Source organism: Arachis ipaensis, chromosome B5 (assembly GCF_059453495.1).
Source record: "Arachis ipaensis isolate K30076 ecotype BB chromosome B5, ASM5945349v1, whole genome shotgun sequence".
Classification (NCBI taxonomy): Eukaryota; Viridiplantae; Streptophyta; class Magnoliopsida; order Fabales; family Fabaceae; genus Arachis; species Arachis ipaensis.
The window spans coordinates 155,076,632-155,220,810 of NC_142440.1; the positions used below are offsets into that span (position 1 = coordinate 155,076,632).

Consider the following 144,179-nt stretch of genomic DNA (forward strand, 5'->3'; position numbering starts at 1 on the left):
AATTTATTTGATATAGATAAAAGACAACTATTTAGAACAAATTATTCTCTTTAAATAAATTATATATAACTAATACTTAAAATTTAGAATAATTTATTCATATCTAACTCAAACCCTAAAATTTAAAAATTATACACTAAAATTTACATAATTTATAATTTAATAGAACAAAATATATATGATATATAAAAAATCAATGATCAAAATTTATATTTTTTAGCAAAAAATAAACCAACATCAAATTATATTTAATATTCCAAAACAAAAAATAAGCCCACTAAATTAAAATTCAAGAGTTTAAAATAGCATATGTTACGAACTCACATGGTTCAGCCCGATTACTCGGCCGGTCGGGAACACCACCTCCGATCCGAGCCCGAACCATCATGATAGGATAACCCGACGGGTCGGTCTCCCGCGCCCGACCCGAAGTACGCGCAACTTGCCACTACGCGGCTCAAGTCACCACGCCCTGCAAACCGGTCGGGTCGGCATCCTCGGGACAGCACCCGAAACCCCGACCCGAAGTCCGGAACGACCTGTTCTTCCCATATGGACTAGGACAGCTCACGGAAGCTTCTTGGCCAATGGAGTAGGTCATTTATGGGCCCGCCCAAGTACAGTATATAAAAGGAGAGGTCAGCTATCCTCCCAAGATACGTAACATCTTACCTATTTTGGCTATCACCTCGTACGGACACTGACTTGATCGTCGGAGTGTCCTTGCAGGTGGCCGCCCCCTCTCGTCATACCTCCTCCGGCATCCCCAGCTCACGTTTTGCATCTCTGCATCAACTCCGAGTGAACCCAGGGTCTCGCCCATTCACCCGCTGACCATCACCCGATCCGCTGAGAACCCAGGATTTCCAAGCAACGAACATTGGTGTCATCAAAATTATGATGCTATCACTATTATTTATCCAATCAATCAACTATAAAATATAAATAGTTTTTATTTTTTAAAATCTTAGAAGATATAAATGCAATGACCTTTTGAGTTATATGGCTAAGATTTAAAGATGATTTTTTAAATACATATTAATTGGTAAAATTTTATATTCTTATGAATTATTTTTATAAATTAAAAAAATAAAATTACTAATATCTATCAGAATAATTATACCTCTCTATCAACATAGATTTAATAAATATATAAAAATTTGTATTTTAAAATTTAAAATTTAAAATTTAAAATTAATTTTATTTTAATTTTTTTAAATATTTAAATAAAATATAATTTTAACAAAAGGCTTCTACAATTACAGAAAATATATATTATTTGATCTTGGTGTATAAATTTTATAAGAGATGAGAAACAAAAAAAAATAATCTTGATTTATATAATTTAATACTTTGAGTACTGTATTTTTTTATTTGTAATTTGGTCTCACTTTTAATAATAAATACAAATAAAAAATTTATTACATGCATATTTATATTTTTTAAATTATACTGTGAAATGATAAATTAAATTTTTTTTATTTATGATATTATTTAAATAGTATATACCATTAATTATTTGTTTTGTAATTATTTTTTTAGATAAATATTAGTTTTACTATTTGTTTTCATACTCAACGTAAACCGCTGCTACCTCCAGCGGTTTACGCACGTGTCCCAATACACATAAATCGCTATTGCCAGTAGCGGTTTATGGCCAAACATCAACAAACAGAAACCGCGACAGCCTCTATCGATTTCTGTGTTTTTCCATTCACATGTAATCCGCTACTCGCTATAGCGGATTATGTGTTTCGATAAACCGCTACTGGCAGTAGCGATTTCTATAAATATATGAAACAATGTATTTGCGTCTATATTTTTGAAACAATGCAATTGCGTAAATTTGAGGGGCAAACAATTTATTTATGTAAATTACCCCTACTCTTATGATTCTTTGGATTTTATAATATAAATGAAAATAAAGAGTAAAGTATCATTTTTGTCCCCAATGTTTGGGGTAAGTCCCAAAGTTGTCCCTAACATTTCAAAATTGACTCAATGTTGTCCTACTGTTAGGGATCCGTTAATAGAATTGACGGCAGGACAAATTGAGACGATTTTGAAACGTTATGGACTTAAATAGAACGAAAATATTGGGGACAAAAATGATACATAGAAATAAATTTTAATTTTTTCCTTCAATAATATCAATTTTTTACTATACATAGTATTCAATTATTTTTTAATCCCATCTAAGTAAATTACACTTAATCATATTACTTTCATTTTAAATAAATTAATTTTTTTATAATTTTACTCTTAAAGATTTTTAGTTATCATGAAATGTTTGTAGAATGACTAGTATATAAACTTGTAGAAAAAAAAATAATATATATACAATAAAATATAAATTATACCTTTTGTCTCTAATGTATCAAAATTCTTTAAAATTATAAAAAAATAAATTTATTTAAATTGAAAGTAATGTGATTAAGTGTAATTTATTTAGATATAATTAAAAAATAATTGAATACTATGTACAGTAAAAAATTAATATTAGAAAAGATAAAATTAAATTAAAATTTATTTTTATATATCGTTTTTGTCCCTAACGTTTTCGTCCTATTTAAGTCCCAAACGTTTCAAAATCGTCTCAATTTTGTCCCGCCGTCAATTCTGTTAATGGATTCCTAACAGCAGGACAACATTGAGTCAATTTTAAAACGTTAGGGACTTAAATAGGACGATTAAAACGTTGGGGACAATTTTAGGACTTACCTGAAACGTTAGGGACAAAAACGATACTTTACTCGAAAATAAAAGAAAGCTTGTGAAAATTATGAAAAAGTGAAAGAGTTGAAAGCAATTGAAAGAAAGAGAGAGCAGAGATTAATTTCTGAGATGAGTAATATTGATCTAAAATTGTTGCAGAGCGATCCTTTGTTTACACTAAAGGTTCTATATTTATAGTGATAGCATGCCCTATGTAACTTTAATAGTGTCTATATTCTCTACACCGCCCCCCTCAAACTAAGGGTGGGATTTGGTTGCACCCTTAGTTTGTCCATGAACACAGTAAATGAGGGAGCTGATAATGGTTTCGTCAAAATATCAACGACTTGAGCATGAGACGGTATGTGAACAATGTTTAGCAATCCTCTTTGAACATGATCATGAATGAAATGGAGATCAACCTCGAAGTGCTTGCTTCTGCTATGCATAACTGAGTTTGCAACAAGAAGAACAACACCTAAATTGTCACAAAACAAAGTGGGAGCAACGGGAGAAGAAACACGAATTTCTCGTAGAAGCTTTTGAATCCAAACTAACTCAGTTGCTGTGTCTGCCAAGCAACGGTACTCTGCCTCAGTAGATGAACGACTTACAGCTTTTTGCTTTCGGCTGCTCCAAAAGATTGGATTGCACCCAAGGTAAATACAGTAGCCACTTATTGAACATCGATCATCAAGGTCTGTGGCCCACTTGGCATCTGAAAAGGCAAGAAGACGAAGATCAGAGGATTTAGAAAATTGAATACCATAATTAATCTTACCTGAGAGATAACGCAAAATGCGTTTGACTGCCTTCCAATGATGAATCATGGGTGAATGCATGAATTGGCTAACTTTGTTGACTGAATATGCAATTTCAGGATGAGTGAGAGTTGCATATTGAAGGCCTCCTACTATTGATCGATAGAGACTAGGATCATCAAAGGAATTTGAACCCTGCAGTATTAGTTTTTCAGAAGAAAGCATAGGTGTGGGCATTGAATGTGACTTATCCATAGATGCCTTTTTAAGAAGATCACAAATATAGGTAGTTTGTGAGATATGTAAGTCTCTTAAAGGCAAAAAATTAAATTGCATGCCTAAAAAATAATGCAGTGTCCCTAAGTCCTTTAAAGAGAATATTTGATTCAATTGAGAGATAATAGACTCTATTTCAGATTTATCATTACCTGTGATGACTATGTCATCAACATAAGTAAGAAGAAAAAGAGTAGAAGAAGTTGTAAAATGAACAAATAAGGAAGGATCGGATGAAGTATTTCGAAAACCAAACATGGATAGAGTACTGCACAGTTTAGAAAACCAGGCCCTGGGAGCCTGCTTGAGACCATAAATGGCCTTATCAAGTTTACATACTAAGTCAGAATCAGAATTGAAGAGGCCAGGAGGTGGTGCCATGTACACATTCTCAGTTAGATCTCCATTGAGAAATGCGTTGTTAAAATCAAATTGCCTAAGAGACCAACCTTTAGATAAAGCCAAAGATAAAATGACTCTAATCGTTGTTGGCCTAATGACCGGGCTAAAGATTTGAGAATAATCGATGCCCTCAATTTGATGGCATCCTTTGGCCACAAGGCGAGCCTTATATTTTTTAATAGAGTTATCAGGTCCACGCTTAATGGCAAACACCCATTTAGACCCAATAATGGTGGAATTGGGTGGTGGGTGGACTAAATGCCAAGTTTTGTTTTTCATGAGAGCAATATATTCCTCTTTCATAGCTTGAAGCCAATGAGAGGAGTGCATAGCTTGAGAAACTGTCCTGGGAATATTATTAACCAAGTCAAGATGATTAGAATGTGCAATAAGAGCCTTAGGCTTAGAGATACCAGACTTGGAACGAGTTACCATAGCATGAGTATTGTGAGAAGATGAAGATTCTATGATAGGTAACCTTGGAGGCTCAATTTCAAAACCAGAAATTGATACTGGTGCAGAATCTGTAGTAACTGTTTCAGAAGGTGATTGATTAATAGTTGATGAAGCATTGTTAGTTAAAGGAGGGGAATTTGTATTAGAGTTAGGAAGTAGAGTTGAAGTAGGTGGAGCTGAACTTTGGGTACAAGATAACTGCGATGTAGGAGAATTTGAAACAGGAATCTGAGGTAACATCTCATGCTCATAAAAAGAGATTAGCGATGAATTAGAGATAACATTCTTATGAAAAAATGAAGGAAAAGGAAAAATATTTTCATCAAAAATAACATTACGTGCAATAACAACTGTACCATCTTGTTTTAAACATTTAAACCCTTTTGAGAAAGGAGCATAACCAAGAAAAATGTGTTGTTCAGACCTATAGTCTAATTTATGTTTATTAAAGGGTCTTAAGTTTGGATAACAAGCACACCCAAAAACCTTTAAAATAGAATAATCAGGGGGCTTGAAATGAAGAACCCCAAAGGGTAATTTCATATTAAGTATCCTAGTGGGCAATCGATTGATAAGAAAAGTAGCAGTCAAGAAGGCATCCTCCCAATATTCCATTGACAAATGTGCAGCAACAAGAAGCGTAAGTCCCATTTCACAAATATGTCTATGCTTCCTCTCTACAACACCTTGTTGTTGGTGAGTATGAGGGCATGACAATCTATGAATGATGCCATTGATATTGAGAAAGGTTTTGAATTCATTTGATAAGAATTCTTTAGCATTATCCGTTTGAATAGATTTAAGAATTTGACCTATCTGAGTTTCCATCATGGATTTGTATTGTTGTAAGATGGTAAACAATTGAGACTTGGTAGTTAATAAGTAAATACATGTGTATCTAGTAAAGACATCTACAATACTCAAGTAATAACGAAAACCAGAACGAGATATAGAAGGAGCAGGGCCCCAAACATCCAAGAAAACCAATTGTAAGGGTGCAGTATAAGTGGTTTCAGAATAGGAAAAAGATAAAGTATGCATTTTCCCTTTACAACATGCTTCACAAACAAAAGATGCTGAATCAACTGTATTAGAAAATAGAAGATTACACTTTTTAAGAACAGATTCAACAATCATTGGAGATAGATGGCCTAGGCGTTTATGCCACAACTCCAAATTTGTCCTACAAGTGGCTAAAAAAGTATGAAAGTTTGAATTATCATAACATGGTTTTGGAATACAAAATTGATCATACACATATAGCCCATGTTTAAGTTGTCCCTGAAGGAGCACTTACTTGGTATCCTGTGATTTAACCACACAATGAAATGGATGAAATTCAAAGAAGACATTATTGTCCAGACAGAATCTTGAAACACTAATTATAAGTTTTTAGCTATTTGAGGAATATGCAAAAGATTCTTTAAAATGAAAACATGATTGTTGGATGAATTCTGAATATATGAATAACCAGATTTAGAGATAGGCAAACCTGAACCATTGGCTATGTATAATTGATCGAGTCCTGTGTAATCTGAGGGTGAAATCAAACCGGATGCGTCATTAATGAGGTGGTGAGAGGCACCAGAATCAGGATACCAGGACATATCTGAATTTTGAGAAGAAGATGCAAGAAATGATTGTGGCTGATGAAATGAAGCTAGTGGAGGAGGTGGTTGATTGATTGATGGGGAGGAGTTTGACGAATTTGTAGTAGAAACTCCCTGGAAATTATGATCAAATCGAAAGAAGCATTGAAGGGCGGTGTGTCCAATTCTACTACAAACCTGACAAATCTGCCTATTATTGAGTTGCCAAGAGCTTCTGCCTCCACGAGAGAATCTGCCACCTCTAGCACTCCTTCTACCTCCATAGGGACGATTAGAGTTTCTTGGATTTGAAAAATTTGTTTGAGCAAGATTTGCTTGAACCATTGTTAAAGAATTCTGTTTGAATTTTTCAATGGTGTCTTCATGAGATACGAGGAGATTTGCAACCTCTCCCAAGCTAAACAATTCAGGTTTAGTTTGGATGAGGCTGATGCAGCTAGAAAACTCTTCTGGCAAGCCTTTACAAATAGTCTCAATGTAATCTTCATGGCTAAGCTGAAAACCAATTGCTATTAACGAGTCTGCAATTTTCTTAATTTTTGACAAATACTCAGATATAGTAAGGTTCTTTTTCTTAGTGATCTTCAATTGATTCTTCAATTGCTTGATCTTTGTTTTAGTTGATTCTGCAGAATAGTCTTGAAGTTTCTGCCAAATCTCCAATGCTGATTTACAATGAACAATTCGATTCTTGAAGGAAGAATCGACAGATGCTAAGAACCAAGAACACAGATTATAGTCTTGTTGCATCCATTCTGAATATATTGAAGAAATCTTGCCAGCAGTCGTTGTTTCTTCAGATTCAAATTTAGCAGGCACCTTCCCTTCAATTATGTGATCTTCCAGATTCTGTCCTTTGATTGTGAAGAGTGCTTGTTGCTGCCATGTAACAAAATTTGTTTCTTCAAGCTAAGCTTATCCAAGATAGGAGCAAGAAAATTTTTTTTATTTGCTGAATTTATAGGTAAAGCCATGGATTAAACCAATGCTCTGGATACCATGTGAAAATTATGAAAAAGTGAAAGAGTTGAAAGCAATTGAAAGAAAGAGAAAGTAGAGATTAATTTCTGAGATGAGTAATATTGATCTAAAATTGTTGCAAAGCGATCCTTTGTTTACACTAAAGGTTCTATATTTATAGTGATAGCATGCCCTATGTAACTTCACTAGTGTCTATATTCTCTACAAAGCTATAAAAAAAAGTGTTAAAGGATTTTAATAAATATAAAAGATATTAGAATATAAATAAATATTTTTTAATATAGAATACTTTAAAATAAAAGTGCAATATTTTATTTTTTAAAAAATAAATATAAAATATATAAATACATAAAAATATAAATATTTTTTATTCATGAAGACTAATTATTATGTTGTAAATTTTATAATGGTAAAAATTCATATTAAAATGTTATTTTTAATTACAATATATTAAATATAAAATAATTAAATTTTATTTTACATTTGACAAACACAATTCTGAATATTGAATAGTAAATAAATTTGGGTAATGTATGCTCATAAATTATATTACGGTAGTTAGCTATTTAATTTAATTCATATATCATCAATTTAATCAGTTATACATATGACAAAAAGTTATATTATGCAATATATTTATTTATTATGAATTTCTTTTCATGCTCGTATAAAGCACAGATCCATACACTAATATTTAAAAAAATATGGTTTCTAACCATTTAAAACGTAATTTATTTTTTATAATATGTTAATTTTTAATTAGTTAATTTTTTTATTTAATCGCTAACTGCACTATTAATTTGGATTTTTTAAATTTAACAAAAGTTAATATTTAGGATCACTTTGTAATTAAGTTATTCTTTAAACGTATGCCCTTATTGTATAATTAAGTTTATTTTTTAAAACTTCTTCACCTCTCCTTTTTTTTTTTTTCCATCTCTTGTTCCTCTACTTTTTATATCTTTAAAAGTTCCTCTACTTTTTATATCTTTAAAAATTAGATAATGATATATCTAATTACGTAAGGTTTCTACATTTAATTTTTTTTAATTATTTTATTGTTAAACGATTGTTAAGGTTACAAGTATGAAGAGTATAAAAAATTAGTCCCGCCTCGAATAGTAAAGAGTATATAAAATAAAATACCTGTTAATTTGATGTTTTAAAATTTTGAGTTAGGTGTACCATTTTTTCATTTTGATTCAATACTAAATAAAGCAAATTTGAGCTGATTTTTTATTATTTTCTTAACATTACTGTCTTTTCGAATCATATCATTTTGATTCAACCTCCAAAATTCTTTTTTATTTTATTTGCCAAACAACGCAGTACAAATAATGATAAATTAAGATCTCTTTTAAGTCAACGTTGCACAAATAATAATAAATTGAAATCTCTTTTAAGATTCATTTACTTTACTAATTTGTACGGGCAAAATATTAATGACAAGTAGTTATTTTTAGCTTTGATTTTTTATTATCTCCCTAATATTATTGTTTTTTAAATCATATCATTTTAATTTAACCTCAAAAATTCTTTTTGTATTTTATTTGCCCAATAATGTAGCATAAATAATGATAAATTGATATCTCTTTTAAGATTCATTTACTTTACTATTTTATACATACAAAACATTAATGACAAGTAGTTTTTTCAACTTAGGTTTTTTATTTTTTTTACACTAGTAGAATTTAATATTATTTAGGAATAAACTAAGCATAATGAGTAATAATTATACATTTATATGTTTGTAATTGCAAATGCAATTCAAGTACTCACATTTAGATCGACTTTTTTTTTTAATTCTATTTAGGTTTGTGATATATATTTTCAATCAATCAATTTGATTGGTTTGATATTTAATCCTATATATTGGAGATCTTAATTAAGAGAGAAACAAATAGAGCGACAAAAATGTAATACCATTGAAATTTTTCTAAACTTGAATGTTGAAATCCAATTTATTTTTTTTATTACATTTTGCGAGGCACACCACAAGCGTAAGACTCTATCCTCTATTGTTCCATCTTCATCTCCAATGCAAATGGCAACCCATAGCAATCAGATTCCTAAGGATCTTGTATGGGAAATTCTAGCAAAATTATCTGTTAAATCTTTGAAGCGATTTAGTTGTGTGCATAAGTCTTGGCTAAATTTACTTGAGAATTCTGATTTCAAGAGCATATACTATGAGAATTTAAAATCTAAAACTGCTTATTCCTCGTCTCTCCTTCTATGGAGATATTTTCATGACGAAAGAAGTGATCCACACATCTATGAAATTGAAGTGCATTTGCTTTCTGGAGAAAGGTATGAAAACATGGTTACGTTAGTTTTGCCAAGTCTGTTTGAAGAAATTGGTTTTGATAGAATTATAGACTGTGTTAATGGTATCATATGTCACTATAAAGAAGCTGGTCTTAATGTAAAAATAGGACTTTGGAATCCTAAAACCGACGAGCATAAAATTATTCCTCCAAGTATTATTACTAATGATCCCGACTTTGATGCACAGGTAGAAATTCATGGATTTGGTTATGATAATGTAAATGATGACTATAAAGTGATTCAACATATATGTTATTATCATAATGAATTTTACCAATATGAGCCTGCTCTAGCAAATTGGCAAATTTATAGTCTAAAAAGTAATTGTTGGAAGAAACTTAATCTTGAAATGACTGAAAAAGGAGGTTTTGGTGAAGGTTATGTAACGTACTTAAATGGAGTATGCCACTGGCGGGGTGGAGATAAGAATGGAAAAGAGGTACTTGTGTCATTTAATCTCAGCACTGAAACGTTTCAAACCACATTGATTGGTTGGCAACAAAGTGATGATATTGATTGCCTTACCAGAACTTTGGTAGTGCTCAACGACTCTGTTGCTCTGATCTCCTCTTTTGATGAGAATAGTCATATTGAAATATCCATTTTAGGTGAAGTTGGTGTAAAAGAATCTTGGGTGAAGCTTTTCACAATTGGACCCTTTCCATATATTTGGCATCCAATGATAATGGGCAACAAATGTGATATAATATTTTTTATGGGAAATGAAAACCATGAATTGGCTTCCTTTGATGTTATTAGTGGCAAAATAATTCACAATATTAGTATTAAAATAGATCGATTTGGTACATGGATTTATAAGAAAAACCTCCTCTCTTTCACTACAGGAATTAATTAATTTGTAAATATACAAATTCATATGTTATTCTTATATGTTATAATAATACAAATATATTAATAAGCATTTTTTAGGTTTGCTTGGATGAACTTTTAAGAAAAATTTTTTTCGAATTATTTTTTTAAAGATTTTTAGAAAAATAAAAATAATTTTATATTTGGATATCTAATAAAAAAATCTTTTTATTTATCAATTATGTTTAAATACAATAAAATAAAAATATTTTTTTATTTATTTATTATGTAAAAATTAAAAAAAAATTATTAAAAAATATCTTTTTATTAAAATTTAACGGGCCTAAACAAACACTTTCGTTGTGCATGTACATGTAATATTTTATTCAAATTAAAGGTTCACTATTTGCTATTATTAATATATATTTATTTTTTTAGAATCAATAATTGATTCCTATTTTTCACACTAAGATAATAATAATAACTGGATACAAGCAAATATCACAAGAGTATTTTAATAGAATATTTTTTTGCATAAAGTAGTACCCTGTTTGTTTTTTATTAGGACATGCGATATATCTGACTCTATTAATATTGAGACACAAGTGAACCTCAAATAATAATACATCACTCTAAAGTTTTATACACACAAGTTAGAACTCAACCTGACCAATTTTAGTCTTTATTGTATTGATATTGCTAACATGATTATAAGTTGTAGTTGTATCAGGACCTAATTCAGCATTTTTGAATACGTTCCAGATATCCAATTTATTTTTAAGAACAATGACCAATCTAAAATATTGAAATTGATTAAACTTAGCAAGCTACAAGTTTTATATTTGTTTCATTCATCTTCCCAAAATTGCCTATTGCGTGTTTTGTTATTTAGATTTGGCTAATCAATCATAAATTGAGGTTCCAAATTTGTTATTTATGAGAATAAACTACAAAAAGTAATTAATAATTAATTTATTAAATAATAAGATAAATAAAAACGGATAAAATCTAATTAATTAGCTTACTGGCTTTGCTCGAAATTTATTGTTTGTTGGAGAATAATTTAGTGACCAAAGATAAGACGCATTTGTGAGACACAAATTGTGTATTGTGAAATTCCACTTTGAAGATTGTGTTGTCAGTTTTTTAGATACAAGATTGATAAGCAGAAAAGATGTTAACCATTGTTAGATCAATTTAAAGAAAAGGCTTAATTATAATGTGCATAAAAGAAAATAAAAACAACTATGATCTTTGGAATATGGTTCCATCAATAGTAAAGATATTTTTTCTGTTTAATTTTATTCTTTTTTATTATAATATATAGTTCTTATATTCTCTTAAAATTATTATTCACTTCTGTTTCATTGTTGCTAATGTACTTATTGATTTTTTTTATCAAATATGAAATGAAATTTTGATTTTCTTATGCATGTGAAACTAAATAGCGAAAAAAAAATCCAATTTGAAAGAAAGATAATAAATGATGAAGAAGTTGTGATATTTTAAACAAAATGTTTGATAATTAAAAAAATTAGATAAAAATAGTCATAATTTATTTTGTTTAATATTTATTAATTAGTGTGATAATTAATAAATATTGAAAATTCTGACTATTTTTTTTATTCTAATATTACCGTATTTTAAAAAACAAAAGAGAATTACAATGCTTTAAGAATGAAATAAGTGATATTGTCAAATTGTATAAAATAATCTTTTATGTAAAACAGTATAGATTCTAAATAAAAAATTGAACAAAATTAACTTTAACATATGTTATGTTTAATATATTAATAAATTAATTAATTATGTTTTGTTGTAAAATATAACACTAAAAATTATAAACTTCCAATAATTAGTAACTAATTAATTAATAAATTAATTATTATTTAAAAAAATTAAAAAGTTAATTTTATAATTTAAAAAAAATAAAATAATCGTTTCAAATATTAAATATATTAATAGCTCATATATTTAGTCTAATAAATAAATATATGTGATCTAATATATATATATATAACTTTAATAATTATATTTTTAATAATATTTTATTAATAAAATCAATCCTTATAACTCCAGAAAGGTTCCACGGTTCACCTTGTATAATAGCCACCTATATAGTGTTTATGAATGTCGAATAAAAAAAATGGGGCGTCGCCAAGCGGTAAGGTATTGGATTTTGATATTACGAATAATTTCGACAACTTCGGGAGAAAGACACATTATTTTATTCGTACAAAAGTGAAAAAAGACCGACGCTTGCTTTTATATATATATATATACACTCACTAAGTAGAGTAGAAAGAAAATAAAGAAAGAGAGACCGTGGGAGAAAGAGAGAGAAATGTAAAAATTTCTGAGCTTTCGACTTTGATTTTTTGAAAAAGCTCTAATTTTTTGAGATTTATAACTTCAATAAAAAATTTAATTTAATAAAAATATTCGTATTTTTTTCTATATGTCAGCATTATTTTTGTCTGGTAAAAATTGATGATGGTGTAGTCCTTTTTCTTCTTAAGTTCGGCCAAATGAAATTTTAGGATATATAGACGATTTCTGACATTTTCTTCTTTAATAGCTTGGTCGAAAAACTTTTCCGGAGTTTCTATTGTTATGATTTCTTTGCGGAGGTAGGGTTTAGTAATTTTATAATAATTAAATGTAAATTTGATAAGTGAATGTTAGTTTGATTGATTATTGTTTGAGTTTGAATAAGTTTATGTTGAATTATTGTTGTTGTTTGTGATTTATTGATTTGGTTATAAAGAACAGCTCAATCTGTAGTTATTTTAATGGTTTTGGGACTGTTATGGTATAGTATTTTGAGAAAATTGATGAGATTGGTGGTTGAAAGATTAAACTAAAAACCTGAAAACTCGATAACCGAAAAATTTGAGAACAGATTAAAGCATAAGTAATATTTTGAAAGAAAAAAGTTAAGAGTTTTGGTTTTGGTATAAAAGAAAGATTAGTAATTACAATTTATTTTTGAAGGGTAATATTGTATTTGTATATAAAAATTGAGGTATAATTTATAATTGTATAAATTTTGAGGTATTTTGGGTAATAAATAAAGTATAGAGATAAAATGGACATTTTATAAAAACACAGAGTTATTTTTATAAATATGAAAATAAGTGAGAATCAAATATTGAAGTTAAAAATAGAATAATAAAAAGATCATAATTTAGAAAGTAATTGCTAAAAGTTTAAAATAAGATTTTATAAACTAAATTTTAAAAGAAGATTATAAATATTATTTTAAATATATTTTTAAAATTATTTATTTATATTAAAATAAATTATTATTATTATTTACATTTTAATATTTTAAAATAGTCAATTATGTTTCATATTTTAAAAAATAAGACTCTTAGTGTTAGAAAATAATAAATTATATCACAAGAATCAATTTTGGATATCTGAAGTATTAATGAAAACAAATCGGATAATGAAACTCATGAATCATGATTCGAGATTCTACCAATAACGACTTCTTTACTGAAACCTTAAACATATACACTTCCATGATTTCACACACAAGTGGCCATGGGAACACCTTCACTCACCCTTTGCTCCTAAAGGCCTGTGCCAACCTTGGTTCCATTAGTCAATATTCATGGGACTATTATTCATGGCCATATTCTGAGACTTGGCTTCCAAGATGACTTAGTTATTGAACAGCTAGCTAGCACCTGCTTTTATTTAATTTGTTTGTTGTAATTGTAACTTAAAAATCTTTATATTATTTTTAGCTTTCTTCTTTTTTTTTTTTTTTGTATGTGCTATTTTTAGAAATAAAAGTATAATAAGGGTATCCCTTATTTTTCAGTAAAAATTTTAGATGAGTGCTTAGCTTGTTATTACATGTTCAAGAAGGAATTTAATGCTAATTTCTTTTATTTTAGATTTTAATTCGAACATATAATTTTATATAAAAGATGTTTTTAAAATAAGCTCAACTAACTCTATATGCATTAAATATGCTACTCTTATGATTCATTGGATTTCATAATATAAATGAAAATAAAAAAGAAGCTATAAAAGAAGAATGTTGAGGAATTTTAATAAATATAGAAAATATTAAAATATAAATAAATATTTTTTAATATAGAACACTTTAAAATAAAAAATGCAACACTTTATTTTTTTAAACTAAATATAAAACATATAAATACATAAAAATATAAATCTTTTTAATTCATTAAGACTAATTATTATGTTGTAAATTTTATTATAATAAAAATTCATATTAATATGTTATTTTTAATTACAATATATTAAATATAAAATAATTAAATATTATTTTAAATTACTTGACAAATACAATTCTAAATATTGAATAGTAAAAAAATTTGGGTAATGCATGCTCATAAATTATATTATGGTAGTTAACTATTTAATTTTATTCATATATCATCAATTTAATTAGTTATATATGACAAAAAGTTATACTATAAAATATATTTATGTATTATGAATTTCTTTTCATGCTCGTATAACACACAGATCTATACACTAGTATTTAAAAAAAAAAGAGATAATTTCTAATCAATTAATACGTAATTTATCTTCTATGACATATCAATTTTTTTATTTAGCCACTAATTAACTATACTATTAATTTGAATTTTTTAAATTTAACCAAAATTAATATTTAGGATCACTTAAGTTATTCTTTAAATGTATGTCCTTATTGTATAATTAAGTTTATTCTTTAAAAATTTTTCTTCGCCTCTTTTTTTTTTTTCAAAGTTAGGAATGAGATTCGAATAACCCAAGATTTTTAAATGAGAAAGAAAGACTATACCGTTAAAATTATAGTTCAAATAGCATAGTCTTCTCTTTTCTTCACTTTCCTTGTCTGTCCACTTTCAACATCTTTGATTCAATATTTCTCTGCATCTTTAAAAATTGGATAATGATATATCTTTCAACATCTAATTTTTTTAATTATTTTATCATTAAATTATTGTTAGGGTTGCAAGTGTGAGAAGTATAAGGAATTAGTCCTACATAAAAAAAAAATATGAATAAGTGAAGAGTATATAAGATGAGAGACATATTAACTTGAAGCTTAAAGTTTTGAGTTGGCTATGACATTTTCTCATCTTGTATTTGTTAGTGTTGCAAGTGTGAGGAGTGTTGAAGTTAGTCCCACATCAAAGAAAGCATGGAAGAGTGAGGAGTTTATAAGATGAGAGACCCATTAACTTGACACCTTAAGGTTTTGAGTTGGATGTGGTGTCTTCTCATTTTATGTTCTCTCACTTGATTCCTCCCCGAATTCTCCCCGGTTGTCGAGAGCTCCCCACGGTGGCCCCAACAAGTGGTATCAGAGCCGATGGTTTAATCGGTCTGGTTTAAGGAGTATTCAAGGTGAAGCATCGAAAGTCTTCCCGGCAAAGGTGGTCCGGGCGGCGTGTCCCGCGGTGTTTTGCGGCGGTGTGATGGACGAATACTCGTGGTGGTGGAGGAGCTAGAAAGAGGGGGAGTTGGTACTTGATGTGGAGGCTCACACTTGAGGGGGAGATTGTTAGTGTTGCAAGTGTGAGTATTCAAGGTGAAGCATCGAAAGTCTTCCCGGCAAAGGTGGTCCGGGCGGCGTGTCCCGCGGTGTTTTGCGGCGGTGTGATGGACGAATACTCGTGGTGGTGGAGGAGCTAGAAAGAGGGGGAGTTGGTACTTGATGTGGAGGCTCACACTTGAGGGGGAGATTGTTAGTGTTGCAAGTGTGAGGAGTGTTGAAGTTAGTCCCACATCAAAGAAAGCATGGAAGAGTGAGGAGTTTATAAGATGAGAGATCCATTAACTTGACACCTTAAGGTTTTGAGTTGGATGTGGTGTCTTCTCATTTTATGTTCTCTCTCACTTGATTCCTCCCCGAATTCTCCCCGATTGTCGAGAGCTCCCCACGGTGGCCCCAACAATATTCTCTCGTTTTGATTCCTCTCTGAAATCTTCTGATAGTAGAGCAAAATGATAAATATTTACTTTTATATTTTTTTATTATTTAAAATTGTAAAACTATTAATGAATGTTAAATAAAACAAGTTTAAACTGATTTTTTATGATCTTTCTAACATTACTATTTTTTCGAATCATATCATTTTGAGTTAACCTCCAAAATTCTTTTTCATTTTAGTTGCCAAACAACGTAGCACAAATAATGATAAATTGAGATCTCTTTTAAGATTTATTTACTTTACTATTTTGTACAGGAAAAATATTAATGATATGAAATTATTTTTAGGTCTAATTTTTTATTATCTTCTTAATATTACTATTTTTCGAATTAGATCATTTTGATTTAACCTCCAAAATTCTTTTTTATTTTATTTGCCCAACAACATAGCACAAATAACAATAACTTTAGATCTATTTTAAAATTCATTTACTTTTCTATTTTGTACAAAAAAATATTAATGACAAGTAATTATTTTTAACTTAGGTTGTTTATTTTTTTTAAACTAGTAGAATATAGTATTATTTAAGAATAAACTAAGTTTAATGAGTAATAATTATACATTTATGTTTGTAATTGCAAATGCAATTCAAGTGTTCACAATTTAGATCGGCTTTCCTTTTATTCTATTTAGGTTTGTGATATATATATTCCCAATCAATCAATTTGATTGGTTTGATGTTTAGTGCTATATATTGAAGATCTTGATTAGGAAAGAAACAAATAGAGCCACAAATATGTAATACCATTAAAATTTTTCTAAACTTGTATGTTGGAATCTAATTTATTTTTTATTACATCTTACGAGGCACACTACAAACATAAAATTCTATCCTCTATTGTTCTATCTTCATCTTCAGCGGAAATAGCAACCCATAGCGATTATATTCCTAAGGATGTTGTATTGGAAATTCTAGCAAAATTACCTGTTAAGTCTTTGAAGCGATTTAATTGCGTGCATAAGTCTTGGCTAAATTTATTTGAGAATTCTAATTTTAAGAGCATGTACTACGAGAATTTAAAATCTACAACTACTCACTCATCGTCTCTCCTTCTATGGAGATATTTTTATGACGAAAGAAGTGATGGAGACGTCTATGAAAATGATGTGCATTTGCTTTTTGGAGAAAGGTACGAAAACATAGTTACGTTAGTTTTGCCAAGTCTATTGGAAGAAAATGGTTTTTATAGAGTTTTAGACTGTGTTAATGGTATCATATGTCATTATGAAGAAGATGGTCTTGATGTAAAAATAGGACTTTGGAACCCCAAAACCGACCAGCATAAAATTATTCTTCCGGGTATTACTGATGATGAGCCCGGCTTTGATCGGCGAGTAAGTATTCATGGATTTGGTTATGATAATGTGAATGATGATTATAAAGTGATTCAATGTGTATATTATGTTCATGGTCAAACTTTTGTAGAAGAGCCTGTTCTAATAATTTGGCAAATTTATAGTCTAAAAAGTAATTGTTGGAAGAAACTTGATCTTGAAATGACTAAGAAGGAACATATATATAATGCTTCTGTAGCGTACTTGAATGGAGTATGTCACTGGTGGGGTAGAGAGCATGCCACTAATGGACTCGAAGAAGAACAAGTACTTGTGTCATTTAATCTTAGCACTGAAACGTTTCAAACCACATCAATTGTTTGGCTGCAAAAAAATGATGATAGACCTATCAGAAGTTCGGTAGTGCTCAACAAATCTGTTACTCTGATTTCCTCTTTTGCTAAGAATAATTGCATTGAAATATCTATTTTGGGTGAAATTGGTGTGAAAGAATCTTGGGTGAAACTTTTCACACTTGAACCCTTTTCATCAGAATTTAGTCCAATGAGAATGGGCCACAAATGTGATCTAATATTTATCGAAAACCACAACAGTGAATTGGCTTCCTTTGATGTTATTACGCGCAAAGTAATTCACAATATTAATATCAAAACAAGCATGTTTGGTACATGGATTTATAAAAAAAGTCTCTTTTCTTTCATCAAAGAAATTAATTAATTAGTAAATATACAAATTTAAATGTAAGATGTATTTAAATGGGGTATAGAAAGAGTATGTAAACTTTTTAAGATGAAAGTTAATTTTAATATTCATGTTGATAGTTGAAATTGATTTGATAAGTCAATTTGTATTACATTCCAACATTTTGTGAAGGATTACCATTTGTTCATAACATGTAGCGGAAGAAAAAAAAGTAATCCTAAAGATCTATTTTTGTACTTAAATTTTATTCCAATAATGTAATATATGTATAGATCAGATCTAAATACCTGGGTACGCTAGTAAAAATCTTTTTCTCCTTCGATGGTACAAAGGCGCTATGCGTATTCACACCGAGACCAACATTTGCTGTCAACTCCTTGACCAATGGACATCTGATCTAAAATTAAGAAACCTCATGCAACTCTTTGCACACTATAAAATTCTTCTCCAAGAATTAGGCTCACATACATTTATGTGTGTAGAGGTAAAGGAATAAAACTCTTATTATTCTCGTCTGTTTCTCATGTTTTCCTCTACTCTTGGCATACATATATATAGTATGAGATTTGTTTCTGATTTTAAATTTGAATCTCAATTCAAATTTAAATCATATCTTGAAATTCCAAATTTGAATCCTTTAAATTTATGAATTATATCATAACTCAATTTGAAAACAGAATCAGTTAGGATCTTGTCCAAATTTAGAAATAAAATAACTAATTATTCTCAAATCTCATTTAATATTCTCAATTATCATACTATTATTATATTCTTGGTGCTAGCAAAGAATATAATAATATTCCATTTGAATTAATATAATTATTTATTTGATCAAATCAAATTAATAATTAAATAATTCTACAGCAAAGATTAAAACACTCGTTAGTGTGTGACCCCGTAGGTTTAATACTAAGCGGGTAGTAAATTAGTTATACTAAATTTACTAATCAATGTTGGCGTCTAGCAACACTCCTCAACGACTCGATAGTTTGAAGTAATATATTTTTACTAAGAACCTTAGAAGAACAAAGTATAATTCCTTACATCTTTCCAGCTCTTGGTTAACCTTTAGAGTATGGTTTAATTGTCAAACTCTAACTTGTTACCATTATTATAATGAAATGTGAATCACTTAAAAACTCATTTCTTCATTCATTCAATCCCCTTAGCCAAGGTTTTATTCATCTCAGTCATTATAATCATAGAGCTCAAACTCTTTACCGAGAGTTGACGGATTCCTTATTGACTAATCATTAATTCTACAAGTATTTAAATCATACCCAATATCCATTCAACTAGCACCCTAGGGTATTAGGTGTCCGGAATCAAAGTATAATAAATACATTGTTAATTACTAAGACAGTCGCAGGTCAAAGGAAACTCTATTACTATGTTCATCTTGAGAATATCCTATTGACAAATATGCGGTAATTATAACCATTAGGAATTCTTAGAGTGAGTCAGTTCAGTGGTCATATCTCTATATGCACCATCTATATATATAATTTAATAAATGAGATCTATTAATCTTCATCCAATGAAGACCATTATATATATATTGATCTTTTCGGATTATTAATGTCCTTTTTAATAATCTTATGGCCAAGAAAAATTTAGATTAAATTATAAAAGATTTATCTCTCAATATTATGATCACTATCACAATAATAAATTTCTAAATTTAATCAAGGACGTTATTATATTAACATTTTAACATTTTAGTATAATAACAATAACAAATTATTTGATACATAATTGATTGAATTGTGGTCATACTTCTTATTCCCAACATTTTAAAATGGTCAATTATGTTTCATATTTTAAAAAATATGACTCTTGGTGTTAGAAAATAATAAATTTTGGATATCCGAAAGTTTAATGAAAACAAATGGGATAATTGTCCATTATTCAAAGGGCAATGCGTTCTGCATCACTTAGCAGCTTCAAAAAGCCCCTTTACCTATGGAACTTGATGATTCGAGATTCTACCAATAACGGCTTCTATATTGAAACCTTAAACATATACACTTCAATGGTTTCACACACTGGTGGGCATGGGAACACCTTCACTTACCCTTTGCTCCTAAAGGCCTGTGCCAACCTGGGTTCCATGATTCATGGGACTATGATTCATGGCCATATTCTGAGACTTGGCTTCCAAGATGACTTATTTGTTCAAACTGCACTTGTTGGCATGTATGCTAAGTGCACTTATGTTGAGTGTGCACGCCACGTGTTTGATGGAATGGCGCACAGAAGCGTCGTGTCCTGGAACTCCATGATTTCGGCTTATTCTCGTGGGTTTTTAATGGATGCGGCATTCAGCCTCTTGAAAGATATGTGGGTTCTTGGCTTTGAGCCAAGTTCGCCCACATTTGTTTCAATTTTGTCAGGTTGTTCGGATTCAGATTCAGATTCCTTTAGCTTTTGGTGGCAAGGGATGTCGATACATTGTTGCTTGATCAAACTTGGACTTGTGTATTCTCAAGTTACTTTGGCCAATGCGTTAATGGGAATGTATGTTCACTTTAGCCAAATGGAGGAAGCGAGGAAGGTTTTTGATTTGATGGATGAAAAATCAATAATTTCTTGGACAACTATTATGGGAGGTTATGTGAAAGTTGGCCATGTTGCGGAAGCATATAATTTATTCAATCAAATGCAGCATCAAAGTACTGGCATAGATTTTATTGTATTTCTAGTTCTTATATCTGGTTGTATACAAGTAGGAGATCTCTTATTAGCTTCATCAGTTCAAGCTTTTGTACTTAAATGTGGATGCGATAAAGAGGAGTCCATTGAAAATTTGCTAATAACTATGTATGCAAAATGCAGTGACCTTGCATCTGCTAGAAGGATATTTGATTTGATTATCAAAAAGAGTATTTTCTCATGGACATCAATGATTGCAGGATATGCCCATTCGGATCACCCATTGGAGGCATTGCATTTGTTTAGAAGGCTTGTACGGACAGATTTTAGACCAGATGGACCAACGGTTGCTACTGTTATATCAGCTTGTGCTGATATAGGATCAATTAGCATAGCACAAGAGATGGAAGATTATATTTCTCTAAATGGATTGGAATTCGATCTACAAGTCCAAACATCTCTCATACACTTGTACTCCAAGTGTGGAAGCATCAAGAAAGCCCAAGAAGTATTTAAAAAAGTGGCAGATAAAGATTTAACTGTTTGGTCTTCCATGATAAATAGCTATGCTATTCATGGGATGGGGAAAGAAGCGATTGACCTATTTCGCAAAATGACAACTACAGAAGGGATAATTCCAGATGCTATTGTTTACACCAGTGTTTTGCTGGCTTGTAGCCATGCAGGGTTAGTAGAAGATGGATTGAAGTACTTCATAAGTATGCAAAAAGATTTTGGAATAACTCCTAAGATAGAACATTGCACTTGCTTGGTAGATCTTCTTGGTCGAGTTGGCCGGCTTGACTTAGCATTAGATACGATTCAGGGGATGCCCTTGGAAGCACAAGTGCAAGCTTGGGCTCCCTTGCTCAGTGCTTGTAGGATCCATGGTAATGTTGAGCTTGGGGAGATTGCTGCTGTCAAGTTACTAGAGCTTAGTCCTGGAAGCTCTGGAAATTATGTATTGATGGCTAATTTGTACACCTCATTCGGCAAGTGGAAGGAGGCGCATGCAATGAGAAAATTGATAGATGGTAAAGGACTGGTTAAAGAATGTGGGTGGAGCCAGGTTGAGATCGGTGGTAGATTTCATACATTTGCAGCAGGAAATCAGTCACGTGTTCAGTTGGCCAATATCTATAAGATGCTAGAAGATCTAAATTTTACTCTTCAAGAAGGTAGCTATGCAGGACAAGCTGTAACAATGAATAATGACCCTTAAAAAAGAACCACCTTTGAAGACATGAGGCTATACAACAAAAACTTTTGCTTCTGGTCATGTCAATTTGTAATCTTGCATTTACAAGATTATGCCAATTTCAAGTGATTCTTACCCTACTACAGGATTTGTCTCTGTCTCTTAGAACAGATGTTATTTCATTTTCTCCAAATGAAGAGACCAAGGAAGCATTGAAAATAGTACGAGACTTCACCATCAATAATAATGATGCTTCAGTGTTCTTGGATGCTCAACATTGCTGCATCATGAAAACCAGCTTAGATTATCTCTCCAGTTTGTCTGCTAATGATGGTTTATCAGGAGCAATGAGAGCATTGATATCTGAAACTTCAATTGTGTTTTGCACATTGTAGTAGTAGGCTAGTAGCTACATTGAAGCAAATATGAAAGTTGAGTCCACTGCTTCAGAACTGTCGAGAGCTGATAACTTAAAATCTGATCTTGAAAATAACAAGAGTCAGTTCAGTGATATGGTGGCGTCAGAAAAAGAGCTGCGGCAAAAGTTGGCATGTTTGGAGGAAATGAAAGAGGACCTTGAAAAACAAATCAGAACTATTAATGCTGACATCATGGCTTCTCGAAAAGAACAGAACACGACTCAAATGAGAAAGAGAGATGTCTATGTGGAAGGAAAGGCACTCAAAGCTCGAATGGACATGGCGAAGGAGAAAGTACCACATTTGCAACATGAGCATGACTTGGCAAAGGAAAACCAGGAAAAGATCAAAGCTGAATGGTCAGAGTTCGGAGAAAAATTTAAAAAGATTGTTGTAAAGTCAGCTGTACAAGATTACCAAGATTGTTGTAAAGTCAGCTGTACAACAAGTGCATGACAAAAATTTTAATTTCTATTAAGTCCACTATATCATATGTTTTCCTTTCAGATAGTGTTAAGCCTGTAGGATAATAATTTCACAATCCTTGCTGACTGCTGCATGAATCACAGATTGTTGTCTTCTTTTGGATACTATCTAAATCGGTGCATTGAATCTCAGAGAAATTAAGGACATTCTGCTATAGATAACAATGTAATTACCATATAGAGGTTGCTCTTCACATAAAATAATGGAAGTTTTGTTGTTTTATTGATTGAAATCGATCATTATTTAATTTGTTATATGTAGTAGGAAAATAATGTCGAGTTAATAGTAAGAAATCATCATTCTCATCATTGTAAAATCTTATAAAACAGCTGCACTAACTGCACTGCACCTCTGCTGCATTGACTTACAATTGTCAACCAACTCAACACCCTGTTTAACCAACTTGCCAACAGTAGAAACTGCCATTAGTGCAAAATCTTAGTATTGTCTGTAGGGCTGACTTGTTTATTAAGCTTAGCAAGATGGAAGATTTTATTTGTGTGACAAACCCTATATAGGAAAACTCATTACATTAATGCATGGAAAGATAAGCACTTATAGGAGCAAAGAGAAAATGTAAGCAAACAAAACAAAACTGAATAGAAACTCACCCTTCAAATGAGAGGGTATATGAATCTGTATATCATTTCTCTGTAATCTCTATAGCATGTCTGTGTCATATAATTTGTTAATCAACAATTAAATGAATCTTCTATCTATGTTACCCTGTGGATTTGTAACTCCATGGTATGCATTAACAGTAATTTCTGTCACTTAGTAAGGTATACATCTAGTTAAATTAGATCTTCTAAGAACCTATAAGATGTACAATTCATCAATCAAAAGATTCTTTTAAGAATGGTTGCTAATATCTGACATGATGAACAAATCAGCAACAGAAATCAGAGTCTGATCTCTACTTCTGTTCTCATTTTCTCATGGTCCTCTCATCTTTTCAACAAAGTGACGCCTCTTTTCTTCCAACTTCTCACTCATCCTCTTTCGCAAATCAAACATCTTTTCCCTCTTCCCGATTTTCTTCTGTTCAGATGGACTAACTTGTTTATCTATAAGCAGAGAATAGAGTGTTTGTGGTTGGTAGACAGTAATATCTTCCGTCTTCTCTTCACGTGTTTCATCTCTATTCTCATTCTGTGTGGACGATGCTGGAAGTTCTTTCAAATCCTCAGTTTCTTGCATTATGTAAGTCTCTAGAAAAGGTGTTGACAGTTGGTCAAAACTTTGGCTGCTCTTTAATACTATTGGACTAGAGGAAGATGATGCTCGTCCGAAAGAAAACGATTTCCTAACTGGTTCTACTATAGACTTGGCCCCATGTTGGTTTTGGGGTGTTAGCCCCGAACCATCAACCGACATCCTTGCGCTAGTTTTATCATTTGAAACGGACGTATCGTGTCCACATTCTTGTTTAACCCACATGTATGGAGCAACAGTCCGAGGAATCCAATTCTCCTTTTCAGCCAGCATCCATGAAATGCTTATGCACTCAGAGTTTGGGAGCACTAAAGTTTCTCGAAATGCTGCCTGTAGAGATACTATAATCTTTTCAGAAAGACATGCAAAGTTGAAGGCTTGTCGGACGATACGAGTTACAACATAGAGAAGAAGGAACATACACCCTCTAAGCAAACTTTAAAAGAGAAAGAAACATAAATATATCTAAAGCATGTAAATTCTAAAAACAGCAGCAGGTTAAACATTGATCTTTAACCAAAATTCATTCATAACTTAACCAAAGGGAAATGGGTTATCGTACCTTAAGTCGATTGACCAGGAACAGGGCGATGCGTGCATTAGTTATTTTGTGATCTCCAACACATGATTCCAGGTTGAAGTCTATATCAGGCATAAATGTGAAACCATACCACAAATTATCAGAAGGAGGGGGCTTTAGTTGTAAACGCATTGTCCCTTTGAGGGATACTATCCTTATTGCCAAAGTGAGAGGAACCTTTAGATAAGAGATAACCCGTTACTTCGACCATAACAAAGCTATAGCTGTTTATAACTACAATAATGATTCCATGTGTCAACATGTGCATCTATCAACATGAAAATGCTCAAAGACAAGATTTGTAGTGACATAACTTTAAGTATCTTATTATATGTCAAAAAAAATCCATATAGAGGTAACCAAAATATGGACATGTTAGAATATAATAGAATTAAAGATAATTTACACAGTCAGTCATACTAGTTGTTTTTCTCTGCTGTTCATTGTTCTTATAAAGATCTCCTACCCTCATGTACCTATGTATTCTTCCATGTTTTTTCATGTTGAATAAACAGAATCTTTGGGGGGGAGGGAGAGGTGTAAGTATGGAATAATAGACACTACCTGTGAAACATGCTTGGCAAGAGAATTTAACATAGATTTCCATTTTGATCCGTAAAATGAGGAAGATGTAGTCCTAGAAACTTTAGACACATCTGCATAGGACAAATTGACATCTTTTAACTTTAATGCTTTCCACAACACACTGTCTAGAAATGAGACTCCCCGTACCATCCCACCACAAATAATTTGGTATTTTGTTATTCATAGGAGAAAAACAGGATAAGAAAAACCTGATAAGCTATCCTCAGGGGAAACAAGAAAAGAAGAAAAGATAATTTGGTTTGGCTTTAATAACATTATGGTCTTCATTTAACACTTTGATTTTTTTTGGGGGGGGGGGGGGGGGGGGAATAGTTCAGTACAAATTTGACAAATCACCACATGAAGAAAATGCAAACTAAGTATTTGATTTAACGGTATTTATGTGCTTACCAGTGTTCCCATTGACATCTACTTTTGGCTCTTGTGAATCATTCACTCCATCTCCAAGATTCAACTGATTGCTGAGATCTTCAAGAAGATCTGACGGGGCAGCTCCAGCATTGCTTGAGCATTCCGTCCCCTTGTCGTTCTGTAGTTCACCAACTTCAAGCCTTGTTTCAATCTCTACTACTGCACCTCCAGAATATTCAATGTCTGCCTCAAAGGTGCATACATCATTCATTTCCATAGGAAGAACCCTCATTGCAACGATGTAGGGTGGAGTAGTCCCCATATTGATGTCTGTACAGATAACTTCACCGAAATAAGTAGGTGTTCTCACATTGGCCAATGCCCTCTGTCAAAAAACAGAAAGGACCAACATTTATCTTATAGAAACCACAATCAAGTGAAGGTTTCAGTGAGGATTTCTCTTTAAAAATAAAATAAAACACCAATGTTTATCTCATGACAACCGCGCAAAGGAATGAAGCCGGTTGTAAAAGGAATGCGGCAGGCTAGCAGGGAAATCTTTAAAAAACAATGTCCCTTTGCATTCAACAAAATAAGCTAACATTTTCAACTTAATGAACAATTGTAGGTGAAGTGCTAAAACCAATTATTAGCCAAGATAATTTCCACCTCCCAAAGCAAAACTACTTAATCATACTCAAAATTGAAGGCAAGCACATCAAGATGGGAAACTAAACCTGCATCCTTTCTTGAATTGTCTTCTTCACTTGTGAATTTCCCTTCGCGTCAAAAAAGAGTCTAGCAATCAACAAGTTCCAGCATAATGTACCATCATCAGTACCATACTTCTCATCAGCATCAGAGTCAGATCTGATATTTATATTACTTTGGCTTCTTGAACGACACATGCTTGAACTAAATGAAGGAGCTTTTTCTGAAATGCAACTTTTCAGATCACTTGGAGTTGAAGAACCTTTCATATACTCAGTGGCCAATATTGCATCCTGACAAGCCCGGAGCTTGTCAAGGCTCTTTCTTTCTTCACGGGATGTCCAAGCCGATTTACTATCCAAACCAACTCGAGGAGGTTTTTTAGTAATTCTTCTCAAAAATTGACGAACTCTTGAGGAAGATCCATCAGGCTTACTGGACTTTTCTAAGGCATCAAAACTTGATCCTGCTGATGGTCTCATGATAAAAGGATGATATTCAATATTTAGTGATGCTATATAACGATGAAACTCTTCGTACAACTGACTAGACCACTTAAGTTTTTCACTCTGGTCGCATGAAGCCATACGGAGGGCCTTACACCATGCTTCTTTTTCCCATGACGTCTCAAGATATATGTAAAGCAATTTGCTTCCATGGTATACCACAGATTTGTTGTTTTCAACTTTTATCGGGTATCTTTTTGCCCTGCAAAATCCAACATAAAAAAATGACCTTGAAGCGCCTTATTTTCTAAGTAAATAAGCAAGAGTACACAACAAAGTGTTTCTTTCCAAGCAGCAACAACTTTTTCTTGTTTTTCTCATTAAGATGTATGTGAGATGTAAAGGAAGTGAGATATCCCCATTTGAACTCAAAGTAAGGAAAACTCATAGTAAACCCATTTTCAACTTTGTTTTTCTTTCAATGTGAATTATATGTTCAATCAAAATTATATGCATTTTCACATGCACTGATTTAAAAGGAATAAGAGAATGTATGCTGGTTTTCTGCAGAGGAATACAGCTCACTAAATCAGATTCTAATGAATGTTGTAATATAAATCATTGGCCTAATACTCTATATCAAGCTAGCTCACTAAGCTCTCACATTGTAACATATCCACAAACAAAAGAAAACGATATTGAAATAATGATCTCATCATAATGTTGTTCGGAGATTGGAATGGAAACTATACCCCACGCAATCACGAAAGTGACTTCCTGCATCACATTACCATTTTTTAGAAGGAAGGCTGGATGATGATACAGCCTCAATAACACATCCCTTCAACCAAATGGCTGTCTCCGAACCATCATGCTCTGTGAGAATAAGTGATTCACCCTTGATCTTCCCATGCTTCTTAACAGGGCTAACCTCCAGTACCTCCCTTTTCCTTTTATGATCTTTAGCTGACTTTTCCAGCCAGATCTTTGATACCTTGTATTGTTCTAGAACCCAAATCACACCCTGAAGAAAGAAAACGCCAATGAATTGAAATAATAAAAGTAATTGGTGCTCTAAATGTGCATCGGATATCAAATTGATATTTTTTACATTAATTTAGTCTTTCAAGGGTATCAAATAACTATCATCATGATAACCAAAATCTCCCTCGTCATTTTAAGAACCAACTTGAGGTCTAAATAATGTTCATACCGGAAATAGTAACTACCTTAACTTGAGTGATTACTTGAAGCAATACTAAAATACTAAAGTTACTTAAAAGCTACATAGGTACACAATTCGTTTTAACATTCAATTCTGTACCTTTTTTTATGATTAGATTACAAGTATTCCTTTAGAAAGAATTCTATAGCAGCAAGTGGTGCGCAAATAAATGAGAGAACACAAGCTAGCTACGACATGAATCACAATGTAAATAACAATAGAATAAAAAAATAATAACAATAACAATAAAAAGAGGAATTGTGGAAGCATGAAGCTTACCTCTTTTTCGAACGTAGAGTCAGGTGATTGATTAGGATCATTTTGTGAACTAGTGTCCAATGAGATGGGTGCTGAGATTTTGTCTTTGTCCTTCATGATCCTGCGTTGCAGCCGTTCAATGATCCACAAGATTCCCAAAGCTTCGGCAACCACAACAGTCACCACCCCAACAAAAAAACCGAGGAAGAGAATGAAGATAAAAACCAAAAACATTTTCTTTTTCTTCTTTCAACACCCCAATTGATGGAAAAACAATAAGGACAATTTAAAAAAATGGAATATGAGAGAATGAGAGGAATGAGGTGGAAAGGAAGAGGAACCACAGATGAGGAAATTGAGAACGACCCAGATGAGAGATGAAGTTAAAAATCGAATCTTTATTTTACATTTGTTCTGAAGAATCGGATGCTAAAATTAAAAGCTGCATTTTCTCTCTTTTTTGTTGTTCCTTCTGGATTGTTTGATTCATCATTCTTTATTCATTGTTTGACCGTTGAAGTGCTCGTTAACTTGATGATGAAATGAAATGGAAGGAGGCATTTGGGGTGGGATCAATTCTTAAATGGGAATGGAATTTGAAAGAAAAGATACAACCTTGATGACGTTATTATTATGAAAATGAAGTGTGTATGTGTGTGTCTGCATTGCATGGATGAATTGGAAGGGCAACCTAATTACAATTAACAAAGATTTGGTTAATGATTAGTAATTAATTAATTAAATTAATGATGTGAATGCTCGTATACTATTATTTTGATGGCGTCATATCATGTCCTATAAATGTACCTTAAATTAATAATATTTTATTGCATTTGCAATTTTGCACCATTGCACTTCAATTCAAGGAACATGCTAGTAAAGGGGTCACAAACTAGAACAATTTAATACTCATCATTTTTCTTTTCTTTTTTTCCCTTATCTTTTAGAGAAATTATAAATATAAAAAGGATTGAGAAATTTGGTACATAAATTTTGTTCTAAACTGTTTTTATTTCCATAAAATAGAATAATTATTTTGATTAATTTCATACGTGAAAATAATATTAACCATTACAAAAGTATTTATAAGTAGTTTTTTTGTTTTTGAAAAACTTAATAATTAAACGTTTTTTTTTTTTGTTATACTATGGTGTTGAATGAAAATTTTTCAGTTGGTGCTAAAAGTATGTGTCATAAGGGGAAAGTAACACGTGTCTACTTTATTGGTAAAGTCCCGAACAACTCTGTAGAGTGTTCAGAGAGTGCTGTATGAAGTAATTAATTAGTTGATATCTAATTTATGCATTAATGAAGATAATTATAAACTTGGACCTTTTTTGATGGTCCAGCAACAATTGAGTAAAATAATTGGGCTGATAGTTTGAAATGGGCAATCCTGAGTAAGAAAGAGTCAAAGTTAGAAGGAACTAGGGGTGGCAAAACGGGTTGAGTCTGCCGGGCCGATCCGTTAAACCCGCTAAAAAATGCAGGTCGGGCTAGAATTTGGAGCCCGCCAAATTAAAAAAAACCCGGTAAACCCACACTGTCAAATTGGCGGATTTTGGTGGGGCGGGGCGGGCCGGTCCGCCGGGCCGAAGCTTTTTATTTTTCTTTTTTTTTTATTAAATAAAAGAGTGGTTACTATTATAAAATTAATAATTATAGAATTTTTAAACACTTTTTTCATTTTTTATTTTTATTCTTCTTTTAGTTATTAACTTTATTTATTTTATTTTATAATTTCGTATATATGTTCAAATTATGTGACTTATTTTTTAAAATAAAGATGATTTTATTGACAAATATTATTTTGAACAATTTTATTGAAGTTAAAAATTTTAAAAAAATAGTAAAAAAATTATATTATAATTTGACTACTTTTTATTTGTATTTTATTTTTTAATTATTATTTTTTTGTTAATTTTTAATGAATTTTATTTTTCAAAAAAAAAGTCAAGCGGGTCAACCCGCCAATCCGCCATAAAGCGGGACGGGCTAGCATTTTGAACCTATTTTAGTTGACGGAACGGGGCGGGACGGGTTGGGCGCGGACCGACCCGCTTTGTCCCTAGAAGGAACCAAGAGGGAAAAGAAAGGCCAAAAGTAACGCAGGCTCAAGAAAAAAGGTGGCTTCTTAAAATTCTAAATTTCTAGTCTCACACCACTAAAATAATAAGCAAGAAGTTATGATGGACGTTTAGGGTTTTAAAATTAATTAATTAACAAGTTCTGATGGATGTTTAGCGTTTTAAACTGTTTTATACGGTTTGCAAACTATTTTCTTAAAAAAAATCTAATACATGTCACTAAACCCTAAACTCTTACTAATAACACTAAATAATATACATCACTATTTTTTTAAAAATTTTTAGAGTTAAGTACAATTTTGGTCCCTAACATAGAGGTCGAAAATTTATTTTGTTTCCAGCCTTTTTTTCGTTATAAAATAATCCCAAAGGTTTCAGTTTATTTTAAAATCGTCATTTTTACCAAAAAAAAATTACCAAATTACGCTTTCCTAAAAAAAAAAAAAAAGAAAGAAAGGGAACACGAGAGGAGGAAAGAGAATGGGGGGAAGAGAAGGAGGGTGAGGGAAAAAAGAGAATTGTGGGGTAGGGGGGAGGGAAGATAGAGAATCGGGAAGGGAAGGCGGGTGGGGGGAGGGAAGAAAGAGAATCCGGGAGGGAAGGTAGCGCCGCCGGTTCCTGCGCCCGCCGCCTGTGATGGAGAAGGAAAAACTGCGTTTAGTGTCGCCGCTCGCTGTTTTTGCCTCTGTTTCTGTTTTTGCTTCTTCTGGTTTTGTTTTTGTTGTTGCTTCATTATCCATTGTTGTTGCTAGTGTTGTTCTTCTAGTTGTTGTTGTTTCATTGTTGTTGTTGTTTCACTGCTGTTGCTTTCTACTTCTGCACTCTACTTCTGCTTTCTCTTTCTGCACTTTACTTCTGCTTGCTTTTCTTTCTGCATTCTGCTTCTGTTCCTGCATTTGGTTGATTTTGGAGAAGAAGGAGGAAGGGTATTTTCGTCCGAAGGATGATTTTAAAATAAACTGAAATCTTTGGGAACATTTTGTAGCGAAAAAAAGACTGAAAATAAAATAAATTTTCGACCTCTACGTTAGAGACCAAAATCGTACTTAACCCTAATTTTTACTAATAATACTAAACAAATATCCCTTAAACCTTAGGAGTCCGTTTCTTTAATTAAAATTACTTACTTTAAAATTTATTGTTTAATTTGGTATGCATGATTTGTCTTAATAAAATATCCTATGTAAGTAAAGTTAAATTATATCTAAGAATTTAAAAAAAATTATTTTTGTTAGTATTTTGTAATTTAATTTTTTTAATATTTTTTTATAAAAATATTGAAGATAGTAAATGCAAAGTAGTTAATGAGTCCTTCAAAGTTTAAAAGAATAGTTAATTTTTAAGAAAATAAAACTAAAAGAAGAATATATATAATATTTAAAAACAATGATAATTTATATTAATAAATTGATTGAAAACTAAAATTATGCACATATCCTGAATAAAAATTAGTTATATGTCTATTATGTGTTAATGTGTGTCAGTTTATTCACATAATTCAATTTACAGGCCAAAAAAATGTAATTTATGAAAATTATAGGTGCACATCTATAAATAATTTTATGACTATTAAATGATATAAGAAGATTTTTGGTTAACTTCAAAATATTATTTAGAGGTAACTACCAAATCGGTACCCGGAAGATTCTGACGCTGACAAAATGGTACCTGACTTTTGTTATTGACAAAATAGTCCCTAAAAGATTTTAAAATTTGACAAGCGTATCCCCGAGCTCGCCGGAGCAAATCTCCGACAAGCACAATGCTGACATGGCCACCGTATTTTGGTGACCTGGCAAGCCACCTCCCAAACCCTAATTCCTCCTTCCCCAACGCAGACTCCCTTTCCTCTTCCTCCCCATCGCAGCCCCCAATATACACTCCCCCCTTCCCTTTCCTTCCCCATCGCAGCCCTCTTCCCTCTCCCTTTCCTCCTTCCCCATCGCAACCCTCTTCCCTCTCCCTTTCCTCCTTCCCTAACGCAGACTCCCCCTCCATCTCCCTCCCATCGCAGCCCACCCTCTACCCAACGCAACCCCCTCCCCATCCCTCCCATCGCAACCCCCTTTTCTCTTCCTCCCATTGCAGCCCCCTAACGCACACTCTCCCTTCCCTTTTCCTCTCCATCGCAGCCCACTTTTCTCTTCCTCTCATCGCAGATCATATAAAAACACCGATAGAAAAAGAAGAAAAAAATCCAGTTACAAACCCCCCCTCCCAATTTCTTTTCTTTTGATCATACATCCAGATTCACAATGACCAACACATTCACAATAACTGCAAAAAACAGCAGAGGAAGAGAAGGATATCAATTGCTATAATAAGCAAAACCAAGAAAATCACGAAGACAAAATTATAGATGAACATCAAAAGCGTGACCCAGAGGTAAGTGATGAACAAAACGCTTGAAGACTTTGGAGATTGCGAAGACGGTGGAGAAAAAGGAGACATCTTTGTTGGTGTAGAGGGAAGCGACGGTGAAGACGACGGCGGTGATGGAGAGGAGAGAGAAGGCGAAGAGGAAGAGAAGGTAGCAGAACTGGATTGTGAGGAGAAGAGTCCATTCATGGTTAGCCTGGGAAGAGTCCTAATAAGGGTTCTGAAACTGAGTGAGAAATGGGTGTGTGAAGAGTGAGTGTGCGAGGATTGCGAATCAGAGAGGAAAAATTAGGGTTAGGGTTATGAGGTAGAACGTCTTCAGTGATCTTTTTGAAATTGAGATTGATTCTCTCAAGATTTCTGGGATGTTCAGGAATTGCAGCTCCTCTAGTGCTAGATCCATTATTCCTTCTTCTTCTTCTTCTCAAATTCTCGTTTTGGTTTGTGAATGCTGTGAAAGGATGTAATTTTGAGGTATCAGATTTTTGTTCTTCTTCATTGCAGAAATGAGATGAGATGAGATAATATGAGAGGGAGGGAGAGAGAAGAGGGATGCGATGGGGAAGGAAAGGGAAGGGGGAGTGTGTATTGGGGGCTGCAATGGGGAGGAAGAGGAAAGGGAGTCTGCGTTGGGGAAGGAGAAATTAGGGTTTGGGAGGTGGCTTGCCAGGTCACCAAAATACGGTGGCCATGTCAGCATTGTGCTTGCCGGAGATTTGCTCCGGCGAGCTCGGGGACACGCTAGTCAAATTTTAAAATCTTTTAGGGACTATTTTGTCAATAACAAAAGTCAGGTACCATTTTGTCAGCGTCAGAATCTTCCGGGTACCGATTTGGTAGTTACCTCTATTATTTAATAAATCCTTTGAGCCAAAGTGGCTTACCGAGGTTGCTAACAAACGTTGCCAAGGAAGAGGGGAGCAACGTTGCCCACCAGCGCTCCAAGCATAAACAAGCAACGTTGGTGGCCCAAATTTGGCTCACCAACGTTGCTAACAACGTTACCAGCAAAGAAAGAAGTGTCAACGTTGTCACAAACGTTGCACACCAACGTCTTCGACAATTTCAAGAGGAATGCATTGGAAAAATTGGCTGCAACGCGCACGCGTAGGCGACGCATACGCGTGAGCGTGGAAATTGACAAGCCATGCGTACGCGTCGGCGACGTGCACGCGTGAGAAGAGCGTTTACACACCAACGCTATGTCACTAACGCTAGCGTTGACACACAAACGCTGGGTCACGCGTACGCGTGACTAAAAGAACGTTGATAACAAACGTTGGTGTACTAACGCCAGTACCAACGCCATTTTTCAGGGGCACTCATGCAACGTTAGTGCACTAACTTCAGCGTTAACTCCAAGAGCCACTCCTAACTTGTTTCAACCAAGGCCAAAAGCCCACATCCAAGTACTTGAAGACCTATTTTGAAGATGAGAAGAAGAGTATATATATGAAGAATTTTGAAGTTAGAAAGTAGACTGGAGGATTAGAGACTTCAGAGCTTTCTTGTATCCTATAGGATTAAAGATTCCAGAGAGCATAGCATAGTTTAGATACACTTTTCTTTTCTGCAATTTTACATATTTGTTTATATTGAGTTTAGTTTATTTTAAGCCATTTCAATTTCCTACACTTCTTCCTTTCTGCAATTTTACATTTGAGTTTGTATTCAGTTTGATTTACTTTCATGCAATTTAAATTTCCTGCACTTGTTCTTAGAGCAATGATCCACTAAACCCCAATCATTAGGGGGAGGAGCTCTATTGTAATTCAAATGAATGAATGAAATTCTTCTTCTTCTCAATCCACTTGTTGTAGCTAAGGGATAACTTCTAAGTTTATTGTGATCTATTCACTCTTGAATGGGATTAGATCTATTGAATTTCTATGTGAGCCACGGAAGGGGAATCATAGACATTAGATTAAAGCTCTATTCCTCACAATTCTCTTGATCAACACTATTCAAGAGGAATTGAGATCTTGAGAATTTGTATGGCTTATAGATAAGAGAATGCACTTAACCTCTTTTCATGACAATTAGATCAAGGATTTGGCAAATTGATGGTGTTTAGAGAGATTGGGTTACCAAGAATTGGGACTCAATCAATTACAATCCGCCATTGATCTACTTCATATGATTGAGATTGAAGTTGAGACCATTGATTCATGATGATTATAATATCTCCAATCCCTAATGAATCTTTCTCTTTATTATTCTTCACTTTAATTTCCTTGAGTTCACTTTACTTTCTTTGAAATTTACTGCTTCTTTTAAATTTTCAGCACCCAAATCCTATTTACTTTTCATGCAATTTATCTTTTATTGTCATTTACTTTCTTGCATTTACTTCCTTGTCATTTAAGTTTTAGCTCTTTTAATTTCTTGCTCTTTAAGTTTCAGTCCTTTAGCTTCTTGACATTTAAGTTTATGCAATTTATATTTTGCAATTTACCTTCAGCATATACATTTCTTACAATTTATATTCTGTCAAGTAAATCTCACCAAAACCATCAACTATTAGCTTGACTAGACTCATCATCCCACTAAAGTTGCTTGATCCATCAACCTCTGTGAAATCGACCTCACTCTTATGAGTTTTACTACTTGATGCGATCCGGTATACTTGCCGGTAGTTGTGCAGATTGAGTTTTTCCGACATTAGAGATTAAGATTTAGAGTCTGTTGTTGAGAATTTAGGGGTTTAAAATTTAGCAGTTAAGATTTATAATTTTTCAAACACATTTTTTTGAATTTATTTATTATTTTTTATTAATTTTTTATTTTATTTTACACTTTTATATATATTCTTAAATTATGTGATTTTTTACAATAAAAATAATTTTTTAATTAAAAAATTTTGTTTTAAGGTTTAATAAATTTGTAATAAAGGATAAAATACATTTACAAAATGATCACTGATAATATAGTGAAGGTGATAAATTTAAAGTTGTTGCGTTACCACCCCTCACAAAGAGTATCATACCATACAAGTTTGCTGTAAATCATAATGAATACATATCCAAAGAACCAATATAAATTGTGTCAATCTCAAATTCTTCACAGACCTATTTAGCACCATAATAAATCCTAAATCTAAATTCTATACCATAAATCATAAATCATACATCTTAAATTATAAATCCTAAAACCTAAATTCTAAATCATAAATCATAAACCTTTAAACTCATGTTAATGTGAACATAACAACTTCTATTTTCTGCAATAAAAAATTACGTTTAATAATTAACTGATTGAATTTATTTTATTTCTACCAATTTTGATTTTTATGTTCTTTTTTATAATCTTTTAACTCACATCTTTTGTGTATATAATTAATTTGTTATGAAATTTTTTTTTCCTTATATGAATTCTTGTCCTTTATTTTTTTTGTACTTTATTTTTGCTGTGTACAAACTTATTTCTTTACCTCTATTAAAATTTGTAACTGTGATGGTTATATATTATGTTTATCATGGTAATTTTTTTAAAATATAAATTATTCATCCTACTAAAAATGATAAAATAAATAAAAAAAATTAACTATAACTAACAATAAAATCATATCAAAGTAATATTTATATTCCATAATAGTACTAAATAAAACAATACTATATAAATGATGAGTAATCTAATTTCATAAAGTATATTTCCATATATATATATATATATATATATATATATATATATATATATATATATATATATATATATATATATATATATATATATTATTCATATATTATTTATGTTTTTGATATAAAATATATTTTGTCAATTTCTTATGCTAATTTTAATTCAATAAGTAAATATTACTTTTTATTATAAACTTAATTAATAAAATTCATTTAAATACCTAAAATAAAAAGATAACATAATATCAAATAACTATTTAAATTCATATTCTTTTTAATAATTTTTTATCTAAAAGTGATTTTGAGTAATATAATCTAAACCACTTTTTAATTTACTAAAATTTATTTTGATATAAGAACTTGACAAACATAAGTCACGCTAATCTCAATTCATTGTTAATCAAAATCAATTTTATACAAATTCTCATCTACAAACTTCAATCTAAACACACACTTAGTATAATAAATTCTTTCTTACAATTTTTTTTTTCATGACAATTTCAATAACTAAATTAACAATTACCATCTCCCTCAATTAAAAAAAAAAAAAGGAACTCCATACTATGTCAAACTGACCAAAAATTATCAACTCAATAAAAAACTTCCAAAAAAATATTTAAAAAAAAAACTTTATAATTCCATGCCGATACATCCCATCATATATTTTAATCACTTTATCTTTGTTCAATAATATAACCAAAAATTTCAAACCATCATATCAGCCCAATTATTTTACCCAATTGTTACTGGACCATCAAAAAAGGCCCAAGACTATAATAATCTTGATAACGCATGAGTTGGATATCAACTAATTAATTACCTCATACAGCACTCTCTGACTAAGCTGCAGAGTTGTCCTATCAACAAGATAAACACGTGTTGCTTTTCTTCCTATGACACATACTCTCAGCACCAACTGAAAAATTTTTCTTTTAGCACCATAGTATTAGTCTTTCTCTTTTATATATATTTTCACTTTTTTTTTTTTTTTGAAACAAAGGAAGCTCAACACATTAACGTGGAGCAAATAAAAGAAAAAAGAAAACACATAACTAGCTACCAACAAATAAACCAACCCCTACTATCCCCAGTACTCTCATCCTCCCCCAGGATCACCACCACTCCATTCCGTGTAGCTCATCAACGTCCTTGTGTGTATGACCTCCAGGCTTGCTCTTGCATTCTTGAAGATTCGTGCATTCCGTTCCAACCAGATGTTCCAAATCACTGCAAAGAATACTGACATCCACATCTTCTTCCCCTGTTGTCTATTATGCATTCCATGCCAACTCTCAAATATTTCTTTAACAGTTCCGGGAATCACCCACTCCCTTCCTAGTAACATCAGCCACTTGCACCACACCTGCCATGCTACCTCACACCTAAGGAATAAATGCTCAACAGATTCTAATTCCTTGGTACACAGTACACACATACTATCCCCCAGAATGTTGACTCCTAGTTTAGTCAGCCGCTCCTTGGTGTTAACTCTACCCACTAGCACAAACCACCCAAAGAGCTCAATTCTCGGAGGAACGAAACCTTTCCAAATGGAACTCGTGAAGCTATAACTCGTTATCTCAGCTGATAATGTCTCCGCTTGTATAGCCTGGATCACAGAACTAGTAGAGAAAATACCTTTATTTTCAAACTTCCACACCACATTGTCCTCCCTACCTGATGACAACCTCACTGGCCTTAACCTCTCATGCAGTTGATTGACAAGCTCCAGCTCCCATTGGAACAGTGCCCTCCTCCATTGAAAATTCCAAATCCAATCAAGCCCATCCCAAAAACCACACTCCCCGATGACAAGTCCTTGCTGACTGGAAATAGAGTAGAGTCTCGGATGACTTCCTTTCAGAGTACCACCTTGAACCCAGTTATCTTCCCAAAATCGAGTCTGCATACCATTGCCTACTTCCATTGCCAGTCCACTTACCACTTTATCACGAATCCGCGGTTCTTTTATATTCAGCTGACATATGTCCTTCCAAGGGCCACCCTTTACTGGTAAAGGCTGAGTTGCTAACATGACATCCGGGTTCAACTTATTACACGAACACACAATCTTCTTCCACAGCGGGCAATCCTCCTTTGAAAACCTCCACCACCACTTAAACAGAAGCGCTGTGTTTCTCAACACTGCATCACCAACCCCCAATCCCCCAACCTTTTTTGGAGCCTGAACTATCTCCCACTTTACCATAGGTATACCATAGTTCCCGTTCTCCCTGCACCACATAAAGTTCCGTTGTAAAGCAATCAGCTTGTCCGCTACCGCCTTCGGCATCTTGTATAGACTAAGGTAGTAGATGGGGAGACTATTCAGCACCGATTTGATAAGGACCAGCTTACCTGATTTATTCAAAACCTTGGCTTTCCACAAACTCAGCTTCTGTTCCACCTTATCAATGATTGGTTTCCAAGTCTTCACCAAGCGCGGATTCGCACCTAGAGAAACTCCCAAGTATCTAACCGGTAGAGAAGCTTGTTGGCATCCCAGCAGTCCACATGCCTGATCAATCCATCCTTGCTTACAGTTCACCGATATCAGATTCGATTTATCAAAGTTAATGCTCAGCCCAGACATCAACTCAAAGCACCGTAACAGTCTCTTATAGTTTACAATTGTTTCAGTCTCCGGCGGGCAGAATAAAATAGTGTCATCTGCAAATTGTAGGTGTGACAGTTCAATAAGATCTCCCCCTACCAGCAGTGGAGCAATGCGGCCATTCCTCACAGCCTCCCCCAACATCCTATGCAACACATCTACAACTAATACGAATAGCAATGGAGAAAGTGGGTCCCCTTGTCTTAGTCCCCTCTCCATCTTGAATGGCTTGGAAGGTGCCCCGTTTACCAAGACTGCCATGGTGGCCGTAGTAACACACTCCTTCACCCAGCTCCTCCATTTTTGGCCGAAGCCCATTTTCTGTAGCACAATGTCAACAAAATCCCATCTCACTCTGTCATAGGCCTTCTGAAAATCCAGTTTGATAATGACTGCTGACTTTTTCCGAGTCTTCAGCCAATGAACCGTCTCGCAGGCTATGAGTGCACCATCATGAATTTTTCTTCCCTTTACAAATGCAGTCTGAGTTTCTCCAACCAGTCCCGACATCACAGATCGCATCCTGTGCACCAACACTTTCGAAATCACTTTGTACACACACCCCACCATACTAATCGGCCTAAAATCCTTCACCTCCTTTGCACCTTCAAACTTTGGAGCTAGTGTCACCCACGTTACATTGACATCCTTTGGCAATTTCGCACTTTGAAAGAACCCCATTACCGCAGCAGTGAATTCCGGCCCAATGTCATCCCAGCATTTCTTTATGAAGTTCATGTTAAACCCATCACTCCCTGGGGCCTTGGAAGATTCGCAGTCCCACACAGCCTCCTTAATTTCCTCATCCGTCGGCATCACTTCTAAAGCTTCAGCCTCATCCCTATGGATACACTTTACTAACCCATCTCTGATTCCAATCCTCGGAACATATTCCTGTCGATATAAATCCTTGTAGAACCCTCTAATCGCACCTTTTATTCTCGCCTGATTCCGCACAAGTCTTCCATGTAACATCAGAGCATCAATCCTGTTATTCCGTCTTCTGGCCGAAGCAATGTTATGAAAGTATCTGGTATTCCTATCCATGTTTGCAGCATGCTTAGACCGAGACATCTGTTTCCAGTGCATTTCCTTTCTAATATACCATTTTGAACAAAAGCTCACAAGCGCCTTCCTTCTAGCCTCCGTTGTACCATCATAAACTCCATCACTGACTGAATTGTCCAGCTTGGTGAGCTCCTCCTCAAACCTCATGAGTCTCTTATCCATGTCCCGGAAGTTATCCTTGTGCCATTGCCGCAGTTGTATTGCTAGAGCCCTCAGCTTGCACGGGAACTGCGTTTCTCCGAGGCTTCGCCACTCATCCTTCACCATTCTCAGAAATCCCTCATGCGTAAACCAGGCGTCTAAACTTCTGAATGGTCTAGGGGGCCCCGTTACTCTTGTTAGTTCCATGATCACTGGGCAGTGATCAGACAATCCCCTTGGGCCACCCTTAATCCTAATATCCGGAAACACCTCAGTCCATTCAACATTAACCATCACCCTATCAATCCGACTACAGGAACGCCCCCTAAACCATGTATACTTCCTATCAGTAAGAGGCAAATCTATCAACTGCATGTCTCGCACCCATTCCTTAAATTCCTCCGATGACGCCATCAAGCTAGTAGCTCCTTTACGATCCTCTACTTGTAAAATTTCATTAAAGTCTCCGAGAAAACAGAAAGGAATCTGACACAACCCCGCCACATAGCTCAGTTCCTCCCACACCCCCCTCTTTGCCTCCCTCCCATGCGCCCCGTACACCAAACAGAAAGCACATCGGAAGTTGGTCTTTGTTAAAACGCCTTCAACACACAGCCACCTCTCACCTTTATACCTTTGATCTACTTGAAACACTCCTTCATCCCAAATTAATAGCAGACCCCCCGCCATTCCTGCAGATTCCACAAACTCCCAACCAGCAGTACTAGATCCCCAAAGCCTTGCGACCTCATATTTAGTAATCACTTCTTTTTTTGTTTCAAGCAATCCCAACATGTTCAAATTATATTTATTTTTCAAAGATTTCAGCATGCTTAATTTACCGTCCCCCCTCCACCCCCTAATATTCCAACAGCTCACAATCATTTAAATAAAGATTTGCTCACCTTATTTTTATTTTTTGGTCGACTCCTTCTCGCCTTTTCCTTTTGCTTCGCCAGTTTTCTCTTAGCTGCTATTTCTTCATTTTGTGCTTGCAAAATCGCCATAATATCTTCTTCCTCATCGCATAAAACCACTCCTGATTCCACAGCCAATGCCCAGGTTGCTTGATTCTCCTGGCGCTGCTCTTCCTGTGTCCCCTCGCCTTCTAAATGGCTAACTGTGCCCAGCCTAGCCCCTGCTCCTGCCCCCCGGGCATTGCCACAGGCAGCCACCTCCGGGACGTCCCTCACTGCGTTTCCCTGTGCTCCCGAGGTACCATCCTTCCCCATTAGGCAGCTCAATCCCGCTTGGGATCCCTCATCGTGCAAGCCGGCCTCACTTATCCCATCCTGCGCCCCTTGCTCCTGCCGGTGGACTGCCGCCCTGATTCCCGTCCCCTCCTGCGCAACCCTTCCCCCATCAAGCTCAACTCCTACCCCATCGATCGGTCCTCCGCCCCCCACCATCTCCTCTAGTTCCGGGTTCTTATCCACCGACGGATCCCCGAGTTTAAGCGGCAACCCTCTCGCCTCAGGATCCTTCTCCGCTGGTGAGCACCCCAGCCCTCGCAAACCTTCCATCGGCGCCGCTTCAAACAGCTCCCGTGGATCCCTCCGGATCCTTCACTTTTTTTAATCACAATTTCAAGGTATAGACATTTGTAGGCTAAAAAAATTTAGATATACCATACGTGTGTGTTATGCATTGCTACGGAGGATGGGGGTGCTATACATGGATGTGGGACAGAAGAAATCGGACCATCCGAATTCTGTTAAAAAAATTGAATTACCAAATCGGATTGTCCGAATTGTGAGAGAGAAAAAATTGAAATTTACCATTAATAAATCGGACTGTCCGATTAGTTTTTTTTTTAATACAAAGAAAACGGACCCTCCGAATTGGTATACAAAATATTTTTTAGAACATGTGAGTTGGTATAAAAGAAAACGGACCCTCCGTGTTCCTGTATCCAACTCCCTCGGTCCGAGTTGTACTCTCCTAACACCACATGCAGGTAAAACTCTTGTACTCTTCATAAGGCTGCAACACACCAATCTCTCCTCCATATTAAAAATAAAAATCTACATTTGTATCTAGTAAAATTCTTGTTTCTTTCTATCCTGCGTCGTTGTTGGTTCTTTGCTCTGCTCTGCACCATCTCCTAAAACTCCATTTCTTTTTCTTTTTGAAATTACTCTCTGACTCTCTTTATTTTAGTTCAGTAACTCAGTTCAAAAATCTCTTAATTTAAATTTTTTTTTAGTTTCAATTTTTCAATTAAGAAATGGAAATAATATGAAAAAGCCTGCTGATATTTTTTGATCGATATGTGTGAAATTATAGCATTAGTTAGTTTTAACGATTTTAGTTTTTGAGTCGAGCTAGACTAAGCTCAAACTCGACTCACAAAAATTGAACTTGACTCATAACTCGAATCATTAACAATCAAGCCTATTTGTTAAGCTCAAATTTGTTTCACCGAAAGCTCACGATCTGACTCGAGCTCACGAGCTGGTTCAAATAAGAGAAACATAAATACATAATCTATAATTCTATATCAATAAATTATAACTTATATATTTTAAAAAATATTTAAAAATATTAATTTTATATATTGTTTATCTATCAATAAATTATAAATTTTTTATTTATGTCCTATATTAAAATTATATATAAAAAATAAATATAAATTTTAAATAGTTAAGATTATATATATATATATATATATATATATATATAATCGAGCCAGCTCACGAGTTAATGAGCTGAGTTTATCCAAACTCAAGCTCGACTCATTTAATTTATGAGCTTAATTCTAGGTTCAAGTTTGGCTCATCAGCTCACGAGTTTAGCTTATCGAACTATTAACGAGTCAAATTCGAATTAGCTTATAAACTAACTTGACTCACTTTCAACCCTAATTACATAATTGTGTCCATATTTTATTTTATTAGAGTCAAACTAAACTCAAAATTAAGAAGTAAAATAGATAAATAGACTAAAAACTACCATCAAGAGACGTCCCCAAAATAAGTGATGGCAAGTGACTGTTTATACACGTGACAAAATAATAATTAGTCAATTCGGCATACCGATCTTGTAGACAACAAACTTTAAACTATCAATTGATAAAGAAAGTCCAAATTAAATAATAACCCTTTTTTTGTAAATAAAGATTGAAAATTAGGTTCCGTCTTTTAGGCTGTGTTTGTTTTTAAGAACAGGATAGGACAAGACACTGAGAACAGGACAGAACAAGACACTGATGGACAGAGACACAAAATTTTGTGTTCTTTTATTCTGTTTAGTGATAAACTAGAATAAATTATGAAAATTCAATTTATTCTCATTTTTTTCATTCAAAAAATTTGAAATAAAAAATATAACAATAAAAAATATAATTATAAAAAATTAACAAGAATAATAAAAGAAAAAAAAATAAGTTGTGTCCCTTGTTAGTGTCTCTGTGTCCTTCCTGTCAGGATGGACACAAAATACACTAATTCAGTGTCTCTGGACACATTGTCTCTGTTCATGTCTCCTCTGCCAAATACGATTTTGTGTCTCAGTGTTTCTGTCTCAGTGTTCTGTCTCTGTAAACAAACGCAGCCTATATATTGGTTAACTTTGAGTGTACCATACACCAAAATAATTCAACCTTTAATCTTGATGGGTTACTCAACAGACCTTCAAATTAATAATTTTATATAGATTTATAACCATTGAATGATAATTAATGAAACAAGTCTATACTTAATAGTTAACACAATAAAAAAGTTTTTAAATGTATTTAAAATATTGGTGTTCTAATAATTTTAACCGTTAATTTTAATTATATATATTTTTTATTAAAACACTGATATAGGTAATATACTTAAAATTCTTTCAATACTATAATTATTTACCGAATTTCTTATACTAAAAAAAATACTTTCCGCACAAAAAGTAGCATGTTGGTAAACTGAAGTACTGAACGGACAATAAATTATTATTAGAAGTAGCATGAGTTGCTACTTTTTTAGAATACGTAGAAGAAATTGGAGCAAATTAAACTATACCTAGTAATATAAAATTAAGTTTAATGCATTAAGACCATTCGAATATTTGAATAATCATGATAGAAGTGTAAAATTTGTATGCTATTATTATTATAATAATATATAGTTTTTAAAGTTAATAATAATTACAAAAAATCAAATTATTTTAATAGCACGATAAAATTTTATTGATAACTATATGAAAATATATATTTATATTTAAACTAATAAACTATATTTATCACTACATATATTAAACCTAAAATCTTCTAATTTTTTATGTATCACTCTCGTTATCTTAAATTAAGTGTATCTTTTTAATTGTATATAATTATTAAATTATTTTATAGAGAAGGAAACAGTAAAAACTTTTATACCATTTTTTAAGGAAAGTGAATTGGAGTGGTCAGTTAGCAATATTCAGTGACTTGTTAGAATTAAATTTGAGGAGTAGATTATAGGATTAGTCATGGTAAGGATTTAGAATTAGTGGTGAATTAAGTTGGTAATATCCAGTGACTTGTTAGGATTTTTCCTATTTTTCTTTATTTGTCCTGTATATTTAAACTGATTTTAGAGTACCATCCGCATTATAGTTCCTTTCTTTCCTTCATTTACCCCTTTCTCCTTACATACACACACCACACACCACACAAATGGAAAAGGAAAAAGCTACTGTAGTATTTCAGTGCATAGAATAATTTTGAGTAAAGTATTGATTTTGTCTCAACGTTTGCGGTAAATTCTATTTGTGTCCTTAATGTTTAAATCGTCCTATTTGTATCTCTAACATTTGTAAAAGTAATTCAATATTATCCTGCCGTCAATTACACATCATGAACGCTTTAGTTTGAATTTTAAAAATCGCTTCTTGAAATTAGAATACAAATGTCTGGGATAGAATCGATGATCCACTCCGAAAAATAGTTCATCGAAAGTTGAAACTAATTCCTACAACATTTACATAATTCACTTTTCTAGAAACATAATTGAATCTAAACACAAATAATGGGTATAATATTAAAATCGAACACATCCAAGTGAGACCTAATTGAGAATGAATACATACAAGTGAGAATAATTGGAAAATATAATCTAATTTGTTAGTATAATTGATAGTAGGATAACATTGAATCACTTTTATAAACGTTAATGATACAAATAGGACGATTTAAACGTTAGAGACACAAATAAGACTTACCCCAAACGTTGGAGACAAAAACAATACTTTACTCAATAATTTTTTTGTGGTGTATTTATAAATCAATTATATTTTATAAATTCAGAATATGTTTAAATTTTGTTATTATTTATTCCTTGGATTACGTTCAATCGTATCTATTATATGCATTAATAAGTAGTTATGATAATATAGAAGTCGTTAATAATTTATATTATTTTCTTTATCATATAACTGACAAGTTAAAAAAAATTAATAATACAGAATTGTAATATGTAATAGAAATATAAATTAGTGTATAAAGTAATAAAAAATAATTTAATAATTTAATTTTTTTTAAATAATAAAAATATCTAAAAAAAGTATTTATCACTCCCAAATATTTTCACATTCTGTTTCCACCCTACTCCTATATATTCAAGGATTCTTGTCCTTACTATTGTTATCTTAAATAGATCCTCAAATTTAATGATGATGTTTGAGATAAATCAGATGACAAAGAATTAGAATGCATGTCTAGACATGCATATTCATTATCATGCATGACATGTGCGTAAGTGCTCGTTGTAGTTAATTACTATTATTATCTTATTTAAAAAATTATTCCATATATAATATAGGCTAGAACATGATCTTTCAATTACTGCATTTATCTATATATATAGAACATGATCATATGATATGTCCACTAGGCTTTGCAATTTGCTTATCAATCATCATGGAGTTTGGTTACAATTTGTTTTATTTTTGTTTATTTTTTATTATTTTTACTATTATATTATCACTTCGGTTTCAAGTAATACCTTTATCATGATCAATTGACAACAATCATTAATATATAAGATTGAAATAATTATAAATATCAGTTTTAAAAAATTGAATAATTTTAAATTTAACAAAAAATATATCAGAATGACAATGTTATATAATTAAAGAATATAATAATATGTCAATTTTTAATCGAGTAAATATGTCTATAATAATAATTTAAAAGTCGAATAATGATACATCTAATTACGAAACGTTTCTACGTCTAATTTTTTTATTATTTTATTATTATACTATTATTAAAGTTGTAAAGGTGACGAATATAAAAAATTAATCTCACATAAAAAAAAATATGAATAAGCAAAGAGTATATAAAATAAAAGACTTATTAATTTAAGGTTAAATTACTCTGTTGGTCCTTATAGTTTCACCAAATTTTTAATTAGGTTCCTATACTTTTTTTCCATTCAATTGGGTCCCTATACTGCTTTTAATTTTGTAATTACATCCTTTTCATGTTAAAAATATTAAAATTAACATAATATTTTTACCAGAATGCATGCGGTCAAAGATTTAATTAAGTTTTTAATTATAAATACCTTCAATTTGCGAATAAATATTCAGTTAACTCTAATATTTTTTACACTAGGAAGGACTTAATTACAAAATTATAGTAGTGTAGGGATCCAATTGAAAGGAAAAAAAGTATAGGGACCTAATTAAAAATTTAGTGAAACTATAGGGACCAACAGAATAATTAAACCTTAATTTAATGTCTTAAAATTTTGAATTGGACATAAAATTTTATCGTTTTTTTAGTTATGTGTTCTTTTATTATAATTCTTTCCTGAAATTTCCTAATAATAATCTAGAAGATGATAAAATATATTTTTATATTTATTTATTTTTAAAAATCAATAATTGATCCATATTTATCACACTGTAATAATAATTAAATAAATAAAAAATACATCTCTTTTATTTAAAAATTTATTTTGTACACATTATATTTTTGTAGTTGAAAACAGTCATGTTATGCTAATAGTGTTATTAGTACTATAAATAATAATTTTTATGGTTTAAAATAAATCCCTGTATTTTTTATATAAATTTACATTTTTATACTATAATTAATCTAAATTAAGATCTCTTTTAAGATCTATTTACTTTATTATTTTGTACATGCAAAACATCAATGACAAGTAGCTATTTTTAGTTTAGGTTTTTTATTCTATAATTAATCTAAATTAAGTTATTTCTAGTTTAGGCTCTTTATTTTTTTTTTTAACTAGTAGAATCCAATATTATTTAGAAATAAACTAAGTGTAATGAGTAATAGTTATATATTTATGTTTGTGATTACAAATACAATTCAAGTGCTCACAAGTTATGTCGGCTTCCTTTTTATCCTATTTAAGTTTGTGATATATATTTTCGATCAATCAATTTGATTGGTTTGATATGTAGTCCTATATATTAGAGATCTTGATTAGGAGAGAAACAAATACCATTAAAACTTTCTAAACTTTCTAGAGCGATAAAAACGTAATACCATTAAAATTTTCTAAACTTGTATGTTGCATTCTAATTTTTTTTATTATATTTTGCAAGGCACAACACAAGCGCAAGATCCTATCCTTTATTTGTTTTCATCTTTTTTTTTTTTTTATGTAAATGGCAAACCACAGCGATCAGATTCCTAATGATCTTGCATTGGAAATTCTAGCAAAATTACCTGTTAAATCTTTGAAGCGATTTAATTGTGTGCAAAAGTCTTGGCTAAATTTACTTAAGAATCCTGATTTTAAGAGCATGTACTATAAGAATTTAAAATCTAAATCTGCTCATTCATCGCCTCTGCTTCTATGGAGAGAGTGTTCCAAAAGCACTGGAAACGTTTATGGAAATAATGTACATTTGCTTTCTGGAAAGAGATATGAAAATATAGTTACATTAGCTATGCCAAGTCTGTTTGAGGGGTATGATGATCCTGGCTGTGTTCTAGACTGTGTTAATGGCATTATATGTCACTATGTAGAAGCTGGTACTAATATAGAAATAGGACTTTGGAACCCTAAAACCGACGAGCGTAAAATTATTCCTCCGAGTATTATTATTAATGATGAGCCCGGCTTTCATGGTCATGTAACAGTTCAGGGTTTTGGTTATGATAATGTGAATGATGACTATAAAGTGATTCATTGTGCATATTATATGTATGTTTATAATGGAATGTTCTTAGAAGAGCCTACTCTAAGAATTTGGCAAATTTATAGTCTAAAAAATAATTGTTGGAAGAAGCTTGATCTTGAAATGACTAAGACGACAAATATAAATAAAGCTTCTGTAGTGTACTTGAATGGAGTATGTCATTGGTGGGGTAGCGAGTTTGTCACTAATGGATTCGAAGAACAGGTACTTGTGTCATTTAATCTTAGCACCGAAACGTTTCAAACCACATCAATTGTTTGGCTGCAAATAAATGATGCTCACCCTACGAGATCTTTGGTAGTGCTCAACGAGTCTGTTACTCTGATTTCTTCTTTTGATGAGGATAGTCGCATTGAAATGTCCATTTTGGGTGAAGTTGGTGTGAAAGAATCTTGGGTGAAGCTTTTCACATTTACACTTGGACCTTTTTCCGATCTTCGTATACCAACCGTGAGAATGGGCAACAAATGTGATGTAATATTTTTTATCAGAAATGACAGCAATGAATTGGCTTCTTTTGATGTCATCACGGGCAAAGTAATTCACAATATTAATATCAAAACACTCATATTTAGTACATGGATTTATAAGGAAAGCCTCATCTCTTTCACGAAAGAAATTAATTGATTAGTAAAGATAAAAATTTAAATGTAAGATGTACATAAAGCTTTTGTATCGTACTTAAACTGGGTATGAAAAAAGTGTGTAAACTTTCTAAGATGAAAACTAATTTTAATATTCATGTTGGTAGTTGAAATTGGTTTGATAGACTAATTTGTATTACATTGTGAAGGGATAGGATTCGATGGTTTTACAATATTTGGACTATTAAATGGTCCAATAATAAAACATATTTTTTAAGTTTTTAATAATTACTAAATAATTTTTATTTAATTTTAATTACAAATTTAATCCTTTATATATTATTTAATTATAAAATCTATCCTCTATTTTATAATTTATTATTTTATTATTCATTTATAATATTATTAACAATTAAAAACAAAAACAACAACGAAATACATCTTCCATTAATCGTGATTTCCATAAATATTTTAGTAACGTGAATTAACGAGTTTTTTTTAATCATTGATTCATTACATTGTATAAATTAGTGAAATTGTGTTTGTTGGTAATTCAATCAATTAAATTTCGCTTGACAATATGAATTTTTTTATAATTTAATTGATTGTAAATGTTACACAATCGATTGAATTGCGCTATAAAATATGAATTTTTTTCTTATTCAATCAATTGGCAGTGTAAAACTAAAAAAACAATTCATATTCACAATTTTCTTCTTTTTTTTTTCTCTTTTAGGGAAATTATAAATTATAAATATAAAAAAGATCGAGGAATTTTGCACATAAATTTTTTGGTCTAAACTGTCTTTTATTTCCATGAAATAAAATACTTATTATTTTGATTAATTTCATATGTATTACTATTACTATAATATACATTTAATAAATTTTAATAACGATACATGATACATATACAATTTGTTATAATAAGAACATAACAACACCTTTGATTTTTGACGATTCTCACCATTTTTTTAAGTATATTTTTGTGTCTAACCTTTATAAATTGTATAAAAAATTGAGAAAATCTAGGAGGCCGGCAGTTTTATTAAAATTTGACTAATATTTAACTAGCAAAAAAAAAAGTAAATAATTTTTTATTATGAGATAAAATTTTACACCATTAAAAATATTAATGATGACTAATAATTGATAATTACAAATTCCAAAACTTGCTGACCCTTTAGCATTTCTTTAAAAAAATTTTAATAGTTAATATGATTAAATTTTATTTTAAATGTTTAAAATAAGTTTTAATTATAACTTGATCGTTATTTTTGTTGTGACAAATAATCATGTACTATGGTAGTTTATCGCAGGAGTTACAAGAGCGAAGTTGTGTGTTACCACTTGATTGTTTCAAGAATTTAAACCTGCTGGAGATGCATTTAGAGTTAATCATCCTGAAGCATTGGTTTTTGTTAATAATTGCAATGTTATTCTTAGGATAGAATTCCTTTACAAGTAAGTCTTTAATATCCTCTGTTTAACATTCTTTTTATCTAAGAATGCAGGATTTTTTTTATTGTTATCAATTTTTTGGTAACATTATACACAAGCACAAACACTACTTTTAGAAAAGTGTTATACAATAAAAAATTTGACTGATAGAAATATATTTATTCAATTATGTATAAAAAAGTAACAACAAAATTCAATAAAACAGTAAATTAATAAAATATTAAATGATGTAATAACAACAAATAAAATAATAAAAAAAATTTAAAAATTTAATAATCAGGAAGGGAATAAGCAAAGAAAAGAATATAAGGTTCAAAGATTTTAATATTATTTTCTTATATACAGCTAGACTCATTGGGAATTTATTCATTCTTTGTAATGTTGTATTATTACCTACTTATGAGAAACTTCCCTGCATAATATTTAGTTATTTACTTATTGATTTTGACAAATATAAAACCATATCTCATTATAGCATATTTTTAGAAAGGAGGCCCTTTACATAAAGATATTTAAAATATTTTTTTATAAATTTTTTATTTTAACTAATTAAATTATAACACACATAAACATAATTAATTAAATTATATTAATTTTGTCTAAATTAGATCGAATAAATTAGTTCAATTAAAAATTAGATAAATTAAATTTTAAACATTAATATTTTTTATATAAAGTCACTACAATTCTGTCCAAAATACCCACATTCAAAATTGCTAATTCCAAGTGTACCCTTTGCCAAATCAAATTAGGGTTCAGTTATCTACTTATCTCATCTGCTCATCTTCTCGGTTTAGGGAACCATCATCTTCTCAGCTGGAGCCGCTACTCCAACTAACGCTCGCACCAGGACCTCGTTGTTGCCGTCGCAAGCTGAAGTTAGTAGCCACTCATCTTCTCCCATCGCAGAACGCAGGACCAGCACGTCAAGCACGACATCAGGGTCGCCGTCGTAGCGTTTGTAAGCTGAGTGAGTCGCCGTTTAGCCAACACAGGACCAATCTTCTTTTCCACTGTGTTCCCATCTTCTCTCCTTTTGCCAATGCAGGACCATCTGAAGATAGGTTCTCTAGCCGCCGCCTGGACAACCACCCCATCATCGTTAGCTTGCCACCGTGACCTTGGTTAGTCGCTCTGATCTTAATTCGTGTCGTGATTGCATAATGTATAACTGATTTGTACATTCAATATTCAATTTTTCATAGATAAGTAGTGTTAAATTTTAATCTATGAATTGAAGTCCTGAGATTTTTTTATAATTTTTTTACTTTCATAACTTATTGAGATGATGGTTATACTGCAATTTGTGGTATTGAAATCATCCCTGCTTGCATTTATCTAGCTGTAGAAATCTGCGAATTGAATTACTTTTGCATTGTTTGTGTATTCTATGAATTGAATCTGCAAGACCATCCCTGCTTGCACTACATTTTGTAGAATTCCAAAAATACTACGTTTTGTAGTCAGGTAGATTTGAGGACTGGAAATTTGTTCTTATTAGGCTAGAAAATTATTCATTTAGGTGTATATACTACTGAATAGTAATGAAGTGGCCTTCTCTGTGATTCTGTTTTGGGTTAGCTTTGTTTTGGTTTATGATTGGTTTATGGAAGGGAACAAATTTTAAAAAAAAAAATTAAAGAAAAAGAAAAAAAGAAGTAGTACGAGTATTATACAATAATTATTATTTGCTTAATGTTTGACTAATGTTATCTCCATCTGTTGTATTAAATTTTTTTGCAGTTCCTTGGAAAAAAAACTGAAGGACAAGATGGCTGAGTTTCAGGTTGGTTTTTCTAAACTTATCTCTTTTGTTTTAGAATTGTGTTTAGTTCGTTTGTATATAATGTGTCTTAACTCACGCGTATAAGAAAATGTTATGTCATAATTGTTTGTGAGATTTTGTTTTATTAAATATGTTGGAGGTTAGAAGTTGGCCTTGCCAATAAGTAAGGTTTGGAATTTTATATTTTGAATTGTAAGTATGAAGTTGACCTACATACAAGATTAAGATTAGATAAAAGCTAATATCATTTTGTTTGAAAATTTAGGACCAAAAGCCTAAAATGGATTTGACGCAAATGGACACCATCAATTCCTAATTTGATGAGCACCAACAAGACAAACATGCTGCTGAATTGTTTTAATGACATTGTGTCATTGTGCACAAGATTTGGATTTTTATGAGTTGCATTATGTCTGTATAAAGAGGCAGGGTTCACTAACTTTGGAGATTAGAATCACTTCAGAAGAAGTTCCACCATTCAGATCACTATGTTAGTTCTATTTACTCAAAGAGCCTAATTGATCCTGGCTTGGCTACTTAGTTACTTATTTGACTTGGTTTGGTAGAATGGCAAATGAGAATGAAGTGCTTATTCTCTTTGGTGACATGCCACATACAAATGTGTATTTGTTGAATCTTTTGTTGTATTTACAAGAATGTATTAATCTTATTTGTTATTATGTAGAAGTTTAAAATTGAATTGATATTATACGTTTTTTTGTTTATCTATATAAATAATGGATTTTTTATTTACTATCCTATCTTTCTTTAAATATTATAATTATGTACGAAGAGAATAACTTAGCTGTGATGGTCTTAATATATTAAAACTGTTCAGTTAGCCACGGTTAAACTAAGGTTACAATTCATTTAAGTATGTTGATAATGAACTAAATCAAGAAAGTACTATATTCACTTATTAAGGAACTTAGAAAACTTTTCAATTAGCTACGGTTAAACTAAGGCTACAATTCAGATAAGTCTGTTGATAATGAACTAAATCAAGAAAGTACTATATTCAGTTATTAAGGAACCTAGACATAGTTTCTCTCTTGCCCCAAGTTGTGTATACTTCAACTTTAACCCTTTTAAACCGAGAGGCTTCAACTTGTAGTAGCACTCTGCTTTGCTTGGATTCTTTCTAAGTGACATTGTGGAGTGTAGCGACACACGTTACAATTACCATTTTATGCACAATATAAACTAGCAAATTGAGCTTATACAAGAGCCATGCCCATGCATATCCGATTTGGGTTTAATTATTATTAGTCCACTAATTAAACAACGTTAATTTGTTGGTGAGAGATAAAAACTTGCTTGTACGACTGAAAATGATTAGTACATTATTTCTTATGTCCTTTTGAACTCTTAGAAGGTCGAGCAACTTTTTATATCAATGGCCCCTCATTCCCCAAGAATTAATCATCAAATAGGGAGGGTGAACCAAAATGAACGGTTGAGTTAATATCAAGTAGAGTGGTTAAAAAAAATACGGTCAAAACAGAATGCTTCCATGGCATCTAAGATGTAATTGTAAATATGGCCTTTTTGCTCTCTTCTGCTCTACATTTCAAGGGCTACAAAAGGTTCTTTAAAGGCTTGGTAGCTTTGACAGCTTGATTATTCATACCAATAATGCATCATGATTTCTTCATCTACTAGACTTCTGATCTTCAACCCGCTTGTATATCTCATTAGCTCGATCCTTTAAATAAAAAACCAAATGCATCATAAGAGGATTAAAATATTTATTAATTTAACACAGAGCTTGAAACCTGAGGTTCGTGACAAACAAAAGATAAACAATTAAATACGACTATCATGGTAAAAATGACACATGAAATAACACACTACTCATCACAAAAAAATTAAGCATGACCCGGTTCTAAACAGAGTCAAACTGGATTTTAAAACTGGATTTAAAGAATAATTTATTAACCAAATTTTTTAGATACAACTAATTAAAATGTGACATGTCAACAATTTTAAAAAAAGATGTTTGGAGTATTTATGAGAGTATGCCCCTTCCAAAAAACTAACCGTAAAATGTAGGTAGAACCGCAAAACAAAAATAGCACACATAGAGTCAAACATATTCTAATATCTTAAATAAGACAAATTACTTATTTCCTTATCAAGCAATATCTGGACATACAAAGCATATTTATTTATGGGGAATCAATAATTGATCCCTATTTTTCACACTTAATAATAATAATATTTGGATACAAACAAATATTACACAGGTATTTTAATAGCATTAGACTTTGTTTTGCATAAAATAACACCTTTGGATCTAGTATCAGGACATGAAATATATTCGGCTAAGTTAGCATCCAGGCACACACGAATCTCCCGCAATAACACATCACTCCGATCTTGGAAGCACACAATTTCGGGTTCAACTCGACGAGTCTTAGTCTTTTTTATTGCATTAACAATGTCAATGCCACTATAAGTTTTAGTTCTATGAGGAATTATTCCAACCTTCTTGAATACAACTAGAATGTCCAAAAATTCTGTAATAGATATAGCCTGTCTAAAATATTCAGATTGATTAAACTTTTGAAGGCTACACGTTCCATGTTTTTCCCATTCTTCAATCCATAACTCCATGTTCGTTTTTTCTGATTTTAGACTTGGCCAATAATGGTTTAATCCATTTTGCAATGTATCAATCTACGAGAACAAATCATAAAAATAATTAATAACTAATTTATTATATAACAAGATAAATAAAAATAGATAAAATCTAATTAATTAACTCACCGAGCTTCTCTTAAAATAATCCGCTGGCTTTTCAACACAAGATTGTGGCCAAGGAGAAGAGAAATTTGTAGGCCAAAGACCGTGTATTGTGAAATAGTTTGGGATCTTTGGCTTCGTCATTCCAGATGCATGGATACGAGTAAAGGTTGTTGGCCAAACAAGGGCAAGTTTAAAATATTCATAAGAGGCATTAGTGAGATGAACCGAAGATGCAAGCAGGATAACGTGAAAAACAACGAAAAGTGAGTTCATATTGGAAGTTTAGAAAGTTTAGAGGGTTTTGGAGGGAAGGGAGCGAGTTGGAGAAAGCGATGGTTGTTCTCCTCCCTCCCTCCCTCCCTCTTATAAATCAGAAGTGAGAACTGAATAGCCAAACAGTATATTTCATTGTACATCAATGATACATACTAAAGAAGAAATGCCGTAATGGCAACATGCATAAAGGAGAAAAGCTACTACTAGCAGTATGGGTCACTGAACTGGAAATCAAAACATGACATGTTTCAAACCAAACTAAATTGCAATTTATACTTTCGGAACCGAATCGGTTATCTAATCGGTCAGAACTCACCAGATCGGGGACCAGTTTCTGGTTTCGCGAAGGTAGCTGATGGCGAGAGTCGAAGCAAGAAGTCGACAACCACAACCAGCTGAGGAGAGAGGCGAGAGAGCTGGGGGTGGACGGGTGGTGTCGTTTTGGAACGTGAGGTGAGAGTGAGAGGTGGCGAACTGGGGATGGGCTCAGAAAGGACTAAGCTAGGCTTCTTTTATTTTTTTGACGACGTCCTTTTGCCTTTGGGGCTTGGGTTTTTTTTTTTTTTTAAATTTGTTCGGTTCATTGCTTTTTCTAAACCGGTCAGGTCTAATCAATTTTTACGGTTTTTACCAATTCCTTTCTTTGTCCAGTTTCTTACACTATCTGGACGGTTTTAATAATTATGTTGTAATTTAATGTTGTTACCTTAAATGGATTTTCAAATTTAATTCAATTTCATTACATGTCTCTTTATAATAAATATTATTTTCATACTAGTATTTTTTTTAACAACTATACATATATTTTTTTAATTTGTTAAGTAAAAAAAATTTAAATAAGTGATTAATTTATAACAACCGTATTTTTATATAAATGTCAAAAATATTTAGTGTAAATAGTATTTTTCTAATTTAATAAAGTTTGTGACAAATGGTATGACAAAGAATTAGAATACCTCTCTGCATTTCCATTAGCATACATGGCATGTGTGTTGCAGTTATACCGGTTACCATTATTATTATCTTATTTAAAGAATTATTCCATATATATAATTGGTTAAGACATGGTCTTTTAATTATTGTATTTATATCTCTATATATATAGAAGTTGTCATATGACATGTTCATACATTACAGTTTGCTTCATCAATCATCATAGATTTTAGTTTATTTATTATTTTTATTATTATCACTATCAATAGTCAATAATAATGAAAATAGCACATTTCACTTTACTCGTGAAATTTGTTCATATGAGCCTATATTCCAACAATTTGGTAAATTTACTGTATAAAAAATAATTGTTCACAGAAATTTAAGCTTGAAATGATTAAAAAAGATGTACATAAAGTTTCCGTAGCGTACTATGCCACTGATGGATTATGGGAAGAGTATGTAAACTTTTCAACATGAAAACTAATTTTAATATTTATACGTGAGAATAATATGAAGAGTAAAGTATTGTTTTTGTCCCCAACGTTTGGGGTAAGTCCTATTTATGTTCCTGACGTTTAAATCGTCCTATTTGTATCCTTAACTATAAAAGTAATTCAATGTTATTCTACTATCAACTATACTAACAAATCAGATTATATTTTTCAATTATTTTCACTTGGATGTATTCATTCTCAATTAGGTGTCACTTGGATGTGTTCGATTTTAATATTATACCTACTATTTGTGTTTAGATTCAATTATGTCCCCAGAAAAGTGAATTATGTAAATGTTGTAGGAATTAGTTTCAACATTTGATGAGCTATTTTTCGGAGTAGATCATCGATTCTATTCCAGACATTTGTATTCTAATTTCAAGAAGAGATTTTTAAAACTCAAACTAAAGCATTCATGATGTGTAATTGACAACAGGATAACATTGAATCACTTTTACAAACGTTAGGGATACAAATAGGACGATTTAAACGTTAGGGACACAAATAGGATTTACCCCAAACGTTGAGGACAAAAACGATATTTTACTCTATTTATGGTAGGTTATGTGAAAGTTGGCCATGTTGTGGAAGCGTTTAATTTATTCAACCAAATGCAGCATCAAAGTACTGACTACCGACATAGATTTTATTGTATTTCTAAATCTTATATCTAGTTGTATACAAGGAGGAGATCTCTTATTAAGGAGGAGTACATTGAAAGTTTGCTAATAACCATGTATGTATGCAAAATGCAGTCACCTTGCATCTGCTAGAAGGGTATTTGATTTGTAGAGGTTGCCAATGAAACATTAATAGAGACCGAATTAAATATGAACTTATTTGAGAAATATAGAAACGGAGACTAGGAAATTATTTGAGAAATTAGAGTTTGCATCATTTTAAAATAATCAACAATGTTAGATAATATTTTAATTTGTCATGTCATCTTTTTTGTTAGTTAATTAAGTGTTTTCTGTCAACAAAAATTAACAATATTTGACATTGATTATTTCTGTTACTCTTAATAATTTTTTTTAAATCAATTTTCTCAACATTAGAATGTTTTGATTTTGAATATATTTTTAAAATTTATTCTTTAAAACGATATAAAGTGATTGGTTTCATCTAATAGTGTAAGAATTCATTAAATCCCGTTTTTCAGTCTCATCAAGTTTGAGTCATGAAAATAAAAAGTAAGGGAAAGAAAAAACTAATGTACAAAACATTATCATAATTTAGTTATTACCTACAACTACAAACTCCTACCCTCTTAGAAAATAGCAAAAGAAACTGAAATTGATTGGTAAAAAAAAATAAAAAAAAAAAAACTACCCCCTTCTTTCTATCTCTCTGGTTAACTACAAAACTTTACATTTCTCAGAATTTGGACCCAAGGGAACTGAAATATTTTGTTATTATGCCGGAGTCAGAAGTTGAAAGCTAACCAAAAGGGTAGTTAATTTAGTTAATGAAGCGAATTTACTACAAGGTTGTTGGTGTAGGGTGTTGTGTGAAGAAGTTGAAGTCATGGTGATAAACATTGAGCTGTTTCAACCATGAATCTGCAGCACTGTACAGATATGATATCCTTTCATATTCACATGGCTCTGGATTCAGCCATAGATCTTCTTGCATCTTGTAGGTAGCTAGACCGAAAGGCGGCACAGAAATGCTGCCGCCACCACTGCTTCCGTTCTTGTTCTTGCATTTGTTTCCTTCAGTGCTTCCCCAACCACACCACCAATATATGTCTTTCTCTGTGTCAATGTTGTCACTTTCTGTTTCACAATCTGCAGACACATGTAAGAAATTGTGTTAAGATTTTGGCGAGGATTCGATCATGCCTGGTTTCACAACAATTGCGTAGGAGCGAGTCTCCATTTTGGTTCTTGAAATTGTGTACATGCTTTACTTTAGCGTATGAAATTAAGAAAGTAATTATTTGGTTCCTGGAAATGTATAGCGTGATTCAATTTTAGGAATTAAATTGTTAATTTTTCTAAATGAAAGATTTTTGAAGTGAAAAGTCATGTAAGTACACAACTCTAAGGACCAAAATGAACATTCACTCAATTATGTAAATCAAACTAAATAACTTTGTCACTCTTGATCCAAAACAATGCATGGACACAATAAACATCATGTCTAGTATCATAATTTTCATTTGTGTAAAAAGTTCCTCGATTCTTCCTATTTCGCAGTTGAGAAAACATGAAAGATGCAATCTACCACCTATTCCTAAGTGTTACCTTGAAAAGATGAGGACAATGTGTGATAAGTGAGGAAGCAATGCTTCTAAGTCCTTGTCATTTTTTTGATTCGGAATGGTGTAAATCGGGTACCTATTTAACATAGATTTAACTTCTTATTGAAAAGTGTTAAGAAGACGATGTAGAAATCACAACCATAAAAATAATTATAATTTACCAACAGAGCATTTTTTTATCGACAGTAAGGGCCTGATGGGAAAATCACATGAATTATGCTAACCATGAAACCGCCATCCAAGTTGCCGGCGAAAGCTGAACACTTTTGAATGTCATTAGTGCCGGATGGGTTCTAGCTAACTCGGGAATCTGAAACAAGAAACAAGAAACAATCACAAGTTATGCATTGCTAATATCTGACATGATCAACAAATCAGCAACAGAAATCAGAGTCTGATCTCTACTTTTTTGTTCTCATTTTCTCATGGTCCTCTCATCGCTCATCCTCTTTCGCAAATCAAACAACTTTTCCCTCTTCCCGATTTTCTTCTGTTCAGATGGACTAACTTAGCTTGTTTATCCATAAGCAGAGAATAGAGTGTTTGTGGTTCATAGACAGTAATATCCTCCGTCTTCTCTTCACGTGTTTCATCTCTCTTCCCATTCTGTATGGAAGATGCTGGAAGTTCTTCCAAATCCTCAGTTTCTTGCATTGTATAAATCTCTAGAAAAGGTGTTGACTGTTGGTCAAAACTTTGGCTGCTCTTTAATACTATTGGACTAGAAGAAGATGATGATCGTCCGTAAATATTCAAACGATTGCAGGCATTGTATCAATATTATTATTAGGACCACTTTAATAAAGATATTAAAAATATTTTTTTTAAAAGACGTTTAATGTGTTATGTGTTATGTTATTATTAAACATTTTTATTAAATCGGTTAATAATTTATTTTTTAATAAATTAAAAGAAAATTAGTTTATTATAGCAATAATAATAAACCCAATTGTCTGCATTATAATTATTAGATTCGATTCGATCGAATGGAATTACACAATCTAAACCAAATATCTTTAAATTCTTTGATAAAAAGATAAATATATCTCTGACTTTTTTTTGCGGACATTTAAATCCCTAAAAATTTAAAAATACAATTAGATCCCTAGAAAAATTGGATTTATTATTATTGTTATAAAAAATCGGTTTTATTCTAACTTGTTAAAAAATAATCAGTTTATTAATACGTCCAATAATAATGCGACACGTAAACGTCTTTATAAAAAGATATTTTACGCGTGTTTATGGAAGCATTCCTTATTATTATTATTATTAAAAAGTGAAAATTCATATACAATTTTGTCTTAACGGTAAAATTGATATTTAAGAATAATTAGATAATTTGATAAATTTAATTAAATTATTATCTAACCATTTTTTTAATTATTAATTTAATATAAATATAATTGCATGCGATTCTTAATCCTATTTGAATTAACCAAACAATATAGGCATTTTAGAATTTATTTGGAAAAAAGCAACTCCATTATTCAAGTACGAAGCACTCGAGCTCCTCGTGGGGAAATAGTCTAATATATATACTTTACCACGAGGACAAGAATTATATACACACATAGTGTTGTAGTTCCATTAATATAATGAGTCTCCCTCCGATTTATGAACTTATTATACCGAATAATTGACTATTTGTACCCATGATAGTTTAGAACGCTGACAAATGTACCCATCGTAGAAGGAAACTGACGTTGTAACCATGAGAGATGGGCTCCGTGTGACAAAAATAGCCTGGCTTGGGTTGGCACCTGCTTCGAGTTTGTATAGTCTTACATGGCAATTCGAACCTCCCAAAGCCCAATCCACGTGGATCTGAACGTTGTATACGTAGGTAATGGTTGAAATGAAAATCCTAGCAAGCTCTCTTCTCCAATTCGAAACATAACCCCAAATCTGAAATTTTGTTGCAATTCGAACCATAACCCAGAGTGATCTCAGAACCCCAGCGATGTCATCACGCAGATTTAACTCGGATGGAAATTTTGGAACTCGCAGCAGTTCTTCAAGTTCGAAGAAGATGAAGGAGAAGAAGCTCGACGACAAATGTTTCTGTGGGAGAGATGTTGTATTGATGGAGTCTGGAACGATTACGAACCCTAACAGATGGTTCATCAGATGTCCTCTATGGGCGGTAAGGGACAGCTGCTGTTGTTGTTGAGGTTAGACAATAATTTCTGAGTTTTAGTTGACAAATTTGGGATTTTTTTTTCTCTTAGATAAGAGATTGCAGATATTTTGTTTGGGTGGATGAACTCGAACAAGGATGGGAGGGCGTGGTAAGATGTTTAGCCAAGAGGAAGTTCGAGCACTGTTATGCAACACCTGATGATGGATTGACTCTGAGTTCGGGGGGGAAAATCTGCAAGCATCCTCAATTATGGCTAAGAAGATAGACAAATTTAGGGTTGAAATTAGGGGTGAAATTAGGGAAATTAGAGTGATGATTATTACTGTTGCACTGGGGGTAGCATTTTGTCTGTTTTGTGAGTTGTATTTGGTTATGAAATTATAAGACTTGTAAAAAGAGAGGTCTTTGTTCTGTCATAGTTAAAATTTTTGAATGATATGGATTGTTCCTAATCTATACTGGTTTGCTTTTCATGTGATACATTGATGTAGATACACAATGTTTGAACTTATTGCTGCAATCTAAAATGATTCTGATAACATTAAGGATCAAACAGTAAGCTGGAAATTAGCAACCTGATAATTTTGCTATTCAATATATGAGTAAGGAACTAATTGGAAGACGAAAATGTTGTAACAATAACAATAGTGATATCAAGAAGAGGCAAAAGATGGCAAGTATATAATTGCCTTAACAAGTAAATTGTTCATTATATATATATATGGATGCTGGAGGTTCCAAACATTTTGATATTAGACAAAAAAAGTCAAGTACTGGTCACTGAATTTACACCCTCAAAAAAAGCCTTACTAAGTCAGAACTAAGCAATAGGATGAAAATCCATCAGAAAAACATAAGAGTTATGTATCTCACAAGTGTAACCTAAAAACAACAAAAAGCCAGATTCCAAATTTTGCAGTATTAGTCTATGATATTGGGGTCGAGTTACTGCTCCCGCTTGATAAACCATTTTTTCCTCCGCTTGATCCCCGTAACCTGCCTCGACCTTTACCTTGACCTCTCCCTCTATCAGATGTGCCTGGACCTGTAGCTGTTGGAGTCACAACTCCAGGTGTGGGCATGAACTGCATGAACCGGGTGCTTGTTCCTGCACTAGCACCTTGTAGTGGATGTGGTGTAGTTTGAGAGTTGTGTGTGGAGGGAGTTGTTGCTGGTTGGTTGGTAGCTGGTGTACTTGGCTGCTGTCTTTGTCCGATCGGAGGCGGGCGTTTAACACTTCTCCTTTTAACCTGTTTTCTGGTTATTGCATTGGTTGGCTGTGGCTGTGGTTGTGCAGTTGGTGGGGGAGGCATTGGGTGATGCTGCTGCAAACCATAGAACAAGTCAGTTATTATCACACAAGGTTTGTTAGGCAGCTTAGTTAAATGATTAAAACGATGCACTTACTTGTTGAGTGTTGGTTCTTGCATATTCGTTTCTTTCTTCAGTGGCCTCCTGTTCAGCCTGTGCAGATTCTAAGGTCTTCTCATAGTACATTTCAGCCAGTAAATCCTCATCCTCATCATCTGCTGGTGCTTGTGGGGCAGAACTCCCTTCACCTGCAGCTTCCTTCCGCTTTTTACAACTTCTCTTATTGTGACCAGCCTAATGATAAATGTATTAGTCATAATTTGAACTAGTTATCACATTTATCAATAACTATAGAACAGGACAGAATCTCAACTATAATTGGTTAACCATACCTGGAGGCAATACTTGCAGATAATAGTCCCAATCCGCCTCGATGTTCTATGAGGGTCACTCTTCTCCTTAGGGCCATCATTTCTCTTGTCTCTCTTGAGTGTAGGTCGACCAATTGGTTTTCTATACCGTGGTGGCAGAATGGGGAGGGTATCAACATTGTGCTCCCAGTACTCCTGGCTTGGAACTGGACGCATAGTAATCTGATAGGCTGCGTTGTATGCACCCATGGTGAGCCAGTTGTGGGCATATTCTTCTGGCCTCCTGTTCTGGTAAGCCAGTGCAGCACAGGCATGTCTACATGGTAAACCTGTGATTTGCCATAGTCGACAGCTGCATGTACCTTTGCCAAGATCCACACTTACCTTCGTTGGCAAACAATGCACCTCATACACATTTCCTGCGTCATCTCCAGTAGGCAGAGGCATCCATTTGTTGCTCTCTCGCTTTTCCCTCTCTAATCTGCTCTGTTGGGTTGGTGCTAGTCTTCCGTTATACCCAACCAAAGCTTTTTTGTTCCTAGCCATAATCCTCATTACGTAGCACCTGACTTCCTCCAACATTGTAATGATCGGCTTACCCCTCATCTTCTTAACCTTAGCATTAAACACCTCGCAGTTGTTGTTGGTGTAGTTGTCCAACTTAGGGTATTCACTGAAATGAGCTCTGCTCCATTGTTTAGGACTAATCTTATGCAGGTACTCCCAAGCCCCAGCATTGATGCTTTTCAGTCTCTCCATGGCAGCATTGAAGTCTTGTATTGTGGTTGCCTTGGCACAAGACCACATGCACATTTTCAGCTGTAAATCACTCCATTTCTTGCGAAAGTTTTGCCATATATGCATTGCACAGAATTTGTGGTTGGCATTTGGGTAAATCTCTTGTATGGCTGGGATTAGTCCCTATAGTAATTCATATAAGTAAACAGTGCTCAGATTTCAAACAAACCAGAAACAGATTTAAGTATTTAGCTAGACAATTTCCCAGCACTCTAATATCAGTCTCAAAACAAAACAGAATTCAATATATGTCTCAGCACAAACCATACATCAAAGTAACTAAACACATGAATCAGCCATACATTCTTATAAGTAAATCTGCACAAGTACCTTTTGCATATCTGACATGAAGTTAAACCCAATAGCTTGAAAATCTCCCACATCCTCCTGGAGTATCTCCAGAAATCACTTCCAACTTTCTTTGTTCTCTGATTCAACAACTGCGTAGGCAATAGGATAGATATGATTATTTGCGTCCTGTCCTATTGCAGTCAGCAACTGCCCCCCATAGTATCCTCTTATGAAGGTCCCATCCAAACCTATAAAAGGTCGACATCCTCCCACAAACCCCTTCTTACACGCTTCAAAGCAAACATAGATTCTCAGAAAAACCGGATTTGAATCAGGCATGGGATTTGCTTGGATCCTTACTGTCGAACCTGGATTAGTCTTCAGTATCTGGTTACCATAATCACGAAGTCGTGCATATTGTGCAATCTCAGAACCTTCAATCCGCTCTTTTGCTTTCTTCATAGCTCTATAAATTTTCCTTCCATTAATTAGTACATCATACTCGGATCTGAAGTATTGGTCAGCCTCTCTAACTGTCAAGTTTGGCTGCACTCGAATCCTCTCCTCCAACTCATCTATGACCCACTTTCCATCTGCTGACTTACATCGATTGTCCCGGCTACATGTATGTTCATTTACGAATGTCTTTACCTGAAAACTTGCTGGAAATGTTCTCTTGGCACAGTATATTTGCCAAGGACACTCCTCATCATAGCATATAGCCTTCGATCTTGTAGAATCACATTGAGCAAAGAATATGCTCCTTCCAATATTGATATTAAACTTTCTGACAGCCTTTCTGAAGTGGCTTAGAGTTTCAAACTCCATCCCAACCTCCAACCGAACCTGGTTAACTGGAGCATCAGGATTGCTCTGAGGAAAAACTGGAGTTTGTTCGGTATCGTCGTCACTTGCTATGCTATGCAATTCCTCTGATTCATAGCAATGATGACCAGGATTTTCATCAGAGAAATCATCATCATCAACGGGGACGTAGAAGGTTGGAGGCTTGTCTGGATCGGGGTTTGGAATGAAAGACTGGCCTGTAGGGGGGGCCTCCTAGTTGATCTCCTCTTATTCACCTTTGGCCTTCCCTGAACTTCCTCTGAAGGATTGCTCTGATCATTCTGGGGAGTCCTATTGGTGTCAGAGGGTGGGACTGTCTGAGGGATTGATTGTGAGAGTGGATTCCCATATGGATGAGGGTGTATTAGGTTAGTTGTTCTGGTTCTAGAGGTGCAGAGACATTGGGTTCAGAAGCAGGGACTGAGTCTGAACAAGCAGTGTGTGTTGGTTGCTGATCTTGTTCAATAGGTGGCTGGGAAGGTTGGGACTGACTTGATGGTGGTTTATCTGGTATGCCAGGCGTTGGGGGAGGCTGAGAAACCTGTTTTGCCTGAACAGATCCTGAGAGTTGTGGGTCTGCTGTCTCCTCTTCCATAGTGATATTGTCCTCTTTTTGGGCATCCAAACCAGCCTGTGTATGTGCTTCATAGGCCCCTTCCCTGCTCTGGGCCTCACTCCTTTTTCGGTCATCCATCCCAACTTGCAGATTACTTACAATATCAGCATCATCCTCATCTTCCACTACTATCAACCTTCTTTTGGGACTCTTTTTCGGAGTTGGAACCTTTTTAGCACACCGCTTTACTCTCCTCTTTGATGGAGTCATGTTGTTCTCCTCTACTAACACGGGCTCATCCACCGGATGCTCTGTATATACATTTACTCTGTTACTGTTCTTCACAGCTGCCTCATACATCCTAACTATATCCATGTCAACCTTGAGGTCCCTCAACCCATCATCAAGCCCTTTCCCAGGTTCCAGCCAGAAAAATTTAGAAACAGATGTATATTCTATATCCTTCACCAAATCAGATACGAAAAAACCATTCAAGGTATCAACATTAACCCTCTCTATCTCTGTGACTTCACCATCAACATAAGTAAGCTTCCCAGACGGCCCTCTCTCAAACTGTCCTCTATGATTAATACACAGTGTTATATGGATGGTGGCCATTCCTGAAACTGAAATAAACCAACACATTCTAAGATAACAGTGCATGTTACTACACCTAACACAAACCATAAATCAACTACTTCAGCACCTAACAGAAACCCTAAATCAATTAATCAACTAATTTAGCAACTCTCAACCACGATTTCATATGGTAATGTAATCTATCCAACTAGTCTCAGTGACATTTGAAATAAATTAACACTGGCAATGACATACCTCAGCTCTCTGCCGAGCAAAGGGGGTGACCTCTACACCGTCGGCGACGAAGTCCCAGGGTTCGAGCTCCGCTGCCTATTCCTTGCAAGTTCCTCTACCACGTTCTCGTTTTGATGGCTCTGTACTGCTCCAAATGCCTTTTCCAACTTCCGAATGACAACGTTGAAAGCCGTAGCTTCAGGGTGATGGTTTCAGAGTGTTCCCGGCGTCTTCTCCGGCTAGGAAACAAAAGGACGTTCTCTGCTAGGGCATAGTCAACGTCCCGCGAATTTTTCTTCAATGTTAAATTTTTTAATGTTAAATTCCACGTGGATTGGGCTTTGGGAGGTTCGGATTGCCATGTAGGACTATACAAACCCGAAGCAGGTGCCAACCCAAGCCAGGCTATTTTTGTCACACGGAGCCCATCTCTCATGGTTACAAAGTCAATTTCCTTCTACGATGGGTACATTTGTCAGCGTTCTGAACTATCATAGGTACAAATGGTCAATTATTCTTTATAAATATATATGTCTGCATACTAAGCCACGTTGGCGGCTTTCTTCCTTTCCCAAATGGCATTCGGCCAAGGGATATAATGGAAGCTATGATGATGATGATCAATTTAATTTTTGTTTTATCAAATAATTTTTTTTGATAAATAATTCAAATTTAATAAAATAAATAATAATTAAATTAAATTTTAATAATTATAAAATTTTATTTAATTATTTTTATTAAAAATAGTTTTCTTAAAAATTACATCTCAATATAATATATTAGTTCATAAATAGCTAATTATTTAATTTTAAAAAATTTGGAGTCTTACATCCTACTCCACTTATAAAAGTTTTCGTTCTCAAAAATTGATATAATAAATTAAGTTCAGACTCTACTAAAAAAAAAAACATGATTCACGAAAAATGATATAAGCAACGCCAAGAATGACTGTTCGGAAAGATTCAAGTGAACAGATAGAATCGCAATTTGGCAAAGAGACATATGATCAATAAGGTGTGGTTGAAAGGAGTAATCAAATCACATTTTAAAGAGGGAATCCGGAACAAAGAATTCCAATGAAAATAATAAAAGAAAAGATGACACCAAGTCTTATAGCACGAATAAAGAGTTTACGTCAAAACGTTCCTAAACCCCGTGAACCGCATAACCTATTATTTCTATTTCCTCTATGATAATCCATTAGTGTTTTTCGTATACAAAAATCATCAGTATTAAGTTGGCCAGACCTAATACCCTGAAGAATGCTACGGTCGACTAACAACATTAATCGATAGACAGTCATGCATCTGAAACTCAAACACTTGTCATTAAGACAAGTCCCATCGCATGACAGACACTTAGAGTATGCAGTAAAGCATAGTCAGTCCATTCCCAAGACTCTAACAGGAACGAACTGCTCTGATACCATAATGTAACACCCTAACTTTTAGCACTTCATTATCGTACTAAAAGTCCGAGCGCTACTTACCTCTAAACCTTTTTATTATATACTATATTTATTTAATATTGAGCATTCGCGAATACGAACCGAAACTTTAATTAAGAAAACAAAAAGAGACTTTATTTTAAACCACTAAATCACAAAAGTATATATATTCACATAGTATTAAATAAATAGACTTATTTCAAGATTCCCAAAAACAAATCCTACCCCTCTAAAAATTCTAACTAATAAGGCGAGAAGAAAATAAATCCTAACAACTCAACTCATAAACATATTCCTCTGTGCTCCCGCAGCTTCGCAATGAGCCTTTGCACCTGTAGCTGAAAGGGGTGGAGATAGGGGGTAAGAACTGAGGAGTTCTTAGTAGGGTCGGGGTTAGAAGTTAAGTTCATTTTATATATACTTGGTCAGCAATAACAGTCAACATGGGACAATTCAATTCAACAATTTCAGAATACATAATTCAGACAGCCATTTAGCACACCCACAATCACAGGAAACACACCCACAAACAAATATGCACAAACAACTATGATGCATGTCTATTCCTATCGCAGGTAATGAGCTCATTTGTCAGTTTTGACCCGCACCCGACGCAATCCGACGCGCAAGTCAGATAAGGCATTCCAGCGTCATAACCTCTGCAAATTTCTACTTCTTGTAGACGCTTATTCCCCAGCTGAAGTATGCCGAACATGACCTCTGCAAGTACTTGCAGGTGCTGATTCTCCACCTGAAGCATGTGCCCCTTTCTCCTGGAAGCCATTCCATTCACACAAGCATCCCCGCACAATCATTCACAAACAAAGCCCACGTCTTAACATTTTCACATCAGCACCATAACTATTTACTTTCCGTCACCCTCTCATGACCTTTCAATCATTCTCATAATTACATGTGCTGATTTATCTTCTCTTTTTCTTTTAAAACCAAGACCACATCTTTATGACATTCTCCAAAACCTTTAAAACAATTAATAATCTAACCGCTTCCAAAATCAAACTGATTCCAACAGTAAAAATTATTTCTTTAATAATTCAAAATCAGTTAATATAATTCTTAAAGCTTTTGAAAATTCTATTTTTACTCCCAAAATAATCAAAACATCCCAGCTAGTTGTTCATACATAACTAAATCAAAATCTCAAGCAAACAACAATAATTCAACATAAACTCATTCAAATTCAAGCAATAATCAACCCAATCAACATTCACTTGTCAAACTCACATTTAATTATTATAAAGTTACCAAATCCTACCTCCGTGTAGAAATCACAACAACGAAAATTCTGAAAAAATTTTCTGACCGAGTTGCTGAAGAGAAAAACGTCAAGAATCGTCTGTGCTTCCTAGAACTCAAATTGGCCGAACTCAAGAGAAAGAGAAGCTATGTCACCGTCAACTTCTATCAAATAAAAATAACGTCAACGTGTAAAGGAAGAAGATACGAACATTTTTACTGGATTAAATTTTTTTATTGGATTTATAGATCGCAAAAAATCGAGACTAGAAGATTAGAGATTTTTCACGGTTCTCTCTTAGTTCTCTCTTGCAAAGCTTCGGTCTCTCTCTTATTTCCTTTGATTATGGTTCGGTGACAAGAAAAAATAATGAAGTAAAAATTGATAATGATGTTTAATGACTAACATAATATGTGTCAAGTTTATAAATATATATGTATGCATACTAAGTCACGTTGGTGGCTTTCTTCCTTTCCCAAATGGCATTCGGCCAAGGGATATAATGGAAGCTAGGATGATAATAATAATAATAATAATAATAATAATAATAATAATAAGTTTAATTTTTGTTTTATTAAATTATATTTTTTTGATAAATAATTTAAACTTAATAAAATAAGTAATAATTAAATTAAACTTTAATAAACATAAAATTTTATTTAATTATTTTTATTAAAAATAATTTTTTTAAAAATTACATCTCAATATAATATATTAATTTATAAAGAACTAATTATTTAATTTTTAAACATTCGGGGTCTTACACATTATATACATACAAGTACGGTTAAGTAATGATTTTTATGGTTTAAAATGAATCTCTATATTCACTCTATAAATTTTCATCTTCGTACTATAATTAACCTAAATTAAGTTATTTTCAGTTTAGGTTCTTCATTGTTTTTTAATTAGTAGAATCTAGTATTGTTTAGGAATAAACTAAGGATAATCAGTAATAATTATATATTTACATTTGTGATAGCAAATGTAATTTAAGTGCTTACAATTTATGTTGGTTTCCTTTTTATTCTATTTAGGTTTGTGATATATATTTTCGATCAATCAATGTGATTGGTTTAATGTGTAATCCTATATATTGGAGATCTTGATTTGGAAAGAAACAAATAGAACGATAAAAACGTAATACCATAAAAAATTTTCTAAATTTGTATGTTGGAATTTAATTTATTTTTCATTATATTTTGCAAGGCACAACACAAGTACAAGACCCTATTTTCTGTTTGCATCATTTTGTTTTTCAATGCAAATGGCAAACCATAGCGATCAAATTCCTAATGATCTTGCACTGGAAATTCTAGCAAAATTACCTGTTAAATCCTTAAAGCGATTTAGTTGCGTGCGAAAGTCTTGGCTAAATTTACTTGAGAATCCTGATTTTAAGAGCATGTACTACGAGAATTTAAAATCTAAAATTGCCCACTCATCATCTCTCATTTTATGGAGATTATTTTACCAAAGGGATAAAAACGCCCGTAGTGAAAATAATGTGCATTTGCTTTCTGGAGAGAGATATGAAAACATGGTTACATTAGTTTTGCCAACTCTGGTTGAGAGTTATGGTCCCGGCGAGGTTCTAGAATGTGTTAATGGCATTATATGTCACTATGCACGATCAGGTCGTGATGTAATAATAGGACTTTGGAATCCTAAAACGGACGAGGGTAAAATTATTCCTCCGGGTATTAGTGATGATGAGCCAGGCTTTGATCGGCATGTAAGTGTTCATGGATTTGGTTATGACAATGTGAATGATGATTATAAAGTGATTCAATGTGTATATTATAATTATAGTCAAATGTTGTTTGAAGAGCCTGTCCTAAGAATTTGGCAAATTTATAGTCTAAAAAGTAATTGTTGGAAGAAACTTGATCTTGAAATAACTATGAAGGAAAATGTAAGTAGAGCTTCTATAGCATACTTGAATGGAGAATGCCACTGGTGGGGTCGCAAGTTTGCCACTAATGAACTCCAAGAACAAGTACTTGTGTCATTTAATCTCAGCACTGAAACGTTTCGAACCACATCAATTGTTTGGCTACAAGAAAATGATGATAGTCCTACCAGAACTTTGGTAGTGCTCAACGAGTCTGTTACTCTAATTTCCTCTCTTATTAAGAATAATCGCATTGAAATATCCATTTTGGGTGAAATTGGTGTGAAGGAATCTTGGGTGAAGCTTTTCACATTTAGATTTGGACCTTTTCCAGAATTTTGTGCATTCAGAATGGGGAACAAATGTGATATAATCTTTTATATCAACGGCGATGAATTGGCTTCTTTTAATGTCATCACGGGTAAAGTAATTCACAATATTAATATCAAAACAAGGAGATTTGGTACATGGATTTATAAAGAAAGTCTCCTTTCTTTCACCAAAGAAATTAATTGATTAATAAATATATCAATTTAAATGTAAAATGTACTTAAATAGAATATAAAAAGAGTATGTAAACTAATTTTAATTTTCATGTTGACAGTTGAAATTAATTTGATAAGTCAATTTATATTACATTCTAATATTTTAAAATAGTCAATTATATTTCATATTTTAAAAAATAGGACTTTTGGTGTTAAAAAACAATAAATTATATCAAACGAATCAATTTTGAATATCTGAAGTATTAATGAAAATAAATTAGATAATTGCCCGTTATTCAAACTTAAACTTGTGTATTCTCAAATTACTTTTGTACTTAGATGTGGATACCATAAAGAGGAGTTCATTGAAAATTTGCTAATAACCTTGTATCTGTTAGAAGGATATTTAATTTGATTTTATCAAAAATAACATTTTTTTTCATAAATATCAATGATTGCAGAATGATCATCTATCAGAGGCATTGCATTTATTTAGAAGGCTTGTACGGACAAATTTTAGACCAAATGGACCAATCGTTGCCATTGTTTTATCAGCTTGTGCTGATATAGGATCAATTAGCATAACACAAGAGATGAAAGAATATATTTTTTTAAATAGATTAGAATATGATCTATAAATTCAAACATCTCTCATACACATGTACTCCATGTGTGGAAGCATCAAGAAAGCTAGAAAAGTATTTTAAAAAACAGCAGATAAAGATTTAATTGTTTCGTCTTACATGATAAATAACTATGCTATTCATGGGATGGGAAAAGAAGTCATTAACCTATTTCTTATACATACTAAAAAAAGTACTTTTCCCACAAAAAATAGCATGCTGGTAAATTCTGAAGTCTTAACTAACAATAAATTATGATTAGAAGTAGCATGAGTTGCCAACTTTTTAGAATATGTAGAGAAAATTAGACTAAATTAAATTTGGTAATATAAAATTAAGTTTGATGCATTAAGATCATTGGAATACTTGAATAATCATGATAAAAGTGTAAAATTTGTAACTTTGTATGCTAGTGAATTCTATTTAACTCTCTCTAAAATAACACGGAAGTTACCTTCATAATGTATCAAATTTTAATTGGTCAGTTAGTTTAGTTATTAAATTTTTTATTAAAAAATATATTTTTATTTAATTATATGATGGAACATATACTAATATAATATAATAAAATAAAATCTATTCATAGTACTTAAAAGTATAATTAAAATCAGAAACATATAAATATAATAATAAAATTTATATTTTAAACAAGTAAACATACCTTTTATCATACATAAATTATTTAAAAAATAAATAAATGGTTAAAATTAATAACACAAGTTTAAAATGATAAAATCCAACTTTTTTTTTTAACCAAAGATAGGAGACTCGAACCCGTAACCTCTTAAATGAGTATGGAGAGACTATGCCATTTTAGCTATAACTCATTGGCAAAATTTGGAAAGATAGGAGACTCGAACCCGCAACCTCTTAATTTTATAGTATTTTTATTCTTTTAAATTTTAATTTATTAGTACTTCATTATTTACTTAATAATTAAACAAATTTTCTTCATGAAATTTTTTTTTTTGTATTATCTTAAAGAAGAGACCAATATAATAGTTTAAAAAATAACGTAAAAATGATATTTTAAATAAAAAATAGTTAATATTTAAATTTTTAAATGTAAAAATAAATTGTATAAATATTTAAGAGATAAATATGAAATACATGTCTAAAATAAATAAAATAGACAAAAATAATTTTTTATTTCTCAAGAATACTTCTATTTATATGTTTTATTTATTTTAGACATGTATTTTATATTTATCTTTTAATATTTATACAATTTATTTTTGTATTTAAAAATTTTAATATTAAATATTTTTATTTAGAATATTATTTTTACGTTATTTTTTTTAAATTATTATATTAGTCTTTTTTTTAAGATAATACAAAAAATAATTTCTCATAAAAATAATTTGTTTAATTATTAATTAAATAATAAAATACTAATAAATTAAAAACTAAAAGAATAAAATATTATAAAAAAATATGGTAAAAAAGTTAGATTTTATCATTTTAAATTTTTGTTATTAATTCTAACCATTTATTCAATTTTTTAAAATAATTTATGTATGATAAAGCATATGTTTACTTGTTTAGAGTACAAATTTTACTATTATATTTATATGTTCATGATTTTAATTATATATATATATATATTTTTTACCAAAGATAGGAGACTCGAACCCGCAGCCTCTTTTTTTTTTACCAAAGATAGGAGACTCGAACCCGCAGCCTCTTAATTGAGTACGGGGAGACTATGCCATTTGAGCTATTACTCATTGGCGATTTTAATTATATTTTAAGTACTCTAAATATATTTATTTTATTATATTATATTTTACATATGAATATATGTTCTATTATGTAATTAAATAACGATATATTTTTTTAATAAAAAATTTAATAACCAAACTAACCATTAATTATGTTAGTAAGGAGTGATCCACACCAAAAAGAGGGATCGAGTGAGAAGACAGGAGATAGTGACGACATCGGCGGCGCTGGCTATACTAGAAAGGACGGGAATTCAACAGACGTAGTTAAGGAATGATGCACTCAAGAAAGAGAGATTGCGTGAGAGGACAGTAGATGACGGCGACGGCATACTTGAAATGATCGAAGCTACGCGATGAAGAAAGAATTGAGAAATACAATGGAAATGTGCTTCAATTAATAGGAGTGAAATTTTGATATTTTAAGAAATTATATCATTACCATCTCAAATAATAAATTACAAAATAACCCAACTATAGTTAAGATAATGATCAATTAAAATTTGACACATCATGAAGGAGAACTTACATATTATTTTAGAGGAGTTGGATAGCATTCACCAACATCTTAAAAATAAAAAAGGCTGTCAACACATGAGCACACAATCAAGACCACAAAAAGAGCAAAAGATAGAGAGGGATTGAGATGTCTTGTTTTTGAATGTTTAAAATAAAAATTTCAATTGTTTACCCCCGTCATTAGCAGTATCATTACTTGCTAAGCTTAACAATGTTGAATCTGAACCATAATCCCTTTCTGAAGATGCATGACAAGGCAGGTCAATGTAGTCTAAGCCCAACCTTAGTGTACATAAATCATCAACACATGGGCCTATAATGCAAAGCACATGAATAGTCACAGTTTATATATGCTACAAGCAGAATAAACCAGGTTGAGTAATGTACAAGATGTCTCTGGTACGGGTTGAGAGATGGATCGGGAACCTGCGGGTCGAGGCGGATGCCGGATCACTTGACTGGGGCGATGGGGGGAGGTACCTGCAAAGACACTCCGACGCTCAAGTCAGAATGGATCTGAGAGGTAGAAAGTGTGTGGAATGAATGAATACCTGGAGGGACCTGGGTCCTCTTTTTATAGGTGATGGAGAATATCTTATCTTATCTTATTTGGCTAAGATAAGGGAGACGTTTGAATTCGAAAGTCGGTTAGGAACCTGAGAGTGCCGTTTTCGGGCCTTCTAGAAGTGGGGAACGGGTCGGACCCGGGGAACCGGTGTTGGGTTCGATCTTGGATCCGGGATGGTGGGCCGGATCCGTAACAGTTGCCCCCGCAGCGGGGGAGCGAACAAGGTCGGTCCGTCGCTGAAAAGGCGCGATGCTTTGATCTTGGGCTTCATTTTGTCTCGGGCGTTCGTTTTTTTTTTTTTTTTTTTTGGAGGGAGATCGGTGCCTCGGCTCCTGTTTCTCTTGGAGGCTCGTCTGACCGTTTTTTGGTTTGACGTGACTCCTCCGTGTCTGTTGCGTTCTTCGAGGCTTTATTAGCTTCTTTTTTCGAGGGAGGGTCATTAAATGTGAAGGGGCGTTTTCCCTCTTTTGCCCCTACTAGCTTTACCTGCGCCTAGGGGCAGTTGTGTCTTTTCATCCTTCTCTTTGAAACCGTTTTGGATTTTTATTTCAGTTCCCTCGCTCGTTTCCCTTTCTTTTTCCTTTTTCCATTCTCTTCTGAAGAATTTCTATCTGAACAGAAAGTCTCCTCCTTTCTCTGTGGTTTTTTGTTTTTTGGTTTTTGCTTGCTGCTTCTGCTTTTCGAGCTTTCTCAAGTGTTCTTTCTGCATTTCCAGGTCAGCACGTTTCGCTTATTCTTTCCTGTTATTTTGTGAATGCTGCTCTATCTTTTGCCATGCATTGTTCTGCCTGTTTTTAGTTTTGCGTTGAATTAGTTTCTTTTGGGGGGGTAGTTTTTCCTGGCTTTTGGAGAGGTTGAGCACCGCCGTGTTCATTCGGTGATGGCGGCGTGCCGCCGTGTTGGTTTGGTAGCGGTGTGTAGGTTTCTGTCTTGCTTCTGTCTAGGGTTAGTAGGCTGACGGTGGTGCTCCTCCCTGTTTTAGGTATGCAACGGTGGAGGAATGAGGGTGTGGGAGCTCCGGTAGCCCCTTCCCGGGGCGTTCCCAATCGTTATTGTTGGGTGACTAGTGATGTATGGGGCGTTCCGTCGCGGATGACGGAGGGCGACCTTCAACGGCTCCGTGATCAGGGGGGCATCTGTAGCGGTGGTGATGAGGAGGGGCGGTATGAGCTCGTCCTCCCGGATGCTGATGAGCGTGTTTGTTACTTGAATCTGCATTCTCCCACCGTTCCGGATTGGATGTGGGTTTACGAGTCGATGTTCACTCGGCTTGGCGTGCGACTTCCCTTCTCGCCGTTTGTTCAGGATCTGTTGAGTCGGTGTTCCGTGGCGCCGTCTCAGCTTCACCCGAACAGCTGGGCTGCTGTGCGGTCGTTTGAGTTGGTGTGCCGGTATCTCGACCTTCCGGCTTCCGTTCCTGTTTTTCTTTTTCTTTTCTTATGCACTCTCCCGACTAAGGAGGGGAAGCATAAGAAGGGGTATATGTCTTTCCAGGCTCAGCCTCATCGCCGTATTTTTGGCTTATTTGAGGATTCTTTTCATGGTTTTAAATGGGAGTATTTTAAGGTGCGTCCTGTCCAGGGGCACCATCCATTCTGGCTGTCGCCGGAGGGCGTTCGTCGGTTTCCGACATACTGGAATTTCCAGGCTGGCCCGTCGGTTCTAACTAAATTCACCTACAATGGCTTGTCCCAGGAGGATAAGGACGTTGCCAATGTTTTGTGGCATTTGTTTGGTGAGCGTCCGTTGAATCCTCGGGACGTTATGGGGGATCCCGAGGCTTGTCGGGCGTATATCGGTGTGTGCCTTGTCTTCTTTTCCCGATTTCATATGTTCTATTCTTGCCTTTTTGTAACTTGTTATTTTTTATTTCTTTCAGTTGAGATGGCTGGTGGGCTGACTTCTCTGGCTAGGTTGAAGGCGGCGATGGGCCGGGAGGAGGGATCCTCGTCTCCTTCTACCCCTGTCTCCAATCCTGCCGTGGAATCTCAACCGGTTTCCCAGGAGGTGATTTCCTCGGCTGCACGGGCCGAGGTTCAAGTTTCCCTTGGCCATGTGAACTCTCCTGAGGTTGTGGTAGTGTCGGCTGCTGAGGCTTCTCGGAAGAGAAAGAGGCCCGAGGACCCGAGCAGCGAGACTTTTGAGGAGGGTTTGGTGCCAAGTGTGATGGATCGTCGTTTTGATGCTCCGGGTTTTATTGATCAGCATTTGATGCCTGGTACGGAGCCTTATTTTGATGGCTGTGATGTCTCGTTCCAGGCCAAGTCAGTGTATCGTGCTCTCCTTCGCTCTGCTGTTGTTGTTCGGAAGGCTGAGCCCGTGATGGCTCAGGTCGGTTTATTGGACAAGAAACTTCGCCAATCTCAGGCTGAGGTGGCTAAGTTGAAGGAGGAGCTCGAGGCTGCCGAGATTGCGAGGAGGAAGGCGGTGAAGTCTTCTGAGGAAGCCGGGGCGGAGATTCTCCGTCTTTCCGAGGTTGAGACTTCACTCCTTTCTCAGCTGGGCAAGGAGCGGCGCAAGGCTTCCGATGCGGGTTCCCGGGCTGCCGTACTTCTTGGTGAGACGGAGGCTCTGAATGTCGAGGTTGCTGCATTGAAGAGGGAGAAAACGGAACTGCTGGCCGATGCTAAGGATGCAATTGCTGCTACCGAGGAGACGATGAAGGCGCAGGCCCTGGTGCTTGCTCCGGGAGTGGATGTGTCCGTGATGGGAGCATTCAAGACCGTTCGTGATGGCCGGATAGTCGACCTCGAGTAGCTTTATCTTTGTAATCTTTGTTCTCCCGCTCTTTTAGACTTACTTTGTTTTTTGGATACTTTTGGTTTGGCCGTGGGCCGTGTAACCGTGACTCCGTAACTTTTGGTTTTTTGTTTTAACAACTTTTCGAGCCGTTCGGGCTCTTTTCGTATGTTCCGTTTTAAAGCTATTCCGTTTAATTAATCTTCTTCCCGTATTTGGGATGAATGGACCGTCGTGTGGTCGGGTTTATATGGATATCCGTGGGTTGGGCCTGGAGGGTGATCGGTCCTCCAGTTGTGGCCGTGTTTTTGTTCCATATTTGGGACATTGTGTGAAAAAATAAAGAATTTAGGGATAGCTTTGTAATGTGATTTTATTGATGGGTGGGCCTCGTTAAAACCCTCCGTTGTTGGCGGGAAAGAGTACCCGAGTTTGATACATAGGCGTAGTTTTGAAATGTAAATGTAATTTTGCAAATAACGGTAACGAAAGCGTAAAAGAAAACGGGGGAGGGGGGGAAATGGAGACCTGGGTTGGTTTTAGGAGTAGTATCGCCGTAAGTTGGCGGCGTTCCACGTTCTTGGGACTTCGTTACCGTTAAGCCGTTCGAGCTTGTACGCTCCTTTCCCGATTGCAGCTTTGATTCTATATGGTCCCTCCCAGTTGGGGGCGAGTTTCCCTTCTCCCGGGGTTGGGGGACCGATGTCGTTTCGTCGTAGGACGAGGTCGTCTGTTGTGAACTCTCGCCGAATGACTCCGTGGTTGTATCTCAGGCTGATTCTTTGTTTTAGGGCTAGCTCTCTGAGATGGGCTACGCTTCTTATTTCGCCAGTGAGGTCTCGTTCTGCTTCTTCGTCGTTGCCTCCGATTGTTCTTCGCGGGCTTGGGTCGCCGATTTCAACTGGGATGATAGCTTCCGTGCCGTAGGTTAATCGGAAGGGGGTCTCCCCGGTAGCTGTCTGGGGGGTCGTGCGATACGACCATAAGACCGATCCGAGTTCGTCTGCCCATAGCCCTTTGGCTTCGTCGAGTCGTTTCTTGAGGCCTTTGACTATTATTTTGTTTGCTGATTCCACTTGCCCGTTTGTTTGGGGGTGTTCTACCGAGCTAAAGCGGTGGGATATGCGTAGTCCGCTTAGGAATTCCTTGAATTTTGTGTCGGCGAACTGGGTTCCGTTGTCCGAGATGACGATCTCGGGGATCCCGAATCGGGTGATGATTTGTCGCCAAAGGAATTTTCGACATTGGGTCGCCGTGATGGAGGCTAGCGGCTCGGCCTCGATCCATTTGGTGAAATAGTCTATGGCGACGATGAGATATCGGAGTTGGCCTGGTGCCGTGGGAAAAGGTCCAACAAGGTCGATCCCCCAGGTGCCGAATGGCCGTTCTGCCGATATGATGCTGAGCTGATGTGGGGCGGCTTGGTGGATGTTGGCGTGCCTTTGACATTTATCGCAGTTTTTCACTAGTTGCATGGAGTCCCGGATGATCGTGGGCCAGAAGTAGCCAGCGCGGATGACTTTTTGGGCAAGGGTTTTACCTCCGACGTGGTGGCCGCAACAGCCTTCATGGATTTCGCGTAGTATGTATTCCGTGCTCCCAGGCTCGACGCATTTGAGCAGGGGTTGCGAGAATCCGCGTTTGTATAGTTGTCCTGCGACGACCGTATAACCGGCGGCCTCCCTTTTTATTCGTTTTCCCTCTTTAGGGTCTTTGGGCAGTTTTCTGTTGAGGAGGTACTGTAGGATGGGGTAGGTCCATGACTTGTGGTGGGAGTGTGTCAGGTGGGTGTCGGTTGTTAAGGATACAGACGGCGTTTTGACGACCTCCTGAATTAGCGATTTGTTGCCGTGTCCTGGTTTGGTGCTAGCAAGTTTGGAGAGGAGGTCGGCTCTGGCGTTTCTTTTCCTAGGGACGTGCTGTATGATTACCTGGTCGAATTCTTCTTTTAGTTTGTTGACCTTGGCGAGGTATTGTTGTAGTAGGGGATCTCGCGTTTGGTAGTCTCCGTTGATTTGGGAACTGACTACTTGCGAATCCGTGTTGATTTCCAGGACTTTTGCCTCGACTTCGCTGGCTAGGGTTAGGCCTGCCAGGAGGGCCTCGTATTCTGCTTGGTTGTTTGAGACCGGGAAATCGTATCGGACTGATTGTTCGATCACGACGCCGTTTTGGCTTTCCAGAATGACTCCGGCGCCTCCGGAAGTGACGTTCGAGGAGCCGTCGACGTGTAGTTTCCATGCCTCGGGAGGGGTGTTTCCTGGGGTCATCTCTGCGATGAAGTCGGCCATGGCCTGTGCTTTGATTGCGTATCGGGGTTCGAACTTGATGTCGAATTGGGATAGTTCGACGGACCATGCTAGCATTCTACCCGCTAGGTCGGGCTTCTGTAGTACCTGTTTGACTGCTTGGTCGGTTCGAACCGTTACGGGGTGGGCTTGGAAATATTGTCGCAGGCGTCGGGACGCCGTGAGGAGGGCAAAGGCTAGTTTTTCTAGGCGCGAGTAGCGGGTCTCTGCGTCTTGTAGGACTTTGCTTGTGAAGTATATAGGTTTTTGCTCCTTTTTCTTGTTTTCTCGGATGAGTGCCGCCGCGAGTGTTTCTTCCGTTATGGAGAGGTATAAGTATAGGGTTTCCCCTGTTTGGGGTTTGGCGAGGATTGGTGGTTCCGCCAGGGTTTTCTTGAAGTGTTGGAATGCCGCTTCGCACTCTTCTTTCCACATGAAGGGGGCTCCTTTCTTCATTAGTTTGAAGAAGGGGATTGCTTTTTGGGCTGATGCTCCGAGAAAGCGAGATAGGGCTGTCAGTCGACCGGTGAGCTTCTGAACGTCGCGTAGGTTTTTTGGGCTCGTCATCTTGAGAATGGCGCGACATTTCTCCGGGTTGGCTTCAACTCCGCGTTGTGTGATCATAAAGCCGAGGAACTTCCCTGCCTCCATTCCGAAGGCGCACTTTGTTGGGTTGAGTCGCATTTGGTGTCTTCTTAGGGTGTCCATTACGACCTTGAGGTCGCTGATGAGTTGTTCGTCAGAGTCATTTTTGGCGAGCATGTCGTCTATGTAGACTTCTAGTTTTGTTCCGGATAGGTTCTGGAATATTTTGTTGACGAGCCGTTGGTATGTTGCTCCGGCGTTTTTCAAACCGAAGGGCATGACTGTGTAGCAGTACGTGCCGTCGGGGGTGATGAACGCCGTTTTTTCCTCGTCGGGTCGGTGCATGGGTATCTGATTGTAGCCGGAGTATGCGTCCATAAAGCTGAGGTATCGATGTCCGGATGCGGAGTCCACTAGTTCGTCGATGTTCGGCAGGGGAAAGGCGTCTTTTGGGCAGGCTTTGTTGAGGTCCGTATAGTCGACGCACATTCGCCATTTTCCGTTGGATTTCTTTACAAGTACAACGTTTGCCAACCAGGTCATGTAGGGAAGTTCTCGGATGAAGTTTGCTTCGAGCAGGGCTTGTACTTGTCTCTTGACTTCGGCCGCTCGGTCTGCTGACATTTTTCTTCTTCTTTGTGCTACGGGTTTGGCTTTGGGGTTCACGGCTAGCCGGTGGGACATGAAGTCGGGATCTATCCCCGGCATGTCGGCTGGCGTGAAAGCGAACAGGTCTCTGTTTTGTTTTAAAAATTGGGAAAGGTCTTCTTTTAGGTCATAGGGGAGGTTCCTGTTGATGAAGGTGTACTCGTCCTTGGTTTGTCCTATTTGCAGTTTCTCCATGTCGCCTTCCGGTTCGGGTCTAGGTTGGCCGTCTTGTCGGGCGTCTAGGTCGGCTAGGAATATCCCGGCTGCGTCGCGGGATTTTTTCCGTAAAGCCAGGCCGGTGTTGTCGCATTCTGCCGCGATTTCCCGATCTCTGTGGATGGTCCCGATGGAGTCGTCCTCCGCTACGAACTTCATAAGGAGGTATTTGGTAAAGATGATGGCCGAAAAGTCGTTGATCGTCTTTCTTCCGAGGATGACGTTGTAGGTAGTGGAGTCTTTTAGGACCACGAATTCGGCTATGAGCGTCCTCCTCTTGTCACCGGTTCCTATGGTGAGGGGGAGTGTGATGGAGCCTTCCGGTTTGAGGAAGTTGTCCCCGAGTCCCGTGACACCGTTGCGGTGCGTCTGGAGATTTTCGTCGCGGAGCCCAAGCTTGTCGAAGGCCCCTCGAAAGAGGATGTTGGAATCTGCGCCGGTGTCTACTAGTATTCTTCGGACTAGTCCGGTTCCGATCTTCGCCGAGATCACGAAGGGTGCGTCTTCGGCTGCGGTGCCGTGCTGGCAGTCCTCGGGTAGGAAGGTTATTGCTTTGTTGGACACGGGAGTTGGGGCTTGGTTTCTGACGGCCATTACCTGGAGGTCTTTTTTTATCTTGGATTTTGACTTGCATGGTGCATCTTTGCCCGTGATGACGTTTACTATGATGGTCAGGTCTTCTTCTGGACTTTCTCTTGGGGGTCGCTTTTGGGTTCTTGGGTTACGTCCTTCTCTCTCCGGTGACCTGTCTCTCTCCGCGCGTCTCGGTTCTCTGATGATTTTGGTAAATTCTGGGAGTTTGCCGTCTCGTATGGCTTGTTCAAGGGCGTCTTTAAGGTCGAAACAATCCTGTGTTTTGTGACCGTAGCCTCGGTGGTATTCGCAGTAGAGGGTTTTGTTGCCTCCTGTCCTTTCCTTGAGTTGTCGGGCTTTCGGAATGATGCCTCGATCCGCTATTTGGTGGTATATCTCGGTAATTGGTGCAGTTAGGGGTGTGTAATTGGAGAATTTGCCTATTTTCGGTGTCCGGTTGGTCGGCCTCGGGTGGTCCCGTTGATTCTCTTTGGGTGTTGCGTTATGGTGAGGAGCTGAATTGCTGCGTTGGTTGTTGCCGTGCTGCCGTTTGTTGGCCGCGACGACTTGGCTGACTTCTTCGTCGTTGATGTAGTCTTTGGCGACGTTCTGGATCTCATGCATGGTCCATACCGGTCTGGTGGTGAGGTGTTTGCGAAAATCTTCGTTCATTAGTCCGTTGGTTAGGCAAAGGCTTGCGACGGAATCCGTGAGTCCGTCGACCGTTAGGCATTCGTCGTTGAAGCGGTCGAGGTATTTTCTTGTGGATTCGTCTTGTTTTTGTGTGACCCCGAGCAAGCTGATGGGGTGTTTGGCTTTAGTGATCCTTGTAGTGAACTGGGCCATGAATTTTCGTGTGATATCGTGGAAACTGGTTATGGATCCGTTTGGGAGGGCGTTGAACCATTTGATCGCTGGCCCGGCGAGGGTTACCGGGAAGGCTCTGCATCGGACCGCGTTGGCCGCTCCTTCTAGGTTCATTCTGGCTTCGAAAGTCGTTAGGTGTTCTTGGGGATCCTTAGTTCCGTCGTACTTCATATCGGTAGGTTTGTCGAAGCCTTTGGGGAGTTTTGCTCTTAGGATTCTTTCTGTAAAGGGTGTAGCGCCCATTATTATATGGTCGTTTCTCGTGCGTTTGGTGTTTCGGTCCCTCCGATCTTCGTCTGAGTAGTGTTGAGAACTCAGATCTCGAGAGGTGCTACGGTTATGTTTCTTGTTGTATCGCCGTTCTGGTGATTTCTCGTGTCTGTGATCGCGTGATGAACTGCGACCGTCTCTTCTGTCGTGTCGTCGGGTTGGCGATCTACCGCGGCGAGATCTTGATCTGGAGGTTGCATGGCTTCCGTGCTCGTTGTTGTGTTTTCCTTTGTTGGTTATCCTGCCTTCGAGTTCCTGAACCCGGAGGCAGAGATCCTGGATGATCTGCGCTGCTTTGTCGCTGGCTTTCTCAGGATGTCGTCTGTCCGTGACGTCGTAATTGTTCGCGTTTTGGACCGTACTCGCTATTCTTGCTTGGTTTGTGACTTCACGGTGCTCGGGGGTTGGGTTAATTGGTTGAGAGTCATCCTGGCTTGAGGGGGTTTCCTCTAGGATATCCCCCATCGGGCCCGGTTGGCGCAGGGTCCCCACAGACGGCGCCAATGTACAAGATGTCTCTGGTACGGGTTGAGAGATGGATCGGGAACCTGCGGGTCGAGGCGGATGCCGGATCACTTGACTGGGGCGATGGGGGGAGGTACCTGCAAAGACACTCCGACGCTCAAGTCAGAATGGATCTGAGAGGTAGAAAGTGCGTGGAATGAATGAATACCTGGAGGGACCTGGGTCCTCTTTTTATAGGTGATGGAGAATATCTTATCTTATCTTATTTGGCTAAGATAAGGGAGACGTTTGAATTCGAAAGTCGGTTAGGAACCTGAGAGTGCTGTTTTCGGGCCTTCTAGAAGTGGGGAACGGGTCGGACCCGGGGAACCGGTGTTGGGTTCGATCTTGGATCCGGGATGGTGGGCCGGATCCGTAACAAGTAAGAAAATGACAAAATTGATCAAGCACCTTGCCTATGCCGGTCAAGAAAAAAAGGTAATTAATTACTACATATATAACCTTCGCTTATCTTTACAAGTTACTATTTTTTGGTTCCAAATTAGATGTTACTTTGAATTTTCTCTACCTAGTAAGAAATAATAAGCTACTACTTGATAAGAAGTATAACTATTCCAAGTTTTATGGATTTACACGGAACTCACAAATACCCATGAAAATGAAAATGAACTCATAAATGAAATGGCATCAATGTAAATTACCTTGCACACTGGAATTTGGTTCCCTACTCACATGATCATTCAATGAAAAACTCATTCCTAAAGGAAGATCCAATGAAAGCCTCCTTTCATGTGATGCCATATACTTCTGTTGTTGCATATTTATCTGAAAATTTCCCATAATCAACTCTTCTTTATGCAACAGAGGATCAATAAATTGAATATTCGCCACGCTACTTCTATCTTTGTGAAAATAGATTCCAAGTTTCTTGATAGCTGGTCCCCTTTGGCCACAAGACTTAATTGTACACACAACATGATTCCATTCATTTTCTAAAATCACTTCATTCACTTTGGACTTCATCAATTTTGGATCAGTAATAAATATATGATCCACTAATTGATTGGATGTCTCCACTGATTCAAGATGTTCCGCTTGACCTCTGCTGCTGTTGATGATAAACTCCGGACAAATGTGTGTACGCAAAAAATCAACAGCAGGTCCAACAAGAACACATAAAGAGATTTCAGGAAGCTTGTTGCGAACCCAGAAAGAAATTGAATCATTGTTGCTACTATGCTCCACCCAATTTGGGATGCTACTACTTGGAAGAACAAAATCCTTGGCTCCATCCTCATGCAATTCCTGTTGGTCAAATACATTTCATACTTTTAACAATATGTCCTGCTTCGGTTCCAAAGAAGTTTTCATTTGAAACAAATTGATTACTAGAATTACTAGTCTGTACAATAGATAGTTATTTTAAACTGGAGATAATATTAAGAATATCAATTTTAAATGATCAAGTCCAATACATAGGAATAGAGGAACCTTGTTAAGTAACATGTATTTGCTGGCGTAAGTCAAGGATATGCAGTTTCTTGCAGAGAAATACTTTATGTTTGGTGGAATCCCTTTAATTTCTCGAAGTTCTCTGCAGCCATTCAAACTAAGTGACCTCAAGGAGCAAAGTTCTTTGAGGCTTTCATCAAGAACTGTGAAATTATGCTCTGACAGGTCTAAATCTTCCACATTGCGAAACCAGGTAAGATAAGTTGTAAAAGATTCATGGAGCAAATCTGGTAGTTTGCAGGCAGAATGTTTTGCCTCCAAAGGTGCCATTGGACTCCCTTGTTCTTCTTCAACATCTACTTCAGACCTCTCAGAAGTCACTTTCTCTTCATCTGGAGACATGGCAATTGGGGGACTTAGTGCTGGTGGGAAACTTGCTCCATGTTTTATCATACTTGAATGGCTAATCAAACAAAACCTTTTAATAGCAGATGGCAATTCTTTTATCTGAGTACCATCCGAATAAATTGTTAGTATATCATTTAATTTTCCCAACATTTTTGGAAAATGTTCAAGACTAGAGCATCTTGAAAGGCAGAGATGTACAAGATTGGTCAACTTGATAGATGGAAATCTCTTAAGCCTCCTGCAACCTTGAGCACTCAATACGCTAAGTCTGTCTAAGAATACAATTGATTCGTCAATTTTAATTAAATTCAAGCACATATTCAATGATAGGTTTACTAAATTTGGGACTCCGGATATATCAAGTATCTCTTCTACATTAGAATGATCAAGATTTATGACCGTCAAGCTCATGTACTGCAACAAAAAAAAAAAACAAAAGGATGTCAAATGACGAAAAACCTTAAAGATTTTTATTGTCATATAAAGGTTTTGGATGAAAGAATTTTAGACTTGCCTTTTGCTTTTCAAGAAACCTAACTGACTGTATACTCTTACCGGATAATTGGAATATGACAAGTCCCTCCGGATGAAAATCAAGTGGTAAACAAGGTGAAGGATATTCCTCCCAATTCAACACTCTTAACCAATTTGGAAGATACTTGGGACCTTGGGAAAAATAAGTATGTCTAATAAACAGTGTTTTGAGATTTCTCATTTTCTTGAAAGCCTCTCCATCCCATCTTATTACTTTTTCAAACTTGGGAAAATCCATATGTATCATTTCAATTTTGTCAGATCCCTGTTAACACAAAACAACATCATTACATGTATAAATTATATGTTTCAGGACTTTATTACACACATTTAGAAAAATATAAGATCCTACTAATTCTATCCAAAGAAGTCAGAGAGCTGAAAATTTTCAAGGGATAATAAGAGCACTTAACTAAACCATTCATACTTATCTTACCATATTCATTTCAAAAACTTGAACTATATCTTCGAGGAGCCATAATCGACTACGCTTCCCAGGCTTTTTTGGTGATTCTTGACGCACAATTTCTCTACCCATGTCTTGAATGAGGGCATGCAAGATTATTCCACGATATGCATCCATTTTTATTAGTAATTTTTCAACCAACACTTTAAGTCCATATTCCAAGGAGTCGACATTATGATGAGCACAAAGTATCCTTTTGACATCTTTCAATTCACATCCATTGAAACAACAAGCAATATCAAGAAAAATTTCCTTCTCAAATTCCTCCAATCCATCAAAGCTTACCTTAAGCACATTTTGTATCTTTTTATTGGGAATTCTTCTGTATTGATCTAATGCGCAGATTTCCACTGTTCTATACTTTTGCCCAGAAAGTTGGATCCCATAACTTCCAAAGCCAATGGTATGCCAGAAGCATAAGTTACCACACTGCTCAAGATGTCTAAGTAACTTCGATCAACTTTGTTAGTTTTTAAAGCTTTGAAACTGAGCAATTCTAGAGAATCTTTATCATTCAACTTATCTGACTCATATGTTATTCTGTCCTCATACCTTGATAGCAAACTCGTGTCCCGAGTTGTGATGATAACTCTACTACCAGGACTAATCCAATCAAGATTTCCAGCTAGAGCATCTAATTGCTCTTGTTGGTCAATGTCATCTAGAATCAAAAGAATTTTCTTTCGTTGGAGTTTTTGCTTTAACATTGATATTCCTTCTCTAAAACTCATCAATGCAACTTTATTTTCTCCAACTAATTCAAACAGAAGGGTCTTCTGCAGATGTTTTAATCCATATTTATTTGAATTCTCTCTTATATTTTCATGGAAACATATATTTTCAAAACATAAAACTGCAAAATGATTGACAAGCCAATTATACACTGCCACAACAAGTGTTGTTTTACCTATTCCACCAATTCCATGAATCCCGAGCACGCAAACTCCATCACTAGACCCAACATTCAAAAGAGAAATTACCTTTTCCACTTGGGAATCCAATCCAACTGGGTGATCTACAATAGGTAAAGTAGCATGTTTAATCTCTATTGATACATGTCCAACAATCTTGGCAACAAACTTGTGTTCACATCCATCCCTGCCCAATAAGAATAGTTGTGTGTGAAGTCATACATACACTGACGCATTATGACCATGTTTACAATAAAGTAATTAAGGATATTATTTTTTTTGTTAAGATATAAATTTAGTTGTTAATTAGATTCATATATAGATTGTTCTCCAAGTATCATTAGTTTTGTTTTATCCTCATGTTATTAAATAAGCCGTCCTTGTAATAGCCCATCATCTTTAAAAAATAGACACTTTTGCAATCCTTTTCCCAGGATTCATACATAGTTTGTTTTGAATTAGGAATTTTATTTTATATGCTGATCTTTTTTCTTGGAGCTCTCTTAAAAAGGATAGCAGAGAAGTAAAGAAAATAATTTAAGAAGGCGGGTACCCGTGTTTGAAATGATAACCAGACAAGTCTGCTATTTTCTCCAAAGCCATTTTCCATCTCTTAAGCCTCGAACTTGAACTTGTTCTCATGCACAGCCAATGCTTCTCCATAAGTCCCTGTCTGCTTCCGCACATCAGAAGGATCCACGTCATAGAAAACAGGAATAATCAACCTGCCCTTTCCCTTAACACACTCAAGTTCATCCAAACAAAATGAAGAAGAAGCATAATTCTTAGAGAGCACAACGATTGCGGCCCTGGACTGTTCTATTGCAGTGAAAAGTGAGGATGCGATCTCCTTCCCTCTCCCAACCTCCTCATCATCAATGAAAGTCTTGATTCCCCTATTTGTGAGAGAGTAATAGAGATAGCCAGTGAAGCCAGAACGGGTATCCTCACCTCTGAAGCTGAGAAAAGCATCATAGGTGAACGGAAAAGCAGTAGTGAAAGGAAAGTAGGAGGAGGAGGAGGTGGTTGCCATGATATTACATATTAGCTCGCTACAAACACCAACTACAAGCAAAGGTTTAATCTTGCAAATATATAAAAATTTGTAATCAAACTCCACTTCCTCTATCTTGCCTTTTTTATTTTTATTTTTTTGTTGAAAAAAGATGCCACTAACTTAAACCAATAATTAATGTCTTATCTTTTACATCATGTAAAGGTTACAGATTGTTGGTAGTTACTAGGTAACTAGTATTAGTATTACCAAGAAGTTTCGCTATGTGTTTTCTAACATGGTTGAGTTGACCATCAATTGACTTGCACTGAAGAGAAAATCGCGTGGCCTAGTTGTCCAAGATTGCTTCTTTCACTACTGCCTGTTGCTCCAATGATGAAATTTAATAGAAACATCACTGCAAAAACGATACACAAATCCATAAAAATCAAATAGGCCCCACAATGCAAAATCAATGGTGAGAGATGTGGTATTGTTATCCTACAGGCTTAACACTATCTGAAAGGAAAACATATGATATAGTGAACTTAATAAAAATTAAAATTTTTATCATGTACCAATTCCTCTTGCTAATCTTGTAGAGCTGACTTTACAACAATCTTTTTTAATTTTTCTCCAAGCTCTGACCATTCAGCTTTGATTTCTTCCTGGTTTTCCTTTGCCAAGTCATGCTCATGTTGCAAACGTGGTAATTTCTCCTTCATCACATCCATTTGAGCTTTCAGTACCTTTCCTTCTACGTAGACATCTCTCTTTCTCTTTCGAGTCGTGTTCTGTTTTTCTATTCTTAATATATAAAAGTAGATGTATAAGTTTTAAGACATGTTTCTCCTCCTGCTAATGCCTTGTTAACAACGTCGTTTACTTGACAAAATTTTAGAATCAACAACTCAATTTTTACTAAATCATCTATTATTTTCAAATCAGCAAAAAAAAAACAAAAAAATAATCCATATATTTATTATATCTTATCGTTAGAAACAATACAATAAGTTTATAACCTCAATAATTAATTTCTATAAAAAACTCATTAAATGTAATAAACATTCATATTAGAAATGTCATAATAATATTATTAATCATAATAAATTTTACGTTATAAATATTCAAATTTCATACTATTTATCGGCCCTATTTGTCCTACTTATATAAGTCTCTTATTACTATTCATTCAAATAACATCAAATTTAGCACAAGAAATTTATTTTCGAATTACACAAAATCTCAAACTTACTCAATGGAGCATCATTCTTTGGACAATATTACCAAACAAACAGATAATTGGTTTATCAAAGTGGTTCGTCTATAGAAAACATTAACAACCACAAATGAAGAGGAGCCTCTTTGCTTAGAAATGATTATATTAGATGAAAAGGAGACAATTACATTTGTAGTATATAAGATAACTCTATCTACTTTTCATAATCTCATCTATCAAATTATTAGTTACTAACCCAATACTTATTTCAGATCAAAGTGCTACAACACTTTTTGTAAACCAAATAAATGCATTTTGTACAACTCCAACATCCAAATCTTTTGTACCACAAATTATTTTAAATAAAACACCTTTTAAATTTAACTTTAATTTACACATATTTAATTTAATTCTACAAAATATAGTAATTTTTAATATTTATAATATACTATCATTAAAATACCGTCCCATCCCGCACATGGCGCGGGTCTCATTCTAGTTTCGAGAATCCATGATGTTAGCATTAGTAGTTTTGATTTGCTTTTCTAACTCCTCTTTCATTTCCTCCAAATGTGCCAACTTTTGCCGCAGCTCTTTTCAAGGTCTCCACTGTATCATTGAACTGATTCTTGTTATTTTCAAGGTTAGATTTTAAGTTATCAGCTCTCAACAGTTCTGAAGCAGTGGACTCAACTTTCATATTTGCTTCAATGTAGCTACTACTACAATGTGCAAAATGCTCTCATTGCTCCTGATAAACCATCATTAGTAGACAAACTGGAGAGATAATCTAAGATGGTTTTCATGATGCAGCAATGTTGAGCATGCAAGAACACTGAAGCATCATTATTATTGATGGTGAAGTCTAGTACTATTTATCATGGAAGACCAGACAGTTGAATCTTTGTCTGCCACTTTCAAATACTTCTTTGGCTTTCTTGATGCTTCCACACTTGGAGTACATGTGTATGAGAGATGTTTGGACTTGTAGATCAAATTCCAATCCATTTAGAGAAATATAATTTTCCATCTCTTGTGCTACGCTAATTGATCCTAAATATAAAACAGTGGCAGCGATTAGTCCATCTGATCTAAAATCTGTCCGTACAAGCCTTCTAAACAAATGCAATGCCTTCAATGGGTGATCCGAATGGGCATATCCTGCAATCATTGATGTCCATGAGAAAATGCTCTTTTTGATAATCAAATCAAATATCCTTCTAGCAGAGGCAAGGTCACTAACTTTTGCATACATAGTTATTAGCAAATTTTCAATAAACTCCTCTTTATCGCGTCCATATTTGAGTACAAAAGCTTGAACGGATGAAGCTAATAAGAGATCTCCTACTTGTATACAACCAGATATAAGATTTAGAAATACAATAAAATCTATGCCAGTACTTTGATGCTGCATTCAGCACATGCATGCCTAATTACTTTAAATAAAAAAACTTCCACGGTTAACAATAACACATATTCTTCTATCTCATTTTTATTCTGTGTTTTCACTAATAACCGTAGAAACGCGTAACTTCTTCTTCAATTCTTCATTTCAATAATTTATCCTTTTCAATTTTTCTTAATTATGTTCTCTATTCTGAATGTGCTTCTCTATCTATAACAATTATTTGGATGAGTTTTTGTGGTTTTCTAAACTAAATAACCACGATACCAAATGTTGATTTTTGATGACATGTATGAAAGGAGGAAAAGAATAATTAGCATTGATAAATAATTTTTGTATAGATCTTATCATTTTGTTTTGGATATATTCTTTATGTGAGTACTTTATACAAGAGTTTGATCTCATTCTTCTGTTATTAATTTTTTTATCTCATTATTGGATTCGTAGTGCTTTTTCTCTACTTTTCTGTATTTTTACTATTCCCATCCTTCTCATTCTTTCAACATCGTGATTGTATGGCCTCCATTCACTATAATTACAAATTATTACCTCTTAGTTAAATCTCATTTTTTTAAATTTTGTATTGAATGATATTATTCTTTTAACAATATATAATGCCAAGACTGAGTTTTTGGTGTCCAACTTTATGTTTCAATATTGCCCTTAATGATAGAAGTTATCTGTACATGCATGCGTCAGTTCCTTTAAATAAAAAAATTTTCACCGTTAACAGCAACACATATTCTTCTATCTCATTTTCATTCTGTGTTTTCACTACTAACCGTAGAAATGCGTAACCTCTTCTTCAATTCTTCATTTCAATAATTTATCCTTTTCAGTTTTTCTTAATTCTCTTCTACGTTCTGAATGTGCTTCTCTGTATATAACAATTATTTATCATTTTGTTTTGGTATATTCTTTATGTGAGTACTTTATACCAAGAGTTCGATCTCATTATATTGTTATTAATTTTTTTTATCTCATTATTGGATTCGTAGTGCTTTTTCTCTCACCACTAGGGGCTTGTCTGGGTGAGTGAGCTTTTAAAAAAAAAAGATCTTTTTTTGAGTTATCTTTTTTTAAAAGATCTTATAGAGAAGTAAAAGTAATTTTATGTTTGGATATCTCATGTAAAAAGGTCTTTTTATCTATCAATTATGTTTGGGTATAACAGTATAAAAGTATTTTTTGTTCATTTATTACATGAAAAACATCTTTTTTTAAGGAAAAAAGATCTTTTAAAAAAAGATGTAAATTACAGCTTCTCAAAAAAGATTTTTTTTTTATTTTACTAGTGCTTTTACTTTTACTATTAGAAATTTGCCAAACACGTTAAAAAATAAAAAAAAGATATTTTTTCATTGAAAAAAGATATTTTTTTAACAAAATAATGGCGCCCAAACATGCACTAGATGCACTTTTCTGTATTTTTATTATTACCATCCTTCTTCTTTAGTATTGCCTCCATTCACTACAATTACAAATTATTACCTTTTAGTTAAATCTCATTTTTTAAATTATTTTGTATTGAATGATATTATTTTTTTTATTTTTTTAAATTATTAATTATGTAAAGTATTGTAATTAAAATTTGAGTACATAAATATTTATTTTTAAATTAAATTAAATAAATTATATAACAAAAAATTTAATGATTTTGTATTCCACAATATTGTTTGGTATATAATCGTGATTATTTGATGAGTTTAATTTTGATAGCGTTGCGTAATTAGATGCACGTGAAACTATTTTACACTAATAAAATATCAAAATTAAATTCTTATTTTATTAACATAGAAAAGACGCAAAAAAAAAAAATTACACCTACCAATGATTTGTTAAAATATTGATATGTTTATTTCCTAAACAATTAATGATGTAGAGTACTGATATTCAAGTACATGCAAATTTGTTCATAATTAAATTAAAATCTATAACAATATATAATGCTAATATTGAGTTTTTGGTGTCCAACTTTATGTTTCAATATTGTCCTTAATTATAAAAGTTCTCCGTACATGCATGCCTAATTACTTTAAATAAAAAAACTTCTACGGTTAACAATAACACATATTCTTCTATCTCATTTTTATTCTGTGTTTTCACTAATAACCGTAGAAACGCGTAACCTCTTCTTCAATTCTTCATTTTAATAATTTATCCTTTTCAATTTTTTTTAATTATGTTCTCCATTCTGAATGTGCTTCTCTGTATATAACAATTATTTGGATGAGTTTTTGTGGTTTTCTAAACTAAATAACCACGATGCCAAATGTTGATTTTTGATGCCATGTATGAAAGGAGGAAAAGAATAATTAGGAGTGATAAATAATTTTTGTATAGATCTTATCATTTTGTTTTGGGTATATTCTTTATGTGAGTACTTTATACCAAGAGTTTGATCTCATTCTTCTGTTATTATTTTTTTTTATCTCATTATTGGATTTGTAGTGCTTTTTCTCTACTTTTCTGTATTTTTACTATTGCCATCCTTCTCCTTCTTTCAACATCGTGATTGTATGGTCTTCATTCACTACAATTACAAATTATTACCTTTTAGTTAAATCTCATTTTTTAAAATTTTGTATTGAATGATATTATTCTTTTAACAATATATAATGCCAAGGCTGAGTTTTTGGTGTCCAACTTTATGTTACAATATTGTCCTTAATGATAAAAGTTCTCCGTACATGCATGCGTCAGTTCCTTTAAATAAAAAAATTTTCACCGTTAACAACAACACATATTCTTCTATCTCATTTTCATTCTGTGTTTTCACTAATAACCGTAGAAACGCGTAACCTCTTCTTCAATTCTTCATTTCAATAATTTATCCTTTTCAATTTTTCTTAATTCTCTTCTCCGTTCTGAATGTGCTTCTCTGTATATAACAATTATTTATCATTTTGTTTTGGTATATTCTTTATGCGAATACTTTATACCAAGGCTTTGATCTCATTCTTATGTTATTAATTTTTTTTATTTCATTATTGGATTCGCAGTGCTTTTTCTCTCACCACTAGATGCACTTTTCTGTATTTTTACTATTACCATCATTCTTCTTTAGTATTGCTTCCATTCACTACAATTACAAATTATTACATTTTAGTTAAATCTCATTTTTTAAATTATTTTGTGTTGAATGATATTATTTTTTTATTTTTTTAAATTATTGATTATATAAAGTATTGTAATTAAAATTTGAGTACATAAATATTTATTTTTAAATTAAATTAAATAAATTATATAACAAAAAATTTAATGATTTTGTATTTCACAATATTGTTTGGTATATAACCGTAATTATTTGATGAGTTTAATTTTGATAGCGTTGCGTAATTAGATGCACGTGAAACTATTTTACACTAATATAACATCAAAATTAAATTCTTATTTGATTAACATAGAAAAGACGCAAAAAAAAAATTACACCTACCAATGATTTGTTAAAATATTGATATGTTTATTTCCTAAACAATTTTTTTGGTGACTTAAAAGAAAATAAACAAAAACTAAGGAAGAAAAAAAAAACAAGAAACTGCTTAAGAAAGACAGTCCCACTGAATACTACTCTCAAACTCCTTCCAAGGCAATGGAAGCTCCACTTGGGGAGAAATAGTCCTCATTGCAGTCTTTGCCATGATGTCTGCTACTGTATTTGCATCTCTCAAGATCAACCGAAGATCAGCACGCCATTTCCCAGACATGATATCTCGGATTTTTAACACCAAAAGATCAATAAACCCAGAGCAATCTTGTAAATTATTGACAATAGTAAAAGCCTCCACACAGTCTATCTCACATATAATGTCTCTTTGTCCCGAGTCCCATGCTAAAAGAAAGCCTCTCCAAATAGCAAACAACTCTCCTTGCAAAATGCTACGACTCTCAATTGTTCCCAGACAGCCTCGTTGCCACCTTCCCTTCCAATCTCTGCTAACACAAGCAAAACCAACTCGAGCACCACTGCCAGGATAGTTAGCATCACAATTAATCTTAAAGATACCCACTGAGGGGGAAATCCAAGAGCCACTAATGGTTGAGGGGATAGATAGTCGTTGCAACTCAAAAATATTTCGGAGCTCCTTTTCTAAGGACAAAGCCATACCAATCACCTTGTCTGTGGTCCAATGCTCGTGAGGATGAAAGATCTCGTTATTTCTCGAACACCAAATCCACCAGAGACCAGAAAAGAATCTAAAGGGGCGCTGTTTGCTATTATGTAAGAACCAACTCATCAAATCCACTGGTTGATCGGAGATCCCTAAAGCTTGCCAAACAAGTTGGGCTTTTGGACAATCCCGAATACAATGTAAAACCGATTCCTGACCTGAGAAACATCGTGGACAGCTATCCGTGTGCGAAATGCCCCTCCTAAAACGAAATGCAGCAATAGGAAGAGCCTCCCGAAGACATAGCCAGGCCAATAATTTGTGTTTTTCCGGAACATGTTGACACCAAAGCCAAAGCCAATTACCCCTATTCTCCCAACTAAACATCTTCTTACTGAGCCACAAATAACCACTATGAGCATCATAAACCTTTGAGGCTGCACCAGTCCAACACCAACCGACCTCTGAACCAGCTTGAACATCTGGGTTGTAAGAATTAACGTTGCTCTGCAGAGACTGATTCAGAGGAGAATAGATATTCTCAAGGTTCCACTGTCCAGATGACCAAAGGTCCAAGATCCTGAGATCCGAATCAGAAATGTGAACATAATCCATCTCTTGACACAGTCGCCCCTCTCTTCTCCATTTAGAAAACCAAAAGTTCTGTTCCAAATCCCCAATGCAACAACTAAAACCTTCCTTCAGGATATCCCAAGCTCGACATATACTCTTCCAAACATAAGATCCCCTTTCTCGAGACCGACTAAAACAATCATCCTTAGAAGAATGGTATTTCTCCGTCAACAGTTGAACCCATAGCTTGTCGGGATGGTGAAAAAGTTGTCAAACTAGTTTTCCAAGAAGAGCAATATTGGCACAAAAAGGATCTCTAATTCCCAGACCTCCAAACTTCTTAGGAGTGACCAACACTTTCCAGTTAACTAGATTCAGGCCTCTACCATCAGCTTGACCTTTCCATAGAAAGTTTCGTATCATGGATTCTATCTTATTAGTTACCCCTTTAGGGAAGAGAGATACTTGCATGCGATAAGTAGGAATCGCAGTCACTACCGAGTTGAGCAAACAGAGTCTGCCTGCCTTATTAAACAATCTCCCTTTCCAGCTGGCTAGCCTTCCCCGAATCTTGTCCAAAACATCGTTGAAAGTTACGCGTGTCACCCGAGAGTGATTAAGGCTCACCCCTAAATACTTGCCCAAGTTCTGGACGAATCTGATGGAGGAGACTCCAGTGAAAATCTCTTTTCTTGTCGCTGAAACATTCCTGGAGCATAGCGCTTTAGATTTTTCCACATTAACCTTCATCCCAGAGGCTCTGCAGAAATTTTCCAAAGCTACCATTACAGTTTGAACTTGCTGTTTTTCAGCTTTACAGAAAAGAAGCAAATCATCGGCAAACATCAAATGAGAAATTCCTGGACCCCCTTTAGAAACCACAACCGGCTTCCACAAGCCCTTATCAACTTGCTGATTAATAGAACAGGACAATCTCTCCATACACAACACAAACAGATACGGTGATATAGGATCTCATTTCCTAAGACCCCTGCTCGGAGTAAAGCTATTTAATCTATCCCCATTCCAGAGGATAGACGGTGAGGAAGCAGTGACACAACGCATAATCAGATTGACTGTCGGAGGAGGAAAGTCAAAACTCACCAGGGTTTGTTTCAGAAATCCCCAATCCACTCTATCGTACGCTTTCTCCAAATCAATCTTAAAGGCCAGGGTGCCTTTCTTTGACTTTGTCTTCTTCATGAAATGGAGAACCTCTTGTGCTACAATGATGTTGTCTGGGGTTCCTCTCCCCGGGATAAACCCTCCTTGAAGGGGCCCAATAATCTCTTTGAGATGGGGACGAAGTCTATTGACCAGGACCTTCGTTATAACTTTGTAAACCACATTACAGAGACTAATTGGTCGGAAATCCTTCATGGAAACCGGGTTTTCTACCTTTGGAATAAGAACTACAAGAGTTTCCATCATCCTTGGATCCATATCCAAACCAGAGAACGCATGACGAACCATAGTCCAAACTCAAAACCAACAATCTTCCAGTATTCTTTAAAGAAGAAAGCCTGAAACCCATCAGGGCCCGACGCCTTAAAAGAATGCATACTGAAAACAGCCGACTTAACTTCTTCCAGAGTAACTGGCGCTGTGAGGCTACAACAGGCTTCATCATTCAGGGAAGGCAGCGGAACATCACCAAGATAACCTAAGTCTACATCCTCCGACTGGCAGAATAGACATTTATAGAAGGATTCAGCTTCCCTTCTAAGGACATCCGGGTCCGTTTCCCACACCCCATCTTGAAGAAAGAGACCATGAATCTTATTATGCTTTCTCTGTACAAGAGTCTGGACATGAAAGAACTTGGTATTTCTATCCCCAAATTTTACCCACTGCTCTTTGGATTTTTGAAACCATAGAAGTTCCTCCTGCACAAGCGTGTTATTAAATTCCTCAATCAGCTGTTTTTCTTTTTGCCGCATAGACAAATCTTCCATTACTTCAAGTCGCTTCTGAAGGAAATTAATCTGTCTCTCCAATTTGCATTTCCTAAAGAAAATGTTGCCGAACACTTTAGAATTAAACTCCAAAGAGTTCTTCTGCACTTCTGAAAGCTTGCCATGCATCTCTGTGTAGCCAGCCTGCCATGATTGGTTCACAATATCTCTGTACCTCGGATGAGTTGCCCAAGCTGCAATAAACCAAAAAGGTCTATTCTTTTTCGGTTGGGGACGACCTGTACAGCGTACTAGGATAGGACAATGATCAGATTGAAGCCTATTTAAAATTTCTGCGTAAGCCTCTGGAAAGAGAGATAGCCAGCCACTATTGATACAAACCCGGTCAAGTTTTTTTGCCACCTCAACATCATTTTTAACCCTTCTGTACCAAGAAAACTGTCTTCCAATAGTCTTCAAGTCAAACATATTACTATCCCCTAGAGAGGCAGCAAGCCGATCTGCATGACGACTTGAGAAGAGGCAACCCTTAGATTCATGAGAGAATAGTACTTCATTAAAATCACCAAGAACAATCCATGGCCCGCAGAAAGACGAAGACTGAGTAACAAGATAATCCCATAGCAGAACTCTGGTATTAAATTGAGGACTATCATAGATACCACTGCACCTCCAAATCACATTATTTACCTGAACCTCAACTGTAACACACTGATCGAAAACATCAACCCATTTGCAGTGAACACCCTGTATTGCAGAAAGGAACCAGATACCCCCCTTATGTCCTGACGCCTCCACTATACCAATAGGGTGATAACCAAGTCTTTCCCAGAACAGTTTCAAGTGTTAAAAAGGACAGTGAGTTTCAACCACAATAAAAATTACAGGTTTAAATTTCCTAACCAGCTCTTTACAATTCACCCGGGCTAACTTATTAGAAGCACCCCTAATATTCCAAGCTATTATATTTAAACTATCCATAATATAAAATATAAAAATGTAAAACAAGGAAATCAAAGTGCTTCACCAACCTCAAACCGAGGCTTGCCCAGCGGAAGTGACTCCCGTGACCTTCAAGTTTGCCGGATCTCCATGGAATATCTCCTTAATCCCGCCTACCAACGCAGTAACAGCCGGCAATGCGCCTTCCTTCTCCAATGGAACCGCCACGGTAATACCCTCCTTCACAGTTGCAGGAAGGCATGATGATGCTTCCACCACCGTGCCTCCATTCTTCTCAACTGGCGAGCTCTGTAGGGACCCCGGCCTTGGTCGTTTCCGGAGAGAGGACCCGCAAGGCACTGGGGTGTGTCGGGTTGAGGAGATCAACGTCTCACCAACACGGGAAGCGATGTGTCCGACCTTGACTCGTGACCCGACCCTAGCACGATAGGAGCTGGATCCATTCGTGTGAGAGAAGTGAATGGTGGGCCTGATTACTTTACCCGAATCGGTTCTGGATTGAATGCCTCTTTGGACCTTGTTAGATTGTTTCTGACCCAGCTTGGTTTTACCTTTCCTCACAACTTGCTCCCAGCCTGGTTCATCATGCATGCAAGCCTCCTCAACATTATTTCCTTCCAAATTATTAGCCTCCAAATCCTCTTGCAAATTCGATGCAAGATTCTCGCCAGTAACGCCACCTACCACATTAGGTTCTACTTCATTTGAATTGTGAATTTTGGTCTCAGGATGTGGCACTACTTTTGTACCGTCCCGTGGCTTGGTGACATCGGAATCAACACTCTTTCCTTCCCTAGAGTCTCTACCCAAGCACTGTGCCATATCGTGACCATAACGTGCACAAGAGTTACAAATTAAATTTAAACTTTCATACTCCACTACATGAGTTACGCCTTCCACAATGATATGCTTGATCACTGGCAGTCCTAAATTTATTTGAACACATACTCTGGCATATCGTCCTCTCTCAGCCAACTTAGTGGCTAAGTCCACTTTGATGGGAACTCCTATTGCAGAAGCAATACGCATCATGGCCTGTTCCTGATAGCACCAGATTGGGAGCCCCGAAATCCGAACCCATACAAGCGTAGACCCGAAAGATTGCTCACATGGTCGAAAATCTATATCCCACGATTCTACAAAATCTATATTTGTAAACTAATATTTCTAAAAATTCTAGCAGAGAAAGAGTACGTACCTCCGTACTCAGAGAGAATGAGAGAAGGAGAGAGCGGGAACGAGTGTTTGAGGGCGAAACACAATGAGGATGGCGGCCATGCCGTCGGAAGAGATAAGGGGGAGAGTGTGGGTGGGGGTGCATCCGGTGCCAAGAAGGGTTTTTCACGAGAGAGTTTTTCAAATCCTATAAAGATCTCCTTTAGAGATAAAGTCATTGATCCAGAGAAATCGAAGGCGTTTGCACTTGCATGATCTCTATCTGGGGATAGTATAGCCACGGTGGTGGGCAAGCAGGGCGATTCCCAACCTCCATGTGTAAACTTCACTGAAGAAGCCAAGCTTTGTTTGGCAGAGCCTTATCGAGAAGCTTTAGTGATCAAGGTTCTTGATAAAAATTATAGTTACACAGCTCTTTCACACAAGCTTCGGATGGTTTGGCGCATCAAATATGGCTTTGATCTACTTGATGTGGGGTTTGGGTACTTCGTGGTAAAATTCGATGCATGTGAAGATCGTGAGAAGGTCATGCTTGGTGGCCCGTGATTTCCTAAACAATTAATGATGTAGAGTACTGATATTCAAGTACATGCAAATTTGTTCATAATTAAATTAAAATCTATAACAATATATAATGCCAATATTGAGTTTTTGGTGTCCAACTTTACATTCCAATATTGCCCTTAATTATAGAAGTTCTCCGTATATGCATGCCTAATTACTTTAAATAAAAAAACTTCCACGGTTAACAATAACACATATTCTTCTATCTCATTTTCATTATGTGTTTTCAATAATAACCGTAAAAACGCATAACCTCTTCTTCAATTCTTCATTTCAATAATTTATCCTTTTCAATTTTTCTTAATTATGTTCTCCATTCTGAATGTGCTTCTCTGTATATAACAATTATTTGGATGAGTTTTTGTGGTTTTCTAAACTAAATAACCACGATGCTAAATGTTGATTTTTGATGCCATGTATGAAAGGAGGAAAAGAATAATTAGCAGTGATAAATAATTTTTGTATAGATCTTATCATTTTGTTTTGGGTATATTCTTTATGTGAGTACTTTATACCAAGAGTTTGATCTCATTCTTCTGTTATTAATTTTTTTTATCTCATTATTGGATTCGTAGTGCTTTTTCTCTACTTTTCTATATTTTTATTACCATCCTTCTTCTTCTTTCAACATCGTGATTGTATGGCCTCCATTCACTACAATTACAAATTATTACTTTTTAGTTAAATCTCATTTTTTAAAATTTTGTATTGAATGATATTATTTTTTGATTTTTTTTAAATTATCGATTATGTAAAGTATTGTAATTAAAATTTGAGTATATAAATAATTATTCTTAAATTAAATTAAATAAATTATATAACAAAAAATTTAATGATTTTGTATTCTACAATATTGTTTGGTATATAACCTTGATTATTTGATGAGTTTAATTTTGATAGTGTTTGCGTAATAAGATGCACGTGAAACTATTTTACACTAATAGAACATGAAAATTAAATTCTTATTTGATTAACATAGAAAAGACGCAAAAAAAAAAATTGCACCTACCAATGATTTGTTAAAATATTGATATGTTTATTTCCTAAACAATTAATGATGTAGAGTACTGATATTCAAGTACATGCAAATTCGTTTATAATTAAATTAAAATAAATAACTTATATTGTAAAAAAAATTATTAATTTAATATTATTCATTTGACATATGTTACTAATTATTTGATTGGCATATAAAAGACGCAAAAAAATCTGTACCCATCAATGATAAAATAAAAAAATTCTCATGGATATTTTGCTAATCCTTTTTTGAATTTTTAATCAATTCTATGTTGATTAATATTATTTTTTTACTGAATATTAGATAACATATAACATTGAAGATGTGGTAGGATAAAAATATTTATTAATTAATTTTTTTAAATAACCTGATAACACAATAAACATCTAAATTTTCTATTATATATTTTTTAACGTTTCAACTTTGACGATATTATACAGCCTAATTTAGATAGCCAAAACACAGTAAAATAAGTAACAAGAAGATATAGAATTCTACTTTTTGTTATGTGGTACAAAGATGATATAATAATATAATAAAATGTAATAAAAATAAAGTAAAATAAATAAAAATAAGAAGATATAAAATTTTACTTTTTGTTCTGTGGTACAAAGATAAAATAATAATATAATAAAGTGTAATATTCTGGTACAAAAGAACATATCAAAAACTTTCTATCTTTTTATTTTAGTTTTGTTAAAAATACTAATATCGTTTACTTTTAACTTTTAACTTTCAAGATAAATGTAAAGATGTAACATTTTATGCATTAGATAATTTAAAAAATTGATTATAGAAGAAGTTAAGAATATGAGTGAGTGAGAGACAGAGAGAATTTTTTAACATATTAAATTTGAATTATATCAAGTGATGATTAAGAAACAAATTAAAACTCTAAATTCAAAAAAATGTCTCTCTTTTTACAATGTTTCACTTTAAGCAATTATTTTTTTATAGATATATTTAAGTGACAAACAAAATAATAAGAAGGTTCATATTAGATTATGAAAATTAATGTCATTCTTATAGTATGATCGCATTATTTCAAAACATGCAAAATAAAATAATAAAATATAATTTAATTAATTTACCCAATAAAACAAACGTACAACTTATATAAAAGTAGTCAAATATAAGAAACAATAACAGTCTTTTATTCTAAGGGCCTATATTAAATTGCAACTTAAATTTATAATTATTAGTTAAAAACTTACAATAATGTACTATTTTTATTAAATTAGTTAAAAAAATATATTTTGATATTATTTTTATGGATTATTGACATCAAATTTTGATAATTTGAGCAAAAATTTTGAATGCTTTATGTCGTACATCTTTTTTAATAGAATAATAAGACAACTTAAAATGCACATCAAGAAAAAACTATTATTTTTATACATCTAGATATTCAAAAGACACAAAAATCAATTCTTTTAACAACACTTCAATGACTCATAAAAGTTAACACAATAAATGATTATAGATCAAAGTGATAGACAAGATTGAAAGTTGCAATAATGGTACTTGATGACCATTAATTACGATCGGGTGAAGAGAATGTGGGAGGAGAAGAAGAAAATGAGAAGGAGAACAAGGCAATAATAGTGTGTGATAGAAAATAATAGTAAGAGAAAATAATAGTGTGTGATATAATAAGAAGATATAATAAAAGTATAAATTAATAATTTAAAAAGTAATAAAATTAAAGATAATTTAATAAATTAAAAATAAAATTTAAAAATAAAATTTTTTTATCTATTAAAATTATGAATATAAAATTAAAAAAATACTTTGAATATAAATTTTTATCTTTGCTTCAAACTAAACACTGTTAAAAAAAAATAAATAAATTTTATAATATTTATCTTGATTTTATTACACATAATAACAACATAATAATTTTTTTAATATCTTATTTAATTTAAATTTTTAAATTTTAACGTCATAAAAGTTAAATAATTTATAAAATTTTTATATTTATTTTTAAATATTTTTTATTTTTAATTTTTAAATTATTTTATCAAATCTATAATTAATTGAATTCATCACTATAATAAGGAATCAATTTAATTGAATAATCTTGAAGCGTTTAAATAGTTATTTTTATGGTCAATAAATCTAACAGTTTTTCAAGATTCAAAGTTATTGATAAGAAGATGTACGATGAATTACGAAAATTTTTCTCAGGTACATAATTTTTATATTCTTCTATTTTGTTTATTAATTATTCTTATAGTTTGATATTTAAAAATGAAAAAAATAAGCATTTTTATTTCTTCTGATTTTTTATATTATTTATAAAAAAATGAAGGTCTCTTTAGATTTAGATCCATATTTTGGCCTATCACTTAAAAAATATGAAGACAAATATAAATATCTATGAAATTTAAATAAAAATAATCTTTTGTAAATAACTAATATATATTTTAGTTTATATATAATCTTTTTGAATCAGGATAATATTATTATCATTATTTGTTGAACTATGTTTTTTCTGATAATATATATATATATATATATATATATATATATATATATATATATATATATTTATTGTGTGCTTTTATAATTTAACATTTTAAAAATTTTTTATAATAATTTTAATTTTAACAAAATATAATATAAATAAAGCCACGTTAATATTAAAATAATAAAAAAATACTTATTTAATAAAATTTAAAAATAAATAATATATTAACAAAAAATAAAAATAATTTCTTAAAAAATAATAGAAAAGCGGCTGATCGTGCCTGTTGAGCCGCTAGTAATAATAATAATAATAATCAATTTAAATTTTGTCTACTAAAATAATTTTTAATAAATAATTCAAACTAATAGAATAAGTCATAATCAAATTAAATTTTAATAATAATAAAATTTTATTTAATTATTTTTGTTAACAAAAATAATTTTCTTAAAAAAAAACAAGATCTTAATATAATATAATAACTTATAAATAACTAATTATTTGATTTTTAAAATTAGGGATCTTACATGCATTATTTCAAAACATGCAAAATAAAATAATAAAATATAGTTTAATTAATTTACACAATAAAACAAACGTACAACTTATATAATAATAGTCAAATGTAAAAAGTAATGACAGTCTTTTATTCTAAGGGCCTATATTAAATTGCAACTTAACTTTATAATTATTAGTTAAAAATTTTGAATGTTTTATGTCGTACACAACTTAAAACCCACATCAAGAAAAAATTATGAGAAATGCTAGGGGCCAGCAACATTTGAGATTTATAGCCATCAAATAGCCATCAATGAGGCTTTTAATGGTGTGAGATTAATGTGAGATTTCATCCAATGGCTCACTCTTCTTTGATGGTTACATGCTGGCTAGAATTTGATAAAATTGCTGGCCCCCTAGACTTTTTCAAAAATTATTATTTTTATACATTTAGATATTCAAAAGACACAAAAATTAATTCTTTTAACAACACTTCAACGACTCATAAAAGTTTACATAATAAATGATTATAGATCAAAGTGATAGACAAGATTAAAAGTTGCAATAATAGTACTTGGTGATAATTAATTACGATCGGATGAAGAGAATGTGCGAGGAGAAGAAGAAAATGAGAAAGGAGAATAAGGCAATAATAGTATGCGATAGAAATAATAGTATGATACAATAAGAAGATATAATAAAAGTATACATTAATAATTTAAAAAAGTAATAAAATTAAAGATAATTTAAAAAATTGAATATAAAATTTATAAAACAAAATATTTTTTTTTAGAATTATGAATATAAAATTAAAAAAAATATTTTTTTATCTATTAAAATTATAAATAAAAATAAAAAATAATTTGAATATAAATTTTTATATTTGCTTCAAATTAAATACTGTTATTAAAATAAATAAATAAATTAAATTTTATAATATTTATAAATAATTACTTTATAAATATTTATCTTGACTTTATTACACATAATAGAAACATAATAAATTTTTTAATATCTTATTTAATTTAAATTTATAATTTTTTAACGTCTTAAAAGTTAAATAACTTATAAAATTTCTATATTTATTTTTAATATATTTTTTATTTTTAAATTATTTTATCAAATCTATAATTAATTGAATTAATTGAATTTGTCCCTACTATATTAAGGAATCAATTTAATTGAATAATCTTGAAGCGTTTATATAGTTATTTTTATAGTCAATAAATCTGACAGTTTTTCAAGATTCAAAAAGTTATTAATAAGGATATGTATGATGAATTACGAAGATATTTTTCAGATACACAATTTTTATATTCTCCTATTTTGTTTATTAATTATTCTTATAGTTTGACATTTAAAAATAAAAAAATAAACATTCTCATTTCTTCTATTTTTTTATTATTTATAAGAAAATGAAGACCTCTTCAAATTCAGATTCATATTTTAGCCTACCATTTAAAAAATATGAAGACAAATATAAATATCTATAAAATTTAAGTAAAAATTATCTTTTGTAAATAACTAAAATGTATTTTGGTTTATATATATATATATATATATATATATAGCTCTTTATTGTGTGTTTTTATAATTTAATATTTTAAAATTTTTTTATAATAGTTTTAATTTTAACAAAATATGATATAAATAAGGTCATGCTAATATTAAAATAATAAAAAAATATTTATCTAATAAATTTAAAAAGTAAATAATATATTAGCAAAAAATAAAATTAATTTTTTAAAAAACAATAGAAAAGCGGCTGAACAGACATGATAGTGCCTGTTGAGCCGCTAGTATATATATATATATATATATATATATATATATATATATATATATATATATATATATATATATATATATATATATATATAGCTCTTTATTGTGTGTTTTTATAATTTAACATTTTAAAATTTTTTTATAATAGTTTTAATTTTAACAAAATATGATATAAATAAGGTCATGCTAATATTAAAATAATAAAAAAATATTTATCTAATAAATTTAAAAAGTAAATAATATATTAGCAAAAAATAAAATTAATTTTTTAAAAAACAATAGAAAAGTGGCTGAACAGACATGATAGTGCCTGTTGAGCCGCTAGTATATAATAAAGTTTTTACTGTCTCTTTTTCAATAAAATTTAATAATTATATACAATTAAAAAGATACACTTAATTTAAGAAAACGAGAGTAATACATAAAAAATTAAAAGATTTTAAATTTAACATATGTAGTGATGAATATAGTTTTAGTTTAATTATAAATATATATACCAATAAAATATTATCGGACTATTAAAATAATTTGATTTTTGTAATTATTATTAACTTTAAATGCCATATATTAAAATTTGACACATTATGAAGGTAACTTACATGATATTTTAGAGGGAATTGGATAGAATTCACAACTTCTAAATTCTAATAAAGAGATTTGTAAAAAGAGAAAGTGAAGAGTTAATTGACTCTTAATTATTCTTCTTAAACTTTGTCTTGCATGTAATTTATATATTTGGACATTTTATAAAGCTTGAATCCCTGCAGAAAGTAACGATAATTTATGGATGTATAGTAAGAAATTATCCCTGCGCCAATGTTGGCAAGAACCTTTAGACTCTCACCTGAGATCAAATTTAATGCAATTAACATCCATAAACTACAACATTAAAGATGAAGCGACAGGTTTCTTTCGTTTGGGTTATACATAATTTCTGTTCTTCACTTGGCAAAAGTTGGTTTGCACTTCACTTGGCAAAAGTTGGTAACAGTTGACAAGCTCCTATTACTTTGCTTGATAATGTCATTCATCAAACAAGTATTTCTTAATAAGTAAAATATTCTATTTAAATGCATTTAATTTTTTAAAATAAACTATTTGACTTCGCTTTACCTTTTTCGTCTTGTATATTGTGTATTAGCCCAAGCAGTGCTGGATCACCCTGCTAATATTCTCAATCCCCATTTTTGGCTGAGACTAAGGCTGGAAGTAGGGCTGGGCAAAAAAAATCTAAATATTGGATTTTAAACCAAATCCAAACCAAATTATTTAAAAAAATTCAGTTTTAAATAAAAAAAATCCAAACCAAATTGGATCTCTTTTATAGTTTGGATTTTTAATCTAAATCATTTAAACGGTTTAAATCCATATCTAAATTCATATCCAAATTAAAATTCAAATTGAAAAAAACTCTAATCTAAGACTGAATTGGTGAAAAAAAAATCCTAATCCAAATTTAAACGGTTTTTTTTCTTTTGGGGGGGAATTTTGTTGAAAACCGAAACTTTGGGTGGCCAAAATGCTGATTTTCTCAAAATATTAATTGTATTGTATGTGTTTATTCTTATTTGATCAATTCGACATATATTTGACCGAGTTTGAACTATTTTTGCTGTTTTAACATCTCTTTTTCGACTTAGTTCTTTTTGCTTGTCTTCTAATTTTGTTATGTGTTTAATATGATGTTAAATGTCTATTTTCTGGTTGCATGATTATCTCCTTTGCCTTCATTCTATGAACTTTTTCTGATATTATTTATTAACAATTTTTTTTGGCCTTGACCAATTGCATGCACAACTAATGATATTTGGTACCGTATTATTTAAGAGGAGATTCTTATTTTTGGTACCTGTATCACTAAAAAGAATTTAAAAAATAATCGTGTATGTGAAGTTGAAAATGAGTGACATTGTTTTCATGGTTATAGTATAGCATGCTTGTCCATTAATAAGATTAAATGTTATATAGATTAGCTATTATTATTAGATTTATAAAGAACTAAATTCTAGTTGTAATGAACTCATACACTTTAAAATGACTTTAGTATTAATTTTACTTTTAAAAAAATTATGGTTTGAAAATTGAATTTCTAAAAACTGGTTTTAAAAGTAGATTTTTTGTTAAAATATCTGGTTTGAAAATTGGATTTTTAAAAACTAGTTTTAAAATTGGATTTTTGGTTGAAGAAACTGGTTTTAAAACTGGATTTTCAAAAATTGGTTTTAAAACTGAATTTTTGGTTAAAAAATCTGGTTTTAAAACCGAATTTTATAAAAAAAAATCGGATTTTAGATTTAGATTTAAAAAAAACCGGATTTTAGATTTGGATTAAAAAAAACCGGATTTAAAATCGGTTTTATACGTAAAACTGGATTTAAAACCGGTTTGTAAGTAAAACCGAATTTAAATTCTAAAATCGATTTAAAATCGGTTTTTATTTTTCAAATCGGTTTAAAACCGGTTTCTCTCTTCAATCCAGTTCTGGTTTGGTTTCATGAACCATAAAATTGGTTCTAAAATGGATCCAGTTTGGATTTATAAAAATCCAAACCATGCCCACCCCTAGCTGGAAGTGAGTCGAGCTGAGCCGAGCTAGACTAAGCTCAAATTCGGCTCACAAAAATTGAGCTTAACTCACGGCTCGATTCATTAATAATCGAGCCTATTTCTTAAACTCAAGCTCGGCTCATCGAAAACTCACGAGCTGGCTGCCTGGCTCGAGTTCACGAGCTGGCTCAAATAATAGAAACATAAATACATAATCTAAAATTCTATATCTATAAATTATAACTTATATATTTTAAAAAATCAATTTTATATATTGTTATCTATCAATAAATTATAAATTTTTTATTTATGTCCTACATCAAAATTATATGTAAAAAATAAATATAAAATTTTAAATAATTAAGATCATTAATATATATATAATTATATATTACTATTTCATATGTATATATATAATATTAAAAATATAGATTAAATGCATATATATATATATATATATATATATATATATATATATATATAATCGAGTCAGCTCATGAGCTAATGAGCTGAGCTTATCCAAGCTCAAGCTTGGCTCACTAGCTCACGAGCTTAGCTTATCGAGCTATTAACGAGTTGAGCTCGAGTTAGCTCATGAGCTGGCTTGACTCACTTCCAGCTCTAGCCGAGACACAAAACCTTCAAGCTCCATTATTTCCCTCTTCATTAGGTGGAATGGCTATTAGAGAAGAATTTCATCACAAAACATGTTGCACTGTGTTGCCAACGACGACAGATGATGATGCTGATGATCTAGAAATGGAAGGATTCTATGCTTCTCTTGATGCTGAGACCAATGTTATTTAATTTTCTCCAAATGAAGAGACCATGGAAGCACTGAAAATAGCACTAGACTTCATCACCAATAATAATGATGCTTCAGTGTTCTTGGATGCTCAACATTGCAGAAACCAGATTAGATTATCTCTCCAGTTTGTCTGCTAATGATGGTTTATCAGGTGCAATGAGAGCATTGATATCTGAAGCTTCAACTGTGTTTGCACATTGTAGTAGTAGCTATATTGAAGCAAGAGGAGTTTGGTTTTGTCCTTAAGTAACAAGTACATGACAAAAATTTTAATTTCTATTAAGTTCACTATATCATATGTTTTCCATTCAGATAGTGCTAAGCCTGTAGGATAATAATTTCACAACTTCAAAAACCGAAAAGCAAACTATTTCAAATAAGCTGAACTAGTACTAAACCATTCTTTTGCATCTCAGTTTTGAAAATATAAAGAAAAAGAGTACATCCTGTTTCCACTTCAAAAAATAATTTCAGCTCTGCAATTTCTGTCTTATTGGACATTTCATTTCACTGTCCAACCTACAAGTGATAAGTACAATAGAACAATTTGTAACTAGTAAAATAAAATAAGCAAGATAATCATAGTAAAATATAAAGAAAAATCAAAACGAATAAGAATAGAAATCCAACTTTTGTGTTTTAGTTCAAATTTCAAAAAATTTATATTTTTATAAACTGATAGGTGTAAAACGGAACATTAAATGATTTTTAAAAGTTTATTAAAAATTATCATTTGACTCGTTAACATCTAAAAAATTAGGAAAAGTCTAGGGGCCAGCAATTTTATCAAATTCTGGCCAGCATGTAACCATCAAAGAAGAGTGAGTCATTGGATGAAATCTCACATTAATCTCACACCATTAAAAGTCTCATTGATGGCTATAAATCCCAAATATTGCTGGCCCCCTAGCATTCCTCAAAAAATTATTACTGGGATTATTGATGTTGAAAAAATTAATATAAAATATAACTTTCTAAAATGGTATAGGAGTTAAAACTATAATTTTTTCAGGGTCAGAAGTAACAGATAGTTATACAAGATATAATGACCAATTATATTTATATAATATGTAAGTTGAGAAATAATTAAAATACTATATCAATTAAATTATCATTTAATTTGTGAAATTAAGTATAAAATTTATTGTTTTGATAACCTTATGCTCTGAAAAATCAAAGCCACAACTTCGAGTTAATACTCAAGATTAAATTTGACTTCCAATTCAATATAGCTCTCTAATTTTTAATTGAGCCAAATTGTACCCTTAAATTTGTAAGTTCTGTTTTCATTTATAAATTTAAATAAAAAAAGTATTTTTTTTTTTGGAATTTGAGCTAAAATAGTAAAATACAAAAGTTAAATTTCTATTCTTATTCATTGTGATTTTTTTTATATTTTATTTGAATTGAAATGAGAGTATTTTTTTATTGACAAAAATGTTAATACTATATTACTATGTAGTAGTACTAAATCCAATAAACTAGATTCAATTTATTACATATACAAGTAAATCGAATCAAGATTGATATAACATATATATAGTAAATTATAAATTTACTTTAGTTGATTTACATTGAAAGAGTATAAATTGAATTCAATTGATTCGATTTATATAAATTTATTTTAGGACATGTATGTAAACTAATTCACTTAGGACATTGGTGTAATTTAATTATCTTACGGTGTAAACCCTCAATTATATCACAGAATCAATTTCAGATATCTAAGGTAGTAATGAAAACAAATCAGATAATTGTCCATTATTCAAATGGCAGTGCGTTCTGCATTACTTAGCAGTTTCAAAAAGCCCCCTTTACCTATGAAACTTGATTCGAGATTCTACTAATACTGGGTTCTTTACTCAAACCTTAAACATATACACTTCCATGGTTTCACACACTGGTGGGCATGGGAACACCTTCACTTACCCTTTGCTCCCAAAGGCCTGTGCCAACCTTGGTTTCATTATTCACGGGACTATGATTCTTTCAATTAAATAAATAGAAAATACATCTCTTTTATTTTTATTTGATTTAATTTGTTATTTTTTCAAATTATATGTTTTAATTTCACTTTTAAAATTTTTTTTATTTTTTTTTCAACAAAGTAAAACAAATAATGATAAGTAGTTATTTTCAGTTTAAAATGCTTATTTCTTTTTAAACCAGTAGAATCTAGTATTGGTTAAAAATAAACTACACCTAATAAATAATAATTATACATTTATGTTTGTGATTGCAAATGCAATTCAAGTACTTACAATTTACAATTTATATCGGCTTCCCTTTTTTTTTCTTCTTCTATTTAGATTTGCTATATATATTTCCAATCAATCAATTTGATTGGTTTGATGTTTAGTCCTATATATTAGAGATCTTGATTAGGAGAGAAACAAATAGAGCTAGAAAAACGTAATACCATTGAAATTTTTCAAAACTTTATGTTGGAATCTAATTTATTGTTCGTTACATTTTAAAAGGTACAGCACAAGCACAAGACCTTAATCTCTATTTGTTTCCATCATTTTTTTTCAATGCAAATGGCAAACCATAACGATCAAATTCCTAATGATCTTGCACTGGAAATTCTAGCAAAATTATCCGTTAAATCCTTGAAGCGATTTAGCTGCGTGCGAAAGTCTTGGCTAAATTTACTTGAGAATCCTCATTTTAAGAGCATGTACTACGAGAATTTAAAATCTAAAACTGCTCACTCATCGTCTCTCCTTCTATGGAGATTATTTTACCAAAGGGGTATAAACGTCGATAGTGAAAATAATGTGCATTTACTTTCTGGAGAGAGATATGAAAACATGGTTACATTAGTTTTGCCAACTCTGTCTGAGAGCTATGGTCCCGGCCAGGTTCTAGAATGTGTTAATGGCATTATATGTCACTATACACGACCATGTCCTGATGTAATAATAGGACTTTGGAATCCCAAAACCGACGAGCATAAAATTATTCCTCCGGGTATTACTGATGATGAGCCTGGCTATAGTCGGCATGTAAGTGTTCATGGATTTGGTTATGATAATGTGAATGATGATTATAAAGTAATTCAATGTGTATATTATATTTATGATCCAATGGTATTAGAAGAGCCTGTTCTAACAATTTGGCAAATTTATAGTCTAAAAAGTAATTGTTGGAAGAAACTTGATCTTGAAATAACTAAGAAAGAAAATGTAGATAAAGCTTCTATAGCGTACTTGAATGGAGTATGCCACTGGTGGGGTCGCGAGTTTGACACGAATGACCTCGAAGAACAAGTACTTGTGTCATTTAACCTCAGCACTGAAACATTTCGAACCACATCAATTGTTTGGCTGCAAGAAAATGATGATAGTCTTATCAGAACTTTGGTAGTGCTCAACGAATCTGTTACTCTGATTTCCTCTTTTGCTCAGTATAATCGCATTGAAATATCCCTTTTGGGTGAAGTTGGTGTGAAGGAATCTTGGGTAAAGCTTTTCACACTTGGACCCTTTCTATTAGACTTTCGTTGTCCAATGAGAATGGGCAACAAATGTGATGTAATATTTTATATCGGAGACGACAGCAATGAATTAGCTTCTTTTGATGTCATCACGGGAAAAGTAATCCACAATATTAATATCAAAACAAGAATGTTTGGTACATGGATTTACAAAGAAAGCCTCCTCTCTTTCACAAAAGAAATTAATTGATTAGTAAATATACAAATTTAAATGTAAGATGTACTTAAATGGGGGTATGGGAAGAGTATGTACACTTTCTAAGATGAAAACTAATTTTAATATTCATGTTGGTAGTTGAAATTGATTTGATAAGTCAATTTGTATTTCATTCTAATATTTTGAAATGGTCAATTATGTTTCATATTTTAAAAAATACGATACGACTCTTGGTGTTAAAAAGAAATTATATCACAGGAATCAATTTTGGATATCTGAAGTAATAATGAAAACAAATCGGATAATTGTTCATTATTTAAACTTGGACTTGTGTATTCTCAGGTTATTTTTGTACTCAAATGTGAATGCGATAAAGAGGAGTCTATTGAAATTTTGCTAATAACTATGTATGCAAAAGTCATTGACCTTGCCTCTGCTAGAAGGATATTTGATTTGATTATCAAAAAAGAGCATTTTCTCATGGACATCAATGATTGCAGGATATGCCCATTCGGATCACCCATTGGAGGTATTGCATTTGTTTAGAAGGCTTGTACGGACAGATTTTAGACCAGATGGACTAGTCGCTGCCACTGTTTTATCGGCTTGTGCTGATTTAGGATCAATTAGCGTAGCACAAGAGATGGAAGATTATATTTCTCTAAATGGATTGGAATTTGATCTACAAGTCCAAACATCTCTCATACACATGTACTCCATGTATGGAAGTGATGAGTTTGAAAAACTCCAAAATTATTTTGATGATGATCAAACATTGTTAAAAATAATTAATGGCAAAATTATTAAATTGAATTTTAATTCACATTAGTTGATTAATAATTTTGTTATTGTGGAGATTTTGTGGCTGGGCTGAAAATTAAACAAGCCCAATATGATGTTAATATTTAGCTTTGGGCAAAAAATTGCTATGTGATGTGCGGCTGAATTATTATGTTGTTTGAGCCAGGATATTGTTGTGCAAGCCCATATTTAATGTTTGTTGCAAGCCCAACAAACCTTGGTCCGAATTGAAAAGAAAGAAGGAAAGGGGTAGTGCTTGATTGAGTTCGGATATCCACTCTCCTCTTTGATAGAATTCAAATTTTATGAACTAGCTTTAATTACCTCGGTAACATGAAAGAGAAAGTGCAAGTGATTTGATGGCTTTTATTGTTCTCACACGTTATTAAGCATGGGGAGTGGGGATTTTACTCATTTTAATTTGATTCATCAAATTCATTGAAAGCTTTTCAATCCTCTCTCTCTCTTCTCTCTCTAGTTTTCGGTCATGTCACAGGAAAGAAGAAGAAGTAAGCTATCAGAGAAGAAGTACAGTAGCAGTGAAGCTATGCACAAGCAAGCGGCTAAGGTGATGATGACCCTTGCAAAAGGAAGATCTACAGTATGGCATGGCTGAGATCTTTACCACTAATGGTTAGATGTGGTGAAGAAGCCTCAAAATCACCATGCCTAGAAATGGTAGAAGATCTGATCTAATTCGGTCATAGAAGAAGATCCCTTAGGTGAAGCTTGTCTCTACTTTTTGTTCATCCATCACAGAAGGTAGCTACTGTAACTACGTGGAGGAAGAAGCAGAGGTGGAGCAGATGGAGCTGTCAAGGATCAAGTGTTCATCAAGGATCAAAAATCCTTCTTGAGGACCAAGTCAAGATGGAAAGCTCAGATTGATGAAGCTTGATGAGAAGGGATGAGAGAGAGGTAATTGCATGTTGGTTTTTGCGTTCAGTTTCCTCTCTTCTCTCTGTCCGAATCGGTTTTGATATTGAAGAAGAAGAAGTTGGCTCGGTTGGACCGGTTTTAACTTTGGAAGCTTCCCCTTCTATAATAAGGGTAAACGGCCAAGGCTTGAGACAAGGAGAAAGAAAGTAAAGCACAAAGTTCTCATAGCTACCCAAAGCTAACAGAAGTTCTTCTCCTTCAATGTGTTTCATTTTGTATTTTCTTTAGTTTTGTCTGTCTTGAGTCTCATGGTGAAAAAGGCAAACAGTGTGAGGTTTGTAAAAAAAAAGCCAATGAGCAAAAAAAGGCAGAGGATACAAAATTAAAGAAAAAGTCATAGATGTCTTAGAGGTCCTTTGTACATCTGTGTTGTGTATCATGATTCTGTGGGAATCTCCTTACAAGTTGGGTTAGCACTTAGCAGTTGAAAGATTGGTAGGTGACTAAGTCAAGTTCAGGATTGAGAATAGATTCTGGACTTGTCCCGGATAGGAAGAGTAGTTCCTAGGGAGAATTGGTGTTTGTAATCAAGATGATTATAGTGAAATTCCATCATTGTTGTGATGGAGACTAGATGTAGGCTGCACTGCACTTAGCAGCTGAACTAGGATACTTCTTGGTGTGATTCTCTCTCTCTTCTACTCCATTTCTGGTTCCGTTGCATAGGAGACAAAATTGAAAAATATCTTCTATCTGGTTACGAGACAAAATGAAAATGTCTCTTGGCTAGGTACGAGACAAAAATAAGAAAAATATCCTATAGCTATTTCAAAGGGCAGAAAGTAATACTCAACAAAAAGGGGCTAAGATTCAACTCTCTTCTCTTAACCACTGAATACCATCAGGAAACATCAAGAAAGCCAAAGAAGTATTTGAAAAAGTGGCAAATAAAGATATAACTATTTGGTCTTCCATGATAAATAGTACTAGACTTCACTATCAATAATAATGATGCTTCAGTGTTCTGGGATGGTCAACATTGCAGCATCATGAAAACCAGCTTAGATTATCTCTCCAGTTTGTCTACTAATGATGGTTTATCAGGAGCAATGAGAGCATTGATATTTGAAACTTCAACTGTGTTTGCACATTGTAGTAGTAGCTACATTGAAGCAAATATGAAAATTGATTCCACTGCTTTATAACTGTAGAGAGCTGATAACTTAAAAACTGACCTTGAAAATAACAAGAATCAGTTCCCTGACACGGAGGCAACAGAAAAAGTGCTAAGGCAAAAGTTGGTATGTTTGGAGGAAATGAAAGAGGATCTAGAAAAGCAAATCAGAATTATGAATGCTAACATCATAACTTCTCAAAAAGAACAGAATACGACTCGAAAGAGAAAGAGAGATGTCAATGTGGAAGAAAAGGCACTCAAAGCTCGAATGGACATGAAGAAGGAGGAAGTACCGCATTTGCAACATGAGCATGACTTGGCAAAGGTAAACCGGGAAAAAATCAAAGCTGAATGGTCAGAGTTTGGAGAAAAATTTATAAAGATTGTTGTACAGTCAGCTGTACAAGATTAGCAAGGGGAGTTTGGTTTTGTCTTAGAGCAATAAGTACATGACATAAATTTTAATTTCTATATTAAGTTCACTAAATCATGTTTTCCTTTCGGACAGTGTTAAGCCTATAGGATAATAATTTCACAATCCTTGCTGACTGCTCCATGGATCACAAATTGTTGTCTTCTTTGGAGACTATCTAAATCAGTGCATTGAGTCTCATAGAAATTAAAGACATTCTGCTATAGATAATAATGTAATTACCATATAGAGGTTGCTCTTCACATAAAATAATGCAAGTTTTGTTGTTTTATTGATTGAAATCGATCATTACTTAATTGTTATATATAGTAGGAGAATAATGTCGAGTTAATAGTAAGAAATCATCATTCTCATCAATTAGTAAATGCCCAAAATGGTCCCTGAATTTCAAATCGGTATTCAATTTAGTCCTTGATTTTTGTAAATGACCAAATAAATCCCTTAAATTCAGAAACGTGCGTCTCCGTTAGTCCCTCGCAGAAGTGCCGTCTAAACGTTGCTGATGTGGAACGTTAACTACCATGTGGGCATTCCATTAAATGACGTCGTTGAAGGAGTGGATGCCCTAACTGTGTAAAACGACGTCGTTTCAAATAACATCTTCTCCCCCTTTGAATAAACAATTCTTGTTGGTCCCCCCTTCCACTTCAACGTTTCCCACCAAAACTTCAGAAAAGCTTTGTCTTCTTCTCTGTCCGTTCATTCTCCCATACTTCCCACTCACGTTTGCTCGCCGAGGATCATTCGTAGAAGTTGTTCTCTCCGGTCAGTGAAGGAGTTATCGACGAAGCATCACCTTCGTACACTGCCGACGGTGAGAGGTAACAGTTCAAGTTGATCATTCTCTTTCATTTTTTGTATTTCATTGAAGGTTCTTGATACTTATGTGTGAATGCGTTGTTGTATATGTAAGGGAGTGGTTTAGAATGTTGTGGTTGTTGATGGCGCAAATGTTAGGGTTTAGGGTTTCTAATATGAAATTTGTAACCACATAAATCATAATCTGGTTTAAGTTATAGTCAATAGGAAGTAAATATATGCATTCTTATTATAAATATAGTTGATTTCTAGTTTTTTGCAATATACCGTTTTGCGACAAAATGATTAATCCTGTCTGTTTTGTGCATTGTGCTGTAAACTTAAGATGCCTGATTGATTGAAACTTGTTTTCCACCATGGTGGAACGTTTGAGACAGATCCTGGTGGAAATTTTATCTACACGTCTGACTTGTATGATGAATGGGTTGGAGTCGATGAAGACTATCTTGACATGTTTGCGGTAACAGGTTATTATAGAGAATTGGGGTATGCTAAGGCTGAAGCATGTTGGTTTTTGGACCCTAAAGATGGGTTGGAGTTTGGTCTTAGGAGATTGCAAGTGGACCAGGACCTTGTTAGTATGATCAAGCACTGCCATGAGAATAACAACGTCATCCACATCTATTTTGAGCACGGACCTTCGATTCCGGATATAATTGATGTAATGGAGTTGTCTGACGAGGATCATGCTAAAGGCCAGAAGGTCAGAATGGAAGGCATGGAAGAAGATAGAGTAGAAGGTGTTGAATCTGTGAAGAAAACCAGCACAATATTAAGTCAACTTAAAGAACCAATTACCTTTATCCCAGTTGAACTGAAATCCACTGCACCAAGTCCACTGTCCCCTACCCACTGCCCCCCAACCCACTGCCCCCCAGCCTACTGCCTCCAAGCCCATTACTCCCAAGCCCACTGCCCCCAGCCCACTGTGACACAACCCATTGCTCCCAAGTCCATTGCCCCCAGCCCATTGCCTCCAAGTCCATTGTTCCCAAGCCCACTGCCCCCAACCCACTGTGACATAGCCCATTGCTCCCAAGCCCATTGCCCCCTAGCTCACTGCCTCCAAGCCCATTGTTCCCAAGCCCACTGCCCCTTAGCCCACTCCCTCCAATCTCATTCCACGAAAATCAACTGCCCTCAATTTTAATGTCCACAAATCATGTTCACAGGCGAAGTCCTCTAAATCTCTATCCCAACCAAATTCCATTACATCTAAACTCATATCTCAGAAAGTTTGCTCTCAACCCACTCCCTCAACCAACAATGCACAAATAAAAAAAGACAGCGCATCAAAGAAACAATCCAAGCCTATTAACTTTAAATTCAATACATCTACAAAAATGTCTAGAAGGTATATCACAAGATCACAAGGCTGGAGGAAACAAGCAAGCAAGGAGCCAGTTCACTTGAATGTTGATAGCTCATCTGATTCTTATGAGTCTGTAGAGGACAGTTTATACAAGCCACACATGCCACTTGACTCTGTGGACTCAAGCAGTGACAACAATGATGATGTTGGTCCTACCAGCGATAGGAGAAAAAGGAAGACTGGCAGTGACAATGACAAAGGCAAGAAAAAGGTTATTAATGATGAAGATACTTCTCGTCCCCCTTCAATGGATGCATCTGATTATGAGAAGGAGGTAGATGATGATGAGAAAGAAGAAAACTTGTATAACGTATATTACAATTAATGTGCATATGTATTGATTTTATTCTTTTTCTGTTGGTGATGTAATGCATGAATCTGTATGGCAGTGTCTTTTTCTGATGATAGCTGAAAATCTGATGAACTGAAGACTCCACCAGACTTTGAGGATGAAGTAGACCCAGCTGTGAATCCCATCTTCAATGATACTGCCAAGTTTGGACATGTGAGATTAGAGCTAGGTATGGAGTTTACCACTAGGGATGCTTTTAAGAAAGGGGTTAGAAATTATACATTACAAGAGGGTAGGAGTGTAAGGTACAAGAAAAATGATACTACTAGATGTAGGGTGGTATGCAAGAATGAAGATTGTCCCTGGATGGTGTTTTGTTCTTATAGCAAACCGAATGGATGTTGGCAGATTAAGACCTTTAATGATGATCAAACATGTGAGAGAACTTTCAAGAATAGATGTGCAACTAGGTCTTGGGTAATTGATGTACTTGTTAAAAAGGTTAGGAAGCTCCCAACATTTAGACACTGTGAGGTTTTTAATTACTTTAAAGCAAAAACTGGAATACAACTGTTTAGGACTACAATTACAAGAGCTTTGGGTGATGCAAGAAAAATAGTGAGGGGTGATGAAGCTACAGAATATGCTAAACTCAGAGATTATGCAGAGGAGCTGTTGAGATCTAATCCGGTTTCAACTGTCAAGTTAGGTGTTAGTCCAATGCCTAATGGAGAAGGTGTATTTGAAAGGTTTTATGTCTGTTTGCATGGATGCAAGAAAGGTTTTGTGGGTGGCTGTAGACCCTTGATAGGACTTGATGGGGCTTTTTTGAAGACCTATTATGGAGGATGGCTGCTGTGTGCCATGGGTCAGAACGCGAATAATCATGTGTACCCAATTGCATGGGCAATTGTTCATGTTGAGAACAAAGACAACTGGAAGTGATTCTTGGAGCTCTTGCATGAAGACATTGGAGATCAGACAGAGCATGATTGGTGCTTCATCTCTGACATGCAGAAGGTAACCTATATGCTTCAATTAGAGGCACGTTATATGATTTTAAGGACCATTTTGAATTAATGAACAAAATTCGAAGGACTATTTTGTATATTAATAATTGATTCAGAACAAAATAATTCATTTTAATTTCAATTTGTTTCAAATAGCATTGTACTAGCCTTGCTGGATTTGTACTAGCCTTGCTGGATTTGTATAGTATAGAAACTTGGTTAAAAACTTGATTAGCCTTGCTGGATTTTTTATGCAATCAACTTCATTTAGTCTACTATTGTTATTCCAATTGCAGAATTTAAGAATCCTTAAGCGCATAAGTTCAAATTAGACCCTGTTTTTCAATTTATTATTATATAACTCGTAAAAATCAAAAATTTGTTATTTGCTCATGTTTTTAAGTGACTATTTTGTTATCTTGTAGGGTTTAATTCCAGCATTGCGTGAGGTTATGCCAGGTGCGCATCACCGCTTCTGTGCATGGCACCTTTGGCAAAACTTTCAGAAACAATGGAAGGACTCACACTTGAAGAGTTTGCTTTGGAAGTGTGTTAGAGCAATGACTGTCCAGGAATTCAACGGACATATGCAGTCTATAAAGAGGGTGAATGAGAAGGCGTGGGCATATTTAGACAAGTTTCCTAGGCAGGCATGGACCAGGGCTCACTACAAGGACTTTCCAAAGGTTGACAATGTCTGCAACAACATGTATGAGGTGTTCAACGCTGCCACCAAACCATACAGATGCAAGCCCGTCTTGACTTTACTGGAGGAGGTTAGGAGGTATGCCATGACTAGCATGGCAATGAACAAACTGAAACTCTCTAGCCATGTGGGACACTTACCTCCGATTCAACAAAGTAGACTTGCAAAGGAAAGGCATTACAGTAGGTATCATACACCAATGTGGTCTGGAGATGTGGCTGAAGTCATGTTTGAAGTGCATGGTGAACCACATAATGTGGTGGTTGATTTGGGAAACCAAACATGTAGCTGTAGGTCTTGGCAGTTATCGGGTAAGTTATATTTTATTTTTTTTTTTTGTAATTGCACGGTAGTATACCTATCAACACACTTAGTTACTCAAATTTATTATGTGCTAGGGTTACCTTGTCGTCATGCAATAGCTGCAATTTCAGTCATGAATGGTAGACCCGAGAATTATGTCCATGCATGGCTAACAATGGGCTCATACAACAAGACTTATGAATACCATATCAACCCGGTAAGAGGCCAACAGTTGTGGGAAACATCAGAATACCTCCATTGTTTACCACTTGTAAGGAGCAAACCTCGTGGCAGGCCATCACATTATGCAAGAAAAAAAGATGCACATGAGGCACCTTTTCGGGGGAGCCAAGAGCGCACTGTAACAAAATTGAAGAGAAAATATGGCAAATTCACCTGCGGGACATGTGGAGATGTTGGTCACATAACAAGGAGCTGTAGAATAGCAAAGAAACAAAAGGCTGATGAGCTAGCAGCTGCTACAAAGGCTGCAGAAGATGGTGCAAATAAGGGTGACACTGGTTCTAAAGGTAACGAAGGTGAGGTTGTTATTGAAGAATGTGAGGTTGGTGCTGAAGGAGGACAAGAACCTGCAACTCAGGTAATAATAGTATTAAAAACATTAATCAAAATTAGAGCTTGAGTTAATAAATCAGGAAACAAACAAATCCATTTTCTTGTTAACTTGAGAGGATATGTTTTTGGTCAGCTAATATGATTATTGTTGTTATTGATATCATAGGCTGCAAAGACTATAAAGAATGCCAAGAAAGGACATCTGAGAACTAAAAGTGAGAGACGCATAGACAAACTCCCTGTCAAGAGGACAACTTCATCCACTGCTGCTACTGCTGCAGCTGCTCCACATCCAACTGAGATTTCAAGAGAGACTATTCAAGGAGCTAGTGCAGCAACCTCTGAAAAACTGGCCTCTTTCTTGAAATTTGTTCCAACTCCAAGATTCAACCCACCAAGAAAAAATGTCTAACTAGCACAAAGTGTAGTGGCTTTTTGAGTTTATGTTGTTGTAGTTGAATGCTATGGTTAAACAATCCTGTCTTTTTGTAATGTAACCTTTGAAACCTGTATGCATGGCCTTTGAATGTTGTTATGGCCTATGATGTTTTGGGTTGTGATAGTATGTTATGCACAATGTGCTTTAGTATAAACAACACTTGTTCCATATTCCAGAATTAGTTATGTTAAATTAATGAAGTTTTTGGTTTAGTTCATGTTATGATTTATCTCTTTCTGGTTTAGTTGAACACAATTTTAGCAGAATAAGTGCAGCATCAAGAGTTGAACTCATGTCAAATTAGTGTTTCATTTCATTTCATTCCATCTTCATCAAGACATTACATACCACTTAAAATTTCATAACATAATCATCATTTGTTGAATATAAACCCCAACAAACTAAAACCTAAACACACACCAAAAGTAACTACAAAAGCCAGCAGCACCATTGTCATCATCTTCACGGTCTTAACATCACTCTCCAAGCTTGTCATCCTCCAACTTAACTCATGCAAAACTTCTAGTGGAATGGGTGTTGCACAAACTTATTCTTCACATCCATCAGCCCAGCGAAAAAAATTACAATGAATTCCATACTGCAAAGTAAAAAATGCAGGTGAATCCAAACTCAAACTCAAACCATCTTAACATTTTCTTCATAGCCATAACCTTACCTCATAGTTGGGACAACCATAAAATGGTCTACCAGGATTTTCAGCCATTGTTGAGTACTTCATCACCGTTCGAAGCCCGCAATTACAGAAAACAGCGTTCTTACCTCCCCTATTGCGCATTCCTTTGTTGCCATAAGGTCTGCCTGCAGACTTGTTCCTACTTGAGCTACTTTGGCTTCTCTCGCCACCACCCATCATCACTCACATAGACAAGAAATCAATTTGGGTTTTAGGGCGAAGAAGAGAGGTCGAAGAAGAGAAGGAGACTCGAAGAAGAGAAGTAGACTCGAAGAACAGAAGAACATAGCATACAGTTTGAAGAAGGGAAGACAATTAGGGTTTTATAATTGAAATGGACTAATTTGGGTAATATTAGGCAATTCCATATACCAATTTGAATCAAATTCAACCTTGGCACACATCAGCACACATCAGTATACAGCTGGAATGCCCACATGGCAGTTAACGTTCCACATCAGCAACGTTTAGACGGCACTTCTGCGAGGGACTAACGGAGATGCACGTTTCTGAATTTAAGGGATTTAGTTGGTCATTTACAAAAATCAAGGACTAAATTAAATACCAATTTGATATTCAGGAACCATTTTGGGCATTTACTCATTGTGAAATCTTATAAAACAGCTACACTAACTGCACTGACATCTGCTGCATTGACTTACAGTTGTCAACTAACTTAACGCCTTTTTTAACCAACTTGTCAACAGCAGAAACTGCCATTTTCTGCCATTTCTATCCGATAATGTAGGCGGCCTAACCTAACAATTGCGTCAATGGCTGACTTCACGGCTTGAACTCACGACATTGAAGCTCAACTGTTGCTTCAAGGCTTCCCTTCCAGCTAGGGTGATTATGGAAACTAATTATAATGTTACCAAAGGCATATTTTAGTGCAAAATCTTAGTATTGTCTGTAGGGCAATAACTTGTTTATTAAGCTTAGCAAGATGGAAGTTTTTATTTGTGTGACAAACCCTATATGTGATAAGCACTGATAGGAGCAAAGAGAAAATGTAAGCAAACAAAACAAAACTGAATAGAAACTCACCCTTCAAATGAGAGGGTATATGAATCTGTATATCATTTCTCTGTAATCTCTATGGCATGTCTGTGTCATATAATTTGTTAATCAACAATTAAATGAATCTTCTATGTTACCCTGTGGATTTGTAACTCCATGGAATGCATTAACAGTAATTTCTGTCACTTAGTAAAGTATACATCTAGTTAAATTAGATCCTCTAAGAACCTATAAGATGTACAATTCATCAATCAAAAGATTCTTTTAAGAATGGTTGCTAATATCTGACATGATCAACAAATCAGTAACAGAAATCAGAGTTCTGATCTCTACTTTTGTTCTCATTTTCTCATGGTCCTCTCATCTTTTCAACAAAGTGACGCCTCTTTTCTTCCAACTTCTCGCTCATCCTCTTTCGCAAATCAAACATCTTTTCCCTCTTCCCGATTTTTTTCTGTTCAGATGGACTAACTTGTTTATCCATAAGCAGAGAATAGAGTGTTTGTGGTTGATAGACAGTAATACCCTCCGTCTTCTCTTCCCATGTTTCATCTCTATTCTCATTCTCTATGGAAGATGCTGGAAGTTCTTTCAAATCCTCAGTTTCTTGCATTATGTAAGCCTCTAGAAAAGGTGTTGACAGTTGGTCAAAACTTTGGCTGCTGCTCTTTAATACTATTGGACAAGAGGAAGATGATGCTCATCTGAAAGAAAACGATTTCCTAACTGGTTCTACTATAGACTTGGCCCCATGTTGGTTTTGGGGTGTTAGCCCCGAACCATCAACTAATATCCTTGCGCTAGTTTTATCATTTGAAGCAGAGGTATCGTGTCCACATTCTTGTTTAACCCACATGTATGGAGCAACAGTCCGAGGAACCCAATTCTCCTTTTCAGCCAGCATCCATGAAATGCTTATGCACTCAGTTCGGGAGCACTAAAGTTTCTCGGAATGCTTCCTGTAGAGATACTATAATCTTTTCAGAAAGACATGCAAAGTTGAAGGCTTGTCGGACTATACAAGTTACAACATAGAGAACAAGGAACATGCACCCTCTAAGCAAACTTTAAAAGAGAAAGAAACATAGATATATCTAAAGCATGTAAATTCTAAAAGCAGCAGCAGGTTAAACATTGATCTTTAACCAAAATTCATTCATAACTTAACCAAATGGAAATGGGGCTATCATACCTTAAGTCGATTGACCAGGAACAGGGCGATGCGTGCATTAGTTATTTTGTGATCTCTAACACATGATTCCAGGTTGAAGTCTATATCAGGCATTAATGTGAAACCATACCACAAATTATCAGAAGGAGGGGGATTTAGTTGTAAACGCATTATCCCTTTGAGGGATACTATCCTTATTGCCAAAGTGAGAGGAACCTTTAGATAAGAAATAACCTGTTACTTCGGCCATAACAAAGCTATACCTGTTTATAATTATGATAATGATTCGATGTGTAAACATGTGTATCTATCAACATGAAAATGCTCAAAGACAAGATTTGTAGTGACATGACTTTAAGAGTTTAAGTGTCTTATTATAGGTAAAAAAAAAATCCACAGAGGTAACCGAAATATGGACATGTTAGAATATAATAGAATTAAAGATAATTTACACAATCAGTCATACTAGTTGTTTTTCTCTGTTGTTTATTGTTCTTATAAAGATCTCTTGCCCTCATGTACCTATGTATTCTCCCATTTTTTTCAGGTTGAATAAACAGAATTGTGGGGGAAAAAAAGTACGGAATAATAGATACTACCTGTGAAACATGCTTGGCAAGAGAATTTAACATAGATTTCCATTTTGATCCATAAAATGAGGAAGATGTACTCCTAGAAACTTTAGACACGTCTGCATAGGACAAATTGACATCTTTAACTTTAATGCTTTCCACAACACTTTGATTTTTGTTTTTTCTGGGGGGGGGGGGGGGGGGGGGGGTGGTGTGTGGGGAATAATTCAGTAAAAACGTGACAAATCACTACATGAAGAAAATGCAAACTAAGTATTTGATTTAACGGTATTTTTGTGCTTACCAGTGTTCCCATTGACATCTACTTTTGGCTCTTGTGAATCATTCACTCCGTCTCCATTGCTAAGATCTTCAAGAAGATCTGACGGGGCACCCCCAGCATTGCTTGAGCATTCCGTCCCCTTATCGTTCGGTGGTTCACCAACTTCAAGCTTTGTTTCAATCTCTACTACTGCACCTCCAGAAATAAGGTTTATCTTATAGGAAGGGCCAACATTTATTTTATAGAAACCACAATCAAGTGAAGGTTTCAGTGAGGATTTCTCTTTAAAAATAAAATAAAACACCAATGTTTATCTCATGACAACCGCGCAAAAGAATGAAGTCGGTTTTTTAGTAATTCTACTCAAAAATTGAGGAATTCTGGAGGAAGATCCATCAGGCTTACTGGACTTTTCTAAGCCATCAAAACTTGATCCTGCTGATGGTCTCATGATAAAAGGATGATATTCAATATTTAGTGATGCTAGATATCGATGACACTCTTCATACAACTGACTAGACCACTTAAGTTTTTCACTCTGATCGCGTGAAGCCATACGGAGGGCCTTACACCATGCTTCTTTTTCCCATGACGTCTCAAGATATATGTAAAGCAATTTGCTTCCATGGTATACCACAGATTTGTTGTTTTCAACTTTTATCGGGTATCTTTTTGCCCTGAAAAACCCAACATAAAAAAATGACCTTGAAGCGCCGTATTTTCTAAGTAAATAAGCAAGAGTACATAACAAAGTGTTTCTTTCCACATCAGATGAAGTATGATACCCATGTTCCAAGCAGCAACAACTTTTTCTTGTTTTTCTCATTAAGATGTATGTGAGATGTAAAGGAAGTGAGATATCCCTTTTTGAATTCAAAGTCAGGAAAACTCATAATAAACCCATTTTCAAAATGATATGCATTTTAACATGCACTGAATTAAAAGGAATAAGAGAATGTATGCTGGTTTTCTGCAGAGGAATACAGCTCACTAAATCAGATTCTAATGAATGTTGTAATATAAATCATTGGCCTAATACTCTATATCAAGCTAGCTCACTAAGCTCTCACATTGTAACATATCCACAAACAAAAGAAAATGATATTGAAATAATGATCTCATCACAATGTTGTTTGGATATAGGAATGGAAACTATACCCCACGCAATCACGAAAGTGACTTCCTGCATCACATTACCGTTTTTTAGAAGGAAGGCTGGATGATGAAACAGCCTCAACAACACATCCCTTCAGCCAAATGGTTGTCTCCGAACCATCATGCTCTGTGAGAATAAGTGACTCACCCTTGATCTTCCCATGCTTCTTAACAGGGCTAACCTCCAGTACCTCCCTTTTCCTTTTATGATCTTTAGCTGACTTTTCCAGCCAGAACTTTGATACCTTGTATTGTTCTAGAACCCAAATCACACCCTAAAGAAAGAAAATGCCAATGAATCGAAATAATAAAAGTAATTGGTGCTCCAAATGTGCAACGGATATCGAATTTGATATTTTTCACATTAATTTAGTCTTTGAAGGGTATCAAATATCTATCATCATGATAACCAAAATCACCCTTGTCATTTTAAGAACCAACTTGAGGTCTAAATAATGTTCATACCGGAAATGGTAACTACCTTAACTTGAGTGATTACTCCAAGCAATACTAAAATACTAAAGTTACTTAAAAGCTACATAGGTACACAATTCGTTTTAACATGCAACTCTGTACCTTTTTTATGATTAAATTTCAAGTATTCCTTTAGAAAGAATTCTATAGCAGCAAGTGGTGCGCAAATAAATGAGAGAACACAAGCTAGCTACTACATGAAAGACAATGTATATAACAACAGAATAAAAAAACAATAAAAAGAGGAATTGTGGAAGCATGAAGCTTACCTCTTTTTCGAAGGTAGAGTCAGGTGATTGATAGGATCATTTTGCGAACTAGTGTCCAATGAGATGGGTGCTGAGATTTTGTCTTTGTCCTTCATGATCTTGCGTTGCAGCCCTTCAATGATCCACAAGATTCCCAAAGCTTCGGCAACCACAACCGTCACCACCCCAACAAAAAAAAAACCGAGGAAGAGAATGAAGATAAAAACCAAAAACATTTTCTTTTCCTTCTTTCAACACCCCAATTGATGGAAAAACAATAAGGACAATTTAAAAAAAAAAAAAAGGAATACGAGAGAATAAGAGGAATGAGGTGAAAAGGAAGACGAACCCCAGATGAGGAAATTGAGAACGGCCCAGATGAGAGATGAAGTTAAAATTGGAATCTTTATTTTACATTTGTTCTGAAGAATCGGATGCTAAAATTAAAAGCTGCATTTTCTCTCTTTTATGTTGTTCCTTCTGGATTGTTTGATTCATCATTCTTTATTCATTGTTTGACCGTTGAAGTGTTCCTTAACTTGATGATGAAATGAAATGGAAGGAGGCATTTGGGGTGGGATTAATTCTGAAATGGGAATGGAATTTGAAGGAAAAGATACAAACTTGATGTAGTTATTATTATGAAAATAAAGTGTTGCAGGATTTTTTATTTTAATAAATAAATTAATTATAATAATTAACATTAGATTAAAAAAAATAAACAATGCATAATATGTTATTTTTATATTAATTAAATTATTATAATTTAAATTAATTTTTAAAAATAATTTAAAATTATAATGTCAATTTTATTAGTTATTATATACATGGTATGGATAATTACACTTGTGAATAATAATTATACATTTATATTTGTGTTTGCAAATGCAATTCAAGTACATACAATTTATATGGGTTTCCTTTTTTTTTTTCTTATTCTATTTAGATATGCTATATATATTCCCAATCAAATTGATGTTTAGTCCTATATATTAGAGATCTTAATTAGAAGAGAAACAAATAGAACTAGAAAAACGTAATACCATTAAAATTTTTCTAAACTTTATGTTGAAATCTAATTTATTTTTCGTTACATTTTAAAAGGCACACCACAAGCACAAGACCCTAATATCCGTTTGTTTCTATTCTTTTTTTTTCAATGCAAATGACAAATCATAACGATCAAATTTCTAATGATCTTGTACTAAAAATTCTAGTAAAATTACCCGTTAAATCCTTAAAACAATTTAGTTGGGTGCGAAAGTCTTGATTAAATTTACTTAAAAATTCTAATTTTAAGAGCATGTACTACGAGAATTTAAAATTTAAAACTGCCCACTCATTGTCTCTCCTTTTATGGAGATTATTTTACCAAAGGGTAAAAAGTCGATAGTGAAAATAATGTGCATTTGCTTTCTGGAGAGAGATATGAAAACATGGTTACATTAGTTTTGCCAACTCTGTTTAAGAGTTATGGTCCCGGCCAGATTCTAGAATGTGTTAATGACATTATATGTCACTATACACGACCATGTCCTGATGTAATAATAGGACTTTGGAATCTCAAAACCACGAGCGTAAAATTATTCTTCCGGGTATTACTGATGATGAGCCCGGCTATGATCAGCATGTAAGTGTTCATGAATTTGGTTATGATAATGTGAATGATGATTATAAAATGATTCAATGTGTATATTATATTTATGATCCAATGTTATTAGAAGAGTCTGTTCTAACAATTTGACAAATTTATAGTCTAAAAAGTAATTGTTAGAAAAAACTTGATCTTGAAATGACTAAAAAAAAAAATGTAAGTAAAGCTTTTATAGCGTATTTGAATGGAGTATGCCACTAATGGGGTAGCGAGTTTGCCATGAATGAACTCGAAGAATAAGTAGTTGTGTCATTTAACCTCAGCAATGAAACATTTCGAACCACATCAATTGTTTGGCTGCGAGAAAATGATGATGGGTCCTACCAGAACTTTGGTAATACTTAACAAGTGTGTTACTCTGATTTCCTCCTTTACTAAGAATAGTCGCATTGAAATATCCATTGAGTGAAATTGGTGCGAAGGAATCTTGGGTGAAGCTTTTCACATTTAGATTTGGACCTTTTCCAGAATTTTGTGCATTCAGAATGGGCAACAAATGTGATGTAATCTTTTATATCAACGGCGATGAATTGGCTTCCTTTGATGTCATCACAGGCAAAGTAATTCACAATATTAATATCAAAACAGGCAAATTTGGTACATGGATTTATAAGGAAAGCCTCCTTTCTTTCACGAAATTAATTAATTAATTAATAAATATACAAATTTAAATATAAGATATACTTAATGGAATATGAAAAAAGTATGTAAATTAATTTTAATATTTATGTTAGTCAATTTGTATTACATTCTAATATTTTAAAATAGTCAATTATATTTCATATTTTAAAAAATAAGATTTCTGATGTTAAAAAATAATAAATTATATCACATGAATCAGTTTTGGATATTTGAAGTATTAATGAAAACAAATCGAATAATTGTCTATTATTCAAACTTAAACTTGTGTATTTTCAAGTTACTTTTGTACTCAGACGTGGATGCGATAAAGAGGAGTTTATTGAAAATTTGCTAATAACTATTGTTCATACCCTGACCCAACGATTAAGGCCCAGGATCCAAGTAAAAAGGTCCAACCCAAAGGGTTGACCTCACCTTTCACCAGATCAGCCACTACGAAGTCGGTACTCGTCACGACTTGTTCTAAAGAAGTCGGGAACGAGGGTTAGCTGCCCCTAGAATCTCTCTAACCACTTCCACGAGCCATATCTTAACTTCCTTAAGATAAAGGGACGGTTAACACCCTAGAAAAGTGGCACTACTCCAACGGTGGTTATTGGTTCACCACTATAAATACCCTGACACCCCTCAGGTATCTCTAAGTCCCAATACTCTCTAGACCTGCTAACACCCTTGCTAACTTAGGCATCGGAGTGTCTTTGCAGGTACCACCCCCCATTCTTCCACACTCATAAGTCGGACGGAGGGCACCGAGTTGCAGACCCGCTCGAAAGCTTCCTCCTTCATACGTTTGGGCCAACCAATGCCATTCAGCCCATTAATCTCCGGTTACCCACCGTAACATTGGCGCCGTTGCCGGGGACCCGAGAGATCAACCAGAGATGGCGGATAGATCCCCTGAAGAGGGTCATGTAGAGACAGATTCTGAACAAGAGAATCTGAACACCGGAAACAATGAGGCAGACCTGACCCTTCACCAGGAAGCCAATGACCAACACAGGGAAGGCACCTCCGGAATAAAAAATCCGAAGGTGAATTCTTCAGAAGGGCGCGAATCAGAGAAAGAGGGACCATCCCATGCAACTGAGCTCATGGGATTAGTCCACAGTCGCCTCGAGCAATTAGAACAGGAACGGGAGCGACAAAAGGAGACCGAAAAGAACCTAAAAGAGGAGATGGAGCGACGAAAAGAGTTAGAAAGAAAACTCTTGAAGTTAGAATCCTCCCTCAAAGGTCAGAACTCCCGTGACGGTAGAGAAGAGTCGCCCCTAGGGGGGAAGATCCTTTTAGTGAGGACATAATAAGGGCAAAAGTTCCAAGAAACTTTAGAAGCCCCAATATGGACCTCTACGACGGAACCACTGATCCGAAGCATCATTTGAGCAATTTTAAAAGCCGGATGTACCTGGCTGATGCTTCTGATGCTACGCGATGCAAAGCTTTCCCGACAACCTTGTCGAAAGCGGCGATGAAGTGGTTCGACAGCCTCCCCCCGAGGTCGGTTACCAGTTTTGAAGACCTCTCCAGGAAGTTCTTGATGAGGTTCTCTATCCAGAAAGACAAAGTAAAACATGCACCAAGCCTCCTGGGAATAAAGCAGGAGGTAGGAGAATCCTTACGAGCCTACATGGAAAGGTTCAACAAAGCATGTTTAGAGATTCAAGACCTGCCCACCGAGGCATTCATAATGGGGTTAGTCAACGGGCTCAGAGAAGGTCCCTTCTCACAGTCCATATCCAAAAGACACCCCATCTCTCTAAGTGATGTACAGGAGAGAGCTGAAAAGTACATCAACATGGAGGAAAATGCTAAGTTGAGAGACCTGAGTTGGCGACCTGGGCACCCTCTCTCAACAAAAGAGAGAGAGAGGGAAACCAAGAAGAAGGAAGAACTCGGTCTCGATAGACCAAGAAAATATCACTCTTACACTCCTCTGAAAGTTTCTATAGTGGATGTATACAAAGAGATTTGTAACACCGAAAGGCTGCCATCCCCCAGACTCATTAAAAATAAAAAAGGGGGGAGCCGCAGCGACTACTGTGAGTACCATTAAATATATGGTCACTCCACAAATGACTGTTACGACCTCAAAAATGTGATAGAAAAGCTGGCTAGAGAAGGTCGGCTTGACAGATATCTCAGAAAGGTCGGACAGCCATGGAAAGAGAAAGCGAGATGATGTGGATAGAAGAGACCCACAACCACAGACCCCGGAGAGACATATCCATATGATCTCAGGAGGGTTCGCGGGAGGGGGACTCACCAAATCCTCTCGCAAAAGGCAACTCAAGAGAGTCTACCAGGTCGGCGGAGAGTCATCCGACCTCCCCACCATTTCATTCACAAAAGAAGATGGGCAAGGAATAATCCCTGAACACGATGATCCAGTGGTAATAACTATGATCCTAGCAAATGCTCATCTCCACAGAACCCTAGTAGACCAAGGAAGCTCAGCGGACATTCTTTTCAAGCCCGCTTTCGACAAACTAGGGTTGGATAAAAAAGAGTTAAGAGCTTACCCCGACACCTTGTACGGATTAGGTGACACGCCCATAAAGCCACTGGGATTTTTGCCCCTTCACACCACTTTTGGAAAAGGGGAAAAATCAAAAACTCTAAGTATAGACTTCATAGTCATCGATGTAGGGTCAGCATATAACGCTTTAATCGGCAGAGCTACCCTTAATCGACTCGGAGCGGTGGTATCCACTCCTCACCTTTGTATGAAATTCCCGACCTCAGCGGGGATAGCAACGGTAAGGGAAGATCAGAAATTGGCAAGGAAATGCTACAATGAAAGCCTAAATCTGAGAGGAAAAGGCAGAGAAGTTCACACAGTAGAGCTCGGAGGCGCAAGGGCTAAAGAGGAGCTGCGTCCACAACCGGGAGGAAAAACCAAGGAGATACAGGTCGGCAAAGAGGAGGGAAAAAATACTCACATAGGGGCTAACCTAGGGGAAACCCTAAAACAAGGGTTGACTAAGCTCCTAAGAGATAACTTCGATCTCTTCGCCTGGAAGGCCTCCGACATGCCTGGGATAGACCCCGAGCTCATGTCCCATAAGCTCTCGGTTTACTCGGGGTCCCGACCTGTACAACAAAGAAGACGCAAGCTCGGCCCAGAACGAGCCCTAATTGTAGAAGAGCAAGTACAAGCGCTCCTAGAAGCCGGCTTCATCAGAGAAGTCAAGCACCCAACATGGCTAGCCAATGTAGTGCTAGTCAAAAAACAAAATGGTAAATGGAGAATGTGTGTCGACTATACCGACTTAAATAAGGCCTGTCCCAAGGACCCTTATCCACTGCCAAGTATTGACACCCTGGTAGACTCCAGCTCGGGGTATCAATACTTGTCATTCATGGACGCCTACTCGGGGTATAACCAAATCCCGATGTATGAGCCAGATCAGGAGAAAACATCATTCATCACGCCCAGAGCTAATTTTTGCTACGTGGTCATGCCGTTTGGATTGAAAAACGCAGGAGCCACATACCAGAGGCTGATGAATAGGGTGTTTGCATCTCACCTTGGGAGCCTAATGGAAGTATACGTCGACGACATGCTGGTAAAGACCAAGAAAGAAGTCAACCTCTTGGCAGACCTCTCACAAGTCTTCGACACCATAAGGTTACACGGGATGAGACTAAATCCCGCAAAGTGTGCCTTCGCGGTAGAGGCAGGAAAATTCCTAGGGTTTATGCTAACACAAAGAGGGATTGAAGCTAATCCCGACAAGTGTAGAGCTATCCTGGAGATGAAAAGCCCGACTTGTTTAAGAGAGGTCCAGCAGCTGAATGGCCGACTTGCAGCCCTCTCCAGATTCTTGGCAGGATCAGCACTAAAATCCCTTCCACTGTTCTCCTTATTGAGAAAGGGATGTCAATTCGAATGGACGCCTGAATGCGAGGAGGCGTTCCAGGAGTTCAAAAGATTCTTGAGCCAACCTCCTATTCTGACCCGACCTACAGCTGGGGAAGACCTCGTCCTATACTTATCTGTAGCAGACAAGGCCGTCTCGTCGGCCCTGATAAAAGAGGACGAGGTCGGACAGCACCCAGTATATTTTATCAGTAAAGTTCTACAAGGCCCTGAGCTAAGGTACCACAAACTAGAGAAGTTCGCCTACTCCTTAGTGATAGCCTCACGAAGGCTACGACCTTACTTTCAAGCTCACACCATAAGAGTCCGCACGAACCAACCCATGAAGCAAATCCTCCAAAAGACGGATGTTGTAGGGAGAATGGTTCAATGGGCAATAGAGCTCTCCGAGTTCGACTTGAAGTATGAAACTCGGATGGCGATTAAAGCCCAGTGCCTCACCGACTTCATCGCAGAATACGCAGGAGACCAAGAGGAGAAACCAACTACATGGGAACTCTATGTAGATGGATCCTCAAACAAAATAGGAAGCGGTGCAGGCATAATACTGGTGGATGAAAGAGGAACCCAGATAGAGGTCTCCCTCAAATTCGAATTCCCAGCTTCAAATAATCAGGCAGAGTATGAAGCCTTGATTGCTGGATTGAAGCTGGCGGAAGAAGTCGGTGCTACAAAAGTGATGATATACAGCGACTCGCAAGTGGTGACTTCCCAAATAAGTGGAGAGTATCAGGCAAAGGACCCAAATATGAAAAGGTACTTGGAAAAAACTCTGGAACATCTTGGGCACTTTGCAGAAACCGAGGTCAAACACATAACTCGGGATCTAAATAGCAGAGCAGACGCCCTATCCAAGTTAGCAAGTACCAAGCCAGGAGGGAATAACAGAAGTCTGATCCAGGAAACTCTCCAAAAACCCTCCGTAGTAAAAGAAAAAGACAAACAAGAGGTCCTTAAGGTAGTCGGATTAAACCTCGGTTGGATGAACCCCTTGGTCGAATACATGAAATTCGACATCCTCCCCAAGGAGGAGAAAGAGGCCAAGAAGATCCGAAGGGAAGCACAACATTACACTTTGGTGAGAAATATCCTCTACAGAAGGGGGATATCAACATCATTATTAAAATGTGTACCGACCTCAAAAACCACCGAAGTGTTGGAAGAAGTCCACAGTGGGATCTGCGGAAATCATCTCGGAGCAAGGTCACTAGCCAGAAAAGTGATCCGAGCCGGATTCTACTGGCCGACCTTGCAGAAAGATGCCATGGAATTTGTGAAAAAGTGCCAACCATGCCAGATGCATGCAAATTTCCATGTGGCTCCCCCGGAGGAGCTCATCAGTATCACTTCTCCATGGCCTTTTGCAAAATGGGGAATGGATTTGTTAGGACCTTTTCCCCAGGCGCCAGGACAAGTCAGATACCTGATCGTGGGAATAGATTATTTCACAAAGTGGATAGAAGCAGAACCATTGGCCACCATCACCGCACAAAGAAGTCGGAGGTTCCTCTACAAAAATATCATCACAAGGTATGGGATACCTCATTCCATTACTACAGATAATGGAACCCAATTCACCGACTCTACCTTTAGAAGCCTAGTAGCCAGTATGAAAATCAAACACCAGTTCACCTCGGTGGAACACCCGCAAGCCAATTGGCAAGCCGAGGCAGCCAACAAAGTCATACTGGCAGGACTGAAGAAAAGATTACAAGATGCAAAAGGAGCCTGGGCCGAAGAGCTCCCACAAGTGCTATGGGCTTACAGGACAACCCCCCAATCCGCCACTGGAGAAACACCCTTCCGACTAGTTTATGGCGTAGAAGCCATGATCCCAATAGAAGTCAACGAACAAAGCCCGAGAGTGATTCTCCATGACGAGATCGGAAATATACAGGGGCATAAAGAGGAGCTCGACTTGCTTCCCGAGGTCCGAGAAGAAGCTCAGATAAGAGAAGCAGCGTTGAAACAAAGGATGGCTACAAGATACAACAAAAAAGTCATTCGAAGAGCATTCACCCCAAGTGACTTGGTCTTGATCAGAAACGACATTGGAGTCAACAAATCAGGGGAAGGAAAGCTCGCTGCAAATTAGAAAGGACCATACAAAATCAATGAGGTCTTAGGAAAAGGCTATTATAAAGTGACCGACCTGGACGGCACCGAGTTACCAAGGTCGTGGCATGCTTGTAATATGAAAAGGTACTATAGCTAAAAGCGAACTCTACTCCCTGATGTACTCTTTTCCCAACTTCATGATTTTTTCCCAAAACCAAAGGGTTTTTTATGGAGAAAGGGTTTTTAACGAGGCATCATAGTAGGGGCTAAGGGAAATAGACTGTCAAAACCCTTAGTAGCAATGAAGTACCTCCCCAATTAATAAAAATCTTTTTAGCTTACAAATACCTCTAAAATTCCTTTGTTGCTTTCTCTTTCTACGAAACGCGCCGACTTAAGCTCGACAAAATGTGAAAATCCCACGAACCGACCTAGATGGTCGTCAGGATAAAACGACGAGGCACAAGTCGGTGTAAAGAGGTTATATAAGTTGATCGTAAGAAACTCAGAAACATTCCGACTCATAAGTCGAAATAAAAAACCGAGTAGAAGAAGAAAACGAATCGCAAAAATAACCTAAGTCATAAAAACTCAATGAAACGAAATTGAGTACTAGGAATAACAAAGAGAGGTAGGAAAAAACCCAAGAAAAGATTAAAAGGCTGTCCTAAAGATCCTTAAAACAAAAAGGTTCAAAAAGGCAAACAAGCCAAAGAAAAGGTTTTTTCAGAAAAGATCAAGGGGAATTCGAAAAAATTGCAATCAGAAAGGCATGCACACATAAGGTAACTTAAACCCTTATCCAAAAAAGGGTACTTATTTTTTAACGTAAACCCTTATTAAAAAGGGTATTATGAAGTGTTTTGTTTATGGCCCTAAAAGGCCAAAAAATTGTTCAAACACTACCCAAAAATAAATAAAGAGTTTAAAAAAGAGGGGACACACAGGCCGGGCCTCCAAATAGCCAACAAATTACTTTTTTGCAAGAGGAGTAGACAGATCACCACCACCAGAGGTAGGAGGAGCGCCACCAGGACCGGAAAGAGAGGCATCCATAGGAGACGAAGAGGAAGTCGGAGGAACTGTAGAAGAACTCAGAGCGTCCTTAGGGCGAGGAGGGGACTCTATAATTCTCTGTCCCCGAGTCTTCAATTCTGACTCGGAAATGATCTCGGGGACAGGGGGATCCACAATGGCACCATCAATGACAACTTTATCAGGATCTAAAGGGGAAAGGTCCAGGCCAGGAGCAATGACTCCGACCTGCTCCCTAAAGATCCTCCAAGCCTCCTCAGCCCCATCAGCAATAGAGTCCTCCAACTCGGTGTAGGCCCTCTGAGAATTCAGCAGCTCATTTTTTACAGACACAAGATCGTTAAATAAACTTTGGTAGCTGTCCTGTGCTGTCTTCCTCAAGCCCACCTCCATGTTGCATTGGGCTTGCAATTTCCTCTCCTTCTCCCGGAGGCTATCCCTCTCCTCCTTCAACTTGGCAACTTCCTCCTTCAACTCCCTCTCCTGCTCTTGATATAAAAGAAGCCTTCCTTCCAGCTCCGCGACCCTCGAGGTCATCCCTAAAGAGATGAGAGGAGCCTTCTCAAAAATATCTAAGAGTTTGCCACAAACCCCCGCCGCCTTGAGGCTCTCCTCAACCAGAGTGGTAAGGTGGCGCCGAACAGAAACATCATCCATGCTTATACGAGCATGGGATAGATGTTCTTTCGGACAAATGCAAGAGCATGCGCCTTAACCTCACCAGAAGAGCCAGACTCTAAAGCCTTGCGCTTCTTCTTCTCTGGCTCAGGAGAAGATCGGGCGGAGGGGGGCGGCTGAGAGAAAGCTGAAGAAGAAATCACAATGGGCTGAGAAGGAGTCCCAGCGTTCCGAGGAGGAGGAGGAGGAGAGATAACCGCCCTGGCGCCACCCGTCCTGGCGCGAGACCTTGCTTTAGCCTCCTGGACTCTCTGGTAAGACTCCTGCGCGTTTGCCTTCACCATCTCTGAAAAAATAATAGATAATAGGTTAAGACAAGTCGGAAAGGTCAATCAGACAAGTCGGTAATCTAACAAACAAATAAAAGCTACCTAGCTATGCCTGGACAAAGGTCGGAGACCCCTGGAGAAACTTTTTAGTGTCTAAGTATGGGGCCCTCCCTCATACTTCTCGGAGGAACCCCACAATGGCCGCTTCTACCTCATCCAGGTCATCCAGACCATATTTCTCGCAGGGGGAGGCCTCCAGCCAGTACAAAGGGAAGCGGGGAGAAGAATTATCATCCAGGAAAAAGGGGTGGTGACCCTCTACAGCTTGAACTTTGAAAAAATAATTTTTAAAGTCATGAAAGGATTCGTCAAAAAGGGTAAAAACTCTCCGACCCTGTATGGCTCGGAAAGACACCCACTGTTGCTTATTGTTTAGCCCACTGAAGGGTTTGGTCATATGGAAGAGATAGAAAAAAAATCTTCAAAGAAGTCGGGAACTCCAAAGCTTGGCTAATAAATTGATAAATTTTCAAGAAACCCCAAGAGTTGGGGTGAAGCTGGGTATGGGCAACTCGGCAGTGATGCAAAACAGATATCTCAAAGTTTGAAAAAGGAAGAAAAACACCCAAACGGGTGATCATACACTCATACATAAAGAAAAAATGAGGGACCGCCTCATTGACCCTCCCAAAGCAAACCCGGTCTTCAGGACCCGGGACTACCAACTCATACTTCGGCTCGTCCTCCTCAGAAGTACAAATTCTGTGATGAGTACGAAGGTTGGTGATAAACTCAGTATCGACCAAGGGTTCCTCCCCTAGGACCGTGACATCAACCCACTGAGAAAGGATATCTACGAAAGCCATTTCTTTTTCTTAAAAAGGTAACAAAAACCTACAAGGGAAAAAGAAAAGGAAAATAAAAAACACGGTCTCTACAGGAGGGGATACGGAACCAAAGTCTACAAACCAACCTATCTACAAAATAAAGGCATGCAAATAGAAAAGCATGTTACAAAAAGAACTAACCTTTATCCGAAAATGAGGGTTGGAGAAAACGAAAGCCTTCGAAGATGCAAAAATGCAGCACGAACGAATGAAGGGGAAATTTGAAAAATCGCAGAAATGAAACGATGAAAGAGAGGGAAAGTATTTATAAGTACGTCAGGGGCACAATGGTAAAAACGGGGCAGTCATTAATGAAAATGCACCGTTACCAAGATCATCAATCCCTACGCACATCCCTAACGGACACGACGCTTGATTAGACATAACTGTCAGAACCAAAGGGTCACGAAAAGTCACGTCGGTTTTAGAACATCACGTTGGTCCCCCAACAAGTCGGTTACAACCTTGAGTAGTATACTCGAACCCAAATCTTAAAGAGAAATTGGGCTCGAGTAGGGGCACTGTTCATACCCTGGCCCAACGATTAAGGCCCATGATCCAAGTAAAAAGGTCAACCCTTTTGGGTTGACCTCACCTTTCACCAGATCAGCCACTACGAAGTCGGTACTCGTCATGACTTGTTCTAAAGAAGTCGGGAACGAGGGTTAGCTGGCAGATAAGCACTCATTTGAATGAGTAACTGCCCCTAGAATCTCTCTAACCACTTTCACGAGCCATATCTTAACTTCCCTAAGATAAAGGGATGGTTAACACCCTAGAAAAGTGGCACTACTCCAACGGTGGTTATTGGTTCACCACTATAAATACCCTGACACCCCTCAGGTATCTCTAAGTCCCAATACTCTCTAGACCTGCTAACACCTTGCTAACTTAGGCATCGGAGTGTCTTTGCAGGTACCACCCCCCATTCTTCCACACTCATAAGTCGGACGGAGGGCACTGAGTTGCAGACCCGCTCGAAAGCTTCCTCCTTTATACGTTTGGGCCAACCAACGCCATCCAGCCCATTAATCTCCGGTTACCCACCGTAACAACTATGTATGCAAAATAGATATTTAATTTGTTATAACCTTATATCTGTTAGAAGAATATTTAATTCGAGTTTATCAAAAAAAAGCATTTTCTCATGGACATCAATGATTGCAAGATGATCACCCATTGGAGGCATTGCATTTGTTTAAAAGGCTTGTTCGAATAAATTTTAGACCAAATGGATTGGAATATAATCTACAAATTTAAACATCTCTGGTACACATGTACTCCATGTGTGGAAGCATCAAGAAAGCTAGATAAATATTTGAAAAAGCAGTAGATAAAGATTTGATTGTTTGGTCTTTATGGAATGGTGAAAGAAACCATTGGCCTATTTCTTATACATACTAAAAAAAAAAAAAAAGTACTTTTTCCCAAAAAAAAGGGCATGTTGGTAAACTCTGGAGTCTGAACGGATAATAAATTATTATTAGAAGTAGCATGAGTTGCCAACTTTTTAGAACGTGTAGAAAAAATTGGACTAAATTAAACGATACTTGGTAATATAAAATTAAGTTTGATGCATTAAGATTATTAGAATACTTGAATAATCATTATAGAAGTGTAAAGTTTGTATACTATCATTATTATGATAACAATATATAGCATTTAAAGTTAATAATAATTACAAAAATTAAATTATTTTAATAGTCCGATAATATTTTATTAGTATATATATTATAATTAAACTAAAACTATATTCATCACTATATATGTTAAATTTAAATTACTTTCGTTATCTTAAATTAAGTGTATCTTTTTAATTGTATATAATTATTAAATTTTATTGAGAAGGAGATAGTAAAAACTTTATTATATATACCATTTTTTAAAATTAATTCACCAATATTTAGCATTTATATACTTACTAATTTGACTTAAGTAAAATTGACTTATTTATAAGTAAAATTCTCAATGTTTTCATTAACTATACTTGATCCTAAAATCTTACAGTAAATATAGGGCCGATATTCCTTTGAAATGTTGGTCATATTTCCCGAATTTAGAGCCAATCATCCTGAACCATATTTTTCCAATTGTGTTGCAATATAGGGCTATTGTATCTAAGTCTCAACAATGTCTTAATTTCATTAATAGAAAAAAACCAATTCTCAACTTCTATCACATATCAGACCAGGATAGTAAGTCTTCAAATTAATTATTTTGTTGATTAATTAATGAAAATATCCTCTACTTAATGTTTTCTTCGTCTATTTATACACTAATAATGCATAATTCTAATTATTTATTCTTAAAATGGATAGATAATCAAATTCATATATCTTAATTAGAAATTTCTTTTTCTTTTTTAAAATAGATCAATTCTATTATACTACTACTGTATGAATACATAGTTATTTTAATCAATTGCGTAAAACTTATGTTAATAAATATTAATATAAAAAAATTATCATATATTATTAATATTAAACACCAATCATGCATGATTATAATTATTTGTTTTTAAAATAGATAATCAAATTAATAATATATTATTAGCTAAAAATATTTTTTTATTATAAAATAGATTAATCCTATTATACTACTATTGTACGAATGCATGATTATTTTAATCAATTACATAAAATTAATGTTAATAAATATTAATATAAAAGAAAACTATCATTTAAAATGAAATATTTACCAAATATTTAATCTAAATATTTCATCATTTCTTTATCTTTTGAGTTTTTTTTGGAGTATTTATATGATTTTTTTTTTCAATCAAGTTTTGAAAAAAAATTTCCTAAAAGGAAAGATCAAGGCCTTTTTTATATAAAAAATTGAATTCTATCTATAAAATTTTGTTCGAATTGTTTTATTTAATTTTTTATACTAATTACAATTTATTCATTCTACTAAATTATATTTAGTATTTTTATTTTGTCTTTTAAATCCTTCATTACTTTCAATAAAAACGTAATAAATATTACCAAAAAAATAAAAATTAATAATATTTTTTTTATACTTTTTATTTTTTGTTTTCTTTTATATTTTTATTGTCCTTAATATTTTACATATAATTTATAAAATCTTTATTTTTGACTCTACTATATATAAAATTTTTATTATTTATTTGTCTAAATTAAGTTTAGAATTACCTTTATTTTTTTGTGCTATTGTGATTAATTTTTTTTTATTCTTTATTCTTTATGATATTGACTATTGTTTATATAGATAATTTGAGAAAAACTGGTGGCATAAAAAGGGAGTTTATGTTTATATGGATAATTTGAGAAGGATCGGTGGCATAAAAAGAGAGTTTATGTGGTGCATTAGTCCAAATTTCCAAGCAAGTTGAAATATTTAGTTAATATACATATATTTTAGATTCTTTAGTATTTTAGTATTCCAATTTATTGTATAGGTAAAAAATAATGCACATTTTGAAGCATTTTTTTCTAACTTTTATTTTTATTTTATTTAAAATAGTGTGTTAAAAATTTGTCATACTCTATAATAACAAAATTAACCTACGTCTTATTAATAAATAATATATAATTATGTTATTTTTAATTATATTTAAAAACTCGTTTAGTTATTTTTAAAATTAATATTACAATTGATTACATTTAAAATAGATTGATTATCTTAACTTTAGTGGAAGCCTAAAAGAATTTGTACATTTAATTTTTATTTCTTGTAACATTTGATCATTTTAGTGGAACCTTAAGAATATATATATATATATATATATATATATATATATATATATATATATATTGAATTTTATTAGGTGTAACGTTTCATAATTTTAATAATTTTAATGAGAACCTAAGGTGGAATTTACATGGATTTTAGTGAGACCTTTATTAGGTGTAACGTTTTATAATTTTAATAGGATCTTAAGGTGGAATTGACATTAATTTTATTCCTTGTAACATTTGATAAATTTAATGAGACGTTCAGATTTAAAAAATAAATAATGAGACATAAAGAAAGAGGAGTAAAAAATTAACAATAAATTTAAAGCCATTTAAACTGATGTAGCATTATGCTAAAAACCTAAAAAATTAGGAATAAATTTAGAGATTATCTTAAACTGTCTTTTAATATATTATTAATAGATTTTATTGCATTTTCACTATTTCACATTTTTACTTCAAGTCAAAGAAGATGTTAGTAAAGTGGTCACAAACTAGAAGAACAATTTAATACTCACAATTTTCTTCTTTTATTTTCCTTCTCTTTTAAGGAAATTATAAATTATAAATATGAAAAGGATTGAGAAATTTGGTACATAATTTTTTTGGTCTAAACTGTCTTTTATTTCTATGAAATAAAATACTTATTATTTTGATTAATTTCATATGTATTACTATTACTATAATATACATTTAATAAATTTTAATAACGATACATGATACATATACAACTTGTTATAATAAGAACATAACATCTTTGATTCTTAACAATTCTCACATGTTTTTTTTAGTATATTTTTGTGTCTAACATTTTTTAAATTGTATAAAAAAATTGTAATAGTTAATATGATTGAATTTTATTTTGAATGTTTAAAATAAGTTTTAATTATAATAAAGAAATTTCAGATAATCAAAAAGAGAATAAGAAGAAAAAGAATACAAATCACGCCTAAAGAGCATAGATCAATTGAATACAAGCATATTTATTTATAGGGAATGAATATTGATCCTAATTTTTCACACTTAATAATAATAATAATAATATTTGGATTCAAACAGACATTACACAGATCAACTGAATACAAGCATATTTTTTTATGGGAAATCAATAATTGATCTCAATTTTTCACACATAATAATAATAATATTTGGATTCAAACAAACATTACACAGGTATTATAATGGAATTGGAATTTGTTTTGCATAACTTAACACCTGGGGATCTATTAATAGGACATCGAATATATCCTGCTAAATTAGCATCAAGGCAGAGACGAATCTCGGACAATAACACATCACTCTGATCTTGGTCGCACACAAGTTCGGGTTCAACTTGATTAGTCTTGGTCTTTTTTGTTGCCAAAATTTTTTTTATTGCATTGACAATGTCAATGCGACTATAAGTTTGAGTTCCATCTGGAATTATTCCAACATTCTTAAATTCGGCTAGAATGTCCAAATTATTTGTAATAGATACAGCCTCTCCAAAATATTTAGATTGAGCAAACCTTTCAGCGCTACACGATCCGTGTTTTTCCCATTGCTCCGTCCAAAAATCCATATTCGATTTTCGTGGTTGTAGACTTGGCCAATAATGGTCTAAGCGTAACTGACGTTGCAATGTCGCTGTCTACGAAAATAAATCATAAAAATAATTAATAATTAATTTATTATGTAACAAGATAAATGAAAATAGATAAAAGTCTAATTAATTAACTCACCATCAAATTTTGGTCAAAATGATACTCCGGCTTTTTATCAGCACAATTTTCTGGCCAAGGAAGCGAGAAATTTGTAGGCCAAAGACCGTGTATTGTGAAATGCTGTGGGAGGTTTGTCATCATCCTTCCAGGTGCACGGATACGAGTAAAGGTTGTTGGCCAAACAAGGGCAAGTTTAAAATATTCATAAGAGGCATTCGTGAGATGAACCGAGGATGCAAGCAGGATAACGTGAAAAACAATGAAAAGTGAGTTCATATTGGAAGTTTAGAAAGTTTAGAGGGTTTTGGAGGGAAGGGAGCGAGTTGCAGAAAGCGATGGTTGTTCTCCTCCCTCCCTCCCTCCCTTCTTATAAATCAGAAATGAGAATTGAATAGCCAAACAGCATATTTCATTGTACAT

General features: G+C 34.4%; 15 protein-coding genes, 2 long non-coding RNA genes and 4 pseudogenes across 22 annotated transcripts in view; 11 read left to right on the forward strand and 10 right to left on the reverse strand.

Annotated features, from left to right (window-relative positions):
- Window positions 1–9,245: 9,245 nt before the first annotated feature.
- On the forward strand, window positions 9,246–10,385 carry LOC148566308 (F-box/kelch-repeat protein At3g23880-like). Its single transcript, XM_088489066.1, has one exon. The coding sequence runs from the start codon at window positions 9,246–9,248 to the stop codon at window positions 10,383–10,385; it is 1,140 nt and encodes a 379-aa protein (XP_088345192.1).
- Window positions 10,386–15,844: 5,459 nt separating this feature from the next.
- Window positions 15,845–18,318, forward strand: LOC107641448 (F-box/kelch-repeat protein At3g23880-like). The gene is made up of 2 exons (XM_088487501.1): window positions 15,845–15,968; window positions 17,165–18,318. The coding sequence occupies exons 1-2, from the start codon at window positions 15,845–15,847 to the stop codon at window positions 18,316–18,318; spliced, it is 1,278 nt and encodes a 425-aa protein (XP_088343627.1).
- A 1,886-nt stretch (window positions 18,319–20,204) lies between these two features.
- Window positions 20,205–22,217, forward strand: LOC107641449 (pentatricopeptide repeat-containing protein At2g29760, chloroplastic-like). 2 transcript variants are annotated; one of them, XM_021103145.2, is made up of 2 exons: window positions 20,205–20,975; window positions 21,216–22,217. In XM_021103145.2, the coding sequence occupies exons 1-2, from the start codon at window positions 20,222–20,224 to the stop codon at window positions 22,175–22,177; spliced, it is 1,716 nt and encodes a 571-aa protein (XP_020958804.2). In that variant the 5' UTR covers window positions 20,205–20,221; the 3' UTR covers window positions 22,178–22,217. The 2 variants fall into 2 exon arrangements, with proteins under 2 accessions (XP_020958804.2, XP_088344690.1); XM_088488564.1 differs by having other exon boundaries at window positions 20,205–22,217.
- Window positions 22,217–23,028, forward strand: LOC148566309 (uncharacterized). The gene is given in 1 exon segment (XM_088488565.1): window positions 22,217–23,028. A coding segment is annotated over 1 exon segment (795 nt). The 5' UTR covers window positions 22,217–22,233.
- A 626-nt stretch (window positions 23,029–23,654) lies between these two features.
- On the reverse strand, window positions 23,655–28,935 carry LOC107644659 (uncharacterized). The gene is made up of 7 exons (XM_016348572.3): window positions 28,472–28,935; window positions 27,759–27,991; window positions 26,548–27,229; window positions 25,850–26,195; window positions 25,418–25,509; window positions 24,836–25,030; window positions 23,655–24,603 (listed from the first exon to the last, which is right to left on the reverse strand). Exons 1-7 carry the CDS (start codon window positions 28,682–28,684, stop codon window positions 23,995–23,997), a joined length of 2,370 nt encoding a protein of 789 aa, XP_016204058.2. The 5' UTR covers window positions 28,685–28,935; the 3' UTR covers window positions 23,655–23,994.
- Window positions 28,936–32,773: 3,838 nt separating this feature from the next.
- On the reverse strand, window positions 32,774–33,319 carry LOC148566310 (uncharacterized; annotated as a pseudogene).
- Window positions 33,320–47,976: 14,657 nt separating this feature from the next.
- On the forward strand, window positions 47,977–49,140 carry LOC107641451 (F-box/kelch-repeat protein At3g06240-like). The gene has a single exon (XM_016344943.3). It carries the CDS (start codon window positions 47,977–47,979, stop codon window positions 49,138–49,140), a length of 1,164 nt encoding a protein of 387 aa, XP_016200429.1.
- A 2,120-nt stretch (window positions 49,141–51,260) lies between these two features.
- Window positions 51,261–53,098, forward strand: LOC107644660 (uncharacterized). Its single transcript, XR_001621369.3, has 4 exons — window positions 51,261–51,528; window positions 51,607–51,682; window positions 52,302–52,344; window positions 52,610–53,098. It is a non-coding gene; the product is annotated as an uncharacterized LOC107644660 (long non-coding RNA).
- A 1,369-nt stretch (window positions 53,099–54,467) lies between these two features.
- On the reverse strand, window positions 54,468–56,522 carry LOC107642187 (ribonuclease S-7-like). Its single transcript, XM_021103146.2, has 4 exons — window positions 56,499–56,522; window positions 55,685–55,864; window positions 55,114–55,224; window positions 54,468–55,023 (listed from the first exon to the last, which is right to left on the reverse strand). The coding sequence occupies exons 1-4, from the start codon at window positions 56,520–56,522 to the stop codon at window positions 54,583–54,585; spliced, it is 756 nt and encodes a 251-aa protein (XP_020958805.2). The 3' UTR covers window positions 54,468–54,582.
- A 1,562-nt stretch (window positions 56,523–58,084) lies between these two features.
- Window positions 58,085–59,814, reverse strand: LOC107642188 (uncharacterized). 2 transcript variants are annotated; one of them, XR_001620635.3, is made up of 4 exons: window positions 59,470–59,814; window positions 59,226–59,374; window positions 59,048–59,140; window positions 58,085–58,588 (listed from the first exon to the last, which is right to left on the reverse strand). It is a non-coding gene; the product is annotated as an uncharacterized LOC107642188 (long non-coding RNA). The 2 variants fall into 2 exon arrangements; XR_015883672.1 differs by having other exon boundaries at window positions 59,048–59,374.
- A 2,319-nt stretch (window positions 59,815–62,133) lies between these two features.
- On the reverse strand, window positions 62,134–63,702 carry LOC148566311 (uncharacterized). Its single transcript, XM_088486171.1, has 3 exons — window positions 62,911–63,702; window positions 62,615–62,812; window positions 62,134–62,532 (listed from the first exon to the last, which is right to left on the reverse strand). The coding sequence occupies exons 1-3, from the start codon at window positions 63,700–63,702 to the stop codon at window positions 62,134–62,136; spliced, it is 1,389 nt and encodes a 462-aa protein (XP_088342297.1).
- Window positions 63,703–64,092: 390 nt separating this feature from the next.
- LOC148566312 (uncharacterized) lies at window positions 64,093–64,806 on the reverse strand. Its single transcript, XM_088487502.1, has one exon. It carries the CDS (start codon window positions 64,804–64,806, stop codon window positions 64,093–64,095), a length of 714 nt encoding a protein of 237 aa, XP_088343628.1.
- A 154-nt stretch (window positions 64,807–64,960) lies between these two features.
- LOC148566313 (uncharacterized) lies at window positions 64,961–65,998 on the reverse strand (annotated as a pseudogene).
- A 4,167-nt stretch (window positions 65,999–70,165) lies between these two features.
- Window positions 70,166–71,308, forward strand: LOC107641452 (F-box/kelch-repeat protein At3g06240-like). Its single transcript, XM_016344944.2, has one exon. It carries the CDS (start codon window positions 70,166–70,168, stop codon window positions 71,306–71,308), a length of 1,143 nt encoding a protein of 380 aa, XP_016200430.2.
- Window positions 71,309–76,592: 5,284 nt separating this feature from the next.
- Window positions 76,593–77,465, forward strand: LOC148566314 (uncharacterized). Its single transcript, XM_088489027.1, has one exon. The coding sequence runs from the start codon at window positions 76,593–76,595 to the stop codon at window positions 77,463–77,465; it is 873 nt and encodes a 290-aa protein (XP_088345153.1).
- Window positions 77,466–84,014: 6,549 nt separating this feature from the next.
- On the reverse strand, window positions 84,015–88,184 carry LOC148566315 (TMV resistance protein N-like). Of its 2 annotated transcripts, none has more exons than XM_088488010.1 (5): window positions 87,684–88,184; window positions 87,200–87,317; window positions 85,734–86,018; window positions 84,851–85,633; window positions 84,015–84,664 (listed from the first exon to the last, which is right to left on the reverse strand). In XM_088488010.1, exons 1-5 carry the CDS (start codon window positions 87,833–87,835, stop codon window positions 84,047–84,049), a joined length of 1,956 nt encoding a protein of 651 aa, XP_088344136.1. In that variant the 5' UTR covers window positions 87,836–88,184; the 3' UTR covers window positions 84,015–84,046. The 2 variants fall into 2 exon arrangements, with proteins under 2 accessions (XP_088344136.1, XP_088344137.1); XM_088488011.1 differs by having other exon boundaries at window positions 86,190–87,317; window positions 87,684–88,080.
- Window positions 88,185–111,715: 23,531 nt separating this feature from the next.
- On the forward strand, window positions 111,716–112,864 carry LOC148566316 (F-box/kelch-repeat protein At3g06240-like). Its single transcript, XM_088488015.1, has one exon. It carries the CDS (start codon window positions 111,716–111,718, stop codon window positions 112,862–112,864), a length of 1,149 nt encoding a protein of 382 aa, XP_088344141.1.
- Window positions 112,865–115,560: 2,696 nt separating this feature from the next.
- LOC148566317 (uncharacterized) lies at window positions 115,561–116,100 on the forward strand. Its single transcript, XM_088488020.1, is given in 1 exon segment — window positions 115,561–116,100. A coding segment is annotated over 1 exon segment (540 nt).
- A 7,371-nt stretch (window positions 116,101–123,471) lies between these two features.
- Window positions 123,472–127,842, reverse strand: LOC148566318 (uncharacterized; annotated as a pseudogene). The gene is made up of 6 exons (XR_001621380.3): window positions 127,277–127,842; window positions 126,576–126,808; window positions 125,400–126,055; window positions 125,123–125,214; window positions 124,545–124,739; window positions 123,472–124,311 (listed from the first exon to the last, which is right to left on the reverse strand). The product of XR_001621380.3 is annotated as an uncharacterized LOC148566318 (transcript).
- A 578-nt stretch (window positions 127,843–128,420) lies between these two features.
- LOC148566319 (uncharacterized) lies at window positions 128,421–129,559 on the forward strand (annotated as a pseudogene).
- Window positions 129,560–143,127: 13,568 nt separating this feature from the next.
- Window positions 143,128–144,179, reverse strand: part of LOC107642190 (ribonuclease 3-like) — a 1,405-nt gene continuing 353 nt past the window's right edge. The window contains exons 2-3 of one of the 2 annotated variants that reach the window (XM_088488016.1): window positions 143,778–143,901; window positions 143,128–143,686 (exon numbers count right to left, since the gene is read on the reverse strand). In XM_088488016.1, the coding sequence (XP_088344142.1) occupies window positions 143,222–143,686; window positions 143,778–143,900 (588 nt within the window). In that variant the 5' untranslated portion in view covers window position 143,901 and the 3' untranslated portion in view covers window positions 143,128–143,221. Of the gene's footprint in view, window positions 143,687–143,777 lie in introns of both variants that reach the window. The other variant, XM_016345492.3, reaches the window with a different exon arrangement.

What these genes read in the sequence shown, in the direction of transcription:
- LOC107644659 (XM_016348572.3), bottom strand. Translation starts at nt 28,684, where the DNA reads ATGTTTTTGGTTTTTATCTTCATTCTCTTCCTCGGTTTTTTTGTTGGG. An exon ending in ACTCTACGTTCGAAAAAGAG is followed by an intron (nt 27,992 to 28,471) that starts GTAAGCTTCATG and finishes TTCTTTCTTCAG; the next exon opens with GGTGTGATTTGGGTTCTAGA. An exon ending in TCCTGGTCAATCGACTTAAG is followed by an intron (nt 24,604 to 24,835) that starts GTACGATAACCC and finishes GTATCTCTACAG; the next exon opens with GCAGCATTTCGAGAAACTTT.
- LOC107641452 (XM_016344944.2), top strand. Translation starts at nt 70,166, where the DNA reads ATGGCAAACCATAGCGATCAAATTCCTAATGATCTTGCACTGGAAATT.
- LOC148566315 (XM_088488010.1), bottom strand. Translation starts at nt 87,835, where the DNA reads ATGACGTGGATCCTTCTGATGTGCGGAAGCAGACAGGGACTTATGGAG. An exon ending in GGTTATCATTTCAAACACGG is followed by an intron (nt 87,318 to 87,683) that starts GTACCCGCCTTC and finishes CTTATTGGGCAG; the next exon opens with GGATGGATGTGAACACAAGT. An exon ending in AATACATGTTACTTAACAAG is followed by an intron (nt 84,665 to 84,850) that starts GTTCCTCTATTC and finishes TTTGACCAACAG; the next exon opens with GAATTGCATGAGGATGGAGC.
- LOC148566314 (XM_088489027.1), top strand. Translation starts at nt 76,593, where the DNA reads ATGGCTGGTGGGCTGACTTCTCTGGCTAGGTTGAAGGCGGCGATGGGC.
- LOC148566316 (XM_088488015.1), top strand. Translation starts at nt 111,716, where the DNA reads ATGGCAAACCATAACGATCAAATTCCTAATGATCTTGCACTGGAAATT.
- LOC148566311 (XM_088486171.1), bottom strand. Translation starts at nt 63,702, where the DNA reads ATGTGCATGTGGTCTTGTGCCAAGGCAACCACAATACAAGACTTCAAT. An exon ending in TCTGCAAGTATTGCCTCCAG is followed by an intron (nt 62,813 to 62,910) that starts GTATGGTTAACC and finishes ATTTATCATTAG; the next exon opens with GCTGGTCACAATAAGAGAAG. An exon ending in CAAGAACCAACACTCAACAA is followed by an intron (nt 62,533 to 62,614) that starts GTAAGTGCATCG and finishes TATGGTTTGCAG; the next exon opens with CAGCATCACCCAATGCCTCC.
- LOC148566308 (XM_088489066.1), top strand. Translation starts at nt 9,246, where the DNA reads ATGGCAACCCATAGCAATCAGATTCCTAAGGATCTTGTATGGGAAATT.
- LOC107642187 (XM_021103146.2), bottom strand. Translation starts at nt 56,522, where the DNA reads ATGATTGATGAAGCAAACTGTAAT. An exon ending in TTGATGAAGCAAACTGTAAT is followed by an intron (nt 55,865 to 56,498) that starts GTATGAACATGT and finishes AGCCTAGCTTAG; the next exon opens with TCCTTTCTGAGCCCATCCCC. An exon ending in ATTATTTTAAGAGAAGCTCG is followed by an intron (nt 55,024 to 55,113) that starts GTGAGTTAATTA and finishes TTGTTCTCGTAG; the next exon opens with ATTGATACATTGCAAAATGG.
- LOC107641451 (XM_016344943.3), top strand. Translation starts at nt 47,977, where the DNA reads ATGGCAAACCACAGCGATCAGATTCCTAATGATCTTGCATTGGAAATT.
- LOC107641449 (XM_088488564.1), top strand. Translation starts at nt 20,222, where the DNA reads ATGCGTTCTGCATCACTTAGCAGCTTCAAAAAGCCCCTTTACCTATGG.
- LOC107641448 (XM_088487501.1), top strand. Translation starts at nt 15,845, where the DNA reads ATGTGGAGGCTCACACTTGAGGGGGAGATTGTTAGTGTTGCAAGTGTG. An exon ending in TCCCGCGGTGTTTTGCGGCG is followed by an intron (nt 15,969 to 17,164) that starts GTGTGATGGACG and finishes CTTCATCTTCAG; the next exon opens with CGGAAATAGCAACCCATAGC.
- LOC148566312 (XM_088487502.1), bottom strand. Translation starts at nt 64,806, where the DNA reads ATGGAGTTTGAAACTCTAAGCCACTTCAGAAAGGCTGTCAGAAAGTTT.